The following is a 144,179-nucleotide window of genomic DNA, read 5'->3' as shown; positions in this document are numbered from 1 at the left end:
ACCCACCACAGGTCTTAGCTAACTTTGTAGGCTATCTGTCACCCAGGCTTGGTTGAGCCTTGCTGGGTAATGATGTAATGAAAGGGCTTTGGGATTCCTATTATGGCTCTGCCTGAAGGAGGTAGATCTTTGTTATGTAGAATAGACTGGCTCAGGCCTTAATGGCCCATTGACAAAGGTGAGGGCTGAGTTTCTGCCTCCCTTTTAGGGGAAATATTCTGTCCTTTTAATATTTCCTAAAATATTTCATTTTTCTAGGAGAGGGGTGGGTGGTAACTTCCTACATTAGCCAGGGTGGTTTTTTTAAGGGAAACAATAGTGATAACTATTTCACAGGATGATCGTCTCACTGTATTATTAACATTTCATACTTTAACCAACCAGAAACTCAAACTGCTACTTCGTTGTTGTTTTTTTAAAAAGGAGGAAAAAACCCCTCCAAAGTATTTAGATTTAACCTGCAGATTAATGGGGGATGAAATCAGGAATGACATTTTAGTGCTGATGTTGCAAAAACAACATTGCTGAAAAAAGAGACAGAATGGGAAAGTAAAAGAAAGAATAATTGAAGCCCGGTACACAAAGGTGGGGCGAAATGGAATGCCTCCTGACACGTGAAGTGATTAAGCAGGAGCTTATTTAGTGACTTAAATCATGGTAATAGATTGGGTTGCAAAAGCTGTCCGGTGTTATTCATAGAGACCACAGTCACACAAAAGATTGCCTTGCTTATTTATTTGCTAAGGTTTATGTCCTGTCTAGCTCCAGAGGCTCTAGTCTAGGTAGTTAACATCCAGATAATAGTCACTGTATAATCATCAGCATATAAATGTCACTATATATATATATGTGTGTGTGTGTGTGTGTGTTGTATTTGTGCTGATAAATAATACAACACAAATGTAACAAAAGGCAACAGTAAAAATATTGGGTTTCTGTCTAGATGGTCTCTTATGATGAGCCGATGGACAGAGAATGGAAGCAGTGAACTTCCTCCCATATTTGGGCATACCAGGGGTTGTGACTTTAAATATATATATATATATGTATATGTATATGTATATGTATATGTATGTATGTAGCTGTGTATAAGTATAGTATAATGTTGTGGCCCAGCAGGAACTGTTGGAGCTGCCGATGGACTCCGATGGCGAGGAATCCTATGAGTCTGCTATGGAAGATGTGGAGGACCCTGGCAGGGTTCAGACTCCGAGCAGGGACCAGAGAGGCTGGTTGGCCACCAGGAGGCGCCTGAGGCATGGAGCAGTGGGGAAGATCAAAGGGAATTTGTCCCTGACGCCAGGCAATGGAGGGCAGAGAAATGGAGGCAGCAGTTATGGAGACAGACTCATAAGAGATAATCAAGCCTAGATGGTTGAGGCTTGGCCCCTCCCAAGAGAGTATATAAGAAGAGACTTTGGGAGGAGTCCTTTTGCAGGACACAACCGTTCGTACTAATCTGGAGAACTCCTTGTCTGGTCTGCCTTGTGTTCCCGTGTCTGTTGGAGTCCGGGTTGCTGCCAACGTCTTGCCAGTGAGTCGTGTCTGGGCTTTCAGCCAACAGGATTATAATTGCTGTGAAGAAAGAGTGGCAAACAGTTAAGCCTGTGTCTGCGTTCATTACCGGATAGAAGGGGGGCAGAACAGTATAGTATGTATAATCTTTATATGCCGAATTGATCACTCTCTGTAGTGCCTTCCTGTCCGCAGCTGTTAAACCAGAATATCATACCATCTGCAAACTTTATTATGATGTTGGATGGATCATAGAATATGCAGTCATATGTATACAGCGAGAACAGATATGGGCTGAGCACACAGCCCTGAGGGGAGCCTGTGCTGAGCTTCAGCATGGAAGATATAAAGGACCCAACCCTTACTGTTTGTGGACGATCCGTCAGGAAGTCTTTGATACATTCACAAGTGAGGAAAGGGAAATTCAGATCAGTCAACTTTTCAATGAGAATTCCTGGTAAGATGGTGTTAAAGGCCGAGCTATAGTCTATAAAAAGCATTCTGACATAATTCCCAGATTGCTAAAGGTGGCTCAGTGCAATATGTAGACCAGTGGTGATGGCATTCCCTGTCGACCTGTTGCTTCTATAAGCAAACTGGTTTGATCAAAATTTGATGGAAGACAGGACCTGAGGTGTTGTAGGACCAGTCTCTCGAAGCACTTCATCACGATAGACGTCAGTGCGATGGGTCTATAGTCATTCAAGCTTTTTATGGCTGCTTTCTTCGCAACTGGGATAATTGTGGCTGCTTTCAAGCATGATGGGACTCTAGCCTGTTGCAGGGAGAGGTTAAAAATCCTTGTCAGGACCCCTGTTAATTGGTCAGCACAGGTTTTTACCACTTTCCCCAACACCCTATCTGGACCTGCAGCTTTGTTGGGATCTACAGCCTTCAGCTCAGCTCTCACTTCATCCAGGGTGAGTGGCTGGAGGTCAGAGGGCCTTTGGGCTAGAGCCACAGAGACTGATCTTTTGACTCAAAGCGGGTGAAGAAGCTATTTAGCTCCTCTACTAGCAGGGCATTAGCATTGGCTATTTTTTTCGTATTGCCCTTATAGTTGGTTAGGTGTTGTAGCCCCTGCCACACCTGTCTTGAGTTATTATCTTCCAGATACTTCTCTACCTTTTGTTTGTATTTCTGTTTAGCCGCCTTGATGCCTCTTCTCAAGTTTGCCCTGGCTTCATTGTATTTGTCTTCATTTCTTGCCTTGATGGTGTAGTTTCAGGCTTTCAGAAGTGATTGTACCTCTGCTGACATCCAGGGTTTACGATTACTGTAAACTCTGATGCACTTATTCACTGTTACATTATCTGTGCATGTTTTAATGTATGAGAGTACAGTGTCGGTGAATTTTTGCAGCTCCAAATGTTCAACTATACTCCACTCGGTAGTCTCAAAGCAGTCCTGCAACCGGCAGGGTGCTCCCTTCGGCCAGATTTTGACAGTTTTCAAGACTGGTCATATCCTTTTCCTAAGGGGGATATACTTTGGGCACAGTAGCAGAGAGAAGTGGTCAGCCGTACCCAGATGGGAGAGGAGGATTGCTCTATATGCCTGTCTTAAGTTTGAGTACATATGGTCCAGAGTATTCTTACCTGGTGGTACACTGCACATACTGCACAAACTTAGGGAGAACAGACTTTTGACTGGCTTGATTAAAATCCCCAGCCACGATAAAAGCGCCCTCAGGGTAAGTTTAATGCTGCCTCTCGATGGCATCATGTAACTAAGAGAGCGCTGCACTAACATTTGCATCAGGCGGAATATAGACAGCAGTGATAACTATAACAGAAATCTCTCTAGGTAAATAAAATGGCCGACAAATGACAGTTAAGAATTCCACATCTGCAGAACAGTGAGTATAAGCAACTCTACTCTTAGTACACCAGTTACTATGTGTGTAAATACAAAGTCCTTTGCTTTTACCAGAGTTGCTGTTTCTGTCAAAGTGGGGTGTGGTGTAGATAGTTAGCTCCACTGATGCATCCGGTACAAGCGGATGAAGCCAGGTCTTTGCGATGATCATCACACAGCAGTCACGAATGAGCTTATTCGCTGCCATCCATAGCTCTAGTTCATCAGTTTTGTGGACAAAGGATCTAGAGTTGGCTAGAAAAATGCTTGATAATGCTGGTCTGTGAGGCTGCTTCTGTAACCAAATTAACAAATCAGCTCTGCATTCCCGCTTCTGCTTTCGCTCTCTTCGCCGCCTCCTAGGCCCAACAACGATGCATGGAGAGCCTGGCAGTCTTACTATGTCACTCAGTATATTATGAGACTGCTGGAAGTCGCTGGTAATATCTAGTCGACTAGAAGATCCAATCTTTAATAACTCAATGCGGGTATAGACTAGTTTTTGCCTAACTCTATTGTGGCACCAGGAGCTCAAAGCCGCAGCGTCTAAGCGCGCCACCATCTTGGGGGGGGGGGTGTTCCAGCATAACTCTGGAACGCCTTGAGCAAACTTAGTACATAGATGACACCCTCTGGAAAAAAATACTGTGGGGGTAAGACACCCATAACACCCCTCGGGGTTTGTGTTCTGTTAAGATACAGCCTGTTGTGCCTTAAAATGGCTTCTACTATACAACACCGTGGAGTTGCCATGGTAATCGCTTCGCAGTACTCCATAAGGCGGCTCACTTTGGTAAGGGGGAAAATCCAATATTAGAAATTACATTTGTTCCAGACAATTTCCCCCTATAAATAAATACCTGGGCAATGCCGGGTTATTGGCTAGTAATAATATAAAAAACAGGGGGAAGATCAATCACAATTGCATACATAAAAGGTAAAAAATTATGGGAGAGTTGTGAATGATCATGTTTTGGACCTGAGTCTTCAAATGATTTCTTAAACATCCAGGACTTTGTTGCTTCAGCTTCATACTGAATTAATTCCTCAACTTAGAGGAATTGTAGAGCCGAGGTGGCGCAGTGGTTAAATGCAGCACTGCAGGCTACTTCAGCTGACTGCAGTTCTGCAGTTCGGCTGTTCAAATCTCACCGGCTCAGGGTTGACTCAGCCTTCCATCCTTCTGAGGTGGGTAAAATGAGGACCCGGATTGTTGTTGGGGGCAATATGCTGACTCTGTAAACCGCTTAGAGAGGGCTGAAAGCCCTATGAAGAGGTATATAAGTCTAACTGATATTGCTATTGCTAACTTATGACCACAACCGGGACAGAAAATTCAATTGTTAAGCAATGCGGTGATTAAAGTCAGACATCATGTGATCTGACCTGATTGTATGACTATTTGAACCATGGACATTAAGTAAATGGGACAATCATTATTTGAATCTGGCTTTCCCCCATTGATTTTGCTTGTCAGAGGTTAGCTGAGATGGTCACAAAACTTGATCATGTGACCGGATGGTGCAACCATCATAAATGGGAGCCAATTTCCAAGTGCCAAAATCATGATCATGTGATTACAGGGGTAATGAAGCCAAGGTGGCGCAGTGGTAAGGGTGCAGTACTGCAGGCCACTTCAGCTGACTGTTATCTGCAGTTCAGCGGTTCTAATCTCACCGGCTCAAGGTTGATTCAGCCTTCCATCCTTCCAAGGTGGGTGAAATGAGGACCCAGACTGTGGGGGCAATATGCTGACTCTGTAAACCGCTTAGAGAGGGCTGAAAGCCCTATGAAGCGGTATATAAGTCTAACTGCTATTGCTATTGCTATAGTGCAATAGTCCTATCTTTGAGGACTGGTTGTAAGTCATTTTCTTCAGTGCGGTTGTAACTTCAAACAATCACTAAGCAATGGGTGTAAGTTGAGGCCTGCCTATATAGATCAGGACTACCATATTTTCCGGCGTAAAAGACAACTTTTACGGAAGGTGCTGAGCTCAAACTATGAAAGCCCAGCAGCACAGAGGCCTTCAGCTGGCTCGCAGGCACCTGAAATTAGGGGATCGTCTTATACGCCCAGTTGCCTTATATGGCAGAATATACAGTACATTTTTATAGAAGGTATAATAACAGAATCTTTCAAATTTGAATACAGACTGAAGATAACAGAGTTGGAAGGGATCTTAGCGATCCACCTAGTCCAACCTAGGGGTGAAATCAACTTACCTTTGCTATTGATTCGCGAGTGTGAGCACACACACACACCACCTCCACACGTGCTTAGGAACTTCTGTGAATGCGCAGTGTCAAATGGGACGAGCCTGCTATTGAGCATGCTTGCAAAGGTAAGTAGAACAGCCGGGGGGGGGGGGGGATCCGCTGTGCCAGATGATTTAGATTAGCTAGAAAGCAGGAAATCTGACGATTCTAACTAATATAAATCATTCCTCACAGCTGAACTCAGAAATACCAGTTCACCCGAACCAGTAGCATTTTTTTTACTACCGGTTCGGTCGAACTGATAGCATTTGTACTACCGGTTCAGGCGAACCCGTCCGAACCGGTAGCATTTCACCCCCCTGCTCAAGCAGGAGACAATATACCATTTCAGAGAAGTGGTTATCCAGTCTCTTCTTAAAAGTCTCCAGCGACGGGACACCATCCTCACCGTTAGGAAATTCCTCCTTAGTTCTAGTTTGCATCTCTCTTTGATTAGTTTCCATCCATTGGTTCCTGTCCTACCTTCAGGTGTTTTGGAGAATAGATTGACTCCCTCTTCTTTGTGTCAGCCCCTCAAATATTTGAACACTGCTATCATGTCACCCTTAGTCCTTCTTCTCTCTAGACTAGACATACCCAATTCCTGCTTTTTTTCCCCTCCTTCCTTCTTTCCTTCCTTCTTCCTTGTGAACCTGGGATAGGCTTCTCTGAGTCATTGAGTCTCATTATTGTCCTTGGTCTTGGCTCCAACTCTGCTGATCTATCCATTGCCTTGGTAGCAGCTTTCTTTCTGTCCTTCAAATCCATTCCCCATTTTCTCTACAAGAATTCATTAAGCTATCAGCTATGATTTGGGTCAGCCTGCCCTCTATCAAAGTCACCAACCTTGCCTTACCTCCACCACAAGGCACATTTTCCCACCAAGAGCCTAGATTTTTTTAAAAAAATATCTCAGTAATATTCATAAGGAAGCTCTGATATTCCATGGCAACAATATGCAGCAATTCAGAAAATCTAAAAGGGGGCAAATACTTCTTTACAAAACTAAAATGTCAAGGGAAACTATAATGAGGAAATTTTTCCATTACCTTGGTTCAGACTGCAGAAGCAAAGAGAAGTATCAGAATAATAGAAAAATACAAGCAGAAGGCACAAGCTAACCTCCAATAATAAAAATCAGCTCAAAACGTTGGTAAGGAGAAATTTGGGAGAAATTCGCAATTAATCTGAGAATCAGATTAAGATAAAAAGCAAATCCTTCTTTCACAGGAAAACTTTCCTAAAAATCTGTCTGTCTGTTTCTCTCTCTCTCTCTCTTTCTCTCTCTCTCCTCTCCCTCCCTCCCTCCCTCTCTCTCTCCCTCCCTCCCTCTCCCTGTGTGTGTGTGTGTGTGTGTGTGTGTGTGTGTGTGTGTGTGTGTGTGTATTCCAGCATAACTCTGGAACGCCTTGAGCAATTTCAACCAAACTTGGTACACAGATGACTTATCCTCTGGAGAAAAATACTGTGTGGGTAAGACACCCCTAACACACCTCAGAGTTTGTGTTCTGTTAAGATACAGCCTGTTGTGCCTTAAAATGGCTTCTACTGTACAGCACCGTGGAGTTGCCATGGTAACAGCTTCACAGTACTCCATAAGGGGGCTCACTCTGGTAAGGGGGGAAATCCAACATCAGAAATTACATTTGGTCTGGACATTTTTCCCCTATAAATAAATACTCGGGCAACACTGGTTTATCAGCTAGTCAGAAATAAAAAGCAATAAATTTGCTGGTGTCCATAATCACCTGACCGACCAAGGGAAACATGTGAATGATACCTTCCCAAAGAAAGATGCAAGTTTTTCAAAGAGGGATGAATTTGTCATGATGGAGTTTTTAAATTATCTCAATATCTCTAGAATACAAACTCCCCCAGGTAGGTTTGTTCTAGAAAATCCCTGACAAATTTCATTTTGTAGTCCTCAACTTACAACCATTTATTTAGTGACCACTCTAGAGTTACAATACTGAAAAGTTACAACCGGTCCCACCATTTACAATTGTTATAGCAGTGGTAGTCAACCTGATCCCTACCGCCCACTAGTGGGCGTTCCAGCTTTCATGGTGGGCGGTAGGGTTTTGCTGGAACTCTGCTTTATAAATTTTATAAAGTAACTTCCCTACTTTATAAAGCACCATGACTGTGGAACCGGTGGGCGGTTGGAAAATTTTACTACTAACAGAGATACAAAAGTGGGCAGTAGGTATAAAAAGGTTGACTGCCCCTGTGTTATAGCATTCCCCACAGTCATGGGATCAAAATTTGGTTGCTTGGCAACTGGCATGTATTTACAACAGTTGCAGAGTCCCAGGGTCATGTGAATGACATTGGTTCTCAGCAAGCTTCAGGCAAGCTGAGTCAATGGAGGAAGCCAGATTTGTTATTGACTGCATGATTCACTTAAAAACTGTGGCAAGAAAGGTCGTAAAATGGGTCCAACTCACTTACAGATTATACAGATTAACAGAGTTGGAAAGGATCTGTAGGTAATATAGTACAATACCCCCCCCCCAAACAGGAGACCCCATATACCATTTCTGACAAATGGCAGTCCAGTCTCTTCTTGAAAGCTTCCAGTGATGAAGCTCCCACAACTTCCAAAGGCAACTTTTGTTCCATTGGTTGAAACCCGAACACCAGCTGGCTGGCGCACACATGCCTGTTTTGGGCCATTTTTGACTGTTTTTCAGGCCGTTTTCAGGCCATTTTTTCGGGCTGTTTTCCGGTGCTTTGGCACCCATGAAGACCAGCTGGCCAGTGCACATGTGCACACCGGAAACCAGAAGAGCAGCTGGTGATGGCACACGTGCCCACAGAGAGGGTTCTGCGTGCCACCTCTGCCACAAGTGACATAGATTCGCCATCACGGTCCTAAGCTGTTCTACTTTTCAAATGTTTTCCCCTGTTCTTACAGCAACAACCATGTCAGGAAAAGATCTGTGATATCTCATCTGTGACCTATGTGATGACTTGGTCTGAAGGTGACACCTGCCACAAATCAATTGGTTGATGTCCCCCTTCTGGTTCCTGGCCAGTTTTCTGGAGACAGTATTCACTTGGCAATGGGAAAACCCATGAAGTTGATCCATGGGAGTAGAGAACTGCTGGAGAAGAAGCGGGACATGTATCCAATCCTATAAAAAGTTGCCACTAGCCTGTGAATCATACATAGAGTATCTTATCTTCAGATTCATTGAAATCTTTTTGAAGACCTCTAGACATGATGAAAAATGGATAGCGGGGGGAGCACAGGGGGGTCGTGCACTGGCGTGCCCACACCATAATGCTATGCGTGTAACCCCCGAACATATGCGCGTGCGACACCACCACCACCACTCCTGGTTTTGGCCCACAATGGACAAGTTTTTCGCCCTCCCCAGGCTCCAGAGGCTTCCTAGGAGCCTGGGGAGGGCGAAAATAGTCCCTCCACCCCCCCTGGAGGCCCTTCGGAGGGCGAAAAATGGTCCTACGGGCAAACCAGAAGTCCATTCCCGAACTTCCGGGACTCCCAAATAGTAGGCGTTTGAGAGTGGCCAGTTGTCGCAGACAACCTTTTGTTTTAGGATACAGCAAGCAATTCGAATTACTAGGCCAGAAGCAGGTCTTTGGGACTAATTAGGTTTGGCTGGGTCAGAACAATTTTACAACTTTGCATGGTTGACTCACTGTAGTCGTTAAGTTAGTAACACGTTTGTTAAGTGAATCTGGTTTCCCTCACTGACTCTGTTTCTCAGAAGGTCACAAAAGGGGTCACATGACCTCAGGGTACCGCAACCGCCATAAATATGAACCAGTTTGCCAAGCATTCGAATTTTGATCGTATGACTATAGGGATGCTACAATGATTGTAAGTATGAAAAATGGTCATGAGAGGGGTGGGATTCTACCAGTTCGGACAAGTTTGGGTGAACCAGTAGCTCCGATGATCAGCTGGGAGCGAACCGATTCACTTCCATGATCAGTTGGGAGCAAACCTGTAGCTCCAAAAATCAGCTGGAGGTGAACCGGTAGCTCCGATGATCAGCTGGGAGCGAACCGGTAGCTCCAACAATCAGCTGTGAGCGAACCAGTAGCTCCAACAATCAGCTGTGAGCGAACCGGTAGCTCCAATGATCAGCTGGGAGTGAACTGGTTCGCTTTGACAATCAGTTGGGCTCGCCCACCGGACCCTGCTCTATCCTGTCCTTTATTTCCTGCTTTCTAGTTCATCTCAATCGTGCGGCACAGGTGATTCCCCCTCCCCAGCTGTTTTACTTACCGTTGCTGACTTGGAAGGTAAGCAGTTGAGCTTCCAAATGCAATTTTCAGCACTGTGTGCGCACGCAAAGCACACATGCGCACAAAGCACACGCTCACCGAACCGGTTGGTCAACCGACAGCATCCCACCACTAGTCATAAGTAACTTTTTTCAGTGCCGCTGTAACTTTGAATGGTCATTAAACGGATGGTTACAAATCGAGGGCTACCTGTAAATTCCAAGAGAGCACTAGAGAAAAAAGTTCTCAACCATAAAAGCAATTTGACAGTGCAGCCAATGACCCAGAGAGGGGATGGGTCTCCCTTGGCTGGATGTGTGGAGCCTAGAAAACTCTCCCTTCAATCTGGATTCTTGCAATGAGCAGATAGTTGGACTCATAACTAGCCCTTTCCACCTCTATGGTTCCATAAAACCTACAATTTAGTAAGAATGGCATGTCATATTCTGTAGCATATTTGTCATCTATGCTCCATCACAGACGCATATTGAAAAGCTTCTAGACTACAGGAAAAGTCTATATTCGCAATAGGGGTTAAACACATGACCCACTGAACCATAAACTTGCTATGCTAGCTGCTTTTGCATTAAAAGCTAGACTAAAGTTGATTAACTTGTTTGTGGTTCAGTGAATCGTGCACCTATTGTAAAGGGTTAATAAACATGGCATCATCATATTTTTATTCTATGTATTAATCCTGCTTACATATCTCTGCAGCCAGTGGTGGGATTCAAATTTTTTTACTACCGGTTCTGTGGGTGTGGCTTGGTGGGCATGGCTTGGTGGGAGTGGCAGGGGAAGAATACTGTAAAATCTCCATTCCCTCCCCATCAGCTGGGACTCCAGAGGCAGAGAATAGATGGGGCGGGGCCAGTCAGAGGTGGTATTTACCGGTCAGTGGTGGGTTTCAAAAATTTTTAGAACCTCTTCTGTGGGTGTGGCCTGCTTTGTGGGAGTGGCTTGCCGGCCATGTGACCAGGTGGGAGTGGCTTGCCAGCCATCTGACTGCATAGGAATGACTTGGTAGTCATGTGACTGGGTGGGCATGGCCAACTTGTAAAATGTGGTGAAACCTCACTTAACAACACTCTTGCTTAGCAACCAAAATGTTGGTTCAGAAACTCTGGCATCTGAAGCACACAAGTCTTAAAGCTGTCAAGTTACAAGACCCTTGCACCCCTAACCCTTTAGAAAAAAAAAACCAGGGATGTTCAAACTTGACAGCTTTAAGACTTTAAGGTTTAGATAGGACTCTTAAAGGCGGGCAAGGTGACTGGTGAACCAGCCAATCAGTGAGCGGCGGGCGGGGCAAGCGTGGTACAGATGGGCAGGGGTGGAGCTGGAACCAGTTCTAAACGGCATGGTAGATTTGTGGAACCTCTGCTATAAAAGAGGTTAGAACTGGCAGGAACCCACCCCTGTTACCGGTTCTCCGAACTACTCAAAATTTCCGCTACCGGTTCTCCAAAACTGATCAGAACCTGCTGAATACCACCTCTGTCTGCAGCCCGTCAGAGTAGGTCAGATCAGAATATTATAAGGACTGTTGCAACACTACTTGACTGCTAAATTATACCATAATAGAATCTCAAATTTCTTCTTTAGGGTCAGCTCCATACTGAACACATACGTCTCGTTTGTTTGTTTGTTTGTTTGTTTGTTTATCAAATTTGTATAGCCACCCATCTCTACAAAATGTGAATTTGGGTGGCAAGCAACAAAATATGTCTCCTTAACCATCATCGTAGAAATTTCGTGAAGTAGTGAAGGCATCAGTCTAGAAACTGGGGGACCATGAATTCTGGTCCCCTCCTGGACACAACACAACACCAACAGTGCACCGTGACATCATGTTGGCCACATGACTGCAGAAACATCTTCAGACCCCATTCGCTCAATGGCCTTCAAATGGAGATGAGCACCCCCCCCCCCTAGAGTCAGCCATGACTAGCGGAGTGACATCCACAGGAATGTCTTAGACCAGTGATGGCTAAACTTTTTGTCATTGCGTGCCAAAAGTGGGTGCGCATGTACAACAGCGCGCGTGCATGTGCCCACACCCATAATGCAATGCACGTGCCCCCTGCCCCCTGCGCATGTGCAAGTGACCCCTATGCCCCTCATGCATTCACACGCAGCCCCCATGCATGCATATGCATTTCCCACATACATCCTACCCCCCCATGCATGTGTCAGCAGAGACCCAAAAATCAGCTAGTTGGCAGGAGGTCTGTGCACACGCACAGTGGAGCTGAGCTGGGGTGACAGCTGAGGTGCTTGCAGAGAGGGCTCCGCGTGCCACCTGTGGCATGCGTGCCATAAATTTACCATCATGGTCTTATAGACAAAGACAGCTGGATAACCTTCCACCAGTCACTTCCTCCCAGTCCTAGGACCTCAACTTGAGTCCATTCAAAATTATAACAACCCCCCCCCCAAAAAATGGTACTTACAAGTTCCAATGGTGGCCCCCTCCCCTAATGATCACATGATCACATTTTGAGAGCTCAGCAACTGGTCTTAATTTATAGATGTTTGCAGAATCACATGGTCAAGTAACTGCAGCTTATGACTTTTTTTTGCTGAAAACTGATGTTTACTTCTAGTTTTTGGCAAAACATGCTCATTGAGGTCAATGGGTTTGCTTAGCAGCTGCATCATTCACTTAACAGTCCCAAATCTAACGATCATGATGATTCATTTAATGACTGCCACAAAATAGTGTTGCAAAATCAGGTCAGTCACATGATTGCCTACATACTGTAACAATGGGCATGACTTCTGGCCATAATTCCAGGCTCAATTAAGTCGAGGACTGCTTGAACTTCTGAAAAGCCTTGCCAAAAAAAAATCCTGCTGGGACTTGTCCAAGCAGTCTCTGAAAATCAGACACATGGAATGAAAGTGTTATGACCCATTAGCAGCCAGTGGAGTTGGTGGCAGACTCAGACAGTGAGGAAGTTGGGGAAGACAAAATTAGTGGACCAGAGGAATGCCATCGATATAGTTTACTTGGACTTCAGTAAGGCATTTGATACGGTAGATCATAACCTACTATTAGATAAGAATAGAAGAATGTGAGTTACACAGCATCACCACCAGATGGATTCGTAACTGGCTGACCAACCGCACTCAACGTGTAGTCCTCAATGGAACTGCATCTACATGGAGGGAAATATGCAGTGGAGTACCCCAAGGCTCTGTTTTGGGCCCAGTACTCTTCAACATCTTCATCAATGATTTGGATGAGGGAATAAATGGGGAACTCATCAAATTTGCAGTTGACATCAAGCTGGCAGGAATAGCCAACACTCCAGAAGAAAGGCTTAAGGTACAGAAAGATCTTGACAAACTTGAACATTGGACACTATCTAATAAAATGTAATTCAATGGTGAAAAGAGTAAGGTTCTACATTTAGGCAAGAAAAACAAAATGCACAGGTACAGTATAGGTGGTACCTTGCTCAATAGTAGTTACTGTGAAAGGGATCTTGGAGTCCTAGTGGACAACAATTTAAACATGAGCCAGCAGTGTGCAGCTGCTGCCAAAAAAGCCAACACAGTTCTAGGCTGCATAAACAGAGGGATAGAATCAAGATCACGTGAAGTGTTAATAACACTTTATAATGCCTTGGTAAGGCCACACTTGGAATACTGCATTCAGTTTTGGTCACCATGATGTAAAAAAGATGTGGAGACTCTAGAAAGAGTGCAGAGAAGCGCAACAAAGAGAATTAGGGGACTGGAGACTAAAACATATGAAGAATGGTTGCAGGAACTGAGTATGTCTAGTTTAATGAAAAGAAGGACTAGGGGAGACATGATAGCAGTGTTCCAATATCTCAGGGGTTGCCACAAAGAAGAGGGAGTCAAACTATTCTCCAAGGCACCTGAGGGTAGGACAAGAAGCAATGGGTGGAAACTCATCAAGGAGAGAAGCAACTTAGAACTGAGGAGAAATTTCCTGACAGTTATAACAATTAACCAGTGGAACAGCTTGCCTCCAGAAGTTGTGAATGCTCCAACACTGGAAGTTTTTAAGAAGAGGTTGGATAACCATTTGTCTGAAGTTGTGTAGGGTTTCCTGCCTAGGCAGGGGGTTGGACTAGAAGACCTCCAAGGTCCCTTCCAACTGTGCTATTGTGTTTGTAAGAACACGGGCCAGTCCTGGAGTCTGGAGAAGGCTCTGATGAGTGCTTTGCATTGGAGGCAGAAATGGGGCCAGGGCCGTCTGACAGTTAGCTGCCTTCAGAGTCGGAGATCAGTGGGGCAGAAGAACAGCTGGAGCCTGTTCCTGATGTGTGCATGTGCAGAGCTCCCAGGAGAAGGAAGCAGTTAAGGAACAAGGGCCGACGCTCGAGTAAAGGCACAGGTGAATGGTGAATGGCCTCTCTCAGAGGGAATAAAGAGGAGCAAAAGGGGAGTGGAGTTTGCAGGAGACAATTTGTTCATTTAATTAGTGTGAAGATTTGTTTGTGATTTTCAGACTCCTTGCCAAGTATTTTGTACAGCTTTCTGTATGGAAGATATCGGCCTGGCAGCTCTCCAAGCCTGATAAAGTCTGTGGTTGTAAATTGAAACACCCTTGAAAGACTGTTTGCTGGGACATTGCTGAATGTGAATGAGAGGAATTCACATTAGCTTAATAAAAAGGGGTTTTGTCGGGACAAGGAGTCTGCTTTGTGATTTTGTGAAGCCTAGGTCAGAACAGGAAGAAGGAGAAAATAGGAATAGAGACTTGCCTATGGCTTAAACAATGGCAGGGCTGAAAAGGACCTTAGAGGTCTTCTAGTCCAACCCCCTGCCGAAGGGGGTCTTATCATGTCTTGGACAAATGGATGACCAACCTTTTCTTGAAAACCTCCAGTGATCATCATTTGATCTGTTCTCAGATTGTCCGCCACCACTGATTTACAGAAGCCAGAATGCAAATTCAGATCTTGCTTAAGTTTAAATATAAAGGGCCTCAGTGAAGCCATTGTTTCTAGTAGTTAAACAGGCAAACATGAGAGGGTGTGAGCTGGAGGAACATGACATCATTATCTCTTCATAGTGAGTTAATTGTACAAACACAAAGAATTCATTCTCCTCTCGCTTAAAATTACCACATTCCTGCTAATCCACTCAAACTTTAGTTGATTAATCGACGAACTAAATGGATCAAAACCTTCAGTCCTTTAACAATAGCTCAGTGACTTGCCTCAAGTTCCTCACAGTTCAAACACACAGAGATTTACTTTGTATTCAAGCTGCCCAGCCAACAAAACATCTGGAATCTTTTTCCAGCAATGCAAGTCGATCAAGGAACTTAATCCATATTTGTGATCCGGCTATCCCTCACTTTGCTTCATGTTACAATTGTGTGTCAGCTGCTGCAAAAGGTTGCCAGGAATAAAAGATTAAGCAGAGTGTGTTTGGGGTGGGGTGGGGAAGCAACACAACAGTTTGGTAGGACAACCATTTGTTTAGTGACCGTTTGAAGTTATAACAGCACTGAAAAAGTGACTTATGACCTACCCCCACACTTAAAACCACTGCAGTATCCCCACAGTCACATGTTCAAAATTTGGTTGCTTATCAACTGGCAGGCATTGATTATGATTACAACATCCCAGACCACAGGATTGAAATTTGCAACCGCCTCAGCCAGTTTCCAACAACCAAAATCAATGGGGAAAGCTGATTCACTTAATGACCCTCCTGACTGCAGTGATTCACGTAACCTAGGGTCATAAAATTGCTCGTGACTCACTCAACAACCGCCTTGTTCCGCAATGGAAATTCTGCTCCCAATTGTGCCCTTAGATTGAGGATTCTCTGTAGATAAATCACACACAGCCATAGATGGAAATTGATGTCGTTGCCCCCTTCCACATTCTGTCTAGTCCTCCAAATATATCCTCTTTCCAGACTTTCAATTTTCCTGGCTGGTTGAACACATTTTCACAAAAAAAAAACAAAAACACCCAAACACGGGATTATAGCCACTCTCCATTTTCATTTATTTATTTAATAATTTATGTTACTTAAAAGTGTCCATGAGCAGAGAGCCATAGAGATGCTGGGCAGGAAGCCAAGATGGTGGACACAGAGATGGGGCTTATGAGGTCTAGTGACAGATTAACAGAGTTGGAAGGGACCCGGTAGGTCATCTAGTCCAACCCACTCCCACCCAAGCAGGAGACCCTATACTATTTCTGAAAAATGGCAGTCCAATCTTTTCTTGAAAGCCTCCAGTGATGAAGCTCCCAGAACTTCCGAAGGCAACTTCTATTCCATTGGTTGAGTGTTCTCACTGTCAGAAAATGTCTCATTTCCAGGTTGAACCTCTCCTTGTTCAGTTTCCATCCATTATTCCTTGTCTGGCCTTCAGGTGCTTTGGAAAATAGTTTGATCCCTCCTCTCTGTGGCAGCCCCTCAAATATTGGAATACTGCCATCATGTCTCCCCTGGTCCTGTGATCAAAATCCTCCCCATTTGAAGATGTACTAGCATTGTATGAATGTACACAGAACCAGGATTCAAACACATTGTCACACCATCTTAGCTTTGGACTCTGGCTCCTCTAAATTCATATATATGAATTTTATGAATTATAGATATGAATCTTCCCCTCTTCTCCTGGTCATGACTTTTATCTGATTTGTTTTTATTAGCTATCCTCCGCCAGTTTACTGATTAGTCTTGGTTCCCCATGTTGGATGTGGGGGAATTCTGGGAGTTGAAGTCCACACCTCTTAAAAGTTTCTAACCTTGAGAAACACAGGCCTAGAACATTGCTGATGAAAAAGAACCAGCCCAACTGAATGTAATTGAATGTAAGGCTTCCAAAAGGGCTGTGCTAGAAGGCAGAAACTGCACAAAAGATTAGAAGTCAGATTTGAACCTGGCATAAACAGATCAAGATAACTGAGCAAGATAGGGTACATGCGGGATACATCAACCCTGCGTATGAACACATGAAGGCTTCATTGGCTAAATTCTACTGCATAACAATATATTAAATGGAATATCAGGTAGACCCCAGTTTAAGGCTTGGGGGAGCTGGCTACAATCATTTACTGGATAATACAATGCTAATTATTGCCTTTGGGTTTAATTTACCTTGTAAGAGTGCTTTGGAAATAAAAGTAGGGAAATGGCAGATGTTACCATTTGCTCCATGGAGATAACAGATGCAAGGCTGGATGGTTGGTGGCTTGCAGCTTTCTATGTATTTAAAGACATCCTGAAGTTAAGCTGAACTCCTAGTGACTCTACATTGATGTTGTAGTCTTATCCAGAATTGAGAAATTCCACCACCGACAACCCCCCTGGGGTAGGGGCGAGGGCTGGACATCATGTAAAACCAATGTACACGGAGCATAACTTATCTGTATTTCTCTGCTCTGACAGCTTAAGGAAAGATTATGTCCAATGTCCCAAAGGTGCTTTTTCAAAAGGCAACTAGACTTCGTTTTTCCTTGAAGATATTTCACTTCTCACTTTAGAAGCTTCTTTGGTTCTGACCGAATGGCAGAAGATGGAAGGGGTTTACATTCCTTGCAATCATCTGTTTATTATCACTCTTTCTGAGAGTAGTTGAGGCCACTTGGAGGTTTATCTGTTCCCTCAGGGTCACCTGATGAGTCAGGAGGGTCATTAAGTGAATCAGCTTTCCCCATTGATTTTGGTTGTTGGAAACTGGTTGAGGTGGCTGCAGATGAGTGTGAAATGGGTGAGATTCAGCCGGTTCAGACCGGTTCAGGCAAATCGGTAGTTCCGGTGAGCAGTTGGCCCCGCCCACCCGCCCCTGCCCTTTCCTGTTCTATATTTCTCCGTTTTCTAGCTCAACTGATTCGCGCAGCACAGCGGATTGCTGCGCGTCAGCTGTTTTACTCACCGGTGCTGACATCGAAGGTCAGTTTTTAAGCTTAAAATGGACGCTGTGTGCATGTGTGCATTAGACGTGCGTGCATGTGCAAAGTGTGCATGCACATGCTCACCGAACCAGTTGTTAAACCGATTGCATCCCACCACTGGTGTGAAACCTTCTTGGAACTGCAGAAAGGACCATGTAAACAGAAAATAAGTGCTGTCCTATCTCTCTCCCATTTGTAAGAGGGCTGTTCAATCTTTTTTTTAAAAAAAAAAATATTTTTAGACAGACATAGAAAAACAAAACATAAAACATAAAACCATCTTCAATTGCATACAGTGTGTCGATTGGTTACAATATTTTTGTACATCCTTTCCATAGTCCTCACTTATGAAATCACATATTATCAATCATATATATATATATATATATATATATGTATATTTAAAGTCACAACCCCTGGTATGCCCAAATATGGGAGGAAGGTCACACTCATTGTACATCATTTATTTGACTATTATTCCTTCATTTTAAACGAGATATTCTAGATATTGGATTCATTTATATTATAACAAATCATACATCACCTTAAATAATGTATCTTTATATTGTATTCTGTATCATTCTATAATTCTTGTATTATGACATTCTCTAGTGTCTTTCATTTCCATGTTTTCTTATCTAACCACTGATAAAATAAATCCCATATCTTGTTATATTGTTTATCTTCTTGTTCTCTAATTTCAAATGTCAATTTATTCATTTCAGCACATTCCATTATTTTCTGAATAACTTCCTCCTATGTTAGTATTTTTCATTGGGCTGTTCAATCTTAATGTAGATAGCCTATGTAGATGGCTGAAGACAGTGGTGGGATTTAGCCACTTTGCACCTATTCGGGGAGAACCGGTTGTTAGCTTTCTAGGCAGTTCGGAGAACCGGTTGTTGTAAGAAATCTCCTTTTGTGTTTTTTCCCACTTTACAGGGCTAATCCTGTAAGGAAGGCAGGAAGGAAACATTCTGGTATTGTTTCTAGCCTGATCTTTATTGCCCTGCTTACAGAAGCTGCCTCTCTGGTTAACCCTTATTACACTGTCACAGCTAAGGCGAAGCGCCCATCGACCTGAGTGACATTGAGTTGGCCATGCTTACACGGTCACATGACCACCGAGCCCCACCTACCCAGCTGGTCATTAGGGCAGAAAACCGGTTGTTAAATTATCTGAATCCCACCACTGGCTGAAGACCAGATGACTGCAAGGAGTATAAGTCCTTCCATCATCCACCATTCAGCCACAACTGAAGAAATTTCTTGGATGAGAAGCAAAATGTCTTGAAGGAAAAACGAAGTCCAGTTGCCTTTTGAAAAAGCACCTTTGGGACAACCATGACCTGGATGACTGAGAATCTCCATAGATATGCCTGCCTAATCAGGGTTTATTGAATAAACCGCAACTGGGTGAGTTCACACAACCATGGTTCATAAATCCACAATGGCTAGATTCCTACAATCCCCTAGCAAAACCAAACAGGCAATATTTTCCATCACTTTCAAACTGTGGCCTACATGCCAGATGGGGTATTCATCCGGTTTCTCTCTGGTTCAGGTGAACCAGTAGCGGCAGCTACAGGAAGCTCCGCCCACCCGCCACGATGTAATGCGCGAGCACTGCACATGCACAGTCACATTTAAGAACTGGTAAGGAAGGTAAGTGAATTGCCCTGCTGCTACATGCCCTCCAGATTTACATTTTTATCATGTAAATCTTCAACTTTCAAGGGAAAGAAAATTACAACCTTATCTTAATTAATTTTAGCCGTGCTTTCTCGGGGTTTACCTTTTTAATCTTTTCTATTTTGCTTGAAATGTTAGCCGTTTTGAGAACCGACAGGAAAATGGGCAAGATATTTAAATCCAAACATGCCATCAGCATCTTATCTTAAAAATACTGATGTTTGTGGCCCGTGGGGGATTGGAATATACAGCATAGACTTTCGGCATTTCTAAGATATTATCATTTATTGCAATGTTGTATCTGCCACCTCCCCTCTCCATTTCTCTAAAGGACTTTTCTCTTTCTAAAGATCAGAGCTTTTTCACCAGCCAAAGAGAGGACAAACAGAATCCTTTGTTCAAAGAGCAGCCCCAGTGAAGTGGGAGGACGGGGAGAAACATGGGAAAAGCCTTGGGGGGTCCTGGGTCCTTGCCAGCCACTCCTGCTTCCTCTCAAAATTTCAGCCATGCTGAGCTCAGCAGAATCTTTGCACGCCTGGTGTTGTAGCCTCCTGTAACCAGCATAGCAACTTTTCCTGTAGCAGCAAGGAGGGGGTGTCGATTTATATCCAGTTCAGGACCAGGACACAGCTTTGAAAATCTCCATGCTTCTCACCACCATCAAAACTCTTAACCCAAAAATGAACAAACAGGCTGAAGACTAGCAGAGGGCATCCCTAAACACCAACCGGCAGCCAGAAGACATGTTGAAAACTCCTTAATCTCGCAAAACGCACCAACAGATTCAACCAGTGGTTCAATTTGGAAACCATTAGCATTTTAAAACCGAGCCAGATCCAAAAATGCTAGAGAATTCCTGGAAGCTTGGCATTCAGACAAATCAGCCCTCAATAGATACATAGAGATAAACCACATTTACAAGCCATTCAAAAGAGACAATTAAAAAAAAAATGAGGAGGGGAACAAAAAGGCTGGAACACATCCTCTCCGGCAGCCCACATTCAAATAAGCTGGATTCTCACACACTGAACAATGCAACCTATTTGTGCAAACTAGCCACAGCGGCAGAAAAGACAGCAGGCAGCAGTCGGCCATTTAAGGGACCCTGGATTAATGGATTCACACATCATGCTGTTCCGAGATTTAATGTAGAACATACCTTAGGTTAGCAAATTTAGGCTGCAGAATCACACCATCACTACATAGCAGAAAGATGGGAGTTTCTGTACTTCTGGTAGCCCCTCCCTCCCCCCGATTTTTGCAGTCTACTGCCTTAATTCACTGCCAATGGCTTCCATCATAGAACAGAATCAACATAAAAGAAATCATACTATGGCTAGGTAAAACATGGCCCACCAACCCAAGTGAATGAAAGACCTAGGTTGCATTCATGCAACACACTGTATCACAAACTAGGCAACCACTATTTAATTACTGTTTTTTGTAAAGCCGACACATGTGGTTAGTTTATGATTCAGGGTGTCAAACGGGCTCTAAAAATTAGATTAAATAAATCACTGCGCATCTTGTCATGTAGACGTAATAGGTCAAGCATAGGGGTGTCAAACGCAAGGCCCACGGGACAGATCCAGACCACAGGGTGCTTAGATCTGGCCCACGGGGCCACCTTGGAAACAGCAAAGGACCAGCCCATAGTGTCTCTGCCAGTGAAAATGGAGCTTGGGACGGCTGCACATGGCCCACCGGAGCACCATTTTCGGCTGTGATTGCTTCCTGCAGCCTTCTGCCAGTGAAAACAGAGTTTCTGAGGGCTGCACGTGGCCCTCCTGAGCTCCAATTTCGCAGTCAAAGTGCTCAGGACACCACAGGTGTCCCTGACACGAGGGATGTTGAGCTGGCCACGCCCACCCTTGTCACACCCACCCTGTTTCCCTGAGGTAAAACACAATCCTGATACAGCCCTCAATGGAATTGAATTTGACACCCCTGGTCTAGCATGTCATGTGAATCTATGTCTTGAGCCAAAACAAGGATAAAGCAGAGTATCTTATGCAAGCATTGTACTACGTTTTATTATTAGGTCACTTCCTCAACTCCATTTCTATATATAATCTGTGTCTGAAGAAGAAGAATATTTCAAAGTTAAATATTCATTCTGCTAGTCTTCGCATACACATCCAGGGCAGGCATGAAATTCAGCAGGTTCTGACCAGTTCTGGAGAATCGGTAGCGGAAATTTTGAGTAGTTCGGAGAATCGGCAAATACCACCTCTGGCTGGCCCCAGAGTGGGGTGGGAATGGAGAGTTTGCAATACCCTTCCCCTGGAGTGGGGAGGGAATGAGGATTATGCAGTATCTTTCCCTTGCCATGCCCACCAAGTCACGCCCACAGAACCGGTAGTAAAAAAAATTGAATTTCACAACTGATCCAGGGGTCTAAATTAGTACAGTGGTACCTTGATAGTCAACTAGTTTGAAACTCACCGAATTTGGAATTCAATGTATTTTGACACAAAAATTTGGTCCCAGTACTCATTTGTTTGGTACTCAACACACAAACTAGAACTTGTTGGTGTTGGCTGTCTTATGACTCACTACATTATTCCTTATAAGAAAAGTTAGTTTTCATTTTTCATACTTATCACGCCTCCTGGAACCAATTAACAATGAGTACAAAGGTACCACTGTAATTGAAACTCCAGAAACTTTTCAGCCAGTTAATTACCAGAAACAATTTATGTTCCCACCAAACCTGACAATCCCACTTTTTAAGTGTGAAATGTTACCCAGGCCTATGGATAGATTCTATACACACAAATAATATGTATTAGGCTAAGTGAATTGTGGAAATCCAATGTATTGTTTAGTATGACATGTAAGCCAAGCTCCTGTGAATTTTAAATCGTGGTTTGTGGCACACGGTGTTATGCAAAGTCAAACAACTGTTGTTTGCTCAAACCATGATTAAGCTATGTCTGCTTTTAATCACTTCCCCAATCCAGTTAAAAAAATTAAACCTCCAATATATTGAATCCCAATGCACTGCCAGACAAGGGTCACACAGTATGCTATATATCAAAATAAAAACCTAATGAAATCTATTTCAGTGTTACATGTGGTATAAACACAGCTACTTCTTTACTTGACTTAGTTGAATCCAGCCACTATATAAAAATGACTTTTTAAAAATGTCCCATTGGTTGTAGATAGGGTTACTAAGTATGAGCTGCAAAGATCAGGATGCCTGACTAATTGATTAGGTGTCAACTCTCCAGAACAGTGACGTGTGGTGAGGCTTATGGCTGGTGAGGCACTGACACAGTGGTGGATTTCAATTTTTTTTAGACTTGTGGACTTCAAATCCCAGAATTCCACAGCCAGGCATGCTCAGTTCCGATTTAAAGCGACAGCATTTGTTTTTCTCCTTTGCTAAATAAGTTTCCTTCTTTCTTTTTCTTTTTCTTCTCCCTCCCCCTCCTTCCTGCCTCTCTCCCTCCCTCCCCCTCTCTCAAGCAGAGCCGATCCGAGCCTTTGATTGCAGGCGGAGCCATATTGCCTTTTCAAACTTGTAATCAGTGAAGCTGGACTTAATATAGTTTTATCCAGCTGTGTGTTTGTGTGTGTGTGTGTGTGTGTGTTTGAAAAGGCAACATGGCTCTGCCTGCAATCAAACTACACTTGGGGAGGGATCTACACTTGAGGATGAAGTTTGAATTCCTCCCCCTCCCTCTGACTCACACGTACCTTTTCCAGTTGTTTCAGAGAGGATTTCAACTCTGCTCTTGCCTGTCATCATGAAAAGAAAAAACATGTAAAGGGAAAAAGGCAAGAGCTGAGGTCAGGCTGAGCTAGTTGCTTCCAGAGTCACCGTGGATGACTCTGCTTAACTGTTTAAAAAAGCCTCTAAAAAGCACCCTCTACAGGAGGAGGCAGGAGAATGACGTGCCTCATCTATATTAGGAATTTTTAGGCTTTTAACCCTTGCTTAACTCTGCTCGAGTGATCATAAAACATCTAAAGTCAGACTAGATGAGGCACATCGTTCTCCTGCTTCCTCCTGTAGGGGGCGCTTTTTTAGAGGCTTTTTTAAACAGTTAAGCAGAGAGTCATCCACGGTGACTCTGGCAGCAACTAGCTCAGCCTAATCTCAGTTCTTGCCTTTTTCCTTTTACATTTTTTTTTCTTTTCATGATGAGAGTGGTGAGGCTCTGCCTCCCCTGCCTTCCCTGACTGCACGTCCCTGCTCCAGAATGATCTGGTCCTTCAGATCTTCCAATGGGACATCTGTCAACACTGCAACTGAATCCATCTGCCTTACTGCTGGTCATCATCTTCTGTTTCTTGTCACATTTCCCAGCATTATAGATCTCAGAGAGCTATGGCAAAGCATAATGTGTCCAAAGTACTCTTATTTGTGCCTAGTCATTTGTGCCTTGAGTAAGAACTTCTGGGTTGATTTGTTCAATGATCCATCAGTTCCTTTCTTGGCTGTCCGTAGAATTCTCTGAGTCTTCTCTAACCTCAAAGTTCAAAGGCATCAATACTTTTTCTATTGTATTTCTTCAAAATCCAACATTCGCATCAATGGAGTGTTACCGCTCTTTGTACGTACAGACACATCAAAGCATCTGAATATCTTTTTCGAGCCCTTCATGTCTATTTTATCAACTGCAGTGTTTTCACTGCTGGTTCCTTTACTGTTGACAGCTGATCCTAAAAGGCAAAAGTTATCCATGTCAACATCTTCATTATCAGCTGTAAAGCTGGTTCCTCTATCTGTTGTCATGAGTTTGGTCTTCGTATTTAATCACATTTTTTTCATTGGTGTTCTAGACCAATCCCCTGCTTAGGCAGGAAACCCTACACAACTTCAGACAAATGGCTATCCAACAGCTTCTTAAAAACTTCCAGTGTTGGAGCATTCACAACTTCTGGAGGCAAGCTCTTCCACTGATTAATTGTTCTAACTGTCAGGAAATTTCTCCTCAGTTCTAAGTTGCTTCTCTCCTTGATTAGTTTCCCCCCATTGCTTCTTGTTCTACCCACAGGTGCCTTGGAGAATAGCTTGACTCCCTCTTCTTTCTGGCAACCCCTGAGATATTTGAACACTACTATCATGTCTCCCCTAGTCCTTCTTTTCATTAAACTAGACATACCCAGTTCCTGCAACCATCCTTCATATGTTTAGCTTCCAGTCCCCTAATTCTCTTTGTTGCTCTTCTCTACACTCTTTCTAGAGTCACCACGTCTTTTTTACATCGTGGCGACCAACACTGGATTAGTATTCCAAGTCTGGCCTTACCAAGGCATTATAAAGTGGTATTTTTACGTGATTTTGATTCTATCCCTTTGTTTATGCAGCCCAGAACTGTGTTGGCTTTTTTGGCAGCTGCTGCAGATGGCTGGCTCCTATTTAAATGATTGTCCACTAGGACTCGAAGATCCTTCTCACAGTTACTACTCTGGTGGTATTCAGTCGGTTTGGACCAGTTCGGACTAAGTGGTAGTGGCAACCTGTGGGTGGGCCTGCCCACCTGCCCCGGCTCTACACTGTCCTATTTAGCCATGTTTCTAAGCCTTGTGCATGCGTGCAAGCTGCACGTGTGAGCAAAACGCATGGGCATAAGACCATACACATATGTAGAAGATGCACACACTCACAAAATTAGTGTGGGGGGAACCGGGCAAACCAGTGGTAAACTTATATGAAACCCACCTCTGTATGCACAATAATGTCTCATATTCCTTGGCCTTTTTGTAAAGCCAGTTTGAACATCTGAGATCTCTTCCCCCATATAGGGCTGCACTAGAAGTTCTGAAGTTTTGTTTTTCTAGAATAGTGGCCTCCAACATTTTGGACACCAGGAAGCAGTTCAGGGGTGGGTTCTGGCTGCTGCTACTGCTGGTTCACTCAGGGACGCGCTGCGCACACATGCGCAGTAGCAAAAAGCAAGATGGTGCCGCCTACAGTGCTGCCGAGAGAACCGGTTTTGGGGTGTGGGAGGCCGAGTTACTACCTACTCGGCCAAACCGGTCCAAACTGGTAGGAACCCACCTCTGGAGCAGTTACATGGAGAAAGATTTTTCCACGACCAGGGCATGGTTTCATGTGCTGCTTACACTGGATGGGGCTTCCCTTGTTTGTGTGGCTCAGTTTCAGGCATGCCGCAGACTGGGGCCAGTCCATAGACCAGGGGGCTGAGACCCCTATACTAGAATATGGATTTAAGGATATGATACAATGATGTTGCACTCCGTTAAATTGTCTTTGTTTGGTATTGGTATGTAGACTGACCCAGGGGTGGGTTGCTGCTGGCATCTCTGCTGGTTCGGCATGCAATAAAGTTTGCTCTGTGCACGTGGGCATTTGCACCTAAAAAGGTCTGCGCATGCGCAAAATGTAAAATAAAAACCTGTAGGACAATTGGTTCGGGGGCGTGGAAAACCTGGGTCGCTGCTGGTTCCAGCAACCCAGGCCATCAAGTTACTACTGGTTCGGCTGCACCAGTCTGAACCAGTAGGAACCCACCTCTGGACTGACTTCTTCCAATCTGTTGGCCAATGCATCATTCTCCAGACTTGCTGACATGACAGGTTAGAAATTTCACAGCTGCTGCTTCTTCTTCTTGCTTGCTATATTCCTGTACATATTCCATAAATTCCTCCAGCCTTCTGACTTGGTAATGATTGTACTGTTGATCTAACTTTATCTTCTAATACCAAAGATTCTTTTTAGTAGGGAATTGTATCTTGGGTGTTGATATCTCCACTGTACAGCGGCTAGTGGTGAAGATGCTTGCCTCCCACTCAGAAGGCTGAAAGTTCAATCCTAGATAGTGGCAGATATTTTTCTCCTAAGGCTGAAAGAAAAAAAACATCTGCTGCGAACTTTGCATGGCATCAGGAAGGGCATCCAGCTAGTAAATGCTCAGCTCCATCCAGTCACCCCAACTCTACCCCAAATTAAGGTATTGCAGCAGGGGTGAAATCCAGCAGGTTCTGACAGGTTATGGAGAACAGGTAGCAGAAAGTTTGAGTAGTTCGGAGAACCGGCAACTACCACCTCTGGCTGGCCCCTGAGTGGGGTGGGAATTGAGATCTTGCAATATCCTTCCCCTGGAGTGGGGAAAGGAGGGAGATTTTGCAGTATCCTTCCCCTGCCACACCAACCAAGCCATGCACACAGAACCGTTGGTAAAAATTTTGGAATTTTACCACTGGATTGCAGGGTTTGTAAAAAGGGAGAATATGTCCACCGTACAATGTACTCACAGCATACTCTTTCCATCTTTGTTTGATCTTCCTGAAATCAATTATTATCTATCCACTGGCATCCAATTTGAGGGTTAGAACTGCCTTCTGAATTCATAAATCTTTGGGGAGATTTTCCATGTCTGTTTCCATCTTTAATACCTTTTCAGATATCCTTGTAATACTGTTTCTTCTCTCTTCTAACAGCTCTCTGGAAGTCTTTGCTAAGTTTCTTTCTGAGATCGTTATCTTTCTTGGCTTCAAGCCCTTTTCCTTTTGGCAAATTTCCACCACGTGCACTGACATCTAGTTTACATTTTCCTGTTCTTGGTCTCTGCCATCTATTTTCACATTCATCCTTAACAATTTCGTTGATTTAATTCTACGGTTCCTCTGATTCCTATCAATGAAGTTCAGAGCTTCAAAGCAGTTCCTGATGTTCTCCCTAAAAACTGTGCATATAGTTCAGATGGTTGGAAACCAGCTGGCTTTCATTTGCTGCTTTAGCTCAACGTAGAAGTGGCACACAAGCAATTCATGTTCTGTTCCACAGTCGGCCCCTGATCACAGCTTCACGGTTACACACATAGCCCTCGACCTATGACCACAATTTCCACTGCTAAGCAAAGCAGTTGTTAAGTGAGTAATGCCCGATTATTGCCATGATTGTTAAGCAGAGATGGGATTCAGCCAGTTCAGACCAGTTCAGGTGAATCGGATGCTAATTTTACATCTGGTTCGCCGAACCCGTAGTTGCAAGGACTGTCTGTCCCCTCCCACCTTGCCCCTCCCCTCCCAGGAGTCTCAACGTGGCCCGTTTTGGATGCCAAGTAGGTGCACGGAGGCTTTAGAAGGGCGAAAAATGGACCTCCCGGAAGCTCCTGAAGTCCGGAAACAGGCTTGTTTCTGGCCTCCGGATGGCCTCCGGAGCCTGGAGGAGAATGTTTTTGCCCATCCGGAGGATCCAGGAAAGCCTCCAGATCCTGGGGAGGGCAAAAAATGGGCCTCCCAGAAGTCTGGAAACAGGCCCATTTCTGGCCTCCAGATGCTAGGGAGGGCAACCCCTCCCTCCCCCCAGTGCAGGAGGCCGATTAGGCCATGCCCACCATGGCCACGCCCATCCAGCAACCGAGCAGAAAACCAGTTGCTAAAATTTTTGAATCCCACCCCTGTTGTTAAGTGAATCCCTGCAGTTAAGTGCTTTTTGTCAGGGCAACCTGGTCTACCCAAATATGGGAGGGAGCATACTGCTTTCGCTTTCACCTTTCAGCTCCAATAAGATAAGATAAGATAAGATACTTTATTTGTATGCCGCCCTTTTCCCTGGGGGGACTCAGGGCGGCTCACAGTTCAGGGGGAGGGGAGGACAAACCAAGTTACATATAAGATAATACATCATTAAAAGCACAACATTCATACTATTCGGGCAGGGTTAAGGTCTTTAGCCCCAGGCCTGTCGGGACAGCCAGGTTTTAAGGGCTATGCGGAAGGTCTGGAGGGCGGTGAGGGTACGAATCTCCATGGGGAGTTCGTTCCATAGGGTCAGAGCTGCCACAGAGAAGGCTCTCCTCCGCGTGGTTGCCAGTCGACATTGACTGGCTGATGGAACTCGGAGGAGGCCTAATCTGTGGGATCTAATTGGTCGAGTGGAGGTGATTGGCAATAGGCGGTCTCTCAAGTACAATCAGGAGTCTTCGCAGGCCAGTCACTTTCGTAACAACCATTCAGTGCTGGACCTTATGATTCTTGACGAATGTATCTGTTCATGTCTTTTATGTACACTGAGAGCGTATGCACCAAAGACAAATTCCTTGTGTGTCCAATCACACTTGGCCAATAAAGAATTCTATTCTATTCTATTTTTGTGTTAAATTTATATTTATTGATGAAGAAATAAAGGGAGACTAGTATAGATCTATTTCAAGCTATTTAGCTCTCATCAGCTAGCCATGGCCAGGTTCGAATCCCAGAAGGGTATGGCTAGCTGACAACAAGAGCTAAATAGCTTGAAATTTAGGATTTGGATTTTAGGATTTTACTTTATTTATATGCCGCCCTTTTCCCTGAGGGGACTCAGGGCGGCTCACAATCCAGGGGCGGGAAGAACAAAACAAAATACACACATAAAGTCATTACATCATTAAAAAGCGCAACAGTCATACTATTCGGGTGGGGTTAAAATCTTTAGCCCCAGGCCTGTCGGGACAGCCAGGTTTTAAGGGCTATGCGGAAGGTCTGGAGGGTGGTGAGGGTACGTATCTCCACGGGGAGTTCGTTCCAGAGGGTCGGAGCAGCCACCGAGAAGGCTCTCCTCCGGGTAGTTGCCAGTCGACATTGACCGGCTGATGGGATTCGGAGGAGGCCTAATCTATGGGATCTTATTGGCCTAGTGGAGGTGATTGGCAGTAGGCGGTCTCTCAATACTAGTCTTCCTTTATTTATTTGTCAGTAAATATAAATTTAACACAAATCCCTGCAGTTGTTAAGTTAATGGGCTTTTGTTAAGTGAATCTGGCTTTCCTTCATTGGTTTCGCTTGTCAGAAACTGGCTGGGAAGGCCAGAAATGCAAATCGTGATTCAGAGGTGGTATTCAGCCGGTTTGGACCAGTTTGCTGAACCGGTAGCAGAGATCATGGGTGGGCCTGCCTGCCCTGGCTCTATGCCATCCTATTTAGCCATGTTTTTGAGGCCGGGTGCATGCGCAGGAGGCCAGGTGCATTTGTGCCGAACCAGTGGTAAAAGTAAGTGAAACCCACCGCTGATGTGATTCCAGTAACTGTCATAAACTAAGGGGGATGCTTCCATGATTGTAAGTCCAAAGACCAGATGTAAACCACTTTTTTCAGTGCTATTGTAATTTTGATCACTAAACAAATGGTCGTAAATCAAGGACTTCCTCTAACTGATAACTTCCAACTTTTTGTACCAATAATATCCCGGAAGTCCTCAAATTACAACCATTCATTTACCAAGCATTCAAAGTTACAACAATAAAGGAGTATATTTGTAGCTCGGGGGTTAAATTAGGGGTCCTTAGTGGTCTCTGAGCTTGCTTGTTTTCTTGCAGACATTTCGTTACCCTTAACTAGGTAACAACTTCAATGCTGGTCTAGGATGATGTTACTATCAGGCCTGGAAGCCATCTTTTACACTGGGCCTTCAGGCCTGCCACATTTTCTACTGTGGGAAAATGGGAGGGGGGATTATATGGATCATAGGAGATATATAGTCTAAATAACATTGAGTCAAGGACATCTTGCTCTGTTCATGGAGTGGTGTGACTGGGAGGCATCTCCAGTTTTGGACGGTGCCTGATTGGGCCATGTGATGGACATGTGGGTGCTGGGCAGGGACACCAACTTTCGTTTGGGTGGGGAAAACCTGGAAGCTTTCAGATTCGGGTTTTCCCAGATGTGCCAATATGACATCTCTAATAAAATGGAACTTTGAGGAAACACAAGCCTTGGAGTCTTCTTTCGTTAAGGGTGTTACTTGGAATCCTTATATTTACTTAGTTAAGTGTAATGAAACGCCTGCAAGAAAAAAACAAGAAGGAAGAAGAAGGAGAAGAAGGGGGGGGGGAGAGTAGGAAGAGAAGAGAAAGAATCCTTTCAAAGAGCCTCCGCCTCTAATATACACTACGTAAACATGACAAAATAAATAAATACAAAATTATACATTTACCCGCATATATTATATGACACAGAGGAACAACACAGTCTAGTTTGGATGTATTGTATAAATCTACATGGCGAGAAAAACAAATCAAACGAATTTACCAGAAAGCACTAAGGACTCCTCAAAGTTAGAACAGCACGAAAAAAAGGGACTTACAACCAGTCCTCACACTTACAACCTCTGCAGTATTCCTGCCCATCAGATAATCAAAATGTGGGCACTTGGCAACTGGCATGTTTTTACAACTGTTGTAGCATCCCACGTGATCCCACGTGATTGACACTTGCGACCTTCCCGGCTCAGTTTCAGAGACAAGTAAAATCAATGGGGGAAGCTGGATTTGCTTAGTGACCGCATGATTCACTTAACAACTGCAGCAATTCAGTGAACCGCCATGGCAAAAAAAAAAGAAAAAAGATTGTAATATTGGGTGTGGCTCACTTTAACAACTGCCTTGCTTCGCAACAGAAATTCTGGTTCCAATTGTGGTCATAACTTGAGGACACCTGCTGATTTCAGTGTACTCTTCCTGGTGATGCCCACCTATATAACAGGGGTGGGTTCTGGATTCTTTTACTGCTGGTTCCCTCTGGGACGCGCTTCAGGCACGCACACGCTTGATGGGCTCTACGCATGCATGCACAGCAGAATAAATTGCTTCTGCGCATGTGCAGAAGCAGAAAACAAGGTGGCAGTGCCTATGGCTCTGAGGAAAGAACCGGTTCGGAGGTGTGGGTGGCCATGTTACTACCTACTCAGCCAAACTGGGCCGAACCGGGCTGAACCAGTAGGAACCCACCTCTGCTATATAGGCATCATTTAGGTTAGTTGAAAACTCTTGTTAGTAATGATGCAATAATTAGATTGACAGAAGTTGATATGTTGTTCCTTTGCTGCATTTCCTGGGCCACACAGTCCAGCTACAATACATTTCTTCCTTAATATTTCCAGTTTTGGCATTCTCATCTCCAACCACAAGCAGAACATCTTGCTTACATGCTCTGTTGATTTCAGATTGAACTTGACCATAAAACTCATCAACTTCTTTTTCTGCATCAGCAGTCGGGGAATAAACCTGGATAATCTTAAAGGGCCATCCATGGAGTTTATTTGGTCACTGAGCGACTACAGATAGTCCTCAACTTACAACTACAGTTGAGACCCCAATTTCTATTGCTAAGTGGGACAGTTGCAAGGGAGTTTTGCCCCGTTTTGCATGTTCAGTAAATCACTGCAGTTGTTAAGTCAGGGACACGGTTGTTAAGTGAAGCTGGCTGCCCCATTGACTTTGCTTGTCAGAAGGTCGCAAAAGGGGATCGCATGACGCTGGGACACTGCAACCGTCATAAATATGAGTCAGTTGTCAAACGTCTGAATTTTGATCACACAACCTTGGGGCTGCTGCAACACTCCTAAGTCACTTTTTTCAGTGCTGTTGTTACATTGAATGGTCACTAAATGAACTGTTGTAAGTTGAGGACTACCTCTATAGCCAAAAGTTGACAGAAAAGGCAGTATCATTTATTTCTTCATTTTTTTCATGTTCTAAATAGTATACAGTACGGTCCTCTGACTCGTGTCCAATCCCAGTCTATGTCAATTTAGGGTTTCCTGCCTAAACAGGGAGGTTAGACTAGAAGACCTCCAAGGTACCTTCCAAAACGGCCCAACGGGCAACCCGGAAGTCAGAAAACGATCCGTTTCTGGCCCCTGGAAGGTCTCCGGTGGGGCAGGGAAGGCCGTTTTCGCCCTCCCCAGGCTCCTAGAAAGCCTCTGGAGCCTGGGGAGGGCAGAAAATGGAGCTACCAGGCCCACCAGAAGTCAGAAAACGGGCTGTTTGGGGCATCCAGGGAGATGGGGGAGCCCATTTTCGCCCTTTCCAGGCTCCAAGAAAGCTGTGCAGCATGCGTGCATGTGCGGGGCAGGTCAAGCACACATGCGCAGGGGGCATGGCACGGGGGGGGTGGCATTAAAATATGGGGTGGGCACGCGAGCACATGAGATAGCATGCCCACCCCCTCTTTTGGCACCTGAGGCGAAAAAGGTTCGCCAACACTGGTCTAGGAGCTACTCTATCATTTTCCACTCTTCACAAAATTCAGGCACTAAAGTTGCACTTAACATAGTATTAAGAAAACCATTTGTTACTTTTCGTAATTTTTAAAGAAAACAAATCTTGAAACCGCGACAATTGACTCAGCAAAAAAAAAAAAAAAAACGAACAGAGAAAGATATCATGCATCCTTTTATTTTGAGAAGCAACCGCCCTCTTTTTCAATTTGCTTATTTAAAGGAGGGGCGGAAAAAAAAAAAAGCTTAGCTGCGCTCCGCCCTTTGAACTACATTTCCCACGAAGCTCCGCTCTACGCGCATGCCCACTGGGGCTTCGTTTGACTGGCAAGTTGTTTGTTACATTCTGAAACAGCAGCAGCTTTCCTGCACTCTCGAGCTCCCAACTCTCTTCCCAGGTTCTGCTGCCCCCTCTCCTCATTTTCCCCCCTTTCTTCCCTTTGCTTTTTTTTTCTTTCCTCATTCCTTCTACTTCTGGACTTAGCAATAACTCCTTCCCTGCATTTCCCCCCCCTCGTTCCTTTCTCTCCCTTTTTATAATAAATACCATATCCCACCCCCTTTCTAAAGTCATTATTAGCCTCCCCCCCCCTCCCCTGCTTCTCTCTGCCTGCGCTGGAAAACGTAAAAGGAAAGACAGTGGAAAAATACTCTGGTTGAGTAAGGGGAGGGGGGCGAGAGAGAGACAGAGAGAGAGGGAGAGAGAAACAGCCCACAAGAAAGCGGAGAATCGAAACAGATGAACTACAAATGAGAAAGAAAAAAAAGATGGAATTGCACATTTTAGAGCACCGCTTAAAAGTAGCGAGCATAGCGAAGGACAGCATCCAATTGTTTACCTATGGATTGATCAAACTGGCGTTCCTCTCCTCCAAGACCAGGTAAGCCGGCTAGGGAACTAACAATTTAATTGCTGACACAGAATTGGTTAGAAAAAAAAAAAGATGAGAAGCAAAGGAAAATCGCCCTGCAGAAGAAACGACACATAAAGAGCCTTTTTAAGATAACAATAATGCTAATAATGATGATGATGATGATGATGATGATGATGATGATGATGATAATGATAATAATTACTTGCAGGCACCAAGGGTTTTTTTGGGGGGGGAGGGGAGGTTATAGAGGGTTTAGTTTTAAGGAGATGAACCTCCCCCTTTAACACACTTGTGTGTGGCTGCGTCTCCACACATAGGTATCTCGTACCCCAGTCTGTTTGCTTAGAGCCCTCAATGGTTTCTTTCATTTTCTAGTATCTTTTCAATAGAGGCTCTTGAGTTTCTGCACAAACACGCCCCCTTCTTCCCTTCCCCCCCCCCCCCCCAGCGGAGTCGATTTTTTAAAAAATTCTTTAAAAGATGTTGCTGAAGGGGAAACTGGCTTTAGGATTTGGGGCTCGCTGTTCCATACATGTCCAAACTCACCTTTAAAAAGAATCGTAATAGTAATATGAATAAGGAAGTGTAAGTGTCTAAACAACAACTCAGAGAGAGGGATCAGCGCCCAGGACAACAAAGAGCAGCAATAAGAACGGGAGGAGGCAAAACGAGAGATATTTGTGGGTTGCCTATTTTATTCCTATCTGTTAAAATCAATGTCAGGTTTGGGGAAGGGGAGGATTTATTGATAAATGGGGAGGGGGGTGGGGAGGTTGTTATATTCTCTGCAACATTGCCTTATTTTTTTTTTCCTCTTTTTGAATAATGTTCTTTTGGAGGAAGTCAAGAGGTCTGGATGAAATATATGTATATAGGAACAAGCAGAACAAAATTAAAATGTTGTGCTTTTTTTGTTTTTGGACCGTTGAGTTCAATCCCTGGATTCCTTCCTCTCCCTCCCGCCCCCTCCCCCCACAAATTATTTGACTTGCAAATGCATAGTAAATAGAAAGATAGGTTTCCTCACCCACCTCTGCTCATTTCGTGCAGTTGGAACAGGAGATGGGAGTTTAAGAAAAACCATTTCTGAACTCAGTCCTTTGCCTCTTGACGGTAGCCTTTTTAAGTATGCGGAGAAGAATCCCCCTTCAAAAAAACCATTTTTAATAACCACACACCCCTAATGGCTCCAGGGAAGGCTGCTAATAGAACTGAGTGTGCGTATTCATGTCGAAACTAAATTGCAAATTAAAAATGCAAAGATAATCTTTCTCTCCCCCCCACGCCCCCCCACTCCACCCTTTCTTTCCATCTTACAATCTGCCTGGTTAAATGGGGGGTGTTTTTGCCATTGAATTTCATAATTGTCCTTTATCTCCAATGAAAACTTCACTGGGTTGAAATTTCCCTTTGATTTGTGGCTTGGCAGTTGATGTGGTTTGCTGTGTAATGTTACCACGGCTAACTTGTTTACAGCTTCTTTTGAATAACTCAACTGAGTATTATGCCTACAGTACAACAAAATTGTTTTTTTTTTAAAAAAAAAAATACAGTTCTGTTGATGGACAGCAACGGAACTCCCTTTTTTCATTGTATTCTTAATCTTTGGTGTTATGGGAGAGGGGAAACCATCCCAAAGGTTGGTTGTTGTTTTTTTAAAATGTCACCAATAACCTTTAAATCCTCCTTGTCTAAAAATATTGCATTTCAGACCTCGGCAAGCAGCCTTTTATATCCTAGCTTAACGCATTGCAAATCCTTGAAAACACATGCCAAAGGGAATGCCGAAGTTGGATTCTTTGCCTTGCTAGGAGCTGGGTAACTGCTAACTTTTTTTTCCCCAGCGATTTTCTTTAACTTTTCAAATCAGTGTCTAAAAAGGCAATTTATTATCAATAAGTTTTTTACTAGGCTGCCTCCCCCCCTCAGTTTCTTGGAGGAAATTGTTTAAGCTTGTGATGGAATGCTTAACTCTGATGTTATAGGCTTGCCAATAGAGTTGTTATTCTCCCTTGTGCTTTTCAATAATGTAATTGCTCTAGGGACAGAATAATTATTCTATGACCTGGACAGATGCAATTGAAAAACAGATTCCTGACTTGTGTTAACAACTGCATATTTCTCTAGAAAGTGCAATAGACACTTTGATCATTGGTAACTATTTGCTTCTGAAACTGCTTTGCCATTGTCTTCTGAGAGGTGGTGGGGGTTTTGTTGTTGTTGTTTTTTACAATCTAGCCTACAGCTCTGAGATTTCCTAGTGGTGTTCCATCCTAGTATAACCAGTTTATAACCTTGTACTCGTTTAGATTCTCCATCAAGACTAAATTGACCCAGTGCTGCCACCTACCGAAAGAATTCTGCAGTTCCTTCATAAAAAACAACTCCCTGTTCATTCAGAATTAAGCCAAGGGTGATCCTTTCTCTGGCACACTAGTGCTCTCTGAATAGAAATCGTGTCCACTCAGCCTGTTAAAAGTGCATTGAAACATTTCAGCTCCCACCATCAGTCTGATGTGGTACAGTCAGGAACTGCTGCTTTACCAATCCTTTCTGCTGGATACAGCCATTAACCAATAGAATCCTGGATTGTACCAATTTGTAGTGTAATGCAGGTTGAAATTCTCAGATTTGAACACTTCATGTTTTTTTCTTAAAACTTATGAAGTTACAGTATTATTTAAAGAGAGAGAGATTTGGGTTTTCTTTCATCTATTTGGGGGGGGGGAGAAAACCCAAATCTCTTTTTACTCATCTCCTTCTAAGGAAGGGCTTCTCCCAACCCATTTTAATATATTATCATTATAGAATGTTTCTATTGTATGGTAGAGTTTGTAATGAGCTCCCTTCCCTCTTCCTTTTTATTCATAACAACAGCCTTGCAAGTTGACTAAAGGCCAAATCATCATTGTGACTTTATTTCTATAAAATAAAGGCACTTCAACAAGCTCAAAATAGAAAGGCACATCTCTTGTCCTTTTTCATCGCGCTTTGCAGACAATTGTCTTTAAGATATTTTCTCTCTAGTCTCAGCTCAACCTGCCTCGCAGGGTTATTGTGGCAAAAACAAGGGGCAGGAGTATTAGATATGCTTGTCAGTTTGAGTTATACGTATAAAAATGATAATCTAATAATAATAAACTGACCAGCCTAACTTTTCTGATAGCAGCAAAAATTGGCTAGCTATTTCAAATTAGAAAATATATTTAATTCTCTTCAAATTAAATTTTGTTTTGACTCTGATCCTGTCCTTGACAGATGAAATGTTGGATTGGCACCAGCAAGACCCAGGTTCAAATCAACTGCAGAAGGTCACTCAGTGACTTTAGGCTGCTCATTTGCCCAACCTACCTCACAAGGCTGTTGTGCTCTCAAAGGAAAGGCATGATGTAGATCACACAGATCTATGGTCTTCAAGAGGGTAAAAGAGGATGTTGTAACCCCAAATAGCATAGTATATATTCTGTAAAAGTACAGGTAGTCCTCAACTTACAACCATAATTGAGCCCAAAATTTAGGTTGATAAGTGAGAAATTTGTTAAGCGAGTTTGCTGCGTTTTACAACTTTTCTTGCCACATTTGTTAAGTGAAGTTTTTTTCTTACTTACCTCTTCGAAATCTTGGTGCGACTTATACACTGGTGCTCCTGATAGTTTGAAAAATACGGTAATGATATTTTAGAACTAATGGTATTTTCATTAGTTGTTTTAAGGAGTAACTCTTTCATTTAAAAAGAAAAAGGTTTCTAGGACTCAGATTAACTCCTTGTTTCTTTTCCCTTCCGAATCACGTGGCTTTAGACTGATAATCTGATGCAAGGTGAAAATCAAATTCCCCACTCCAATTTTCTCCAATCCTAAACAAGCCACAATGTTTATGCGCTCTAGTTATGGTAGATTATATGTGACAGAAGAGAAGAGAAGTTTCTGTGTAATTCTAGAAACTGAAGTCTGATGCATCAAGAGGAAACCAGTCTTAAACAATAACTCATTGCTTCCCCATACTTAGCATTCTTTGCTAGAGGTAAGGGAGACAGGCAGAGAATGTGATAGCATTTGTTTTAGTAGCTACAATAGGCTGACCACCTATTCATCTGTATCTTTGGCTTTTTATTTTTTTTATTTTGTTTATATTATTATTTTTAATAATAATATATTATTATTATTATTTTTGTAAAATAACTCAAGGCAACAAACATATCTCTTTCCTCCTCCTCCTATTTTCCCCACAAGAACCCTAGGAGATGGGTTGGGCTGAGAGAGAAGGACTGGCCAAAAGTTACCTAGTTAGCTTTCATGCCTTAAGTGGGACTAGAATTCACAGTCTCTTGATTTCTAGCCTGGTGCCTTAACCACTAAAAGGCTCTTCCTTTTCTTAGAGATACTATAAATCCCAGAATTCCCAGTTCCCATGACTAAGGTGACCAGATTTTCAGATTGGTAAAGAGGGACACCTTTGACCCGAGGGGGGGGTGATTAAAAATTTTATACGGAGCAACAAAAATTTTCATACAACGCAAAAATAGTATTGTAATATTTTATTTTATTTTAACATAACTACAATTTACAAATATAAATTGTAACTGTTGCCAAACATCAAAATTTTGATCACGTGACCATGAGGATGCTGCAATGGTCGCTAAGTGTGAAAATGGTCGCTAAGTGTGAAAAATGGTCATCAGTCACTTTTTTCAATGCCATTATAACTTTGGTCACTATACCACCTTTCTGGCCACAGTTCTTAAGTGAATAACTGCAGCTGATAAGTTAGTAACATACCGTATATACTCGAGTATAGGCCGACCCGAATATAAGCCGAGGCACCTAATTTTACCACAAAAAAACTGGAAAAGTTATTGACTCAAGTATAAGCCTAGGGTGGGAAATGCAGCAGCTACCGGTAAATTTCAAAAATAAAAATAGATACCAATAATGTTTTTGAATATTTATTTCAAAGAAAAACAGTAAACTAGCGGTGTATTCAATGAAATACTTCACTCACCTCATGATGCTTATGTCCCGCTGTGATGATGATGTCCCGTGCAGCCGCGGGAGCGATGTCCCGCCTCCTATGACACACGGCACAGTGATTCCTATCATTGGATCACTGTACCAGAGGAGGTGGGACATCGCTATGTGGCTGCTTGCCATAACAAGGAGGAGGTGGGACATCGTTGCAGAGCGGCAGGAGGGGGAGGAAGGGGAATCGTAAGACAGCCCTGCATTACATTAGAACATGAGGAGGGGGGATGGTGCGGTGCGCGCTGCGCGGCAAACTGACACAGAGGGAGGGGAAACTCACAGGGGCACTGGGCCATTCACGAGTGTCACCCAGCGGCATGGCCCCGCCCCTTTTTCTCCTCCATTTCGGGCAAATTTTTCACTGACTCGAGTATAAGCCGAGGCGGCTTTTTTCAGCCCAAAAAGTGGGCTGAAAAACTAGGCTTATACTCGAGTATATACAGTAAGTGAATCTGGTTTCCCCATTTGACTTTGTCAAAAGGTGATTATATGACCCCAGGACACTGAAACCATCATAAATACGAATCTGTTGCCAAACATCAAAACTTTGATCGCGTGACCATGAGGATGCTGCAACGGTCGCTAAGTGTGAAAATGGTCGCTAAGTGTGAAAAATGGTCATCAGTCACTTTTTTCAATGCCATTGTAACTTTGGTCACTAAGCCCATTATACCATCTTTCTTGCCACAGTTCTTAAGTGAATAACTGCAGCTGGTATTTTGTATTTTGGATAGAATCTTTTTTTAAATAGCCTAAGACAATTTAAAAAAAGAATCCACACAGAATAAATTGAAGTAAAACATTTCAAACTATTCTTTCTATGCACAATATATTTCAAAGTATTGTGCATAGAATTTTTAAACATGGTTTCACTTCAATTTATTTTGGATAGACTCTTTTTTTAAATAGTCTTAAGACAATTTAAAAAAGAATCCACACAGAATTTTAAAAAATCCTATGCACAATAAATAAAATATTATTTTAAAATACATTTAAAAAATAAAAGAAAAAAAAACCAGCTCACTTACCAGCAGGCTTGCACTCCAAGTAAACCCAGAATGATGTAGATGTTAATACAAAGAACTGAGCAAATTGAAATGGTGAAATTAGTCAGGGAAATATTTTTCAAAGAAACTTTGCCACCATTTTGGAGCAGACCTCCAACCTCCGTGCCCCTCCCCTCCGGAAAATCCAGGAAGTAACAGTCGCTTCCCTCTCTAGCCACATGTTTCCTGGAGCTCTATGGTACTTGGTCATTTTTTCTTATAAAAGTGAGTAAAAGGGGCGCGCGGGGGTCCGTTTTGTTGCTTTAACGTTTTAATATCTTCAATGAAAGTACTGAGACAGCGAGGGATTAGACAAGGTGTTTTTTGTCTTGCCCCGGTTAGGATTTCTTAAGCAAATCCACTGGGCTTTCAACATGAAGCCAGAAAATCGGGACTTTTTAAAAACGGCCTGGGACACGGGAAAATTTGTTATAAAGTGTGATTATCCCACTGAAATCGGGACGTCTGATCACCTTACCCATGACTGATTTTTAAAAGGGACACGGTAGCTCAGTGGCTAAGACGCTGAGCTTGTTGATCAGAAAAGTCGGCAGTTCAAATCCCTAGCCCCACGTAATGGAATGAGCTCCCGTTATTTGTCCCAGCTTCTACCAACCTAGCAGTTCAAAAGCACATAAAAATGCAAGTAGAAAAATAGGAACTACCTTTGGTGGAAGGTAACAGTGTTCTGTGTGCCTTTGGTGTTTAGTCATGCTGGCCACATGACCATGGGGACATCTTCGGACAGCACTGGCTCTTCGGCTTTGAAACAGAGATGAGCACTGCCCCCTAGAATCAAGAACAACTAGCACATATATGCAAGGGGAACTTTTACCTATGACTGTACTGTGTTGGAATTCTAGCTGTTGTAATCAGATTAGATCTGGTGTGTGCTGAGTTGGGGAGAAGGAAGTAGAAAACCCTGGCATAGAATTTCTGGGGAAAACAATTTCATAAATCAAAGTGAGACAAAAACCAGTGATTGTTCTGTAGAAGATATGACACATTTTGTGTTTTTTTTTCCCCCCCACTGGTGGAAAAACTTGATACTGTCCGGGCAGAAGTAACTACAAATAGTCCTCAATGTACGACCATTCATTTGGCGACCATTTGAAATTACAACAACACTGAAAAAAAAGTGACTTACAACTGGTCCTCACACTTACAGCTGTTGCATTCAGCATCCTCATGGTCAGGTGACCAAAATTTGGGCACTTGGTAATCACCATGTATTTATAACACTTGCAACATCACCATTTGTAACCTTCCCAGCTGGTTTCCGACCAGCAAAGTCAATGGGGGAGACCAGATTTGCTTAATGCCCATGTGATTCATTTAGCCACTGCAGTGATTCGCTTAACAAGCATTGCAAAAATAATTAGCATGACTTATTTAACAACCACCTTGTTTAGCAATGGAAATACTGGTCCCCAATTGTGGTTGTAAGTCAAGGACTACCCATGCTATAGAATACTTGTTATGTGCTGAAATTGATTGATTTGAGAGCCAAGGTGGCGCAGTGGTTAAATGCAGCACTGCAGGCTACTGCTAGATCAGCAGGTCAGCGGTTCAAATCTCACTGGCTCAGGGTTGACTCAGCCTTCCATCCTTCCGAGGTGGGTAAAATGAGGACCCAGATTGTTGGGGGCAATATGCTGACTCTCTGTAAACCGCTTAGAGAGGCCTGAAAGGCCTATGAAGCGGTATATAAGTCTACTGCTATTGCTATTGCTATTTATATCATCATGTTCTTTTAATGACCCCATAATCCCTTGCAGGGTGGAGTCTGGGCAACTGAATGGAGCTAGTAGAGTATTTTAATGGCCGGATGCCCTTCCTGTCGCCAATGCGGAGTTTTGTTCAGCGGATATATTCTCAGTGTGCTCAGAGAGAGAAAATATCTGCCTCTACCTGGGATCAAACTCACTGCTGCCTGACTGAGAGGCGAGAGCTCCATCTCTAGGCCACCACAACACTCCTGAAATTGATTATGCCATGAAGATAACTCTTAGTGACCACATAGACCTCCTCCAGAAGATCTCTCCCTATCCAGTCCTACACGCCTTCCAATACTGCATTGATCATTATTGTAATTTATTCCATCCACCTTACTATTGGCTGTCCTTCTTTTCCCAGGATTATGGGACTGGCCCACCCCATCCATGTCAGCAGATAAGGAATGCTGTGGACCCTGGATCCTGTCAGTCAGGGTAATCTGGCTAGCAGGGTAATAGAACAGCAGAACAAAAGAGTTGGGAGATCTTGGGAGGTCTTCTAGTCCAACCCCCTGCGCAGGCAGAAAACTATATACCATTTCAGACAAAAAAAACTCAGCAACTTTAAGATTCATGGAGTTCAACTCCCACCCTGCTGGCTGGGGAATTCTGGGAGTTGACGTCCACACCTTTTAAAAGTTGCTGAGCTTACGAAACACTGCCCTGTACCATTTCAGACAAAATTAGGTCCAAGAGAAGAGCCTTCTCTGCTGTGGCTCCTGTCCTTCGGAACACTTTACCCCATGAAGTGAGATTGGCTCCCGTCCTTCTGATCTTCCACAGCAGCCCAAAGACCTGGCTATGCCATTTGGCTTGGGACCAGGGATGGTTTTCACTTACCTACCCTACCGGTTCGCAAATGTGTGTGCTCGCACATGCCCCGTCCGCGCATGCGCCGGGCCTTTCGTGCATGCGCTTTGCTCGAAAAAATATCCCTACATAGGATGAAATAGGGCAGTGGTTCCCAACCTTTTTTTGGCCATGCCCCATCTAAGCATCTCTAAAATCCTGATTGTCCCCGCTCCTCCCTGGTTATATATAATTCTTACTTTACTCAAAAAGTGAACTTTACTCATGCAGAGGAAGCCTAAAAGGCCATTAACTTGGTTTAAACAAGGTTCAAACTGCCCCCATTAAAAATCAGATTGCCTCCCTATGGGGCGTGGGCCCCACCTTGGGAACCACTGAAATAGAGCCAGGGTGGGTGGGCGGCCATCTGAGATTTCCGCTACCAGTTCAGGTGAACCGGTCCGAACCGTTAGAATACCACCTCTGCTTGGGACCCCAATGAGAGAGCATCACACTGGGGGTGGTTGATAGACCAATAGCAGATCCCACCTCTCCCCCACCCCCATACACATTCCGCTCCCTCCTTCCCCGTCTTTTAGTTATAATTTGTATTCTTATTGTGCTTAAATATATATTTTCTCTATAGTGAGGGAGGAAGAGTATCCAGACTGGGTTGACCTTGTCCTCTCATTGATTGGATTGAGTCAAATAAGCTCTTTGGGCTCCGTCCCCTGGCCACCAGGTAGACCCCAGTTATTGACTCCATCCACTCACTGGAAAGTGCACCATTCTGGATCTCCAGCAATTAACAAAGGCTTAAAGGGAAATTAAGTTGGACCCGACGAATCTTGCCTCCCTGCACCGTGTACAGCCTCCTCCTGCAGGAACGGGACTGCCACAAGCCCCCTGGGGCGGCACGAATTAAATATATAAAAACTAGAACTTTCTCCAGAAAGCTGAGTTGGTGGGGGGGGGGGGGAGTAATAATTCTTATCTTATTGCCTACTCTTTTAACTGGCATGATTTAGATACACTGGTGTGTGCCTTTAAACTTTAAATAACCAGAACAGTAACTAGCACCAGCAGTGAATAATCTGTATATTACCCAATCTGTAGTTTAAACAGTTTAAAAGCCATAAGATTATTACATTTGCATTTTTATGGTTATTTTGAATGTGTTGGTTCGAGATCCTGCTTTACAAGGCCTAGTAATAGAATGCTTGGGTATAAATTATTTCAGTAAGTACAATCTTCTTTCAACTTTCACTACCCCAAAACTGACTCTGTAACCTAGAGCATTCTTCCATAAAAGAGCTTATTTTGTAAACCTAACTCTTGTGGTTGGCAGGCTTTTGATGAATGTAACCTGTGAGATTATACTATGACAAAGCAGATCATGGACTTAGTGGTTAATTTGGTCCAGTGGTTAAGGTAGCAGCAGGATGGAAACCGAAAGACTGTAAGTTCTAGTCCTGCCTTAGGCATGAAAACTGGGTGGATGACTTTAGCCAATCATCAGGAGACTGTTAGCTCTTATCCTGCCTTAGGCATAAAAATTGGCTAGGTGACTTTAGCCAATCACCAACCAACTGTGAGTTCTAGTCCTGCCTTAGGCACAGGGGTGGATTCCGGCAGGCACTACTGCACGCATGCGCAGTGCAATTAATTTTTTTCTGCACATGCGCAGAACTATAAAACAAGATGGTGGCACCTATGGCACCGCTCGGAGAACCGGTTCGGGGGCATGGTAGGCTTGGGTCGCTGCCGGTACCAGCGGCCCAGGCCACCAAATCACTACCTGTGAAAACCGGCTGGGTGACTTTAGCTAATCACCAGCTGACTGTGAGTTCTAGTCCTGCCTTAGCCATGAAAACCAGCTGGGTGACTTTAGCCAATCACCAGGAGACTCTGAGTTCTAGCCCTGCCTTAGGTATGGAAAAGCGGCTGGGTGACTTTGGGCCAGTGTATTCTCTCTCAGTCCAGCTCACCTCACAGAGTTGTTTTTGGAGAAAAAAGAGAAAACAGGAGGAGGAAGGAGTACTAGGTATGTTTGCCACCTTGGTTTATTTATAAATTAATAAAGTTGGGTTAAAACAAATCTTAAATAAAACAGTGTGCAGAGTAAATCCAAACCTAAGCATGGCATTGGATTGGGTTGAGATGAGTTTTTCCCCTAATTCTAAGATGCTTTTAACTGCTTGTAGAGAATAGAATCTACAAACAGCCCTTGATTTACAATCGTTTGCTTAGCAACTTCAAGCACACTGAAAAAAGGGACTTTATTATCATTGCGTTATCCCCACCATCAGTGGATGGTTGCAGTATCATGGAATCATGTGATCACCATTTACGACATTTTCAGCTGACTTCCAACAAGCAAAGTCAGTGGGGGGGAAACTGGATTTCCTTAACAGCCGTGTGATTTCCTTAAGAATTGCACCGATTTGCTTAACAGCTCTGACTCACTTAACACGTACTTGCTTAGTAGTAGAAATTCTAGTCCCTGTTGTGGTTATAAATCAGGATTATCTGAATCCCTGCATAAGCGCACCAGTGTGCCTTCCGTCCCTATTCTACTGTCCCCCATTTATTTGTACTCATTTCCTTTGTTCATGCCCAGGTTTATACTTATACCTGTTACCTTGTAACATGTTTGACAAACTAAATAAACAAAATAAAATAAATACATAAAATCTGGTAAGGAGGAATTTGGTTTGGGCTTTTTCTGGCCCGCTGGATATTTCAATTGGTGCTTTGCAAGAAAATGATGTCTCTAATTTTTTTTCTATCCCTATTTCTATTCATAAAGTTACAATGTCTGGTTGCTTTCTTTCTGTATTTATTATCGTCTTTTTTTCAAAATTTCATCTCCTGAATCAGAATAAAACCCAACTCTCCAACTTCATAAAACAAAACAAAACAACATAAAAGAGCAGCAGCATGGGGGGGTGGGGGTTGATGGCTAACCTTTTCGATGGTGTGTGCCAAAAGCGCGCCTGCACCCATATTGCAATGCACGCGTGACCCCCTCCGCGGGCCCGCCTCTGCGCATTCACGTGCAACCCTCCAGCCCCCCCATGCACATGTGATGCCCCCACATGCTCACGACACTCCCCATGCTCCCCGCACATGCAGGCATGACTCCCCCCCACGTGCACATGTGACAGACACACCCGATCCCCTTGCACGTGAGTATGTCTCCTGCATGCACTCTGTAAATGCGCAGCAGAGACCTGAAGACCTGGCTGGTTGGCGGGAAGCACACCCACACGCGTGGTAGAACTGAGCTGGGACTACGGCTCGCATGCCTGCAGAGAGGGCCCTGCCTGACACAGGTTTGCCATCACGGGTATAGGGCAAGGAAAATAGAAGAAAAAGAGAAAAAAGAGCTAAAAGTATGGTCTATACCATTCAGGCCTGGATAGTCTCTCTTTGTTCAGGTCCTTGCACCAAAGATCGATTAGTGGTGCCTATTCCTTTGCAGACAGATGGGGGCATGGGCTGTCTCCTTCATCCAGAACAACTGAAAACTCTTCTTTCTGACCAAGACAGAGAAGTAAGTTCTTTGAAACCTCTCTTTTTATCCAGTGGATGGGGGCCAGGTGTTATTCTCCAAGCAGCCCCACCTGAATCCTAATATTCAGTGCTATTTGTTCTTCCACTCCTTCTTCCCGTAATGCAACTTCAATCATAAAAGGAACTTGAGCCAGCAGTGTGATGAAGTTGCAAGGAAGGCTAATATGATTTTACATTGCCCTACCAGAACTGATTGTGCTTCCCACTTGAATAGGAGGCGCCTTGCAAATGAGTTACTTGAGGGTGATCTGGATTTAACTTTTACTTATTCATTAAAAATATTTGTAGTTTACAGATGGTCCTTTGCATACAACCACAGTTGAGCCCAAAATCTCTCTTGCTAAGCAAGACATTTGTTAAGTGAGTTTTGCCCCATTTTTACTATCTTTTCTTGCCATAATTGTTAAGTGTGTCACTGCAGTTAAGTTAGTAACATGGTTATTAAGTGAATCGGGCTTTGCTTATCAAACAGTCACAAAAGGGATCACATGGCCGCAAGACACTGCAACTGTCATAAATATGAGTCAGTTACCAAGCGTCTAAATTTTAATCATGTGACCATGGGGATGCTAATGGTCAAAAGTCACCTTTTCCAGTGCCGTTGTAACTTTGAACAGTCACTAAACAAATTGTTGTAAGTCAAGGACAACCTGTATGTCCTCCCTTAAGGACAGAGATGCTACCACTATGGGTGGGTTACTTATAAACGTACAATAAAGTGGTGGCAAATATTGCAGCATTTTATTGAAAGAAGCGTCAGTTAAAGCTAAAGTCAGAAAATGTTCCAGTAAAATCTTTCAAGAAAAACATAAGGGGGAAGCTTTATTAAAAAACTTCAAATGATGGGGCCACGGTGAAAAAGGCCCTGTCTTTTGTGTTAACCAGCTGGATAGCACTCAGAGGAATGGAAGGAGAAGGACTTCAGTTACTCATTTTAAAGGGTGACTCGGTTGGTACAACTCTGCCCCTTTAGGAAGCACATTCACCTGAGAGGACACACAATGTATTTAAACTAAAGACTCCTGGGCTACAGCAGTGGTGGGGAGCATTCTGATTTATTTGCTTTTGGGTAAATGAATGTTCACAACACTCCCCAAATTCCAGATACGCCCACTGATTCTAAACCAGGGGTCGGCAACCTGCAACTCTGGAGCTGCATGTGGCTCTTTCATCCCCCTGCTGTGGCTCCCTGTTGCCGGTCGGCTCCACAATCGATAGGGCTTTCGGTTAGGACAGGTAGAAGAAAAAGGATGCTGCCCTAGGAGGGGACTCAATGGATGGGGGGCTTCCGGTTAGGATCTTTGTGGCTCTTTTGAGTGTTTAAGGTTGCCGACCTAAACATTGCTTCAACTTAGCTTAGTTCCAGAACAGGTAGGAGAGAAATGTGGTGGACTTTTCTCTATTCTTCTTTTCCCTGGCTTGCTAGTTTTCTGTTTCATTTGGTTGGTCATCTTAATAATTTACCAATTGGAATACAATAAAAAAGGAATGCAAATCAACAAACATTGGAAGTAAACAGGACATTGTAGTGGTGTTATTTTTTGAAAAGGAAAATGAGAACTCCATCAGAAACACCGTAAAAACAGTAGGTTTCTCATTAAAAGCTAACCTGAAAACAGACTTGGTATCCATTTGCAAAACAGGAAATATAAATCTTCTTTCTGTTTACTTGCAAAAAGAGGAACTATCCCCTCCCCGCTAAAAAGATACTGACAGCTAAAAACAAAACATTAAAAGAGTATTGATTTGGATAACATTTGCCTATTATCAGTAAAGTCAAACAAAACAGAAGTACTTGTGTATTTATCAGTCATTCAGGTACTTTGATGAATAACATCACACAGCCTTGGCACTTTAATCTGGGCTTCTCCAATAAGACTTTGTCCTCTCCTGATTAGGCCACCCAGCTACCTTCCCCTAGGAGAGAGGCCTACATAGGTAGTCCTCGCTTTATGACCACATTTGGAACCAGAATCTCCCATCGCTAAGCAAAGAGGTTGTTAAGTGAATCGGGCCTGATTTTTCGGTCCTTTTTACCGCAGTTGTCAAAGAGAATCGCTGCAGTTGTTAAGTGAATCGGGCCTGATTTTTCTGACCTTTTTGCACAGTTGTTAAGTGAATCATGCAGTCATTCATTGTCTCCAGCTTCCTTCATGGAGTTTGCTTGTCAGAAACCGGCTAGAAAGGTCCCAAATGCTAATCAAATGACCCCGGGATGCTGCAAATTTTATACATGCTGGCTGGCTGCCAAGCAGCCAAATTTTGATTATGTGACTGTGGGGCTGCCAAGACAGTGTTATGTGCAAGGACCATTTGTAAGTTCCTTTTTTCAGTGCCTTGTAACTTGTAACCAGGGGTGGGTTCCAGCTTCTTCTACTGCCGGTTCATTCAGGGACGCGCTTCGGAACCTCAGCAGGTAAAAATGCTTCTGCGCATGCACAGAAGCAAGAAACAAGATGGTGACATCTATGGCGCTGCCAATAGAACCAGTGCGGGGACATGGGCATCCGAGTTACTACCTACTCGTCCGAACCAGTCCGAACTGGTAGGAACCCACCTCTGCTTGTAACCTGTAGTGGCAGTACTGTACCGGCAATGAAAGCCCCCTCTTTGCCAGCCATATTTTATGTTCAGAAACTCAAGCAGGTTCTTAAACAGCTACTGTAGTTTGCCCAAGAAAAGTCAAGGCCAGAATCCTTTCAGAAGTTGAGCTCTGATGAATAGATCATCATCCTATAATTCCCATCCCTCTGCCCAAATAGCAGTAGCACTTAGATTTATATACCACTTTGCAGTGCTTTTACAACCCTCTCTAAGTGGTTTACAGAGTCAGCATATTTGCCCCCAACAATCTGGATTCTCATTTTACCCACCTTGGAAAGGATGGAAGGCTGAGTCAACCATGAGCCGGTGAGATTTGAACTGCTGAATTGCAGCTAGCAGTCAGCTGAAGGAGCCTGCAGTACTGCACTCTAACCACTGCGCTACCTATAATGCATTTATAAGAACTACAGACAATCCTAGTGACCACAATAGAGCCTCAAATTTCTGTTGCTAAACAAGACAGTTGCTAAGTGAAATTTGCTCTATTTTATGACCTTTCTTGCCACCCTTGTTAATCCCTGCAGTAGCTAAATTAGTAACACGGATGTTAAGTGAATCTGGCTTCCCCACTGAAGGTCGCAAGAGGGGGATCACATGACCCCAGGACACTGCAACTGTCATAAATATGAGACAGTTGCTAAGGGCCTGTATTTTGACCACATGACCATGAGGATGCTGAAACGGTTAGTTAAGTGTGGAAAATGGTCATAAGTTGTTTTTTTCAGTGCCATTGTAACCTCAAACGGTCGCTAAGTGAACTGTTGTAAGTTAAGGACTACCTGTACAAGCTTGGACTGAAGGCTGAAAGAGTATTTCCACTGTTGCTTCCCAACAACTAATATTCCAGGCCTCATTATGCAGTAAAACCTTGATTTTCCAGAATTTGCATGCAACACACCAAATTCTGCTTCAATTTGTGTTATTTGCATAATGATGACATTATGCAAACGACATATATTCTTTGATTCAGTGGACTTTCAGGAATAACAACCACCTCTCCCCTAGTTAATCATTTGAAACGAGGTTTCACAATGATATTAATGGCCATTGATAGTCTGATCCTCCATGAATTCATTGCGGTCTCTTTTAAAATCTTCCATAGGCATAGCAATTGGCTGCTGTAAACACAGCTGCGGGCAGCAGATTGCATTCTACTTCCTATTACACTTGCTTTGTGATATGCAGGAGCTTCAGATTATATATGGAATTTATCTTAACGATATCTATGAAGTCACCACCAAGCTGAAATGCTGCCTTTGTCTTTGCACGTACAATTGAAGTGGCAACCCTGAATCTATTTACTGGAGCAGTGTTTCACAATGTCAACAACTTTTAAGGTGTGTGGACTTCCATTCCCACAATTCCATTCTGAAGTTGAAATCCACGGATCTTACAATTGTTGAGATTGAGAAACACTGTGTTAGAGTCAGAGGTGGTTTGCTCTTACCGTCACTACCGATATACTGCTCGCGGTCCGTTTGTGCATGCGCCGGACGTGCGCTGTGCATGTGCCTGATGTGTGCTGCACACACATGCACAATCCACCTCCCTTGCGACTACCTGCTGCTTGTTGGGGCTTGTGCAGGCACCACATGCTGTGCGCTCATGCACACTTTGCCATTTCCTATAAAAACAGTCTATAGAGCGCGGGCAGGGTGGCCCAAATGAGCCACCGTACCGGTACATTCTGCCAGCCATTGCCCGTATGGCCATACCGGGCCGTACCCGGAGCAACCCACCACTGATTAGAGTGTAATTCCCATTGAATCCAGTGAAATCAGCTTTGGAGTAAACAGATTTGAGGTTGCAAGCAGACTCGTATTCTTAATTGTTTCATTACAACTCTCAAATAATTGGTAGCACTGATCACAAAGCCCTGATGATGTTACATAGTTTGGTAATGAAACGTCTGCAAAAAGCCAACCAAGCTCAGAGAGCACCAAGGACCTCACAGTCTTAAATAACTTTTGAATTCTTAACTAGATCAATTGAAGAAAATGTTGCCCACATAATTGTCCCATGCCCAAATAGCAAAAAAGTACGAATAGAAAGTTGGGGATGTTAAGGTTTTTATTGCACATGACTGATACAATGCCAGTTGCATTGAATGTGATTAAGCATGGAATGAGAAGCTGCAACACTGAGTACACGCAGAAATAAATATCCTGATTTCCACCAAAAAGAAAAGAAGTATGTCTCAGAGGCCATTGTCTTCTCTTGCTTGGCAGGCAAGATCTGGATTTATGTATTTACTTATTCCTTCCACTGCTTGGCTTTGTTAAATGCAGCCAATTTAGTTGCTTGACTTGGTAAGTGAGAAAAATATTAGCAAAGGCCAAAAAAAAAAAAGGCTTGGCAGGATTAAGGATGATGAAGTTTGCAGCCAGCCAACACCCCATTTTAGAGTTTATGTTGGATCTTCAGTAAACCTTTTCAAAATGTTTGGGGCTGTTCTAGTCGCCAGTGTCCTAACTATTGGATATATTGGACATCAGCATGATGAAATAAAGATGGAAATCTGTGTTTTTACCTTGGAAAGAGAAAACGAGGGGAAAACAGTCTGGGATTTGGATTATTTTGGATTGAAAAAGCTGTCATAAAGAAGAGGCAGAGACACACTATCTCCTGGAATTTTATGGGTGTAAATTATAGGTGGACACACTTGAGTTGAATCTTAAGAGAATTTTCTTGATGCTAAAAGTAATTTGGCAACAGGAAACCCTTGGCTTGAAGCACTTAACTTTAAAGCTTGGACAATTCTGTGGCCAAGGTGTTAGAACTCAGTTGAGCCACCACCTGTGCCCCCACGATACGAGTAATGTGAAGCTGGCCACGCCCTGCACCCCCCCAGGTCAAACACAACGCTGATGCGGCCCTCAGTGAAATTGAATTTGACACCCCTGATCTAGAGGGCACCAGACTGGAAAGGACTGTCATATGGGTAGTCTTTGACTTACGACCACAATTGGAACCCAAACCCCTGTCACTAAGCATGCTTCTTAAGTGAATCACACCTGATTTTATGGCCTTTTTTGTCGTGGTTGTTGTTAATCCAACTTCCCTTGTTGACTTTGCTTGTCTGAAGCCCCTGGGAAGGTCATAAATGGTACTCACGTAACCTTGGAAAGCTACAACAGTCTTAAGTTTGGTTTGGTTCGGTTTGGTTGGTTTGGTTTATTGGATTTATATGCCGCCCTTCTCCCAAGGATTCAGGGCGGTGTACAACATTAAAAAAAACACATATTACAAAAGCTAAAAAAAAAAAAGATAGAATATCCAAAAAACAAACCCAATTAAGATTAACAATAACATTTTTTTAAAAAACGATTAAAATTAACAATAATCAATAATTTATTTTGTTTCGTTCAGGCCAGGCTGGCTTGCTGGATAAGGCAACTTTTTAGGGCGCTTCAGAAGGACCGGAGATCGGGGATTATACAAAGCTCCGGGGGCAGCTCATTCCAGAGGGAAGGCACTCCCACAGAGAAGGCTCTTCCCCTGGGGTTCGCTAGCCGACACTGTCTGGCCGACGGCACCCTGAGGAGGCCAACTGTGGGATCACACTGAATGGTGGGAGGCTACCGGTGGCAGTAGGTGGTCTCGCAGGTACCCTGGGCCTAAGCCATGGAGCGCTTTAAAGGTCATAATTAGTACCTTGAATCGCACCCGAAAGACAAGTACATGTCAGTTGTGAAGTTCCCAAATTTTGAACACCTGACCATGGAGATGTTGCAATGTTGTAAGTCACTTTTTTCAGTGCTATCATAACTTCAGATGGTTGTTAAACAAATGGTCATAAGTCAACGACTATGTGTTTGAAAGTAGGACTGTGGAAGTCTGTGGAGGGTCTTAGTCATCCTGGTGGTAAAAATCCAGTTGCCTCCTGTAAAAGCACCTTTAGGACCAGAAAATTTAGTAGGAAGATAAAGGGTTATAAGGAAAGAATTTCTTGATGCCGAAGCACCCATTGGCACATATCTTTTCAATATACCATCTTACAAACATTATTTTGTGAATATTTTTAACAGCATCTGGTTGATGCAAAGATGTCATAATATTCTGAAGGGCTCACTTGCAACTGGCATGTTCATTACTCAGCAACAGCTAGTTTCTTACTTGTTAAGTTCAGGAAAGTTCAAACTGCATACTATTTTTAAATTACCTTCCTTTTCCATAGAAATAGTTTCAAGTAAATAAGTTCAATCTTCAGTCTGTGAATGTTCAGGCTGCAATAAATAAATGTCTTTAGACTCCGGAACATTCAATTTCTCTCAAAACACAAATATCTTTCCTAAATCTGTAACGCTGCAATTTTAAATTTTGAATTTCACAACAATTCAGTGTGTGTCGAGGACTGACTAGGCTACAAAATACAGCTTCCTGCTCTAGATGGTTGAGGACAGAGGAGCATCCAGGACAAAAATTGAGATCCAGTTGGATTGAAATAGGATTGATGTTTGTTTTCACACTGCATAGTTCAGGCAGGAGGTGTTTTTTTCCCCCTCTCAGATCTGTAGGGAGATTCCAGGAATCCAAGATGATATTTTCCACAGACAAAACAAATACTCTGCCTTTTTGTACTTTTGCCTCCTTCAGTGACTGATTTCAGAGGAGCTTCAGCAGAATGCAGCATATCACCATAGGGCAACATTGTAAAAAGTGCAATAATAATAACAATTTATTGAATTTATGTGCCACCCAACTTCCCATCCCAGAGGGTAGCTATGCACGTATCCAAAGAGCTACCTTGTAAGCAGATGGAAACACCTGGCCAACCTAGGCTCAGAAGCTAAGCAAGATCAATTCTGGTTAATACTTGGATGGGATACAGGTAGTCTTCAACTTAAAACAATTTGTTTAGTGACAGTTTGAACATCACCACTGGAAAAAAGTGACATGACCATTTTTGGCACTTAGGAAGGTTGCAGCATCCCCATGGACATGCAATCAAAATTTAGACGCTTGGCAACTGATTCATATTATGACGGTTGCAATATTCCAGGGTCATGTGATCCACTTTTGCGACCTTCTGACAAGAAAAGTCAATGGGGAAGCCAGATTCACTTAACAACCAGTTTACTAATTTAATAACTGCAGTAACTCACTTAACAAATGTGTCAGGAAAGTTCATAAAATGGGTCAAAATTTACTTAACAAATGTCTCACTTAGCAACATGATTCAAGATTTAATAAATTTGTATGCTGCCCAATCCCGAAGGACTCCAGACGGCTTACATAAAAACAGTTTTAAAAATACTAAGAAAATTTAAAATACAAAGACAAGCAAGTTAAAAGAACACAACATGCACTCAAGCTTAGTGGGGCTGGAACTCAAATCAAGAGTCAACAGCCCCAGGCCTGCCGGAATAGCCAGGTTTTAGTAGACTTTCGGAAGGCCGAGAGAGTGGGGAGGGTCCGGATCTCAGGGGGTAGATCGTTCCATAGGGCCGGGGCTGCTACAGAGAAGGCTCTCCCCCAAGGAGCCGCCAGACGACATAAATTTGGGGCTCAGTTGTGGTTGTAAGTCAAGGACTATCTGTACTATAGATCTATAGGTTAGAATAGGATTTTTTTTAAATCCCAGAAAACTTCAGACATTAACATTAAAACATTAAGAAATTATTTGGAGTTTCTATCAAGTCTCCAGGAATCAAGGTTGATTTGGAGAGTTTATTTCCAAAAATGAAGACAATTTGAGCCTCCCCCCCCCCCCTTTAAAATCTGCTTTAAAATAGTTGTTTCAATGTCCACTAATCAGATCAGTTCAGCCGATGGGCGTAAGAGACTGATCTCTTATTATTCTTCTCAGTTATATGCTCCCAAGTGGATCAGGTTTTTTTTTTCTTAAAACAACTCTCTTTTAGGCATTTTTTGAGAATATTTTTTTGTGCAGCTGTGTGATTCCTAGCTGACTATTTTATTTATTCTTTGGAGCTGGCGGATACATTTTGGTCATTAGCGAACATTTGATGTTCCTGAATTCCTATTGCGTTATTCTCTCTGCTGTTTTTAAAATATTTTTCTACTTTTTTAATAACATATTTTGATGAATTGCTCACTGCTCTGAGAACTATCACTGGGTAGCATAAGCATATGATAAATACACCAGCAAATCAAGTGGCGATTGCATTGAGCATCTGTCATAAAATGTCTGCCACCCAGGTGGGTCCTTTTTCACAAAATGGCTGCCATATTGCATGTGCTCAGCCACAAAATAACCATTTTCTACAAGGAAAAAAGCAAACAGGTGAGCTAAAGATCTTCCCAGAAAGTTTGAGTACAGGTAGTCCTCAACGTACGACCACCATTGAGCCAAAAATGTATGTTGTTAAGTGAGAAATTTGTTGAGTAAGTTTTTACAACTTTTCTTGCCACATCACTACAGTTGTTAAGTTAGTAACACCGTTGTTAAGTGAATCTGGTTTCCCCATTGACTTTGCTTGTAAGGTCGCAAAACAGGATCATATGACTCTGGGACACTGCAACCATCATAAATGTGAGTCAGTTGCCAAGCAACCAATATAAATCACATGGCCATGGGGATGCTGCAACAATCATAAGTGTGAAAAATGGTCATAAGTCGCTTTCTTAAAGTGCTGTTGTAACTTTAAACAGTCACTAAATGAACTGTTGCAAGTTGAGAACTACCTGTGCTAGAAAGAGAACATTATGAATCAGGAAGCAGATCTATTGAACTCCTAATTTTCTTTTCATACACCCATTTTACAGACGCATGCTAGTTTTTTTCCCAAAGAAACTTTCCATTCATTCTGTCCTGCGGCATTTTGTCATTTTGATGTTCCATGAATGTTTCGGTGGTCTTTATTTTATTTGGAAAATAAAAACTGCCGCTACAATTTAGACATTCATTTTGGAGCATGACCACTTTAATCAACAAGGATCCATGGAGGCTTGCAGATATTAAGAAAGGTACTTTTAACTTTGTTCATACCCACGAGCATCACTTTGGGAAGCTCAGCTTTAAAGAAATGCTTTGCTTTTGAGTATTAAAATATGTTGCAATGTGTTTCATGAATGCTGCCTCTTAGCATATGACCCCGAATTGGTTTTTTTTGGGGGGGGAAGGGGGGGAATCACCTTTGAGCAAATAATGCATTGAAACTGGAAGCACAAAGAGCACAAATACTTCAGTAGCATTTCTCATGCTTTAGATCCTGGTTTTCCATTTAAAAGAGGTTTCAGCCTCAAGGATTTTAGTTGCTAGAGAATTATTACTAAGCATCATTGCTGATGCTGAACTATATTTTACCCCACTTCTGTGTGGAAAGTATATTGCATATAATTCCCAGATCTGATTCTGATATGGGTGATGTTGTTGGCATGAATAAGCCTGTCCTAGATATGAGATGTTCAAGGGCTTTACCAGAAATTCACCTCGGAGTTGAAGGATGCCATTTTTATGTGGTGTTGAACACATTTGGGGAGATAGTGCTTCCCCAGATGATGCTGGGCTGTGATTGGAACTGGTGTGAAATTGTGGTTGAACTGTGGGGTTAGAGTTGGAAAAGCACAGCTTTAGTTCCTCTCGGGAGCTCACTGGGTGACTTTGAGCCAGTCTCATGCTCCCAGGCTAAAGCATGGATCAAACGTCTCTGTCGCTGCACATCAGGAAATGTAGCATCTGTCATTCGGAAACGGTTGCATTGCTTTTGCATCTATGCATCTAAGAATGTTCATTCTGGCTAGGGGGAGCTCAAACAGCAAATCATGGGACAGAAAGTCTCATCAACCAATCAGCAGGCAGGATTTGCACCTCTGCACATTGCACAGTTGAGGTGTGTGCATAAGCCCACCTGCAGCTATCTGACCTAGGTGGTCTTCTCCTTCTGCTGTGGCCCTCCAGCGGCCAGCAGATCTTGCAGCAGAGTCAGACAGTGAAGAGGTTGGGGAGGAACATGGGCCAGTCCTGGAGGCTGGGGAAGGCTCGGATGAGGGCTGTGTGTCGGAGGCAGAGATGGGGCCAAGGCCGTCTGACAGTTTTCAGCTGCCTTCAGAGCTAGACAGCAGTGAGGCAGAGGAACAGCTGGAGCCTGTTCCCAGTGAGTGCATGCACAGAGGTGCCAGAAGAAAAGAACAGCTAAGAAATCAGGATCAGCTTGGGAGTAAAGCCATAGATGGATGGTGAATGGCCCCTCCCATAGGAAATAAAAGAGGGGCGAAAAGGTAGTGGGCTTTTGCAGGAAACAGTTCGTTCTTTTGTTTCAGGAGTGTGAAGATCTGTCCATGAATCTCAGAGACTCTGTGTCAAGTCAGTGTGTGTCAAGACTCTGTGTCAAGTGTGTCAGTGCACAGCACTGCTTGTGGGAAATATTTACATGGCAGCTGTCCCAGCTAGATAAGGTCTGTGGTCATAAATTCACCTTTGAAAGACTGCTGAATGTGAATGAGATGAATTCACATTTGTTTAATATAAGGGGTTTTGTCGGGACCAGGAATCTGCTTTGTGCTTTTTGGGGAAACCTAGATCAGAAGAGAAGGTTGCAAAAGTTGATCCCATGACCTTTGGACAATGCAACCGTCATAAATATCAGCCAGTTGTCAAGCGACTGAATTTTGACCATGGGGGATGCTGCTGTGGTCATAGATGTGAAAAACTTTTTTCAGTGCCATTGTAACTTTGACCGGTCACTAAACAAATAGTCATAAGTCAAGCAGTACCTGTAGTTCAATCTGAGGTAAAGAGGCTAAATGCTCCCATTACGGAAATAGAAGCAATTTGGGGAAATTTGGGCTCTGTCATAGAACAGGAATCTGCTTCCTGCTTTTTGAGGAAGCTTAGGTCAGAACACCTTCACCTTCTCCTCCTCCTCCTCTAGATCAAGCTTTAAACTGCCACAATAAAGCCACCTTCTTGGCTTTATTGTTGGCCAAAAATAAGCCATTATTGGTACACGTTTCTGGTAGTAGCCAACATACCAGCAGATGGGCTGGGCTCTGTGTGTCTCCACATTCACATAGCTTGTTTTTAATCTGCTAAGAGCCTCCACTTGAGCACATTCATTTTACATTCACGAACTCCAACTCTCAACCTATTCAGGGTCCTCCAAATAATAATATAAGGGAGGTCAGATCCTTCAGCCATATCCTCCTTCAATGCTATTCCTTGCTAGATTATTCCTTACCTAGGCTTACTCATCAAGCCCTTTGCAGCTTGAGTATGTAGCAATGCCAACACATAGTTATGAGCTACCCTAAATCAACCATAAGAGCCAATGCAGTGTAAGGATGAAGATACTGGACAAGGAACTAATTGGTTGATTGATTGGTTATATGCTATCAAGTCAATGTCAACTCTTGGCAACCACATCAGTACAGTTTCTCCAGGAGGATCTATTCCAGAGGTCTCCAACTGTGGCAGCTTTAAGACTTGTGGACTTCAACTCTTGTTCAGTCCACAAGCCTTAAAGTTGCCAAGGTTGGAGATCCCTGATCTATTCCAACCTAGTCCTTCAGGTGTTCCAGCTGTTCACCCATCTCTGCTATGATTGAGTCCTCTGAAGGACCAAGTTGGGGATGGATCATTATGGAGAAATCATTAAGAGTTAACACCTTCTTGATGACACAATCAAAAAAGGTCAGAGATGGCTTTATTTTGAATCCAAGCCAGACCAAAATACTTAGGTATGCATACACCAGGCTACTTCTGCCAAGCTGTGTAAGACGATTCCTTTGCAAAAATAGCTGAAGCATTTGGGTAAACAACTTGGGAAGCTTGATGGAAGTTTGCAAAAGGAGCAAATAACTAATTAAGATAGGCAGAGAGATAGTGTTTCCCACAACCCTTGGAGGTATCTGGTGGAATTCGTGAGAAGGAACTAGAGAAGGAGAATAAAGCGTGAATCATGATTAACCTGTAGAACTTGCAGCCACAGGATACAGTAAGGATTACTGGAGATAAGAGTTTACACTGCTGGATTAGGGCACTATCTGTTTTAGAATTCCCTCTTTAAAAACTGAGGTCCCCACATTTTGAACTAAGCAATGTCCTAAACATTTTAACCCAGATGGATATGGATTGCAATGCCTGCAGCTAGTTATAACTTTAAACTATCCCAGCAGCTCTGCTGGGAACATGTAATAGAGTTGAAATACTGCTTTAATCCCTGGCTTGTGATATCTGATTGCTCACTCTTGGAAAGCCGTGCAGTGAATAGATGGACCTTTTGCCTGATTCATCCTGGCTGTTTTGGGGTATGTTTTGAAGCCAGGGAGATGGGAATTGATCGTTGCCTTAGTCCATACAAACTTCTGGTGTCTGCAATTTCCCCCTTTTAGATGTGCACTTTTTACATATACATCTTTTGAAATTCAGCCAGCCACAACCAAACAGTTCGGGAGTTGTGTGCACGCACAGCTAACACATTCCAGGTGCATAGCCTGGTGGTATTCGTACAACTTGGTTACAGACTTCACTTTGAGTTTACAGAACAGACTGGTGTTTCATCATCATCAAGCTACCCAAAAACACTAAACAGGTTCTGCAAATGTATTTGTTGGTTCTTAACCACAATAAATATGTTTGTGGGAAGACAGCCTTTTAAGTCTTTGCACTTACTCAGGGTATATTTGTCCTTTTTTTTGGCTCCTATTTGTTGCTGCGTCTTTACAATGGAAAGGACTAACTCTCTTTGAATGGCCTGGCGTTCTAAGCAGACTTGCCAAGTGGAACATATGGTTTATCTTTCATTTTGTATATGTACTTTTGCATTGGAAGAGCATGTCGATCTGACACACTGGGCTACTATTTATCTCCATGCAAACAACTATTTCCCCCACTCTGTAGGAGATCTTTGGAAACTTGGCTGAGAGAGCTTGAATTAAGTCAAGTCACCACAAGGGCCTTTTCCCACTTTCCTCTTTATGATCCTTTTTAATTTCAAAAAGCAAAGATTGAATTTAGGACCTTCTCAAAGTCAAATAAGATGATTTACCTGCTACAGTATATCGTGCATCAGTATAGGTAGTCCTTGACCTAGGACCACAATTGATCTCAAAACTTCCAATGCTAAGCAGGAAAGTTGTTAAGTGAATTTTGCCCCATTATACAACCATTCTTGCAACTTGTTAAATGAATCACAATTCTTAAGTTATCAACCTGGTTGTCAGGAAAATATGGCTTCCCTGTTCAATTTGCTTGTCAGAAGATGTTGTGACCCAGGAGCGGCCCCTCAGTGAGGACGTTGGGGAGGAACATGGGCCAGTCCTGGAGGCTGGGGAAGGCTCGGACGAGGGCTCTGCGTCACAAGCAGAGATGGGGCTAAGGCCGTCTGGCAGTTCTCAGCTGCCTTCAGAGCTAGACAGCAGTGAGGCAGAGGAACAGCTGGAGCCTGTTCCCAGTGTGTGCATGCGCAGAGCTGCCAGAAGAAAAGAACAGCTAAAAAATCAGGGTCGACTTGGGAGTAAAGCCACAGATGGACAGTGAATGGCCCCTCCCATAGGAAATAAAAGAGAAGGGAAAGGGGAGTGGGTTTTTGCAGGAAACCATTCGTTCTTTCGTTTCAGGAGTGTGAAGATCTGTCCGTGAATCTCAGAGACTCTGTGCCAAGTCTTTCCTTGCACAGCACTGTGTGTGGGAAATATTTACATGGCAGCTAGATAAGGTCTGTGGTCATAAATTTACCTTGGAAAGACTGTTTGCTGAATGTGAATGAGAGGAATTCACATTTGTTTAATATAAGGGTTTTGTCGGGACCAGGAATCTGCTTTGTGCTTTTTGGGGAAACCTAGATCAGAACAGAAGGTTGCAAAAGTTAATCACATGAACCTGGGACAATATCAGCCAGTTGTCAAGCGACTTAATTTTGACCATGTAACCATGAAAGGGTCATAAATGTGAAAAACGTTTTTCAGTGCCATTGTAACTGATCGCTTACTAAACAAATGGTCATAATTCAAGCAGTACCTGTAGTTCAGCCCGAGGTAAAAAGACCAAATGCTCCCATTAAGGAAATAGAAACAATTTGGGGAAATTTGGGCTCTGTCATAGAGCACATGCTTTGCAAGGGGCAGGCCATGGGTGCTCAGAATGGGAAAGCCATCCCAATTGTACCCAATACCTTGGATTACACTTTCCATCATGCTCAAGCAGAATAGTTGGGAATGATCAGAACTTTCATCTAAAATAGCAGCTAGCTGGAAAAGTATAGGCCAAACTTCATGGAAAAAGAGCCCACCTTGATACGAAGCCACTTTTCATTCTTATGCAAAAAATAATATAACAATGATGATGATAATGATGAAGAAGAAGAAGAAGAAGCAGTAGAAGAAGAAGAAGAAGTAGCAGCAGTAGCAGAAGAAGAAGGAGGAGGGGGGGAGGAGGAGGAGGAGGAGGAGAAGGCGGGGCTAGATGAATCAAAATTTGGAATTAAGATTGCCGGGAGAAATATCAACAACCTCAGATATGCAGATGATACTCTCTAATGGCAGAAAGTGAAGAGGAACTAAAGAGCCTCTTGATGCAGGTAGAGGAGGAGAGTGCAAAAGTTGGCTTGAAACTCAACATTAAGAAAACTAAGATCATAGCATCTGACCCTCTCAATTCCTGGCAAATAGATGGGGAAGAAATGGAGGTAGTGACAGATTTTATTTTCCTGGGCTACAAGGTCACTGCAAAGGGGGACTACAGCCAAGAAATTAAAAGACGCTTGCTCCTGGGGAGGAAAGCTATGGCAAATCTAGACAGCCTACTAAAAAGCAGAGACATCACCCTGCCAACAAAAGTGCGTCTCGTCAAGGCTATGATTTTCCCAGTTGCAAAGTATGGCTGTGAAAGTTGGACCATAAGAAAGGCTTGAGTGACAAAGAATTGAGGCCTTTGAACTATGATGCTGGAGAAGACTCCTGCGAGTCTCTTGGATTGCAAGATGATAAACCGGTCAGTCCTAGAGGAGATCCATCCTGACTGCTTCTTAGAAGGCCAGATCCTGAAGAGGAAACTCAAATACTTTGGCCACCTAATGAGAAGGAAGGATTCACTGGAGAAGAGCCTAATGCTGGGAAAGATTGAGGGCAAAAGAAGAAGACAGAGAATGAGGTGGCTGGATGGAGTCACTGAAGCAGTAGGCGTGGGCTTAAATGGACTCCAGAGGATGGCAGAGGACAGGAAGGCCTGGAGGAATGTTGTCCAGGGGGTTGTGATGGGTCGGACACGACTTCACAGCTAACAACAACAATAATCAGTGGCTGCAGCAAAACTTCACAAACTTGATTATAAGCAGAGTCATGACAAAATTGCCAGAATTATTCATTGGCAACTTTGCCAGAGGTTTGGATTTCAATGTAGTAAAAGCTATTGGGGCCATCAAGTCGGGAAGGTTTTGGAAACCTTTTGGAAAGGTTTGAGCAGGTTAAGATTCCATAGGAGTTCAAAGTTTGAGTCCAAAGGAGTTCAAAGTTTGAGAGCTGGACCAGATTTCTTGTATATCCAAAGATTCTGGAACTTGGAGTACATTATCTTTGCCTATAAAAGTTCCAGCTTTAGCTACTACAGATTAATATCAACCAGAAGATGCTTACTGGATCATGCAGAAACTTTATCTGGGATTCACTGAAAATTTGGAATTTCAAGTAGAATGTGAAGACAGTACGTCTCCATTATCTGCAGACTGTACCTAAAGGGGAAAATTTTGTGGCTAGTGGACATTGAAAACCTTCTCCTTCTGTTCTGACCCAGGCTTCCCCAGCAGCACGAAGCCGAGTCCGTGTCCCAATAAACCTCTTTTATTTAATGTACAGTGAATTCCTCTCCAGCAAAGTCTTTCCTCTCCCACACTCTTTCAAGTTAGTTCACAATTACCAACCTTTCTCAGACTTGGAGAGTGGCCAGGCCGAAATCTTTCAGACGCCGCAATACTTGGCAAGAATGCAGGAATGAACTAATTGTCTCCTTCAAACACCCCCTCCCCTTTCGCTCCTCTTTTATTCCCTCTGGGAGGGGCCATTCCCCGTCTACCTGTGGTCTTACTCACAAGTCAACCCTTGTTCCTTAGCTGTTCCCTTCGTCTGGCAACTCTGCGCATGCGCACACTGGGAACAGGCTCCTGCTGTTCGTCTGCCCCACTGATGTCTGACTCTGAAGGCAGCTGATAACTGTCAGACGGCCCTGGCCCCATCTCGTCCTCTGACGCAGAGCACTTGTGTGAGCCTTCCCCAGCCTCCAGGACTGGCCCATGATCCTCCCCAACCTCCTCAATGTCTGAATCTGTTGCCAGCTCTGCTGGCAGGCCACAACATCTTCCTAGTCTTTTGAAAGTCATCTAAGCTGTCAGCTCTTCATGAAAGTTAGAGGAGCACATTCCAAACATCAGTTATGCAGTGCATGAAGAAATGGTTTCTGAATCACTGAATGTCTTTCAGCATTGTAAGGGTATCCGGGGGGGGGGGGGAGGGGGAGATATTTTCCTGCCTGCACTTTTCCATACTGTATGAAATGCTTAAAGTTATACAGTAGGAGGTTAGGAAGGAGAAGTGAAAAAGGAAGAAGCATTCAAAGATTGTGTGTAAGAGAAGAAGGCGATTCAGGTTTGCAAGCTAGAGGAAGGACGGAACCTGATGGTTGTAGGTAGACCTGAGTGCCATAGACTCCATATCAGCTCCATCTTCCTGTGTAGGTTGTGCACTTAACACACAAGTCATTCCACTACAGAGGTGGTACGCTATGTGGTAGTTTTTAACCTTTTGCTAATGATTGGCTTGAAATTACTTACGTTCCACTTGTTTATTCATTCTTAATCTGTAGTTGGCATGTCCCTTGAGCTATTTTTAATTCATCCTCTTCCTCTGTTGTTGCTTATTTGGCTGAAAAGGGCAGTGTGGCTTCCAAGCTGTTGCCTCAGGAAGAGCAAATGAATTGAGTTATTTTGTATGGCTGCAGGGGAGCGAGGGGGGGGGAAGCTTTCCAGTTTAGCTTGATTTGGTTTTGCTTTTTACGATTCTGTTTGGATCTCAAGCCGCAGTGAAGTTTCAGTGTGATGTGTCACGATGCCAACTCAAACTGTGGTTTCCTACCAGTCATCCAATTCAGAGAGAAAAACGTGGTTTGAACTGGGTGGTGTTTGTAACTATGATTTGGATTGGCTGCCTCCGAAGAGAAGTCTGGATTAGCAAGAGAAAACATTGGGTCATGAAAACATGGTAAAATTGATGAGAAAGTAATAAACAAAAGTGCATATATTGCTCTAGATCTGTGATGGTGAACCTGTGGCACACATGCCCAAAGTGGCACGCGAAGCCATGTCACCCGGCACGCGTGGCCTTGCCTCTTGGTCTTCCGGGTTTCTGGTGAGCATTCACACGCCATGATCAGCTGTCCTTCTTGTGTGCAGCAATGCCAAAAACCAATGTGTGTGCATGTGTGCTGGCCAGCTGATTGTCGGGTGTGCATGCGCGCCAGAAACCTGGAAGTTCAACTTTTCCGGAGAGTGATCTCTTAGCGTACGTGGCAGTGCTGAAAACTGGTCTGTGCATGCGCGCTGACCAGCTGAGCATTGCATCCGCATGCATGCTAAAACCCGGAAGTTCAGCTTTTTCCGAGTGTGGCCCTGATGAGCATGCGCATGCGACGTTTCCACTCAATCTTTTTTGCACTCGGTGTCAAAAAGGTTTGCCATCACTGCTCTAGATTAGCTTGAAATATAGTTTTAGGTTCTAAACTAAAGCTACCCTAAGCTATAGTCTGATAAACCAGATTTCCCCATTGATCTGAACTTGATCTGCACGTAATTGTCAACTTACAAGCATTTATTTAGTGACAGTTCAGAGTTATAACGGCACTGAAGAATGTACACTATATTGCCAAAAGTATTCGCTCACCCATCCAAATAATCAGAATCAGGTGTTCCAATTACTTCCATGGCCACAGGTGTATAAAATCAAGTACCTAGGCATGCAGACTGTTTTTACAAACATTGGTGAAAGAATGGGTCGCTCTCAGAAGCTCAGTGAACTCCAGCGTGGAACTGTGATAGGATGCCACCTGTGCAACAAATCCAGTCGTGAAATTGCCTCACTCCTAAATATTCCACAGTCAACTGTCAGCTGTATTATAAGAAGGTGGAAGTGTTTGGGAATGACAGCACCTCAGCCACGAAGTGGTAGGCCACGTACATTCGTCCAACATCAGTGTGTGACCTCACAAATGCGCTTCTGGAAGAATGGTCAAAAATCCCCATAAACACACTCCTGAACCTTGTGGACAGCCTTCCCAGAAGAGTTGAAGCTGTTATAGCTGCAAAGGGTGGACCGACGTCATATTGAAACCTATGGATTAGGAATGGGATGTCCCTTACAGTAAGTTCATATGCGAGTAAAGGCAGGTGAGCGAATACTTTTGGCAATATAGTGTAACTTACAACTAGCCCTTGCATTTAACAACCATTGCAGCATTCCCAGGTCATATGATCAAAATTCAAGTGCTTGGCAACTGGCATGTATTTACAATGGTTGCAGATCCCATGATCACCATTTGCAATCTTCCCAGCTGGCTTCTGACAAACCAAGTCAACAGGGGCGTTGGATGCACAACCAGATGATTCATTATTAACTGCAGTGATCCTCTTAACAACCGTGGGGAAAAAAGGTCATAAAATTGAGCGTGACTCACTTTAATAGCCGCCTTGCTTAGCAATGGAAATCCAGGTCCCAAAAGTGATCATAAGTACTCGAGTGACATTAAGAAATCATTAAAATGAAAGACTGCTAGGCTGCATTTGGGGAAAACCTTTTGCTCACACTGTTGAACAGATACCAAATTTCTGCTCCAAAATCCTCCTCTGACAGCACCATCAACTAGGCAGCGTCCATAAATATGTTTGTCTGAACATTAAAGGAAAAAGAATGTTTTATTTTCTAGAGAAATTGGAAGGGGAAAAAAACTGAGCTGTGTGAACAATTTTAAACACTCACTGAAAGATGCATTATGGGTTAATAATTGCTGCTTGCTAATCTAACAAATTATTACTCAGAATTAAGTGAACGACAGTTTCCTGAGGTGTGCTGTCAATCCAGGTTTTAGAAATTGTGCACCCTTCCCCTTCTGAGTGGAAAAACTGGCAACCTTCATTTGGATATCTTCTACTAATGGAATATGAACAAAAACTTTTCAAAATGTACTGTATGCACATTTTAATTGACAGGAAAATAAAATGATTGCTCTCCAGGACTATATGTAATAATTTCTTTGTTAGGCAAATTTTACAGCTTGGTTGTTTAATTATTGTATGTATGTATGGAGGGTCATAGTTGGGCTGAAAATTACGTCCGGCAGAGCTGACTTCACTCAGGTACATAATGACATGTTGCTCCTAATAAATAACTGGATTTCTTTTGAAACTTGGCTCGAGGCTCATGAGTTAATTAGGGCATCTGTGAGAACACTTGACAGTATATATGAGCCCTCTCTGTGGGCACGTGCGCCAGTCACCCCAGTTCAGCTCTCTGTGGCGTTTCTTTCATGAGTTTCCGTTTCCCTGCGAACGGCAAAACAGAAGGTCATGAAAGAAAAAGATCTCACCTCTGGCAGAGCTGCTGGTGTTGGGATGCCCTGCCTCCCACTGGCCAGCTGGTCTTTGGGTCTCTGGTCCACATGCGGGCATGTTCGCGTATGCGTGCGCCTTGCCGTTTGGGCACATGCACAGTTTGGGCACTCGGTGCCTAAAAGGTTCGCCATCACTGCACTAGACCAAAATAGCTCTCAAATAATCTGACAATTATCTTTCTTTCAGGTGCTTAAGATGGTACCCATACCATCTTCTGGTGATGGTTGTTTTTTCCACAACAATCCTATGAGGGAAGTTTGTCTGAGAAAGAATGAAGGGTCTAAAGTTACGAGAGACCTTCCATAAAGGAAAGGGGATTAAAACCTGAGTCTCCCCACTCCCTGACCGACACCTTAACCATACCATGGTACTATACTATACTGGTTCTTAGGTTGAATAAGAGTGCCAGGCCCAAACTTAGCCAGTGAGTTTCCATCGCTGAGGGTGGACATGAACTGTTCTGACCCCCCCCCCCCTCCGTATGGTGAGTCACGCCGACACAAGCTTACTGCTAGACAATTTATTCACAGTAAATTAACACACTGACAAGACTTTGGCAGCAACCCAGACTTCCACAGATAAGAAATACACTCAAGAGCTTCTCCAGCTTTAGTATAACGGTTGTGTCCTGCAAAAAGCCTCCTCCCAAAGTCTCTTCTTATATACTCTCTTGGGAGAAGCCTAATCACAACCACCTGGCCCCAATTATCTTCTATATCTCCGTAGTTGCTGTTGGTGCTTATCTGCCCGTCTTTGCCTGGCACCCAGGACCACCTCCCTTAGCTCCTCCCCACTGCTCCAGGGCCTGACATCAGGGACAAACTCCCTTTGGCTTTCACTGCTGGTCCATGCCTCAGGCACCTCCTGGTGGCCAACCAGCCCCTCTGGTCCCTGCTTGGAGTCTGAACCCTGTCCAGGGTCCTCCACATCTTCCAGAGCCGACTCATAGGGTCCCTCGCTATCGGAGTCTGTTTGCAGCTCCAACGGCTCCTGCTGGGCCACAACACGAACCTATATCTCTCTGATGTCAATCAAATTCCTTAACTATTATACCACTTGGCTTCTCAAGTTGTGCATCTCCAACTTAAAATAATGTGCAAATCCTGAATTTGTTCTAAATGGCAGACTTTGTCTGAGCAATCTTGGAGTTATCAGTAGAAGAAAAACATTTTTTTTTTTAGTTCTGCAGTCCATATCATTACTGATGTAGATGTCCAAAATGTTAAAGTCAATATAGTCAACCAGGCTAAGAGTCAACAGCCATTATTGGTGAACATGGGATGAGGTACATCTGAGACATATTCATAAATCAACTGTTGTGTCCAGGCTTAAAATGAAACTTGTTTCTGATCTTCAGTTTGGTCTTTTCTTGAGAATGCAGGCAGAAGAAAGAATAGTGGTGGACACAAGAGAAGTCAGATCCATTGATAATAAAGCAGATGGAAGAGAGCAGTGTGTGATGTTCCCCCTTCGCCATACGTTCTACCCAGTGGTGGGTTTCAAACTTTTTTACAACCTCTTCTGTAGGTGTGGCCTGCTTTGTGGGCATAGCTTGCTGGCCATGTGACCAGATGGGAGTGGCTTGCCAGCCATGTGACTGAGTGGGAGTGGCTTGGCAGTCGTGTGACTGAGTGGGCTTGGCCAACTTGTAAAATGTGGTGAAACTCAACGCTCTTGCTTAGCAACCAAAATGTTGGCTCAAAAACTGGCATTTGAAGCATGCAAGTCTTAAAGCTGTCAAGTTACAAGACCCTTGCACCCCTAACCCTTTAGAAAAAAAACCCCAGGGGTGTCCAAACTTGACAGCTTTAAGACTTGTGGACTTCAACTCCCAGAATTCCTCCTCTCGCTCTTTATCTTGATAATGTGCAGACGGGCGGGAGGAGGGAGCTGGAACCGGTTCTAAATGGCACTGTAGATTTGTGGAACCTCTTCTATAGAAGAGGTTAGAACTGGCAGGAACCCACACCTGGTTCTACCAAAAGCAATGATGCCTCTTATGTATGGAACCTTCTTAAACAACACAGTTTTCTTCTCAAGTGCTTTCTTTATGAAATTATGACATTTCCTAGATCTTTTCCATAGCTTGATTTGTAGCATTTTATTATTCAAGGAATGAAGCTATGCCTGAAAGCTGAAGGAACTGCTGACCTTCAGCTGGTATCTGAGCTCATAGGCGTTTCTTCCCTACAAACCTTTGTTCTGGTAGGGATGTAAAGTTCATCTGTGTATTCATTTCTCATATTTTTCTCAAGCATCCTCTATAACTCTAGTTTCTTCTACTCTGGTTGAAAACAGGAAATCCTTCCTTGCTATAACTAAATCAACAACAGGAGGAGGGTGATTAAGCCTGTAGAACTTTACTAAGTCCAGGTTAAATCTCATTTAGTACTTTAGTACTAAATTTAGTACTCATTTAGTACTCATTTAGTACAGAGCCTAGCTTCTGAGTAAATGTGCTTCCTGAAACATGCTAATTAAGCCAAAATCCATTACATGTAATCCTCGACTTGGCAAAAGTTTGTTTAGTGACCATTTGAAGTTACAGTGGCACTGAAAAAAGTGGCTTATGACTGTTTTTCACACTTATGACTTACAATCGTTGCAGCATCCCTGTAGTCATGTGATCAAAATTTGGACACTTGGCAACTCGCTCTTATTTATAATGGTTGCAGTGGCCTATGATCACTTTTGTGACCTGGGAAGCCAAGTCAACGGGGAAGCCAGATTCACTTAACAACTGTGTTACTGACTTAATAACTACTATGATTCACTTAACAGCTGTGGCAAGAAATGGGGCAAAATTCACTTAACTGTCTTGCTTAGTAACAGAAATTTGGGGCACAATTGTGCAAGGACTACCTGTACTTAAGTAAAGGTTCCCCTTGCACATATGTGCTAGTCATTCCTGACTCTAGGAGGCGGTGCTCATCTCCGTTTCAAAGCCAAAGAGCCAGCACTGTCCGGAGACGTCTCCATGGTCATGTGGCCGGCATAACTCAACACCAAAGGTGCACGGAACGCTGTTACCTTCCCACCAAAGGTGGTTCCTATTTTTCTACTTGCATTTTTACATGATTTTGAACTGCTAGGTTGGCAGAAGCTGGGACAAGTAACGAGAGCTCACTCCGTTATGCGGAGCTGGGGATTTGAACCACCGAACTGCCGACCTTTCTGATCAACAAGCTCAGCCCTTGACTTACAACAGTTTGCTTAGTGACCGTTCAAAGTTATAAGGACACTGGAAAAAGTGACTTATGACCATTTTTCACACTTACAACCATTTCAGCATCCGGACGATCAAGTGATTTACATTCAGTTGCTTGGCAACTGCTTCATACTTAGGACTTTAGCGATCTTCTGCCAAGCAGAAGCCAGATTCACTTAACAACCCTGTTATTACTTTAACAACTGCAGTGAATCACTTAACAAATGGGGCAAGAAAGGTCATTAAATAAAGCAAAACGTCTCACTTAGCAACATAAAAGTTGCTCAATTGGGGTCCTATGTTGAGGGCTACCTGTACATTGAGTCTGGCTTCTGAGTAAACATGCTTTCTAAAACATGCTAAGCCAAAATCCATTACTTAAGAAAGCATCTTTACAGTCCAGTCCTCTCCTTCCTTTCCAAAATGTAGAAAGAATAGAATAGAATAACAGAGTTGGAAGGGACCTTGGAGGTCTTCTAGTCCAACCCCCTGCTTAGGCAGGAAACCCTATACCATTTCAAACAAATGGTTATCCGACATCTTTAAAACTTTTATTAATGGCTTTAATCTCTGTTTTATGGATTTACTAGCCAATAACCCGGCATTGCCCAGGTATTTATTTATGGGGGAAAATATCTGGACCAAACGTACTGTAATTTCTAATGTTGGATTTTCCCCCTTACCAGAGGGAGCCCCCTTGTGGAGTACTGTGAAGCCGTTACCATGCAGCTCCACTGCTGTACAATAGAAGCCTTTTTATGGCAGTACAGTAGAAGCTATTTAAAGGCACAACAGGATGCATCTTAACAGAACACACACCCCGAGGGGTGTTAGGGGTGTCTTACCCCCACAGTATTTTTTTCCAGAGAGTAAGCTATCTGTGTATCAAGTTTGGTTGAAATTACTTGGGGCGTTCCAGAGCTTTGTTGGAACATACACACACACACACACACAGCCATTTATTTATTTATTTATTTATTTATTTATTTATTGTATGTATGTATGTATGTATGTATGTATGTATGTATGTATGTAATGTCACAACCCCTGGTATGCCCAAATATGGGAGGAAGCCTACTGCTTCCTATCTCTGTCTATCACCTCGTCACAAGAGACCATCCAGACAGAAACCCAATATTTTTACTGTTGCCTTTGTTACATTTTTGTTGTATTTGTGCTGATAAATAAATAAAGGGAGACTTTATTATATTATATTCATATATCTATATATATATATATGTATGTATGTATGTATGTATGTATGTATATATGTATATATGTATATGTATGTATATGTATGTATATGTATGTATATGTATGTATATGTATGTATATGTATGTATATGTATGTATATGTATGTATATGTAGATCTATACTAGTCTCCCTTTATTTATCAGCTCAAATACAACAAAATGTAACAAAAAGGCAACAGTAAAAATATTGGGTTTCTGCCTGGATGGTCTCTTGTGACAAGCCGAAGGACAGAGAATGGAAGTAGTGATCTTCCTCCCATATTTGGGCATACCGGGGATTGTAAAACTCTAATTAATATATGTATGTGTGTGTATGAGAGAGAGAGGGAGGGAGGGAGGGAGGGAGGGAGGGAGGGAGGGAGGGAGGGAGGGAGGGAGTGAAAGAAGAAGATGGTGGACCACCTTGAGATGTTTTTAAAGGTGAGCGGTATAGAAAGAAAATAAATAGCTAAGGAGCATGCATTTTTTTAAATTGCAGAAAATCACCTAGGAGAGATCCACATTTTATTTGGCCATGCTGGCACAATAGCATCTGTCTAATTCATGATTTTCATGAGGCCTTGCCCCGCTCATCATCTTGGCAATATTTTGTTTTCTTATGTCTGCTTGCTTTTATGACAGTTCTGCGGTCCAAGAGTGACTTTTGCTGAACCTTGTAAAATGAATTTCTGTGTCTCGCAGGAGCAATTGGGAAATTCTTAATCAGAAAAGCAAAAGGAAGCTTCTGCACAGTGTTTGCCATTAGAGCAGAGGAAGGGAAGCAATTGCGTATGGTGAGGGCAGGTGTGGGGGCATCTTCTTTGATGGGGTGTTTGGGAGTGATTCACCAGCAGTTCAGAGTTCAAGAGAGCTAATGATGTCTGGGAAGTTCATCAAGATAGTCCCCACTTCTAAAAAATAAATAAAAGCTTGCAGGTTTAAGGACAGTAGACATTACCTTCAAATGAGGAGCAGGTTGGCTTTTATGCCAAAGGTGCTTTTTCAAAAGGTAACTGGATTTTCTTTGATTTTGCTTGAAGACATTTCACTTCTCACCCAAGAAGCTTCCTCAGTTCTGATTGAATGGTGGAGAATGGAAGGAGTTATATTCCTTGTAGTCATCTGGTCGTTAGCACTCTTCTTGAGAATCCCTGAGGCCACTTGGAGGTTTATCTGTGCCCTCAGGGTCACCAGAATAATGCAAATGGATATGGAACCTTCTTGGAACTGCTAAAGCAGGGGTGTCAAACTCGATTTCATTGAGGGCCGCATCAGGGTTGTGTTTGACCTCAGGGGGCAGGGGTGAGCTTGGCCAGGTTGTCAGGGTAGCCTGTGGTGGCAAGAGCGCTGTGCCAGCAAAAATGAGCTCCCGAGCTCCGTTTTCAGCTACAACGGCCTCCTGCAACCCTCTCCCAGTGAAAATGGAGCTCAGGAGGACCACTTGCGACCCTTCTGAGTTCTGTTTTCACTGAGAGAGGCACTGTGGGCCGGTCCTTCACTGTTTCCAGGGTGTCTCTGTGGGCCGCATCTAAATACCCCGTGGGCCGGATCCAGCCTCTGGGCCTTGAGTTTTACACCCCTGTGGTTACACCCCTGTGTTGTAAGGAGGAGATAGGTGATGTCATATCCCTCCCCCCTCTGTTGAAAAAGGGCTGTTCAATCTTAATATAGATGGCCTCTTTGACCCCACTTGCAAACCAGTGGTCCTCTTTGTCCAGAATGTGGACTTTGCTGTCTTCAAAAGTTATCTTTGTCTTTCAAATGCAGAGGGACTGTTGGATCTTGTCCTGATGGGTTTGTTCTCCTATGTTGTGCCATGTGTTTGTGAAATGGTTGTTTTGTTACTCCAGTGTACAGATCTGCACATCTTACTGCATTTTATCAATTCTTGAGCATGTCTGCAATTTGTTCCCAAGAATGTCAACCAATAGAAGAAGCTGAGGTTTAGATGTGTAGAAGAATATGGGCAAGGGGTCACCTTCAATAAGAGCCGAGGTGGCGCAGTGGTTAAATGCAGCACTGCAGGCTACTTCAGCTGACTGCAGTTCTGCAGTTCGGCTGTTCAAATCTCACCGGCTCAGGGTTGACTCAGCCTTCCATCCTTCCGAGGTGGGTAAAATGAGGACCCGGATTGTTGTTGGGGGCAATATGCTGACTCTGTAAACCGCTTAGAGAGGGCTGAAAGCCCTATGAAGCGGTATATAAGTCTAACTGCTATTGCTATTGCTAATTCAACCCTTTAGAGACATCCTATTCATAAGTCTTGTCCTGGTGTCAAGCGCCTGGTAGTCCTGTGAATGGAATGGATTTTCAACTGCATTATTGTATGAGTTCATGGAGTCGAACTAGGACGTCAGCAAGATTCTACCACCTATCTGTCCTTATCTGAATTACCATATTGCTAATTTTATGCAAATCTGAGCTTGTGTCCTGTTTCTCCATCCCGTTTCAGCAATGCCATTACTCTCTTTTTTGAATAGTGAGTAACTAGCTGGAATATGCATGCTGAAATGTGTTCTTAAATAGCAACAGCGATAGCACTTAGACTTTTCACAGTGCCTTTACAGCTCTCTCTAAGCGGTTTACAGAGTCTGCATATTGCCCCCAACAATCTGGGTCCTCATTTTACCCACCTTGGAAGGATGGAAGGCTGAGTCAACCTTGAGCCCCTCAGGATCGAAACTCCAGGTTGTGGGCAGAGTTAGCCTGCAATACTGCATTCTAACCACTGCGCCACCACGGTGCACTTTTGAAGATGCACTTGTAAGAAAATAATCTGTTGCAGAGTTACTTTATGTTAGCAGATTTTTTTTATTATTTTTTCCCTTCTACAACACCTTACAGTCATTACATCAACATTGTTGTGTCATCATACCTGTACATGTATATAATATTTCGCTTCTATATTTACACACCTTTATACACAGTTCTATATATATTTATATATATTGTTTTTTGGCTTAGTTAATTTTATTCTTGTTTTGCAGCCATTTGTACCAATTATTCCAAATTTCATAATATTCCGACTCTTCTTTATCTTTTAATTTCAGTGTTAATTTGTCCATTTTGCAGAGTTACTTTAAAGGTAACTTGATTCTTTTCCATGGAAGCAGGCAATAGGAAACAACTTCTGAAATCTTTTCAAGAAAACTGCAGGGAACTAGTCCAAGCATTCGCCAGCAGTGAAAACTGACTCAAAGGCACATGCACGCAAAAACCTTGCAGCCTCATATTCTACAAGCTTAGTCAGGACTGTATCTCGTGTCCCTTCTTGGAATTTACTCTGAAATAAACATCCATCACAGGAAGGCATAGGGTGCAACTATGAGGTCATCCATAAGAACAAAGGTTTATTTTTATTTATTTTGTTTTTTATGTATTTATTTAGTTTATCAAACATGTAAAAGATAACAGGTATAAGTATAAACATAAATATGAACACAGTAAATGGTTATGCATAAATGCAGACAGTAACAGAGGGAAGTTAGGCACGCTGGTGCGCTTATGCACGCCCCCTTACAGACCTCTTAGGAATGGGGTGAGGTCTACAGTAGACAGTGTAAGGTTAAAATTATGGGGGTTTGGGGATGTAACAACAGAGTCAGGTAGAGCATTCCAGGCATTGACCACTCTGTTACTGAAGTCGTATTTTCTGCAATCGAGTTTGGAGCCGTTTACTTTGAATTTGTATCTGTTGTGTGCTTGTGTATTATTGTGGCTGAAGCTGAAGTAGTCATTGACAGGTAGGACGTTGTAGCAGATAATTTTGTGTATTACACGTAGGTCAGACTGTAGGCGGCACAGTTTTACATTGTCCAAGCCCAAAATTTCAAGCCTGGTGGCAAAGGGGATTCTCTTGTGAGTAGAGGGGTGGAGTACTCTTCTCGTGAAGTACTGCTGGACTCTCTCAATTGTATTAATATCTGATATACAGTGCGGATTCCAGGCAGACGAGCTGTATTAGAGAATTGGTCTAGCAAAGGTTTTGTATGCCCCAGTTTGCAGTACAATATTACCAGAGAAAAAGCTTTGCAAGGTTAGGTTTGAATTTGTATCTGTTGTGTGCTTGTGTATTATTGTGGCTGAAGCTGACGTAGTCATTGACAGGTAGGATATTGTAGCGGATAATTTTGTGTACCATGCTTAGGTAAGACCAGAGGCGGCGTAGTTCTAGATTGTCCAAGCCCAAAATTTCAAGCCTGGTGCCATGGAGTATTCTTTTGGGAGTAGAGGGGTGGAGGACTCTTCTCGTGAAATACCTCTGGACTTTCTCAATTGTATCAATATCCAATTCCACTGAGATCTATTGGATGAAAGCCAACTGGGCGACTTTGAGCCCGTTACTCTCTCTCTCTCAGCCCAACCCACCTCACAGGGTTGTTGTTGTAGGGGAAAAAAATGGAGGAAGGAGTATTATGTATATTCAACTACTGTACCTTTGGTTACTTATACAAAAATAAAGGAAGGATAAATACCTAATAAACCAAAAAATTTGGAGATAGTGGTTTCTGTTCTGACCCCCCTCATCCTACACCAAAGCATGCCGAGACAGATACTTCAAGGATTTATTAACATACAGACAAGACCTTGGCAGCAATCCAACACAGTCCAGACGTTGGCAGCAATCCAGCACAGGCTAACCTTGGCAGCAATCCAGCCTGCCAAGCTAGCCATGAGAGTTCTCCAGCTCTAGTGAATACGTTGACTCTTGCAACAGGCGTGTGCATAATCATTCCTTTTATAGTCTTGAGAGGAGCCTAATTACCACCAGCTGAGTGCAATTATCTCCTGTAACTGCGTAACTGTTCCTTACACCTATTAGCTCTCTGTTGCCGGGCATCCAGGACCAACTCCCTTGTCTCCTCCCCACTGCTCCAATGCATGATGTCACGATCACACTCCCTTGTCTCCTCCCCACTGGTCCAAGGCTCAGGCGCCTCCTGGTGGCCAACCAGCCTCTCTGCACCCTGCTCGGAGTCGGAACCCTGTCCAGAGTCCTCCACATTCTCCAGAGCCGACTCATAGGGCCCCTCGCTGTCAGAGTCTGGTAGCAGCTCCAGCGGCTCCTGTTTCTAAATTAATCATGTATTAATTTTGATGGTTGGATGAGAGCTAAACATGCCTTTTTTTCTCCTGATTTTTCTCTTCCAGGTGCAAATTTTTCAGCCTGACTGAGACACCTGAAGACTACACGGTCATAGTGGATGAAGAAGGATTTTTAGGTGAGATACCGCATTCCTGTTCCATTTATTGTGTTAGCCAGCCGAGAAGATTATAATGTTATTTATATTGTTAGACTAAAATATATAAAGAATGGTTGTCAACTCTGAAGTGGGCCTGAGCGAGGCCATTTTCTACCTTCAGTGTTGCCACACTGGAGCTGAGGGTTAGGGAGGGGGGAGGAGAGATAGAGGGGGTTTGTAGCCAAAACAGAATACTTTCTCTTGGGAACCAAGGACATTCCCATAGGTGGTCAGAGAGAGGCAGAGTGACATTACCAGGCAACCGGACAACACAGTGATTGGACCATGTGACTGTTTTAGGACAACTATTTTTCTGAAATGTTATAAGCTGCGATGGCGAGCCTTTTTTGGCTTGCGTGCCATAAGTGGGGGGAGTGCAGGGGGGTTGTGCATGGGCGTGCCACACCCATAATGCAATGTACGCCCCCCCATTGCGCATGCAAGGCGCTCCCTCCCCCATTTTTGCATGCTTTTTTTGCCCTCCCCAGGCTCCATAGGCTTAGTCTAGGGAGAGTGAAAACAGCCTCCCCCCCCCCCCCGGAGGCTCTCTGGAAGCTTCAGGGATGTTCAGGAGGCTTCCCTGAAGCCTCCAGAGGGCAAAAAACAACCCTACGAGCAAACCGGAAGTCAGGGAAGCCTCCTGAAGGTCCCTGAAGCCTCTGGGTGGCTTAAACCGACCCTATGAGCAAACCAGAAGTCCGTTCCAGAACTTCCAGTTTGCCCATATGGCCGTTTTTTTGCACTCCGGAGGCTTCAGGGAAGCACCTCCGGGGGTGTGTGTGTGTTTCTTTTCACTCTGGAGCCAGGGGAGAGCGAAAAATGGCTTTAAAAAAGGCTGAACTCAGCTGACAGGGCAACGCCTCGTGCCATAAGTTTGCCATCCCAGTTATAAGGTTTCCTGAGCAGCGGCTTGGACTAGAAGACCTCCAAGATCCCTTCTAACTCTTGTTATTCTTTTCTGCTATTCTACATTCCATTTTCACCCCCAACTGATTCCCTTCAGTAGGTTTAACTGCCTTTTCAGTCCCAGCCAGCATGATCAGTGGTCAAAGGCAACAGGAATATATCGGAAGAGCATACCGATTTAAGCTCATTCCCCAAACCTGAATCAATTCAGTAGCCAAGAGACGCCATTAATGCAACAGTGGATGATTTAGGAAAACATTTAACATTTTCAAAACTGTAGCATGAAAAATCATTAAGATAACTCTCTAAGGAAGATCCCCCCCTTTCCAAGAATTCAGCTGAATAACCAAAATGCAATATTTTGAGCCAGGTCATTTGTGCCTTGGCTAAGAATTCTGGATTGATTTGTTCTATGGTACATTTGTTTGTTTTCTTTGCTAGGATGATCATTGCATGATAAGAAAAAGTTCATTATTATTAAGACCTTTGCCAGATGTTTAGACTTTATTTGGCATTTTTATCGATCTACCAAGTATTTCCCCGAAAGCAGATGGTGTTTGAAGGTATTAAATACATCATGGCAGGATGTAAGCTGTTTCAAGTAAAGCTGCCTTTTGTAATTGATTAGGGTTTTGTCAGTGCCAATGGTGTTCAAATAATGCTCCAGATGTTTTGAGGTTGCACCCAAGGCACTTATTTATATTGGTACTATCTTTGCTTTCTTTTGTCATAGTCATTCTCTTTCCATTTACGGGTCATTGTATTTTGTTATATTCTCCAGTTCTTTCTCTCCTATTTTGCTCTCTCCAAGTTCTGCCACTTCTACTATCCAGACTTTATTGTCTTTCTTATCAACAGTTGTTAAGTCTGGGTTGTTATGTGGCAGATGCTTATCTGTTTGATTCTAAAGTCCTAGAGCACTTTAGCTTCTTCATTTTGATTGCTTTCTCTATTTTGTGGTACCACCAATTGTTGCTTGCAAGTATTTCTTGCATATATTCCAAAAACTGTTGCTACTTCGTCATGCCGCAGCCCTCCCGAGCTCTGTTTTCGTTGGCAGAGGGTTGCAGGAGGCCGTCTCATCAAAAACAGAGATTGGGAGTCCGATTTCGCTGGCAGAGGCACCGTGGGCCGATCTTTCACTGTCTTCAGGATGGCCCGGAGGGCCCAATCTAAGCACCCCGCGGGCCAGATCTGGCCTGCGGGCCTTGTGTTTGACACTCCTATTTTTAACCAGTGGTTTTGGTTTTCTACGTCATGTGAACCTTGCCCTTGTAAACTATAGGTCAGAGCCTAGTGTTTTGCCCAGCTCCAGCTGTGTGAAATATGATATAACTATAGTATTCCTGATATTATGATACTATACATTACTATCATAGCAGTGGTGGGATCCTGCCGGTTTAATAACCGGTTCACTCCACTCATTTGACACATATCTGACACACGCTCTGCATGCATGCGCAGTTTTAACAAAATGTAACTTCCACATTACTTCTGGGGAGTAACACAGCTGAAGCGCAGCAATTTGCTCTGCCGCACAAATCAGCTGAGAGAATATAGGTAAGTAAAGCGCAGGGGCAGGAGGGAGAGCCAAACTGATCGTTGGAGCAAACCGGTTCGCTCCCATCTGATCGTTGGAGCTAACAGTTCACCCGAACTGGTCCGAACCGGCTGAATCCCATCCCTATATCATAGTATTACTCAGGACTTCAATATTCTAAAGATGTTATCATTAAGCTTTCTATTTCAAAATCATCCCTGGTGTATTCTTCGAAGGAGGTCTGCCATGTTGTGTAGCTGTTAATGAAATAGATATAGCCAAGAAGAATGATGTAGATCAGTGTTTCTCAACCTTGACAAGTTTCCCCAATGCTGGCTGGGGAATTCTGGGAGTTGAAGTCCACCCATCTTAAACTTGTCAAGGATGAGAAACACTGATATAGCTCATTGAGTCTTTCCTCCTATAAGTGGCAAAATTAGGAGATCTAGAAACGTAGAAATCTAGGGGCAAACTCCTCTGCTAATAATATCTTTCTGTGTATAGTCAGAGAAAAAGCATCATGTACTGGAGCATATGAAATAGATGGCTACTACTGTTTCTGATTAGAATCAAGCTACATTTAGCAAATGAGAGGAAATAGATTTTTTTTCTTTTCTATTTATGAATGTCAGGGATAAATTATGTGGAAAATTCTTTAAACTAATGGCCTGAGAAATGCTCTGCTAAAGCTATTTTTTACCCCTCTTCTAATTGCATCTTAAACATTAATAGCCTCCGCAGCCAGAAAGTCGACCTCACGCAAGTGTCACACTTCACTTGGAACAATTTATTTCCCGAGATAATGAACTGGATCAGGAGAAGTTGGAGGAGGAAGAGGAAGTGGTGCTAATCAGTTGGCCCTCCTGTAGAAGTGAATCTGCTGAGCTTATAAGGAAACAATACGGAAAAGTTTAGAGGAAAACATTCTTGTCTAGCTTCAAATGAGGTTGGATTTGATGCAACACATTTATGTGTTCATCCTTCTCTGTTCTCTTCCAAGTATGGTCTCATCCTCTGGTGATTCAATAGGTGACAGAAGTCTAGACAGAAGTCTGAAAGCTTCTTGGATGAGAAGCGAAACATCTTCAAGGAAAAACAAAGAAAGCCCAGTTCCTTTTGAAAAAGCATCTTTGGCTCAATAGATGGGAGTTCCAAGTGAGCCTAGACTGCTCTAGGAAGCTAAGCAGGGTCCATTTGGTTAGATTCAGGACCAGCAAGTATTCCAGAACTGTATGCTAAATATCTATCTATCTATCTATCTATCTATCTATCTATCTATCTATCTATCTATCTATCTATCTATCCGTGTGTGGATGTTCCAGCATAACTTTGTAACGCCCCAACTATTTCAACCAAACTTGGTACACAAATGAGTTACTCTTGAAACAAATACTATGGGGGTAAGACACTCCTAACACCCCTTGGGGGCTGTGTGTGTGTGTGTGTGTGTGTGTTCTAGCATAACTGCACTACCTGGGCCGCAGAAATGAAAAGGACTGAATTATATCTATAGTGTCAAGTCACAATAATTTTGACAGTGATAGTGTGCATTTTGGATTCAAGTTCTGTTAAGATACAGCCTGTTGTGCCTTAAAATAGTTTCTACTGTACAGCACAGTGGAGTTGCCATGGTAACAACTTCACAGTACTCCATAAGGAGTTTCCCTCTAATACAGGATTCGGATAAATGCATACCCAGGCAACGCTGGGTTATCAGCTACTAGTAGTGACTAAAACTCCACAGAAGCAGACAATGGCAAGCCACTCCTATACTGTTGCCAAGAAAAGTAGATGAAAATATCCATGAAGACATTAGGAGTTAAGTTCAATTCCAAGGGGACGTTTCTACTTTATCATTGAAATTTTCAGCTGAGAGTCAAAAGGCGTACCTCCTCCACTGCTTTTTCCACATCTCTGTCCTTCATCAAAACAGTGAACAGTGAAAAAGGAATTGGAAGCAGAAGTTGGACTTTAAAGAATCAGTGTAGTGAATTTCCTTTTTCAAACTTCGATGTTGGCGAAGCCTCCAGAAAATATTGTGGATGCCCAAGAAAACAACAAATGGATCACGGAAGACATCAGTCCAGAATTTTTATTTGAGGCACAAACGACTAAGCTCAGATTATTATATTTTGGACACATTATTCAAAAATCCAGTTTTGATAATTCCACAATGCTGGAAAAAGTGGAAGGAAAGAGAAAAAAGAGAACAATCTGCGCCGAGATGGATAGACTCAATTTACCCTGGCAGTGGTAGTGCACCACTGGAAAACCTGAAAGATCTCCTGGAGAAAAGCCGCCTATGTGGCTCCTAAGAGTGGACATCAACTTGATGGGACAATCAACAAATCAGTGGTGACTTTCATCACATTTTATGGCAAAGGCCGTGAATTAGATTAGCTTCAGATAGTCACTCACGCCCTCGTGACCTCAAGACTGGACTACTGTAATGCGCTTTACATGGGGCTGCCCTTGAAAAATGTTCGAAGACTTCAGCTAGTCCAGAATGCAGCCGCGCGAGCGATTGTGGTGCACCTAGGTACACCCACGTTACACCTATCCTCCGCGAGCTGCACTGGCTGCCCATTGGTCTCCGGACTCGCTTCAAGGTACTAGTTGTTACTTATAAAGCCCTACATGGCATCGGACCTGGGTACCTGAGAGACCGCCTCCTGCCAATTACCCCCCAAAGACCAATTCGATCACACAGGCTTGGCCTTCTCCGGGTTCCATCTGCCAGCCAATGCCAGCTGGCGACCCCCCGGGGGAGAGCCTTCTCTGTTGCTGCTCCGGCCCTCTGGAACGAGCTCCCCATGGAGATCTGGACCCTTACTACCCTCCCGGCCTTCCGTAAAGCTACTAAGTCCTGGCTGTTCCGGCAGGCTGGGGGCTGTTAAAGCACCCAGCCCCGTCTTAATTGTGACTGTTGTGGATTTTAAAATTGTTGTATTGTCTTATTTATTCCCTCCCCTGTTTATTGTGAGCCGCCCGGAGTCCTTCGGGAGTGGGCAGCATACAAACCAATAAACCAATAAACCAAAGCTTTACCCATCCAAGCATTCTCTAGGTTTGTTGGAATTGCAGTTTCAAGGATGCCTAGCTATTGCTTTCTTTAACACACCGATAGCATACCAGATTAGTGAAGGTTAAATTAAGTCGCCTGTATCCTCTATTGTAGAGTCTTAGACTTAACTTTAAAGAAAAAAAAAATCTACTTAGATTATGAGAAGTATTTACTAGATCAAGGCAAAAAAGCTGTAATTACTATTTTTAATTAAAACGGTGTTACCCATCCTTTAAAAATGGAGAAAAAAAAATATACATTTTGCAAGTCCCTGCAATTTTCTTGCTGAGATTTTTTCAAAAGTGGTTTGCCCTTGCCTTTTTCCTTGGGTGGGGGGTGGGGGGGAGAGAGAGCTCACTCCATTACGCGGCGCTAGGGATTTGAACTGCCGACCTTCTGATCGACAAACTCAGTGTCTTAGCCACTGAGCCACCCTTAGGCATTTATTAGTCAACAAAAAATAAGTAATTTTTTCATGGGAGTTTGTAATAAACAACTTGTTTGCCAGGTTTGAGATAGCAAGCAGTTCTGGAATAGGAGTGTGTGAGGAACTGATAATAATAATAATAAACTAATAATAGGTGTGTGTGAGAAATAGACATTCCTCCTTCATATGAAGACTTGGAAGCTGTAGTTCCACGAGTACAGGTAGTCCTCGACTTAGGACCACAATTGAGCCCCAAATTTCTGTTGGTAAGCAAGACAGTTTAGTAGGTTTTGCCCCCTTTTACGATCTTTTTTGCCACAGTTATTAAATCACTGCCGTTAACTTGGGGACACATTTTTAAAGTGAATCCGGCTTCCCCATTGACTTGGCTTGTCAGAAGGTCGCAAAATGTGATCATATGAACCCGGCATACTGCAACCGTCATAAATGAGAGTCTGTTGCCAAGAGTCTGGATTTTGATCACATGATCATGGCATCAGTTGTAAGTGAAAAAGTGGCCGTGTCACTTTTTCAGTGCCGTCGTAACTTCAAATGGTCACTAAATGAACTGTTGTAAGTCAAGGACTACCTGTATATCTTCTCATGGAAACTTGTCAAATATATCACCAGTACACGTAATCCTTGATTTACAAACGTTCATTTAGTAACCGTTCGAAGTTAACAACAGCTCTGAAAAGCGTGACTTGTGACCATTTTCCACACTTACGACCATTGCAGCATCCCCATAGTCGCATGATCAAAACTCAGATGCTTGGCAACTGACTCACATTTTTGACCGTTGCAGTCTCCCAGGGTCATGTGATCGCCTTTTGAGACTTTCTGACAAGCAAAGTCAATGGGGAAGCCAGATTTAATTTAAGTACTGCAACTTCACAATTGCAGTAATTTACTTAACCACAGTGGGGGGGGGGGTTGTAAAATGGGGCAAAATTCACTTAACAGCCGCCTCGCTTAGAAACAGAAATGTTGGGCTCAATTGTGGTCGTAAGGACTACCTGTATTGCAAAGTTTCTGATGTTTAGTGTCCTTTTAACAATGCATTTTTCTCACTGGAGCTGGGAATTCGTGGTTAATCATTCAGAAATTTCAGGGTTTGCAAAGGAGTGGCTGATGAATAGCATGTCTTCGTAATCTCTGTGCCTTTCAGGTGATAAGTTGTTGTTTTTTTAGTCAATTATATATATTAACTATTGATGTACCATACTACCATAAAATCCTGCTGAAGAATTTGCTTAGAGCAATAAAAATTGAGACGTGCCTGATCTTCTATCACGATTGAGTTTTTTGCTGGCTTTGATTCAACTTGTCCTATTCCAGGAGCTGTGAGGAGCCTATGGCTAATTTTTAAGTCTTTTTCCCAAGAACCTTGTCTACTAGAGATATCCACTTAGATTTAGAAGGGCCTTTGTAAAGTGCTGTGTAATATAAGAAAGGCAGGACAAAGTGGATGACAAAAATGAAATCTGATTTATTTTAAGTGAAGTGGAGTTAATGTAATAAATAGGTTCATTTTCCAAGCATTTACAGTAATACATTCCTCTTGTGTCACTTGGAGATGACAATTTGGAAGCAATTTTTTGGAAGAGACAAATCCGATTTTTACTAGGGAAGGATGGTTGTGGCCCGCCAGTGGCCACAGATGTAGCAACAGATTCAGACAGTGAGGTTGGGGTGGAACGTGGGCCGGTCCTGGAATCTGGGGAAGGCTCAGACGAGAGCTCTGCGTCAGAGGCAGAGATGGGGCCAAGGCCGTCTGATCGTTATCACTTGCCTTCGGAGTCACACATCAGTGAGGCAGATGAATAGCTGGAGCTTGTTCTCAATGTGTGCATGCACAGAGTTGCCAGACGAAGGGAACCGCTAAGGAACAAGTGTCAACTTGGGAGTAAGGTCGCAGGTGGACGGTGAATGGCCCCTCCCACAGGGAATAAAAGAGGAGCAAAAGGGAGGCAGTATTTGCAGGAGACAATTAGTTCATTCCTGCATTCTTGCCAAGTATTGTGGTGTCTGAAAGATATCGGCTTGGCCATTCTCCAAGCCTGATAAAGGTCAGTAATTGTGAACTATTTTGAAAGACTCTGCGCCAGGACTCTGCTGGAGAGGAATTCACTGTAAATTAAATAAAAGGGGTTTATCGGGACGAGGACTCAGCTTCGTGATGCTGGGGAAGCCTAAGTCAGAACAAGGATACTATTCTGTACGGGCCCCTTCTTACTTCTTGCTGCTCAAATAAGTTCAGATGTATATGAGGAAAGAAGGAGTATTTTTGAATTTACAGGTAATTACAACCATTCATTAAGGATCATTTGAAGTTACAAAGACACTGAAAAAAGTGACTTATGACCATTTTCCACAGTTATGACTCTTGTAGCATCCCCATGGTCATGTGATCATAATTCAGCCGTTTGACAACTGGCATGTATTTATGATGATTGCAGCGTCCTGGGGTCATGCAATTGACATTTGCAACTTTCTGACAAGCCAAGTCAATGGGGAAGCAAGATTCACTTAACAACTTGTTACTAACGTAACAGCTGCAGTGATTCACTTAACAGCTGCTACAAGAAAGCTTGCCAAAAATTTTTTGGGGGGATCACTTAACAACTGTCTTGCTTAGGAACAGAAATATTGGGCTCAGTTGTGATCATAAGTCAAGGACTACCTGTACCAGTGTTTCTCAACCTTGGTGACTTTTAAGTCCTGTGGACTTCAACTCCCAGAATCCCCAGCCAGTATAGCATAGCTGGCTGGGGAAATCTGGGAGTTGAAGTCCACAGGACTTAAAGTCACCAAGGTTGAGAAACACTGTGTACTGTACCAAATAGTAATTGGCCCACATTTGTGCTGCAGTGTGATTGTGATAGCAACTGGTTCAACATTCATGTGCTGGCATGAATTTGTTGTATAGATTAGTCCTATCCTGATAAGATCTAGTTATGCCTTTAAGGAAATGCCCTACAATTTGAAGGGATGGAAAGTCACACTTATTTATAGAGTAGATGGCGGTCCCAAAGTGAGTTTCAGTAAGTGAGTTAATTGTAATGCAAAATGAAAACATATTTTCTCCTCCATCTTCTTCCTTCCTTCGTGTCCATAAACACTGGTGCTCAGGGCCAGCGACCTTCAGGTGCCTTTAATATGCAGGAATCACATTTGGTGCAGATTCTATGTCTCTCAGTCTTCCGTTTAAATTGAAACCTGATAATAACTGGCCAGCAATGGGATGGGGGATGAGCCCACCCACCTTTCTTCTGCTGCGACCGATACATTTTCAGAAAGACAGGTTTGCTACGGCTACAAAGAGAAATCCAAATGATAAGTAGAATTTTGGGGGAAATTGGATTGGTATAGGCCAGTGGTGGCTAACCTTTTTGCCGTTGCGTGCTGAAAGGTCACGCCCACACCCATAATGCAATGTGTACGTGACACCACCCCCTGCATCCCCACCCTCGCACATGCACACAGGACCCCCAGTGCTCCCCACGCATGCGCACCCCCGCGTCCTGTTTTGCACCTAGTAGGCCTTCCTGCAGCCTTCTGGGTGCAAAAATGGGTTGCAGGGGGGCACGCCGTACATGTATGTATGACCCTCCTGCACATGCACATGCGTCTCCATGCGCCCGCACATGTGTGGCAGAGACCCGAAAATCAGCTGGCAGGAGGCGTGCACATAGAGAGGTAAGCGGGGGCGACAGCTCGCGTGCCCACAGAGAGGACGCTGCGTGCCACCTGTGGCATGTGTTCCATAGGTTCACCATCACGGGTATTATAGCCTTTGATGTCTTTTAAACATGGATTCCTGGGTTCTCTTCTTGCAATGTAGTATTACTTATTAATTCCTCTAATTAGATACACAACGGCAATATACTGGGTGATCTAATATCAGTTAATCTTCAAGCTTCCAATAAATATAATTACGAATACTGCTATTGAGGAATTGTACCATTCCCAAGAGGGGGGCAAAGCTTCAAAATAAAACACAGGCTTGTTCTGCTTTGAAGTTCCACCTCCATTTTACTCTCCACAGTCAGACCAAAGGAGAATGAGAGATGAACGACAATGGAATAATTCTTTGAAAGCTGATCCTGGGGAGGTTTTGTTCTTGGTTATATAACTAGATCAAATTGATTAAGAATCCCCCATTCTCATTTTGCATTGCACTTCAGCTTTGCCGTTTCCAAAAGCTCATCATTAATGCTCTCACAAAATGGCAACTGGATTGTTCACAAGATGGCTGCCCAGCCAGTCATGAGATAGCCATATTTGGGGCTAATGTCGTATGATGATTAGTATTCAGGGTTCCGTCTACTGTCAGCCATGAAGCTTAGTGGATTATTCTGCTTGGCCCTTTGTCTCAATATTCATATATAACAGTAGGTAATCTATATAAAAGCTCTTAGACTGGTTATTAATGTAAGACAGGGATAGTCCTTGTTTTACAATCATTCATTTAGCAACTGTTCAAAGTTACTATGGCGGTGGGAAAAAAAGTGACTTATGATTGGTCCTCGCACTTATGACTATCTTAGCATCCCCACAGTCACGTGATCAAAATTCAAGCATTTGGCAATGGGCCTATATTTATGACCGTTACAACATCATGTGATTCCCATTTGCAATCATTCCAGTTGGCTTCCAACAAGCAAATTTAACGGGAGAATCCAAATTTGCTTAATGACCATGGGATTCATTTAATAAATGCAGTGATTCACTTAACAACCATGGCCAAAAGGGTCATAAAATCAGGCACAACTCACTTAATAAGCCTTGCTTAGCCTCAACAATTCTGGTCCCAATTGCGGTCATAATTCAAGGACTACCTGCATATTTCTGGGTTCATTCTTTTTAATTATTACCTCACCAGCTGCATTTAATCCCTGGATCGTGTTTAATCATCCCATTTTGTAAAAAAAAAAAAAAAAAAGATAAGCAGAGTTCCAAAACCAGCTTTAGATTCCCAACATTTTCATTTTCTCTTTGCAGGGCTCAAAAGCATCCATGCATCATTATTCCGAAAGCTCCTGCTGCTTTGCAGCATGTCAGATTTCCATTTAATCTCACTGTTAATTTAAGATCTAAAAAAAAATAAACTTAAAGTCAAGGGGAACAAGGAATCTGCTGGCAGCCCAAGGTTAGCATGGGAATCCATCATCATACTTCATTATCCTTCAGTGGGATTATTAACATCATGGAAGATTTCCAACAAGATCAATATTCTCAAGGATTCTGTGGCTGGATAGGAGGGAGTACAGGTACTTCTTAACTTACAACAGTTCATTTAGCGACCATTCAAAGTTACAATGACACTTTCAAAAAGTGACCTAGGACCTTTTTTCACAGTTACAACCTTTGCAGCATCCCCATGTTCATGTGATCAAAATTCAGATGCTTGGCAACTGGTTCATATTTATTACCGTTGCTGTGTCCCAAAAATGTGGGATCATCTTTTGCGACTTTCCAACAAGCAAAGTCAATGGGGAAGCCAGATCCACTGAACAACTGGGTTACTAACTTATTAACTGCGGTGATTCACTTAACAACTGAGGCAAGAAAGGTAGTAAAAAGGACAAAACTCATTTAATGTCTCACTTAACAACAGAAATCTTGGGCTCAATTGTGGTCATAAGTCGAGGACTACCTATAGTTCTCCAACAACAACTGTGAGTCACCAGCCTCCCTCTAGTTCAGTAATGACTAACCTAAACCTGTGTGCGCATGCCTGTTCGTGTCTACAACCATAGGGCAATGCGCATATGATCCCCGCTCCTCTATGCATGCACACATGACCCTCCACCTCATTTTGGGCCTAGTAGGCCTCCCTGAAACCTCCTGGGACCAAAAACTGGCTGTGGAGGGGAGCAACTCCCCCCACGCTTCCCACGCCCACACATGCACACGCGACCCCCCACACCCCACCTCATCGCGCATGCGTGGCAGTCCCGAAAATCAGCTGGAGGTGCGCGTGCATGCACAGGGGAGCTGAGTTGAGGCAATGGCTCACGTGCCCGCAGAGAGGATTCCACGTGCCAGAGGTTGATCATCACAGCTCTATTTTTTCTTCTCTGTAAACTGAGCACATATACTATATTGCCAAAAGTATTCGCTCACCCATCCAAATAATCAGAATCAGGTGTTCCCATCACTTCCATGGCCACAGGGGTATAAAATCAACCACCTAGACATGCAGACTGTTTTTACAAACATTGGTGAAAGAATGGGTCGCTCTCAGGAGCTCAGTGAATTCCAGCATGGAACTGTGATAGGATGCCACCTGTGCAACAAATCCAGTCGTGAAATTTCCTCACTCCTAAATATTCCACAGTCAACTGTCAGCTGTATTATAAGAACATGGAAGTGTTTGGGAACGACAGCAACTCAGCCACGAAGTGCTAGGCCACGTAAACTCGTCCAACATCAGTGTGTGACTTCACAAATGCCCTTCTGGAAGAATATTCAAAAATTCCCATAAACACACTCCTAAACCTTGTGGACAGCCTTCCCAGAAGAGTTGAAGCTGTTATAGCTGTAAAGGGTGGACCGACGTCATATTGAACCCTATGGATTAGGAATGAGATGTCCCTTACAGTAAGTTCATATGTGAGTAAAGGCAGGTGAGCGAATACTTTTGGCAATATAGTGTAGGAAGCCTTAATGAGTTTTCCAGCGGAAGTAGGCAATCAGCACCAGATGTGATTTTGTATAAGGCAACCCTGTTTTCCATAAAGGGGGGGTACCAAGGCGATAAGGGTGTGGCAAACAGAAGAGCCAATCAATCATAGAATTATAGATCATTCCCTGGCACATTTCTAGGCAAATTTCAGTATTTATAATACGTTACCAATGTTTGGGCATCACTGATCACACTGATTTCCCAGTTTGGCTCTGCTTTGGTAAAGAAGACAACAGAGCCAGACAGTATCAGGGCCGCTAAAGTAATATTGAGACAATAAAATTTAAAGTCCTCATAAAATTTCATCAGCATCAGAGAACAATCATTAAAGAGCAGAGATATTGTTCAAGCGGTTTAAAAATTGTGGAGAATAAACAGGTGCACGACTTGTGTCTGCTCACTCGGGAACAATCCCATCGCCTCTGATGGAGATTAAGGTGAGAAACGATTGCAGTCTAAAATGGCACCTAAAAATCAGTATTAGGCATTTGTTTGTAGTGACATGGTGATCATTGTCAAATGCAAGAGTTTATACACAAGGTAACTTCCAAAATCATTCTCCCAAAGAAAAGCCTAGAAATAGGCAGGCAGACAGGATGAATACATGTATATTAATTTATTTAAAAGAATACAATCAATACTCAATTTGCAGTTGTAAACTGAGATGGTAAAGCAAACACTGCTTTCACTGTAAGAAAACTGATTTTCTATGGGTTGGTTTTACTAAAAACCAGAAGTAAGTACCAGTTTTTAAGCAAAAATGTCGTAAAACACAGTCATGTAAACCATACTGAATAGCACAGGCGGAATACCTGAAATGCAGTCATGTGACTGCAGGGGGAGTGGTTATCGAAACTTTGGAACTGGGTTGGAAATATCCCTGGGGAGAACTTCAAATGGTTGTTAAGCAACCAGTCATAAGTCCAGGACTAGATCCGTGTATGGCTAGATCCGTGATGGCAAATCTATGGCATGCGTGCCACAGGTGGCACTCTGAGCCCTCTCTGCGGGCAAGCAAGATGTCATCCCAGCTCAGCATGTATGTGCGTCTCCTGCCAGCCAGCTGGTTTTCAGGTCTCTGCTGCGCATGCGTGGGACGCATGCAGGAGACACACACTAATGCATGAGGGGCAGAACACATGAGGGGGTCACATGCATGCGTGGGTGGTGGGGCACATGGGAGGGTCATGCAAACATGCGTGGGGCGCACATGGTGTCACATGTATGCGCCGTGGCAGGAGGTGCAGGAGGGACACATTGCATTCGGCACTCGGCAACAAAAAGGTTAGTGATCAGTGGGCTAGATGTTCCACTGTATGCCTAATTTTCTTTGTGGTGCGTATGTCTGTATGCCTTCTCTGCTGTTTATTTAGATGGCATGCTAATTTAAAAACCACATCATAAAAACAGGCCTTATAAACATGGTCATCTGAAGCAACAAAATCTAATAGAACAGTGCAATTAATTCCATGATGTGTGATTGCGATGTTATGCATAGTTATTTGAGAGTAAACACTGGAACTCAGCAGAGCCCTTGATATAACCTATTAATTCATCTTCCCAGAACCATAAACATTACTAAGCCAATCAAAATGCAACCCTGAGTTTTTAATTAGAAACATATTATTATTGTTGTTGTTGTTGATGATGATATTAATTAATTTAATTTAGGCTGTAATTATTTTCCATCCTATATAGATCCAGACAGCTAAACTTCCTTTTTACAACCCTGTAATCCCTTAATTCAGGGTAGAGTCGGGGCGGCTGGATGGAGCTGAGCATTTACTAGCTGGATCCCCTTCCAGATGCCACATAGGGTTCTAGGGCAATTCAACATAGCGAACTCTCCGCGGGATAAGAATTGCACTAATATCAAAGAAATGATGGAATAGAATCATTTTAAAAAGGATGCAAAAAGAGGGACAAAATGAAATGTGAATGACACAAAATGTTTTTAAAATTAGTTTAAATGCTCAAATGCTTAAATTGAATCACTGAATTGTCCTGCAGCAAATTGTCCTGCTGTGAGTTGGCCATGACAAGTTGTCCCAGAGTGAATTAGTTGGCCATGCCGAGTTGGCTGCGGTGAGATGGCTGCAGCAAGTTGTCCCATTCCTCTGTGTCAGTGGTTCTCAACCTGTGGGTCGGGACCCCTTTGGGGATCAAACGACCCTTTCACAAGGGTCACCTAAGACCATCGGAAAACACATATTTTTTTTAAAAAAAATACGGAAACAAAATAATTTTATGGTTGGGGGTCACCACAACATGAGGAACTGTATTAAAGGGTCATGGCATTAGGACGGTTTGGACCAGGGGTGGGTTTCTCGCCCCGTTCCAACCGGTTCGGTTGGAACGGGGCCGGCGGTGTCCTCGCACACGCGTGCGTCGCACGCATGCGTACTAGCGTCTGTGCGATGCTCCAGCTGCTCCTGGAGGAATGCGCAGGCGCTGTATGCGTCCTGCGCATGCGTGGAAGTGCAGAACTCGTCAAAACCGGGTAAGGAACGCGGGCGCGCAGGTGGGCCCTTCACCGTTCCCAGAAGTTACTTACTTCCGGGTTCGCCGACCAACCGGTTCGCAGGGACCGCCGCGAACCGGTTGAAACCCACCCCTGGTTTGGACCCACTGCTCTATGTGGAGTTTGCAGTAGATAATTTTTCTTTGCGCCCTAGGAGAGGAACATCTGCCCCTACCTGGGATTGAACTCACAACCTTCCGAATGGGAGACGAGCGTCTTCACCACTAGGCCACCACGCCCTTTTAGGATGTTATGAATAAACAAATACAAATAATCCTACAAAACATGTTGCAACGTTAATTCCTCTGGTGAAAAATTCCATCAGAGAAACAAAAAGAGCCACGTTTGGGGGCACGCACACCCAAAAACTACTTGACTCTTTTCCCAGTCTCTTCTCTTTAGTTAACTTGAAATACTCACTCCAGTCTCCTTCCCTTGCCACAGCAAGGAGAACTTGTCAATATCCTGGGAAGTGATTTATTGCTCCTGTTTTAGAAAAACCTCTGGAAGTTCATCCTGATAATTGCCCAGTCCTCTGATGTCAGAGGCCACTAGAAAAAGTTTGGGGGAATCGATCATGAAGAAGTGATAAGCTTAATTATCAAAAGCAGCCCTTTTCAATATTATTGGCTTTGGAATCCGGTAAAAGAATTGCGCTTGTTGATGAAACCTTCATTTAGTAATAACGTGGTTTTTATTTTTAGATCACCAACACTGAAATAGCCCCTTCTTGAAAACGGATGTTTTCTACATCTGATTTGTGTTAAAATCTCATGCGTGGTTCGGGGCCAATTAAATGTGCTCCAATTTGCACTGCTTCCCATGAGCATCTGGAGGGAACCTGTTCCTCCTGCTAAATCTCTTTCTAAGTCAAGAACGTGCTTGTCCTTTCATGGTTGGTTTTCACAGATACCAAACCTACTCACAGAGCAATGTCAAGCACAGAGTAGTTTTATTGAATGAGGCTGCCCTTTGTCCTTTGATTAGTGTGTAGTGCTAGGCAATTCAACCACTTCCACATGACCTGCCTCATTAGAATACTGAGGATCTGGTGGCAGAACAGGGTGCCAGACACAGAAGTCTTCTCCAGAGCAGGCCAGCCATCAGTTCACACCCTGCTGATGAAAGCCCTGATATGCTGGGCAGGCCATGTTGCAAGGATGCCAGACCATCCCATCCCTAAACTGCTGCTCTATGGTGAGCTGTCTCAAGGAAAGTGATTGTGATCGGGAGACAAAGAAAGTGATGCAAAGGCACATTGAAAGCCTCCTTCAAGTCCCTGGATATCAACACCACCTCCTGGGAAACCGATCAACATGGCGCACGCTGATCCACCAAGGCTGCCGGACATCTGAGGACAGAAGAACAACCACAGCACAAGAGAAGCGAGCACTCCGCAAAGCCACAGCTGCAAATGCTGCAACAATGGTGCCCACACATGTCTGCTCGACATGTAGCAGAACATTTTGTGCCCGTGTAGGTCTTACCAGCCACTTGTGGAGACTTCGTGGACAGCCCACAACCTGTTAGATGGCAAGGTCGTCTTCGAACATGATGAACGACCATCATCATCCTAGTGTGTAGGGGGAAAGATGGAAAGGCCAAAGGCAGGACAGAAAACTAAACTACTATTATAACTACTGAATTAAATGAAGTACATTTAAAAGCTTTCTATTTAATGTACTTCTGTCACAAGTGCGATTCAGCAAGCAATGTGCTGGGGAGTGTAATTAAAGACTTATAGAACACACACCTGTCTTATTATTATGGTTGGTCGCGCAGTCAGCCAGATGTTTAGAGTGAATTTGGCATTTTTATCCACCTATTGAGTCCTTCCCAAGGTTATTTGATGGTGTTAAAAGGTAATCGTACCAGAATGTAAACTGTTCCAACTGAAGCTGCTTTTTACAATTGATCTTGACAATGTTGATGGCGTTCAAGTGGTTTGGGGATTAGATGGATTTAAAACATATAAAGAGAGACAAACAATGTCATGAGGATAAAGAACAAAGATTAAGTTGCAAATAAATAAGGGATTTAACACATCATGGAGATCAATGTACCTTTAATTACTGTATCTGGCCATCCACATAGAAAGCAAGATAGTGTCTGGGACTGGAACCTGGGGGAGGGGGGGAAGTGTCATAACTTTGATTGTAAGTCAAAGACTGACTATATGCAAGTTTGTGTTGACAACGTCATCTACACTAGATTTACTAGTGGCCTTAGCTGTGTGTGTTCTACTAGGACTGCCTCATAGCTAGTCGGTCTTCTGCTAGGCCAGCGATGGCTAACCTTTTTGTTGTCAAGTGTCGAAAGCGCGTGCACGCCCATAATGCAATGAGCCCATGACCCCCACATATGGATGTGCCCCCTGCATGCATCCCGCACATGCGTGTGCAACCCCTGCTCCCCTTCGTTGCCCCCGCACATGCATGCAAGATCCGCCGCCCCATGTATGCATGCATGACTCCTGTACATGAACAGCCCCCTGCGCATGCACATGTGTCTCACACATGCACCCCATGCACATGTGGTAGAGAGCTGAAAACCAGCTGGCTAACGGGAGGTGCGCGCGCCTCATGGAGGAGCTGAGCCAGGGCGATGGCTCGCATGCTTGCAGAGAGGGCTCTGCATGCCACCTGTGGCACTAGTGCCATAGGTTCGCCATCACGGTGCCAGGCTATGTTTTAAGATAGGACCATTCTCTTCAAATTAAATCAGATCAGCAACTCCCTAATATCAGACAAATTTGATACCGTGGTGAGCACGGTATTTCAAAATAAAACGTTTTCAACTCTCAAGTTGACGTTGTACTGGGTGAAGAGAAAAGGTGCATGGATCAGAGACGCTGGACTTAGGAAAAGGGAAATTCAAGTGCTCAATTAACCATATTGTGCAAAATTGCCCACAATGTGCATCTTCTGGTTCCCTAGAAGATCTGCACTTCTAGGTGCACTTCCCTAGAAGATCTGCACTTCTAGGTGCAGATCTTCTCTTCCTAGTAGAACACCAGAGATGATCACCTGGATAGCTGACTTGGATATCCAGTCATGAGGCCACTGTCGTACCTCTTTAGCAGTTTTGTATATAATTATGTGGACTGTGTCTCTATGTTTACTTCTGTCATGTTCTCATCATGTGCTAAATAAATAAATAAATAAATAAATAAATAAATAAATAAATAAATAAATAAATAAATAAATAAATAAATACTTCTGTCACCATTTTAAAATATCCTTATTTTGTTTATTTATGTTTTAAAGTTCTTTATTTTATTTTAATACAAACATACCATTTTTCATTAAACAGTGTGTATCCAGGTACAAATATTTTGTGCAATAACAATTAAATTTACAGCCATATTCATTATTTTAATCTATTCTTAAATTAATACTGATACATAACATACTATTATAACAATCCCCTTCTTAATTTATTTAACTTAATACAATTTCCCTATTTCACTCCTAAGCTTTTATTTCTAATTTTAATATTGATTCTCTAACCATTGATAGAATAGATCCCATATACTATTATAGTCAAATTCTTCCTTTTCTTTAATTGCAAGTGTTGATCTACTCATTTCTGCACATTCTAATATTTTCTTAATCATGTTCTCATCCGTAAAATATCCTTATTTTATTATGGCTGCATCAGAAAGCAATAAAGATGGACTGTTTTTCAAGTTGTACACGTTCTGCCCGTGGATGCAGAAAGCAAAAATTAAAAATTAAAATCCATGACTGCTGAAAAAAACTTGGCCATTTCTCATAGGATCTTTTTGTTTTTTCCCCTCAGTTTTTCATAAAGTTGACACCTATATCAGAAATAGAGCTGACCTCCCCAGCGATCCCCAAAGATATAAAAGTCAGGCTTACTCACAGTGCTGTAATTGGCAAAACTAGGCTGTGAAGTTGGTGTAACAAGCAATCATCCACCCTGGGGTGATGTGGGAATTTGCTGTGTTCAAATTGATCCACTAAAACTGGACTGCAAACTCTATATTTAATACACCTATACCTGCTTTGCTGTCATCTGATAGTCATCACGAAGAGCCAAGGTGACTCATTGGTTGGAATGTGGTATTGCAGGTTAGGTCTGCTGGCCACCAGGATTTCGATTCTGACCAACTCAAGCTTGACTCAGCCTTCCATCCTTCCGAGGTCTGTAAAATGAAGACCCAGATTGTGGGGAAAATGTGCTGACTCTGTAAAGTGCTTAGAGAGGGCTGTAAAGCACTGGGAAGCGGTATATAAATTGCTATTGCTAGCAATAGATTGTTGCAGTTTGCCAAAGTGTTCAGCAAATGAGTATGTCCTTTGAATGGATTATTCAATCCAACTAGGACAGGGAAAACTATTGTTGGAACAGGATATTGAGGAGACAGGATATTCAGAGTGAAGATTTGCAACCAAATTCCACCAGGGAGAAATGAGGAGTTGGCAAGATTGACTTCATCTTTTGCATGTTCTTCTACTGATCTTTTGACAATGACATTTAAAGAAGCTGTATTTTTTTTTCTTCATTATCATATAGTCCAGGCTAGTCTGATTAATTTTATGTTAATCTTTCTTGGTTGGGTAAGAACATTCTTATACATAATTTTGCATAAAAGACATGAATATCTTTAAACTGCCAACTTCTAGCTACATGAGTAATATTTTTATTTGGACCCTTTGAACTTTTTTTCCTTTATTTTTTTCTGATTGTAATAAAATCTAATCTAATCTATCTTTCCATCCATCCATCCATCTATCCATCCATGTATGACTAAGAAGACCCATTTAAATTGCGTGTAGATGCTAGTAGTCAGTGTGAACAAATACTTAAATTGCTTATCTCTAGACCAGGAGTTTCAGATGTTTGAATTGACTTTTTAATCAGAAATACAAGGCCTAGAATATATATCTTTTTTTAAAAAAAGCAAAGGTTAGCAACTGAACACGTTTTATATAATTTGAAAAAAATCCTTAGCATCTCCTGACGTAACTACAGTGATCATATGTTCTTGGAAAAAAATAAAGGACAACTCCCGAAAAGGGGGCAAAACTGAGAAAAGCTTGTAAGAATTAGGAAAAATGTTAATGTTTATAACTCTGCTTTGCAAAGGAAAATTCAAGAAGAAAACCAGGCAAATAAATAAATCTAAAGGACAGCTTTCTGAAATAAAAGGTTGTCCTATATCATGAAAGACAATAATCACTAAATATAGCACTGAAAGATTTTGGGAAATCTTGGGAAATTTCTCCTTTCACAACCTTTGTGTCCTTCAAATATATACATTTCAGCTCCCAGATTTCTAACATGGCTTTTACTAAGAATTCTAGGAGTTAAGGTGTTTCAGTGGTTGTGTTCTTATATGTAAAACAGATTTAGACTGGAAGAGCCGGTTTTAAACCCCTTTTCAGTCTTAGTTAAATATTTCTCTTTTTTTTCCAGTTTAACTATTTCACTAGGCTGCTTTATAATTAAAAATGCCTTTTTTCGGGAATCTAGGGGTCTAAAGCAGCTCAGGGTGGGAGCTTAAGCCGTCTTACCTGTCTGAAAAATTGCTCGGCTTCATCAAAACTGGTTGTCCCAAATGTGCTTTTCAAAGGTGCCACTGGACTTTCTTTGATGTTGTTGGGTTTTTTTGAAGACATTTTGCTTCTCATCCAAGAAGCTTCTTCAGTTCTGAACGGAAGCAGCTTCTTCAATAAGAAGAGAAAAGTCTTCAAGTGAAGAAAAAAAAACCAAAGAGAGAAAGTCCAATGGCCTTTTGAAAAACTCCTTTGGGACACCCATGAACTGAATGACTGAGGATCTCCATAAACATCAGAACTGGTTATATGCTTGGAGAAGAACATTTTTTAGAATTATAGGGCAAATTGAGAAGTTGAACAGTTGAATGGTTTTCCCAGAAGAAGGCAAATGCATACCACTTCGATATTATTACCAAGGTAACGATTGGGAAATAGCCATATGGTCACCAGAGTTCAACACAGATCTTACCTCATCTTAATTCTTAAAAGATGACATGTTGCAGACTTAGCTGCACCCCGACCCTGTTTCTTACAGCTGTTTCTTTTAATCTATATATTAAAAAAATGACTGTCTGTGTGTTCCATCATAACTCTGGAACGCCTCAAAGAATTTCAACCAAACTTAGTACACAGATGACTTACTTTCTGGAAAAAAATATTGTGGAGGTAAGGCACCCCTAAAACCCCTCGGGATGTGTCTTCTGTTAAGATACAGCCTGTGCCTTCAAATGGCTTCTACTGTACTGCCGTAAAATGGGCACTGTACTGCGCAGTGGGGTTGCCATGGTAACGGCTTCACAGCTCCCCAACAGGGGGCTCCCTCTTGTGACGGGGAAAATCCAACATTAGAAATTTGGTCCGGACATTTTCCCCTCTATAAATAAATACCCAGGCAACCCCAGATTATCAGCTTGTATTCTCTAAAAGCAATGGCTGAAAATTAGTGGCAGAATGGTGTAAGGAACAGGTTAAAGCTAAGGGAAAATCTGAAAAAGAACACACTTTTCCAAAACAGGAATAAAAGGGTAAAAATCTAAAAAACAGTAAAAGAAGGGTGATTCAGCTCCACCGATTTGAGGCCATTGCCCCACCTCCCTTCATCTTCCAAACAAAACACCACACATAACCCCCAGCCTTTCGAAAATGGTCCGAACTGAATTTAGAAAGAAACTGCCCTTTAAAATTCAGAATGCAACCGCTTCTTCTTCCAGCTCCTGGCCCCTGTGGGGGTCTTTCAATATGGGGACAGATGCCAAGAGAGGCTGCCTAAAGATAAATTGTTTTTGGAGGCTGAAGAGCAAATATCCTGTTTGTAAGATACGTACCAAAACTGGAGAAGGAAAATGTCTCCAAATTAAGCTTTCTATTTTTGGTCTGGATAATTCCTTTTTCTAGGCTAAAGCTGAGTGAGGTTAGAGGGGAGGGGAGGGGAAGGGCTTATATGTGTCTATCTGTGCATACACATGTACACCTCAAGTATTTGGTCATCCGGTCAGAATGTTTACATTGGACTACCTGTGATTCCATAATTAAGGTGCCTCAAGGAACTAACTGGATTTTTTTGAAAAGCTGTTATTTGGACAGCAAAGCCAAAAACTTGCCATGCTTTAAGTAACCAAACAAAATGTTCCTAACTCTAGGGTTAGTTACATAATAAACTTTTACATAATCAAGAGGCAACCCAAAATACACTTTGGTTTAACTTTTAATTCCGGGAAGCGTGCTCCTCTTTTTAGGGAAAGAAATGAATATCTGTTTCTCTCTCAATTGAGGAGAATGATAAACATGTCCGACAGAAGTGGATTTGCATACTCATGGGTTGCTAAACGTATGAGTACAGCATCTTTAAGGCTAAGGAGAGAGTCAAAGTACAGGTAATCCTCAGCTTGCAACCACAATTGTGCCTAAAACGTCTGTTGGCTAAGCGAGACATTTGTTAAGTGAATTTTGCCCCATTTTACAACCTTGACACAGTTGTTAAGTGAATCACTGCAGTTGTTAAGTTAATAACACGGTTGTTGAGTGCATCCGGCTTCCCCATTGATTTTGCATTTCAGAAGGTCACAAATGGTGATCACTTGACCTTCTAGAGCAGTGTTTCTCAACCTTGGCAACTTGAAGATGTTCGGACTTCAACTCCCGGAATTCCCCAGCCAGCAAATGCTGGCTGGGGAAACTGGGAGTTGAAGTCCGGACATCTTCAAGTTGCCAAGGTTGAGAAACACTGTTCTAGAGCACCGCAAATGTCACAAATATGAACCAGTTGTCCAGCACCCAAATTTTGATCACGTGACCATGTGGGGATACTGCAGTGGTGTGAAAAATTGTCATTAGTCACTTTTTTCAGTGCTGTTGTAACTTCGGCCACTAAACAAATGGTTATAAGTTGAGGACCATCTGTGTAGCCTTAGTATGCATTGTGCCCAAATCCATGCAGCTCTGAAGTCCAAGCCAGCTGTGTGATAATATAAGGACCCAGGGTCACCACGTTTTATCTATGTGACTTAGATGGACCCAGAAGCAGGGGTGAAATCCAGCAGGTTCTGTCAGGTTCTGGAGAACCGGTAGTGGAAATTTTGAGCAGTTCGGAGAACCGGCAAATGCCACCTCTGGCTGGCCCCAGAGTGGGGAGAGAATGGATATTTTGCAGTATCCTTCCCTTGCCACACCCACCAAGCCACGCCCACCAAGCCACACCATGCCCACCAAGCCACGTCCACAGAACCCGTAGTAAAAAAAATTGAATTTCACCACTGCCCAGAAAGGGGGGGGGGGTTGTTTGTTTGTTTTGTAAATTAAGGCAACACTACAATCACTTTCCTTTGTCGTATGCCAGCTTCCCTTTTAAAAAAATGGAAGGGGAATGGTGGCTAAGAACGGTTGCTGGAATTGGTTATGTCGAGTTTAATGAAAGGAAGGACTAGGGGTGACATGATAGCAGTCTTCCAATATCTAAGGATCTGCCACTAAGAACAGGGGGGGTCCACCTATTCTCCAAAGCACTGAGAGCAGGACAAGAAGCAATGGGTGGAAATTAACCAAGGAGCGAAGCAACTTAGAACTCAGGATAAATTTCCTGACAGTTAGAACAATTAACCAGTGGAACAACTTGCCTCCAGAAGTTGTGAATGCTCCAACACTGGAGGTTTTTAAGAAAATGTTGGATAACCATTTGTCTGAAATGGTCTAGGGTTTCCTGCCTGAGCAGGGGATTGGACTAGAAGACCTCCAAGGTCCCTTCCAACTCTGTTATTGTGTAATTTTACACTTTAAAGGCAAAAAAATATTTTAAAAAATTAAGTCAGATCCTTCATGGCTTCAGCGATTCCAATCTTCTCTGCGTGGTTCCATATCCTCAGGATCTGTGACCTAAGGGAACAAAGAGAGATTTCATTGCTCTTCTTCCCTCCACCCTCCCACCCCCCTCCCGGCTTCAGATTGATAACAACCTGCCTCAGCCTAACTATTACTGTTTACCCATAGCTCTCTGGGTATCTTATCAGATTAGTAGAGCTTGAAAGCAGCTTGCATGTGTGCTTGGGGAAAAAAATCTGCCACTTGGCTGGCAGCTGGGCTGCCTCTTGGCTTCTACAGATTTAGGGTTTCATGTAAACACATTCTTGATCGGAGGAAGTAGTGCCAGCCAAAGGTGAGTTATCTTTCCAAGTCTAATTATAGCAACACTGGGACCTGCTGAACAAGTTTGGATGGTATGATGTGGTTACCTCAGCTTCACTTATCTTGGGCATCCTGTCCTGAGGCATGCATTTAAGAGGGGATAAGGAATTGATCACACCCAGGGTGAGATCTCCTTTGACCTCAAGGGCACAGGCAGAACCAACCGAGGAAACTTCAGATCTGGTTTGTACACTTTGAAGTCAGTGAAGTCAGTATCCAACATGAATGGATGCATCATTTCGGATCAGACTGGATCTGGGTGTTTTAAACACACCCTGCCTTGTATAATGGGCCCTGAAGAAGGATTTAGAAAGAAGAAAGGGTTAGAGAAGGGTCACGAGAAAGACCGGGAAATTGTTACCTCTCTTGAAGAAGGATCGAAGATGATCAATAGGTTCCACCTTACCGAAAGAATTGGCACGTCTCCCGTACCCAAAAAAAGGATGTCATACAGAAGTTCAAGAACTTATCTCCCTCATTCAGAATAAAGGAGAAGGATATTTAAGATGACATGATAAGGACATTTAATAAACAGGAAACCAGGTTTCAGTGAATAGTTTAAAAACAACAGTTTAACTTAGAAAATTCTAATTGTTACCTATAGGTAGTCCTTGACCAGTGGTGGGTTCTGGATCCACATGGATGCGTGTGGCGCACGCATGCTTTGTAGCTGTCAGCGACACTTCCGCAAGCCTCTGCAACGCTCCAGCTGCTCGTTGGAGCATCGCGCAGGCGCTATACGCGCCATGCACATGCGTGGAAGCACCAAAGGCTTTAAAGGACAGGTAAGGAGCTCAGGTGGGCAGGTGGGCCCTCCGGAGCACCATACCGGAACGGTACCTGGTGTTCTAGGCAGGCTCTGGTATGCCCGTACCGGGGCGTACCACCTGCAACCCACCACCGTCCTTGACTCAACCAGCTGCTTAACAAATGGGTTTTTTTTAAAATTTTTAATTTTATTTACTTTGTCAAACATGTAAAAGATAACAGGTATAAGTATAAACATAAATAGGAACATAGCAAATGGGTACAAATAAATGGAGACAGTAGGACAGGGATAGTAGGCATGCTGGGGCGCTTATACACACCCCTTACAGACCTCTTAGGAATGGGGTGAGGTCAACAGTTGACAGTCTAAATTATGGGGGTTTGAGGATGAAACAAACAAGTAGTGCATTCCAGGCATTGACCACTCCGTTACTGAAGACATATTTTCTGCATTCAAGTTCGGAGCAGTTTACCTTGAGTTTGTATCTATTGTGTGTTCATGTATTATTGTGGTTGAAGCTGAAGTAGTCATTGGCAGGTAGGACGTTGTAGCAGATAATTTTGTGTACTACGCTTAGGTCAGACTGTAGGCGGCGCAGTTCTACATTGTCCAAGCCCAAAATTTCAATCCTGGTGACAAAGGGGATTCTGTTGTGAGTAGAGGGGTGGAGTACTCTTCTCGTGAAATACCGCTGGACTCTCTCAATTGTATTAATATCCGATATACAGTGCGGATTCCAGGCTGATGAGCTGTATTAGAGAATTGGTCTAGCAAAGGTTTTGTATGCCCCAGTTTGCAGTACAATATTACCAGAGAAAAAGCTTTGCAAGGTTAGGTTGACAACTCTTAATGCCTTTTTGGCAATGTTGTTACAGTGAGCTCTGGCGCTTAGATCATTTGAGATGAGTACTCCAAGGTCCTTGACAAAGTGAGGGTCGTCTACAAGGTCTTATCTGTCCAGCTGGTATTTGGTCTTCTGATTTTTTTTTGCCAATGTGTAAAGACAGAGCATTTGTTGGTTGAGATTTGGAGTTGCCAATTGTTTGACCATTCTGACACATAGTCAAGGTCACTTTGTAGGGCAACAGCATTGTCGGTGGTGTTGAATAGTGTTATGTTAAGTTACATTGGATCTCCCCAAAAGATACTTAAGGTCTGGTTTCAAAGTCCTGATGCCACCTGCTCTTTGCAGTCACATGACTGTATTTTTGACAGTTGATAATCAATCCACATTTACGGCCATTTGCAGTGTCTCATAATCATATGACTGCAATTTACAACTGTGGGTTCACTTTACAACCGGAACAACTTATGACCGTAATGGATAGGCTCCAAAATGGTTGTAGGTCGGGGATTATCTACCCCTGCATTTTCCAATGAGCTGATCAGCACAAACATGTCTGGTATAAACTTACATCATGTTTTCCAAAAGTTGTTTGTTGTCTTTTCTCACCAGAATTCTACCAAACAACATCTAACTAAGTTTAGTAAAGTCCCCTCTAATTAATTATCAGACTAATAAACATTTTACTTTAAAAATTTTAACATCTTCCCCCTCAAAATTCATTCTATTAGCATCGTTCCAAGGAACATAACATGCCATTTTCACCATCTAATGAATTTCTTACATTCTCACACAACGTAGATTATACCAGCTCAACATTTGGACATATATAATAGTCTTTTCATTCATAATTTAAACCTACATGTTCACTTCCATGCACATATTCCTGAGTATTATCTATAAGACTAGGTTATCATCTGTGATCACACTCATACCGCATTTCTTGATAATGGAAAGGAATCAGTTTTTTGCATATTTTGGCTAGTATGCCCCAAGCACAGCCAAATCCAGTTTTATCCCAAGGATGCTCATGTTATTGTTGGCAGGCCACTATCTTTAATCTGGAGACTATCTTGCAAGCCAACAGTCTGGTATCTATATCAGAGGTGGGTTGCTAATTTTTTTACTACTAGTTCAAGCACGGCACTCGCGCGTGTGACACTTCTGTGCATGCGCAGAAGTGTCCGGGCGGGTGGACAGAGCCTCCTGCTGCCACTACTACTGTTTTGCCTGTTCCGGGCTGAACCGGCAACAACCCACCTCTGATCTATAGCCCCCCAAATGTAATCATTAGACACACATTGAAGATCCAGAAAGAAGAATTTCAAAGTACAAATCAGTCCAAGATCAGGCCTTCATCTAAGATACATATAATTATTTAAGTCCTGCCAAGTCAGGTTCAACAAAGCTCTTCAAAAGCAACAGGTAATTTCTCCAGAGATTATTATTTTCAGAGACTGGGAACTTTTCTTTGCAAATTAGACTTCTGTCCCTTTCAGTTCTTTGACGTTGTTAGTTGCGAAGTCAGGTCCAACCCATCGTGATCCCATGGACAACGTTCCTCCAGGCCTTCCTGTCCTCTACCATCCTCTGAAGTCCATTTAAGCTTATCGATCAGAAAGGTCGGCAGTTCGGTGGTTCGAATCCCTAGCGCCACGTAACGGAGTGAGCTCCCATTACTTGTCCCAGCTTCTGCCACTCTAGCAGTTTGAAAGCATGTAAAAATGCAAGTAGAAAAAATGGGAACCACCTTTGGTGGGAAGGTAACAGCGTTCCGTGTGTCTTTGGCATTTAGTCATGCCAGCCACATGACCACGGAGACGTCTTTGGACAGCGCTGGCTCTTCAGCTTTGAAACGGAGATGAGCATTGCCCCCTAGAGTCGGGAACGACTGGCACATATGTGCGAGGGGAACCTTTACCTTTATGTGTAGGGAACACAAGTGAAGCAGTGGGCTTCCTTTCACTGAAGCTTTAAGCAGAGTCTGGATGCCCGGTCTGTCTGGGAAGTTTCCTGCAGGGAGCTGAAATCAATACTCTACACAGCTCTTTCCAGTTTCAAGATTTTAGAATTCCAAGTACAACTTGCAGTAAACTTGAAACTCGATTTCTATAAACTATTGCATCATTGCTTCTTTTTTTAACACCAAATGGATTAAACTTGGATCATTGTTGGACACTCTTTTTTTAAGAACTGTGATAAAATTTAAACACTTTTAGCAGTTAACAGTGTATTAAACTGAAAGGATTACACAGTATATTATTTCTGTGGACCTGTTAAAGTATTGGGAAATTATTTAGAAGGAAGTGCTACATAATCGAGGTTACCATTTCATTAATAGCAATTAAAATGCAAAATTGAATGTATTGGAAAGAATGTAGAACCTAACTGGTTCTACAGGATCTAATTTATGAGCTTAAAATTTGCCTTTTATGTCCAGGCTTGTAAAGATTAGTTTATTAAGAAATAAATACATTTCAATCCGAACAGAGCTAGAAGGGACCTTGGAGGTCTTCTAGTCCAATCACTGCTCAACAGGAGATCCTAAATATTTCAGATAGGTGATTGTCCAGTCTTTTCTTAAAAACCTCCAGTGATGAAGCACCTACAACTTCTGAAAAAAAATTTGTTCAACTGGTTAATTGTCCTCACTGTTAGGAAGTTTCTCCTTAATTCTAGATTGCTTCTTTCCTTGAATAGGTTTATTGGCATTTTTATTGGCAATATGTTTTAGTCTCCAGGCCCTTAATCATCTTAGTTGCTCTTCTTTGCAGTTTATCCATAGTCTCAACATCTTTTTGTAATGTGGGGACCAAAACTGGATGCAGTATTCCAGGTGTGGTCTAACTAAGGTTTTATAAATAGGATTTATTTATAAGTAAAGATAAGTAAGGATTTATTTATAAGTAAGATTTATTTCAATAGGATTATATTTTATTCCTTTCCACTATTTAAGTTTAAAGGATATAAGAGAGAGAGAATGGTTTACATTTATTTTATACCTATAAAAATGGAATTCATAGTTTTGTGAAGGATTCTGATTTAGAGCTAGGTGAATTCAGGCTAGGTTGGAAAGACAAGTTTAATAAGTTCTTCTCTAATCTAGAGAAATTCAAAGCAAACAGAGGAAATGTATGGAAAAGTGATTTCTCAAGGACTGAGGACCAGATGGGGCTCAGTGGCTAAGATGCTGAGCTTGTTGATCAGAAAGGTCGGCAGTTCAAATCCCTAGCACCACGTAATGGAATGAGCTCCCATTACTTGTCCCATCTTCTGCCAACCTAGCAGTTCAAAATCATGTAAAAATGCAAGTAGAAAAATAGAAACCACCTTTCGTGGGAAGGTAACAATGTTTTGTGCGCCTTTGGCGTTTAGTCATGCCGGCCACATGACCACGGAGACATCTTTGGACAGCGCTGGCTCTTCGGCTTTGAAACGGAGAGGAGCACCACCCTCTAGAGTCGGAAACGACTAGCACATTTGTACGAGGGGAACCTTTACCTTTACATATAGGGAACACAAGTGAAGCAGTGGGCTTCCTTTCACTGAAGCTTTAAGCAGAGTCTGGATGCCTGGTCTGTCTAAGAAGTTTCCTACTGAGGGCAGGGAGCTGAAATCAATACTCTACAACAGCTCTTTCCAGCTTCAAGATTTTAAGATTGCAAGTAAACCTTGCAGTAAAGTTGAAACTCGATTTCTATAAATTATTGCATCATTGGTTTTTTTTTAACACCAAATAGATTAAACTTGGCGCATGGTTTACATCAGGATCGTTGTTGGGCACTCTTTTTTAAAGAACTGTGATAAAATTTTAAACACTTTTAGCAGTTAACAGTGTATTAAACTGAAAGGATTAGAGTATATTATTTCCAGTGGACCTGTAAAAGTATTGGGAAAGTATTTAGAAGGAAGTGCTACATAATCGAGGTTACCGTTTCATTAATAGCAATTAAAATGCAAAATGGATGTATTGGAAAGAATGGATTCTAGAGTTGCCCCCTGGAGTTGGGATCAACTAACACCAATGTGCGAGGCGAATTTTTACCTTTACCTTTAGGGACTTTGAGGAGAACCAATTTGATGTAGTGGTAGGGCATCAGTCTAGAAAGTCTGAGATTTCTCATTCCACTTTGGGCCTAAAGCCAGTTGGGTGACCTTCGGCCAATCACTTTCTCTCAGCTTTAGGAAGAAGGCCATGTAAGTCACTTCTTAAAAACCTTGCCAAGAACAACTGCAGGGATTTGTCTAGGCAGTCTCTGAGAATCAGACACAATTGAATGGATTTTTTTTAAAAAAAAAATAGATTTTGAAGTCTTAATGTTATCTTAAGGTTGAGAGCAACATGTATTTTAATACCAGCTGTAGGAGGACAATTACGGAAGAGAATCTCCATGGACAACTACAGGAGAGAGGAATGTCTGCATCTCCTGCTTGAGATCATCCCGAAGGCATCTATTTGGTCTCAGTGAGAATCAAAAGGGGTGACTGAGATGAATATTGGCTGGATTCAGCAGGATCTCTGGATTTTTGTGTGCAGAATAAAATGGAACATGAAAAAAAACGTGCCAAAAATTTAAAATTAGTTCTGGTCTTCACATTTGGAAAGAAAAGAAAAAGCAATTATTTGGCTGTATAAAAACCTACATAGAACAGCTAAGGAACAAGGGCCAACTCGGGAGTAAAGGCACAGGTGGACAGTGAATGTCCCCTCCCATGGGGAATAAAGAGGAGCGAAAGGGGAGGGGAGTTTGCAGGAGACAATTAGTTCAATTCATTTGAGTGATGATCTGTTCCTGACTTCTTGCCAAGTAATTGCTGCTATAGCATGGCATTTGGAAGATATCGGCCTGGCAACTCTCCAAGCCAGATAAAGGTCTGTAGTTGTGAAATCTCATGAAAGACTGTTTGCCGGGACTTTGCTGGAGAGGAATTCCCTTTAACCTCAATAAAAGAGTTTTTTTGGGACGAGGAGTCTGCTTCATGATCTTGGGAAGCCTAGGTCAGAACAATTGACTGAAAAGTAGTAAACTCTTATCTGGGATGGTGGTTCTCTTCCACTGAAAACACACTAAGTCACACACAGAGTGCGGAGGGAGGGCGGAGACACCTGCCTAGACAGCCAGATCAGCCGAATGAACTCTGATGATCAATGGGATGACAGATGTTGCAGCCAGATTGTCCTCACATGTGAGACTTGTAGCTGACGGCCTAAATCCTTGCAACGTAATCCAAACTCTCTGCCAAGACAAACCAAAAAGTGGCACAGGTTCATTGCCTCCGTCTGAATGCAATCAACAGCGTCTGCCTACACAGTTGTGCTTTGGCACCAACTGTTTGGTTGTGCCAAGTGCCAAGTGTGGATGTGTCAGGAGGAATGCAGCAGAGCCTACAGTTAAAATTAGGACCTTTGTACCCTGCCTCTGTTTTATCTCGTGGATAAGCAACATATGTCAGCAGTATTGGAATAAAGAGATCGCCAGCTGGAGATTATGAAGAAACAACCAGTGCCTGAAATATTGCTGTGTTTGACTGTTTCGAGTCTCTTTGGGAGCCAAAAGGCTAACTATTTCATTGTGGCTTCATTTTTTATTTCTATTTTTTTGGTATGATCATACTGACATGTCAGAATCCTTAATAGAGACAGTGGAAGTTGTAATCCTGGAGGCCAGTGGGTTGAAAAGAAGCAGATTCTGATATATATTAGTTATCAGGTTCAATCTTGTATATTTTTAGGAATAAGAAATCCAAAGCCTTCATCCTAGTCTAACACATCCTTTATCTAAGTAGCCATCTAGACATCTTTGGAGTGCACACAAAGAGGATGATGATGATAATGTTATCCATTCGGTTGTGTCTGTCTCATCCTTTGGGCCAGGTGTCTCCACATCTTCTAATCTTGTACTACTTCTTTCGGTTGTTCTATTCTCTGGCTGGCGTCAGCTTTGATGATGTCCAGCCACTGTGTTCTTTGTCGGCCTGGTTTCCTTTCACTGCTAACTCTTCCAAACATAATTGCTTTCTCCAGTGAATTCCCCCACACGACATGGCCAAAATTAGTGGGATGCAGTTTTGTGATTTTACCTTCCAGTGACATGTCTGGTGTTATGTGCTTCAGTACTTGCTTGTTAGTCACCTTTGCTGTCCAAGGAATACACAAAAGCCTCCTCCAGCACCATACCTCAAATGAGTCAATTTTCTTCCTGTCTTGCTTATTTAAGGTCCAACTTTCACAACCGTAAACAGGGTGAGAAGGACACAGACTTCTCCCACTGTTATTCTCCCTCAACAGGTATTTGCAAGCATGCTGACAAGCTTGGAAACAAGCTCTCAGTAGGCCTGCTATCGGTGAATATATGCAATCCTCTTTTAAAGCCATTTAACTACCACATTATTGAATTATTGAGTCTGTCATCTGCAACTCTATAACTGTCTGGTTTGGATCTGCAACCCAACAAGACAGACAAGATAATTAGAACTGCAGAAAAAAAACAATTACTACCAACCTACTTTCCATAGAGGACCTGTATACTGCACAAGTCAAAAAGAGGGCTGTGAAAATATTTACAGACCCCTCACATCCTGGACATAAATTGTTTCAACTCCTACCCTCAAAACGATGCTATAGGGCACTGCACACCAAGACAACTAGACACAAGAACAGTTTTTTCCTGAACACCATCACTACTCAACAAATAATTCCCTCCACACTGTCAAACTATTCACTAAGTCTGCATTACTGTTAATTTATTTATTTATTTATTAGACTTATTTACCGCTTCATAGGGCTTTCAGCCCTCTCTAAGCGGTTTACAATTTTTTTAGCAAATTGAGTCAGCAACTTGCCCCCACAGTCTGGGTCCTCATTTCACCCACCTTGGAAGGATGGAAGGCTGACCATCCAGACCTTTCGCGCAGCCCTCAAGACCTGGCTCTCCCATCAGGCCTGGGGATAGGTTCCCAATTTACCCGCCCGAGTGTTGACTGTTGAATTAAAGTTGTGTTTTATTATTTTTCTTTTGTTCACATTTTGTTTGTTTTTTGATATTGCACCCCCTTCCCCGTGATTGTAAGCCGCCCTGAGTCCCCTCAGGGAAAAGGGTGGCCTATAAATCTTAATAAATGACTAAAATGACTAAATGAGTCAACCTTGAGCCGGTGAGATTTGAACCGCTGAACTGCAGATCACAGTCAGCTGAAGTGGCCTGCAGTACTGCACCCTAACCACTGCGCCACCTCGGCTCAATTAATCTTCTCATTGTTCCTCTCACCCATCTCCTCCCATTTATGACTGTAACTTTGTTGCTTGTATCCTTACAATTTATATTGATTGTTTCCTACTATGATTTAATTTGTACCCTATGACTATCATTAAGTGTTGTACCTTATGATTCTTGAAAAATGTATCTTGTCTTTTTATATATACTGAGAGCATATGCACCAAAGACAAGTTCCTTGTGTGTCCAATCACTCTTGGCCAATAAAGAATTCTAATCTAATCTAACATCACCTTCTGCTAAAGAATTCAACAGATTATAGAATAGAAGAGAATGTTTGTTGCTCAAAGTTGAATTGTGGGGTCCTTGCTTCTCTCTGAGCTTGGTGGTTTTCTTGCAGAAGTTTCATTAACCAAACTAGATAACATCACAGTTTGGTGATAAAGAAAACCACTAAGCTCAGACAACAGCAAGGACCCCACAATTTAAATTAATTAGAACTATGGGAAGAAGTCCTCTCTTTGGTCTGTTTTAAATCTCCTTCAAAGCAGCTTAATTGAATGGGCCTTGGTTCTCATGGCACGACAAAACCGCGCTCGTCAAAATAGCGGTGATAAAACTGCGTCACTAAAGCCGCGACATCATCAGCGCGCGTCATCACCGCCGCAACAACAGCGCAGTGACAGAAGGGCGCTTTAAAACAGCGCGGCGGCAGAAAGCCGATTTAAATTAAGGTAAGGGTTAGGATTAGGTTTAGGGGTTTGCTTTAGGGTTAGGGTTAGGGTTAAGTTTAGGATTAGGTTTAGGGTGCTGAGTGCTTCGGAAGGCGCGGATTTGCCCTCCGCGATTATGTCATCGCGGTAGGGTCGCCTTTTTCCTTAGCGCTTCGAACGGCACGGATTTGCCCTCCGCACTTATATCGGCGTGGATAAGGGCTTCGCGGTTTTGTGGTGGAACCCTTGGTTCTACTGTTTGGAGAGAGGCAACCTCTCCCCACCATGCCATTTTCATCTAGTTTGATGAAAAGAAGAACTAGGGGTGACATGATAGCAGTGTTCTGATATCTCTCGGCGGTTGCCACAAAGAAGAGGGAGTTAAGCTATTCTCCAAAGCACCCGAGGGTAAGGCAAGAAGCAATGGGTAGAAACTAATCAAGGAGAGAACAAACCTAGCTAGAACAGGATAAATTTTCTGACAGTTAGAACAATTAATCAATGGAACCAGTTGCCTCCAGATGTTGCGGATGCTCAACCTAAAAACTGGAGGTTTTTGGGAAGAGATTGAAAAGATAACCATTTGTTTGAAGTGGTGTAGGGTTTCCTGCCTAAGCAAGGGGTTGGACTAGAAGACCTCCAAGGTCCCTTCCAACTCGGTTATTCCCTTCTCCTGACAGTTCTGCGCATGCGCACATGTTCCAGCTGTTTTTCTGCCCCATTGATATTCAACTGAAGGCAGTTGATAATTGTCAGACAAGCACTCATCAGAGCCTTTCCCAGGCTCCAGGACTGGCCCATGTTCCTCCCCAACCTCCTCACTGTCTGAGTCTGCCACCATCTCCGCTGGCTGCTGGAGGGCCACAACATCAAAAGTATATCTAGGTACAAGAATTTTCCTGGCTTATGTCAAAGTGAATTGGGCAAGCATTGAACTAAGCACCTTTTTAGTTTCTGTAATTTTGAAGTCAACTTAGCTATTTTAAAGAAAATTAGGGCATCGTTAAAGACAAGACCATAAAGAACATACTGTGTCTTCTCCTCATTTTTAGGACACAGAGATCCTAAAAGTTTTATCTATTTTACAGAAGAGATAAAAAATTCATATCACGCACCCATTCCTTAAAATCAAGAGACTAAGGTTTGTTGGAATTGCATAAAATATATGCTCTTGCCATGCCCCAGTTTTGATAGAGCCAACATTTTTCATAAGATGTCAAAATCATGTTTTAGGAATCCAGTTCAACAATATATTGCAATTATTACTATAGTATGTCTTCTCAAAATGGCCACTGACAAAGGTTGTAATTTGAAATCAAAACAAAGCTAAAGCTGGACAAGACCAAATCATATATGACCAAATTAAAGAACTTTCAATTTTCTTAACAGTACAATATCTTTTGAAATGCCTCCCCTAATTTCTACTTTTAATGAAAGAGCCAATTTGATATAACCTTCTTGTGGCATAGGAGGCATTGGGGATCAGCATTAATGAATTGGTGGAACCTGCTGATGAATGAATGAATGAATATACACACGTGTGTGTGTGTGTGTGTGTGTGTGTGTGTTCCAGCATAACTCTGGAACACCTCGAGCAATTTCAACTTGGTACACAGATAACTTACTCTCTGGAAATAAATACTGGGGGGGGGGACACCAATAACACCCCTTGGGGAGGGTGTTCTGTTAAGATACAGCTTGTTGTGCCTTCAAATGGATTCTACCGTACTGCCATAAAATGGCTTCTACTGTACAACGCAGTGAAGTTGCCATGGTAACCGCTTCACAGTATTCCACCAGGGGGCTCCCTGTGGTAAGGGGGAAAATCCAACATTAGAAATTATGTTTGGTCTGGATATTTTCCCCCTAATAAATAAATACCCGGACAATCCCAGGTTATCAGCTAGTATTCTCTCAAAGCAATGGCTGAAATTTCGTGGCAGAATGTTGTAAGGAACAGGTTAAAGCTAAGGGAAAATCTTAAAAAGAACAGTTTCCAAAACAGGAATAAAGGGGTAAACATCTAGAAAACAGTAAAAGAAGAAGGCTCGTTAACATCTGTGATTCAGCCCCACCTATACATCCTACATCAAGAAAAAAGCAATGCCATGTAGTTCACCAAGCAGACTTACAATCTTTACCCTAGAACTTTCTGGAAGATAGCTAAGGGTCTTCCAGAAGGGTCTAGGGTAACTCACGACAGACAACTCTCCACAGCCACCTCGCTGCAGCCAACTTGCAATTCAATGCTGTATTAATCATTTCATTCAGTTACTTTTATTATTGGTGACCATGTGTTCGTCGAAATTATTGTAACTCTTGTATTTCTGGATTGACTATTTTATTTTTATTGGCCATGGTTCCGTTGAAATTAATGTAACTTTTGTATTTGTAGAACTGTCCTGTGACAAGTTGACTATGGTGAGTAGACTGTGGTGAATTGTCCCATTCTGACTTCAAAGCAGTTCTTTTATTTTTAATAATTTTATAAAAGTTTACAAATACAAAGATAAACTAATGCAAACTAAGAAAAAAAATTAAAAAGCAGAAAAAATAAGGAAAAAACAGAAATGAAAAAGGAAAATATATAAAAGATTACCTACCCACCTCCCAACAAATATTAATAATCTGGCTAGTTTACAGGTAGTCCTTGATTTTTCTAATTCCACAACTGGAATTAGAAGTTCTGTCATAAGTCGTTGCAGTTAAGTCAGACCCAATTTTACAACAATTTTTACAGTGGTGGTTTTTTTCCAGAAAACAGCAAAACTTGAAAATCACAATCATGTGACTGTAGGATGTCCCAGCTGGTTGTAAACATGAGCCAATTCCCAAGCATCCAAATTGCAATTATGTGGATGTGGTAGTGGTATGACAGTCATAAGTGCAAACACAAGTTTTCCAAGGCTGTCTTAACTTCAGATTGTCATCAAGCTAGCAGTCATAAGTTGAGGACAACCTGTAACACCTTCTCTAGTATTTAAATTTCTTTTTTTTAATTCTTCTTCCCATATCTCAGTCAATACTCAAATAGTCAAATTTAATATTATAAGTCGCTCAGAGCTACCCTGAGATAAGTTGGGCAGCCAATGCATTTGATAAATAAATAAATAAACTACCAGAAATACTAACATTTATATTTTAATCTTAATTAAAAAGTTCAATTTTATACGCAATTTTACACTTGCCATTTTCCTCCACACCTCTCCTGCCTTATCAAAATCTGGAGAAATTTTGAATGGAGCTAAATATGGATGGTCCTTGTCTTCTCCTTAATCTGAGGAGGAATTCTGAGCCGCTGTGCCCTTTCACCAGGTCCTATTTCAGCCCCTGCAAAAGCAGTGTTTCACTCAATCCTCCATGCTCTTCCTGAAGCCCCGTCTTCAAAGTTTTTTCTAAATAACAACAGGGTCAGGACCTTAAGGAATTAGGAGGAATGATCATCCATAGGTTCAGGATAGCAGCAAAGAAGGCCTGAGTTTGGATCCTGCAAGGGGCCTTGATTTTGCTGAAAAGACCTAGAACCGTGATGACTAACTTTTTCCAGACTGAGTGCCCAAAGTGTGCTTGGGCGTGCGCAAATGCATCATGCACCAGAACCCCCAAAATGTAATGTGCGTGTGGCCCCCATGCTTGCATCCTGCTGCCCCGGGCATGTGCGTGCACCCGACACGCCCCTGTGCATGCATGCATGCTCCCCTACACGCCACTCTGTCCTCGTGCATGCACGCACAGGGGCCCCACATGCACCTGCGCATGCGCGGCAGAGACCCGTTGACCAGCTGGCTGGCGGGAGGTAAGCACGCATGTGCAGCAGAGCTGAATGGGGTGACAGCTCCCGTGCCCAGATAGAGGGCACTGTGTGCCACCTGTTCACCATCATGGCCCTAGAACCTGGTGACTCAGTTAGATCTTGCCAGGTAGACAGAGACAATTGGAGAGAAGCACTCTAGTAGATGAGAAGGTTCTAACGCGTATTCTACGCATAGATGAGAAGAGGACAACCAGCAGCAAAGTGGATGGACTCAGAGTGACGATAGGTGTCCCACTGGAAAACCTGAAGGAGCAGCTTAAGGACAGATCACCCTGGAGAAAATAGCAATAGCAATAGCAATAGCAGTAGACTTATATACCGCTTCATAGGCCTTTCAGGCCTCTCTAAACGGTTTACAGAGAGTCAGCATATTGCCCCCAACAATCTGGGTCCTCATTTTACCCACCTCGGAAGGATGGAAGGCTGAGTCAACCTTGAGCCGGTGAGATTTGAACCGCTGACCTGCTGATCTAGCAGTAGCCTGCAGTGCTGCATTTAACCACTGCGCCACCTTGGCTCTGATTGCTAAGAGTCAAGGACAATTTGATGACACATAATGAATCAGTTAAAAGTCCCCTAGGCCCCCAGGCTCTTTCCTTCCCAACTATTGTTTCTTTCATTATTGATTCTCTTTTACCTTGATGAAAACAGAAGTTTGGATTTTCAATAACTCAGCCGAAGCTTAAAGCTGAAAGAATAGACTCCTAATTTAATTATTAAGGTTCTTTCCCCCCTGTTCTTCTTAGAAAAAGAATCTTAAGGTACAATATGTACCAGATGCTTGTGGCATTTATTGACTTTCTGTTATTATTAGAACTCAACAACTACCAACCAGAGCTTGATGCAAAAAAGACCTCCACTTCTGCAGGACCCCCACCCCACCCACAGTGGCTTATAGGGGCTTCTAGAAGAATAGAATAGAATAGAATAGAATAGAATAGAATTCTTTATTGGCCAAGTGTGATTGCACACCCAAGGAATTTGTCTTTGATGCATATGCTCTCAGTATACAGAAAAAGACAAGATACATTTGTCAAGAATCATAAGGTACAACACTTAATGATAGTCATAGGGTCCAAATAAGCAATCAGGGAACAATCAATATCAATATAAATCGATGCAAGCAACAAAGTTACAGTCCTGCAGTCATAAGTGGGAGGAGATGGGTGATAGGAACGATGAGAAGACTAATAGTAATAGTAATGCTGTGAATAGTTTGACGGTGATTAGGGAATTATTTGTTTAGCAGAGTGATGGGGTTCAGGGGGAAAAAACTGTTCTTGTGTCTAGTTGTCTTGGTGTGCAGTGCTCTATAGCGTTGTGAGTGTAGGAGTTGAAACAATTTATGTCCAGGATGCAAGGGGGTCTATAAATATTTTCACGGGCCTCTTTTTGACTCGTGCAGTGTACAGGTCCTCAATGGAAGGCAGGTTGATAGTAATTGTTTTTTTCTGCAGTTCTAATTATCCTCTGAGGTCTGTGTCTGTCTTGTTGGGTTGCAGAACCAAACCAGACAGTTATAGAGGTGCAGGTGCAACTGTGCAACTGTGTAAGAAGAACATATATTTTTAATCACTTCAAGGATGGTTGGGAAATCCAACAAGATGGGAAATGTTGCTAGTGTTCAAACAGCTCTAGAATTAAATAATCCTTTGCCCAGGAATTTGTTTGAATGGATCCCTCCCACACAGAGAATGCCACTTCCTGTTCCCTAAGCTGTTACTGCATCCCAGCAGTGCGGGTAGTTCTCAGTGAACAACTAATCGAGCCTGGGAACTCCATTGCCAAGCAATACATCGTAAAGTGAAAAAATGACAGAATTGTGCCAACTTATAACAGCAGTTCTGGAAGTTCCACTTGTAATCATTAAGTGCAACGTGACTTGCTTGTCACCATCATAATCACATGCCAGTTGCCTTGTGCCCAAATCACAACACTCCATCACATGATGATGAGGAGACCGTGACAGCTGCAATTTCAAGCACCAATCATAAATCTTCTTCTTCAGAGCCAGCTTTGAGCAGTTGCTGAACAAGTGGTCTCTAAGTGAGGACTAACTACATATTTTAGGGCAGGAGAGAAATTATTTTGTCGCTAGCGTTAACAACTGAGATCCTTTCTCATTTCAAAAAAGTTACTTGAAGTTCAACCACTAGATCCCAATGGGTAACTTCTGTCCACAAGAACGACACAGATGCCTTACATTTGAAGGTTGTGCATTTGAAGGGGAAAGGCAGAGAAAGAAAGGCTGCCAACATAACATCTGTTTGCAGTGCCTTAAACCAGACATCTCATTTCTCAGCAATAGAACTTATATGAATATACCGCTTCACAGTGCTTTACAGGCCTCTCTAAGCGGTTTACAGAGTCAGCCTATTGCCCCCAACCATCTGGGTCCTCAGTTTACCCACCTCGGAAGGATGGAAGGCTGAGTCAACCATAAGCCTGGTGAGATTTGAACTGCCAAATTGCAGGCAGCCAGCAGGCAGCAGAAATAGACTACAGTACTGCACTCTAACCATTGTGCCACCGCAGCTCTCTACTATAGGATTTTACTATAACTGCAGAGGGTCTGTCTCCATCTGATTCCAAAAAAAGACATAGCTGCTTTAATGAGTTGTAGGAGGGTTCATGCTCATACCTGCATTCCAAAACATCTTTTTGCTATATCATTAGTGACCTTACATCTTTTATTATAATGGACAGCTTTGTTTCATGCCAGTTGCCAAGCATCCGAATTTCGATCATGTGACCATGGAAATGCTGCAATGGTCGTAATGTGAAAACCGGTCATAAACAATAACACTTAGCAATGCAATAGCACTTAGCATAAGCAATAGCACTTAGCAATAGCACAGACTTATATACCGCTTCACAGTGCTTTACAGCCCTAAGCAGTTTACAGAATCAGGATCTTTGCGCCCAAACAATCTGGGTCCTCATTTTACCCACCTCAGAAGGATGGAAGGCTGAGTCAACCTTGAACCGGTGAGAATCGAACTGCCAAACTGCAGGCAGCCAGCAGTCAGCAGAAGTAGCCTGCAGTACTGCACTCTAACCACTGGGGTTATTCATTTTTTTCAATGCTATTGTAACTTTGAACAGCCACTAAATGAATAACTTAAGTTGAGCACTATCTGTGTATATACACTCTTTTCCCCCCCAAAAAATATATTCTTATTCTGTAATACCTGTTTCCATTATACTTCATAATGGCAGCTCATGAAAATATATAAAACTAGTCATGTTTCAAGGAAATTAGTCCACATATTTGGCTGTCAGGGCTGATTTAATCAAGTGACATACGTGTGTGGGTGAAACAGCCCTTATTAAATGTTGCCACTGTTGTTTGCTGTAGTTCAGATTCATGATATTCATAATGAGATTTATGTAACAACAAATAATAACCAAAAAGAAAAAGAAAAGGTTGTAATTAAAGTTTGCACAAAGCAGGTACACCATGTGTATAAAAAATTATGAGGTATTAAAAATGCTTATATTATTTATAAGATTCTTTTTTTACAGCCTGTGGCTTCAGTGCAGTTCTAGAAAATTCAGTATTTCTTCTTAGCAATGTAAATAAGATAATAGAACCAAAGTAGATGTATTTTATGCATTACCCAAATATATGGGGTGCATTTCAAAATATTTTCTTAAAAAATTAGCTTGCTGGGTAGTATTGTGTCTGACTGAGCTGTTAATCCATTCATTCATTTCTAAATTATGTAGCTCAAAACTATTGTATTGCTTAGAAAGTGTTAAATTTTTCAATGAACTCTTGAGAATTTGAGTCCTGGAGGGGAACTAATGCTTCAACATTAAATATACTATAGAATATTACATGCTAAGTAAACAGTTTTAGCTTTGAAGCTTGCATGTTTCTTGCCAGACATATGAAAGTTAATACATTTGGATAGTAATTGTTCAGGTTTGAAAATTAGAAAAGCAAGCATATTTTGAATAGCAGGGAATAAGGATGGAGTGGATAGGGTTGTCCCAGTGTAATTATTTAATTTTGTATGCCGCTCAACTCTCATGGATTCAACTCTCAAGGATTCTGGGTGGCTCATGACCACCCAACAAACAAATTACAATCTAATCAATCCAAGTTTGCTTGATTTATCAATGCTGATGATGTTTCAAGCGGTGCTCCAGTGTTATTATTAGTTTTATTTATTTATTGGTTCAATTAAAAACGGCAAGCAGGAGTCCCTCTCTCCCTCGCCAAAGGCATTTGAGGACCCTGGTGGTTTACTTCCTTTTTTAAATAAATTCTTCTGCATTTTGGACTCCCCACCCCCACCCCAATCCAGTAATGCTGTGCTTTGGAATTCAGGGCACTTTTTGTACTCTGTATATTTCACAGTCTCTTGAACACAAAAATCCACCCACACATTCAATTAGGTCATTCTCAGCTCCCGCTTAATCACTCTCTAAATTTTGTTTGTTTTACTATAAACCTGAATTGTACTTTTCCATCCATCAAGCCTGCCAAGAACAGTATCCAGAAATTGCAATTCAATCATTTTCTATTATTATTTTTTCCTTTTAATAATAGACGCCTTGTTTAGGAGATGTCGTCTGCTTAGGCAAATGAGAGGGTAGCCAGCTTTGGTTTCAGAAGTTGTAAAATCCAATTGTAACATATAAATACAGGCAGTGATAGGTTGCTAACCGGTTTACTACCGGTTTGCTCACATGCATGATCTACACATACGCAGAAGCTTCTGCGCATGCACAGAAGCATCCAGGAGGGCGGGTGGAGCTTCCCGCCACCGCCACTACTGGTTCAGCTGAACTGGCATTAACCCACCTCTGCATACGGAGGCAAATCAGTGGTGGGATTCAAATAATTTAACAACCGGTTCTCTGCCCTAATGACCAGCTGAGTAGGTGTGGCTCAGTGGCCATGTGGCTGGGTGGTGTGGTCAACTCAACCTAACAAATGTCAATGGGCGCTTCGCCTTAGCTGTTACAATGTAATAAGGGTTAACGGGAGAGACAGTTTCTGTAAGCAGGGCAAGAAAGATTAGGCTAGAAACAACACAAGAGTTTCCTTCCTGCCTTCCTTACAGGATTAGCTCTGCAAAGTGTAAAAAAACAAAATGAGATTTCTTACAACAACCGGTTCCCTGAACTGCTTAGAAAGTTAACAGCTGGTTCTCCTGAATAGGTGCGAACTGGCTGAATCCCACCACTGTGGCAAATATATACTTATGGATACATTTCATACATTGTTTTTTGATTACCAAAATAAAGACACATTTATTTATTTATTACATTTATTTGCTGCTCATCTAGCCACTAAGACTCTGGGCTGCTTATAACCTAGCACTATTGGTCTAAGAGAAAATTGAATATCATTTTGACTTTTTCAATGAAAGTTGTTAGGTAATCAATTTCCACCTATCCAAGGAAGCTAATGCAGAATATGGTTTTCACTTTTGGACCTTTTTTTTTTAAGAAGGAAATATTTTAATCATTATTTGGATGCAGGGCTCGTAAGGGAAGTTGCTAATAATATAAGCATCAATCTGAGAAAATACAACATTATTTAAACTTAGTTTGTTTTCTTTGTAAATATTGACTCTTAATGCTTGAATCATTACTGTTTTGGAAATAGTTATGGAGCCCTTTTTTTATGTTGGGTGCGTGACTCAAACATGTGGGATCAATTCTGTTTTTACTACAATCCAGCAACCAAAGGTTAGAGGAAACACACTAAAACGTGTGTGCATGTATATTTATGCAAGCCTGTTTGCTCCAGAACTTAATAAAAGTCTGTTTTTCCATAAATAGAAAATTGTTTCTGTTTAAACTAAGCTGTTCTAATTTACCCTTGGAAAAGTAACCAGAAGCTTCAGCTGTTACAAAAGCAATCTGGCCAATCTTGGGTACACCAAGGATTGCGCATATATAACACCTTGGCTGCGCAAGTAATATTGGATGCTCCTGCCAGGCCTGCAGCCATCTTTTTTTTGGGGGGGGGGGAGATGTCTTTGGCCTGCCACACTTTCTATTATTCTACTATACATTTTCTATTGTGGGAAAATGGGAGGGGAAATTGTATGGAGTGAGATGCTATGTAGCCATAACAAAATTCTTTCTAGAAAGCCAAGGTCACCCTTTGTCTTTGTACCTCTGCACCTGACCGGAACTGGATGGGTAGAACTGCCAGTATGGCAGTGGAAGATTGGACCATGTGATGGACTTGTGGGTGTGGGGGCAAGATCTTGAACTTTCAACTTGGTGGGGAAAAATGGGAAGCTTTTAGATTCGGGTTTTCCCAGATGTGCCAACATGGCTCCCTTAATAAATTGGAACTTTGAGCAATACTTTGCCTTGGACTCTGATTTAATTTTGGATGCTATTTGGAACCCTGACAGCTGCTTTGCTTCTGGGTTCAATTGAAAGTGTTGGTTATGACCTTTAAAATGCTACATGATAAAACCGTCTTCATCCTATTATGTCAGTCAGGTAGGAAGGGTATGCAGTGGACTCTGTCAGTTAAAGAATTCCAACATTTATCTATTTATTAGATTTTTATCCTGCATTTATTATTTTTATACTAATATTCCTTCCTCCTCCTCCTTTCTCCACAACAACCCTGTGAGATGAGCTGGATTGAGATTGAATGTCTGGCCCAAATTCACCCAGGGGAACCGGAACTCACTGTCTCCTGGTGATTAGCCCCACGTCACCCAACTGGCTTTCATGCCTAAGGTGGGACTAGAACTCTCAGTCTCCTGGTGATTGGCCCAAAGTCATGCAGATGGCTTTCATGCCTAAGGCGGGACTAGAACTCTCAGTCTCCTTGTGATTGGCCCAAAGTCATGCAGATGGCTTTCATGCCTAAGGCAGGACTAGAACTCAGTCTCCTGGCTTCTAGCCTAGTACCTTAAACGCTAGACCAAATTGGCTCTCAGCAGCATAAATAGCAATAGATGATTATAGGTGGGCCAAGAGGTCCAATCCAACAGGGCAGTGCTTATGTTCTTCTCCTTAAAAGGCAATAAATAAAATTGTTTTTCTGTGCTTTTTCACCCTTCTGTTTCAGAGCTTCCTTCATCAGAACATTTGAGTGTAGCCGATGCAACATGGCTGGCCCTCAACGTCGTCTCGGGAGGAGGTGGCTTCTCCGGCTCTCAGCCTATCGGTGTGACCAAAATTGCCAAATCAGTCATAGCTCCACTAGCCAATCAGAATATCTCAGTGTTTATGCTCTCCACCTATCAGACAGACTTTATTCTGGTAAGGAAAACTTGAGGTGAACAACTGCCGGGAGAAGAAGGCACATTCTTTCCACCAAGATCCTTAGAAGAGTCCCAACAGGTGCTTTTCAAAAGACAGCTGGATTAAGAAAATTATCTTTTGAAAAGCAACTTTGGGACATCCATGACCTGGATGATTGAGAATCTCTATAGACATCCTAATAAGAATTAAGCCCACATTTGAAGGGGTGAAGCTAAATTATCATGCTATTTTCACATTGATTTTTCCTTGGATTCATGATAAATTATTATAATTTGCATGGTACGTTTTGACACGGCTGGTTGTTTTCTTGAATTCAGCTGAGCCAAACCGCTGGACTCAGAAAACCATAGTTTGCATTTTTCCCTAATTGACCAGAATCACAGTTTAACCATAGACATTAGCATGCCCATTTTGAAACCATTTGTTAATCTATGATTGTTGATTAAATGTTTCGAATCTTATATTGTTATCCTTTAGATCTTTCTCAATTTCTTTGAGTAAGCAGGACAATGCATTTTTGTCTTTTGGAAAATACGTATCATGTCTTTACTGCTGTTCTGACCTAGGCTTCCCAAAAGCATAAAGCAAATTCCTTGTCCCGACAAAACCCCATTTTATTAATTTACCATGAATTCTGCTCATTCACATACAGCAAAGTCTTTCAAGGGAAGATTTACAGTCACAGACTTTATCTGGCTTGCAGAACTGACAGGCCGATACCTGCAAAACTTGGCAAGGAGTCTCGGAAAGTCACAGGTCAATTAAACGAACTAATTGTCTCCTGCAAACTCCACCCCCTTTCCCTCTTCTTTTATTTCCTCTGGGAGGGGCCATTCATCGTCCACCTGTGGCCTTACTCCCAAGTCAACCCCTGTTATTTAGTTGTTCCCTTCATCTGGCAGCTCTGTGTATGCTCACACTGGGAACAGGCTCCAGCTGTTCGTCTGCCTGACTGATTTCTGACTCTGAAGGCAGCTGATAACTGGCATATGGCTCTGGTCCCCTCTCTGCCTCCGACACAGAGCCCTCAACAGAGCCTTCCCCAGACTCCAGGACTGACCCATGTTCCTCCCCAACCTCCTCACTGTCCGAATCTGCTGTCAGCTTCGCTGGCTGCTGGCGGGCCACAATAACTGCTGCCAGTCTATTTTTAGCACTTTTTAAAAAATGTTTTCTAATAAAAAAGTTGAAACACTGTATTTCCAAGCAACAAATGACATTAATTTTACATCAACCATGCAGAGCAAGGACCCAAAAATATTCACGCATTGAATGCTGAGTGCTTTTTGAGTACAAACAGTCCTCATTTATCAACCACAGTTGGGACCAACAACTTGGTCATTTAAGTGAAGTGGTTGCTAAATGAAATCATGATTGTGCTTGTAATCTTATTTCAGCTTTCCTTTGCTTTAGAGACTTGTGAAAGCCATAAATACAAGGATTGGGCACAAAGTTACTTTTTCATTACTGCTATGAACAGTCACTGTACGAGGCAGTCTCTAAATTAGGATTGTTTGTAGAAAAATGGAATAAACCACTTGGGAGCAATAAAATATTTGATGTGGGTTAAGGACAGGAATTGGAAATGGAAAAGCAGGAAGACTTAATGCTGTGCATCAGCATTTGTATTGTAATATTTTGTGACACGTCGTTGTTCCAGGCTGCTTTTCTCTTTGATTAGTTTCCAACCAGGACAAGGAACAATGGCTGGAAACTAATCAAAGAGAGAAGCAACCTGGAATTAAGGACAAACTTCCTAATAATGAGGACAATTAACCAGTAGAATAGATTGCCTTTAGAAATCATGGGCACTCCATCACTGGATGTTTTTAAGAAGAGACTAGACAGTCACTTATCTGAAATAGTATAGCTTCTCCTACTTGAGCAGGGGATTGGACTAGAAGACCCCCAAGGTCCTTTCCACCTCATTTTAGTCTAGTCTAGTCTGTGATCTGTGACCTCAAGACTGGATTATTGTATTGCGCTCTACATGGGGCTGCCCTTGAAGAGTGTTCGAAGACTCCAATTAGTCCAGAATGCAGCCACGCGAGCGATTGTGGGTGCACCAAGGTACACCCATGTTACACCTATCCTCCGCGAGCTGTACTGGCTACCTATTAGTCTCCGAATCCACTTCAAGGTGCTGGTCGCTACCTATAAAGCCCTACATGGCATCGGACATGGGTACCTGAGAGACCGCCTCCTGCCGATTACCTCTCTCAGACCAATTAGATCGCACAGGTTGGGTCTCCTCCGGATTCCATCTGCCAGCCAATGTTGGCTGGCGACTCCCCGGGGGAGAGCCTTCTCTGTTGCAGCTCCGGCCCTCTGGAATGAGCTCCCTGTTGAGATCCGGATCCTTACTACCCTCCTGGCCTTCCGCAAAGCCACCAAGTCCTGGCTGTTCCAGCAGGCTGGGGGGAGCTGAGAAGCATCTACCTCCACAGAAATTGTGAATGTTGGTTTTGTTTTTAATATGTCATCTTTGTCTCGTTCCCCCCTTTCCCTTGTCTTTTGTGAGCCGCCCGGAGTCCTCCGGGAGTGGGCGGCATACAAGACAAGACAAACAAATAAATAATTATCATATGTGTATTCAACAATTTCTTGCTTAATATCCATTGACCAATTGCAAAATTGGAACAGCGGGTTTAAGGAATTTAATAATACAGGAAAGGTTTGGTTGCTAAGTAATAGTGAATAAGGCACGTGAAGTGCTTTAGAGAAAGGCCTACTTAATTGTCATTTGTGAAGTTCAGAATGCTGAACGCTTACTTCAATGCAGAATAGTTCATCAATAGTTTAGAAGTCTTACCTGATCAGTCAAACATTGCAAGAGACCCAAAGAAGAGGCATAGTTCAATATTTGTAATTATTCAGGCATAGCATACATACTGTGTGAAGGCAGCAACTGTATTTTTTTAAAGAAGAGCTAAGAGTTGAGCATCTTATGTCAACCCACCCATGATAATTTAAAAAAAAAGATAGGAACAGGGCAATAAACCTGGAATACAAACATGGCCCAGTTTGGTGGTAGCTTTCACAAAGTGCAAATGTTTGTGATCTATAAGAACTCCCAGCTCCTATGCCAGATCAATTGATTCCATTGAGGAAGAGTTAAATTCCTGAAAGTTGACATGATGTTCGTTCCCCTCAGGAGATTTTAATTTTTTTTTTCTCCTCAGGTACGCGAGAGGGACCTGGCCTTTGTCACTCACACCCTGGCTTCTGAGTTCACCATCCTCAGAGTCGTGAATGGGGAGACTGTGGCAGCCGATAACCTTGGGATAACCAACGGATTTATGAAACCAAAACTGGGTAAAGAACTCCCTTGCCTCCTTCAGCTATCCCACTTCAGGGCTAATGCTTCTTTTCTCATCCAACCCACAAAAGCTGATTGCCTAAGGAGAGAGAATATATTTCAAACACCTTTATAGGTGCCTAAGAATCCTTGGTTTTCAACATCTTCCCTCTGAGAAATTCAGTTTGACTCCCTCTTCTTTGTGGCAACCCTTGAGATATTGGAACACTGCTTTCATGTCAGCTCTAGTCCTTCTTTTCATCAAACTAGACATACCCAGTTCCAGAAACCATTCTTTACATGTTTTATCTTCCAGTTCCCTAATCATCTTTGTTGCTATTCTCTGCACTAAGAGTCTCAACATCTTTTTTACATCATGTCGACCAAAACTAAATCCAGTATTCCAAGTGTGGCCTTACCAAGGCATTATAAAGTGGAATTAACACTTCACGTGATCTTGATTCTATCCCTCTGTTTATGCAGCCCAGAACTGTGTTGGCTTTTTGGACAGCAGCTGCACACTGCTGGCTCATATTTAAATGGTTGTCCACTAGGACTCTAAGATCCCTCTCATAGTTACTACTGTTGAGCAAGGTACCACCTATACTGTACCTGGGCATTTTGTTGTTCTTGCCTAAATGTAGAACCTTACTCTTTTCACAATTGAATTTCATTTTATTAGATAGTGCCCAATGTTCAAGTTTGTCAAAATCCTTCTGTATCTTTAGCCTATCTTCTGGAGCGTTGGCTATTCCTGCCAGCTTGGTGTCATCTGCAAATTTGATGAGTCCCCCATTTATCCCCTCATCCAAATCATTGATGAAGATGTTGAAGAGTACCGGGCCTAAAACAGAGCCTTGGGGTATTCCACTGCATACTTCCCTCCATGTAGATGCAGTTCCATTGAGGACTACACGTTGAGTGCAGTTGGTCAGCCAATTACGAATCCATCTAGTGGTGATGCTGTCTAACCCACATTTTTCTACTTTATCTAGAAGCAGGTTATGATCTACTTTATCAAATGCCTTACTGAAGTTTGTGTCATTCCAACCTGGAATATAGGTGTAGCCTAGAGGAACATGGTTTTTTTTCCCCATTCCTGTTCCACTTTTCAGCTATCTTTTTAAAGAGCTTCTTAGCACTCTTCCTTTCTCTTGCCTCCAAAGTGATGCAGAATTAGTGTTCCTATTTTGGAAGGGTGTCATTTGTTTTCTTCTTGTTGGGGCATGTCGAAGAAATGAGCGGATAATGAATTCTGCAACTCAGAAATGTTCCTCAACATTCTACCTTTTTTATTACCACTATCAATAGCAATGATGGTGAAAGGGCTGATAGGCCTGTACAGGGTTTTTCAAGGACAAACTTGTTTCTCAATCCATACACTGAAAAATAGAGCAGGAGATCATAGTTATGGTTGTAAGTCAACAACTACCTGTAGTAGATACATCTGACCTATAGTCCTCAAGATGCTTTCCTTTGGCACATAAGGTAGCAATCTTTGGCATTACAAACAAGTTGCCATTGCATGCAATCTGCCATTAATCTTGCAACTGCAGGATATGGGGATAGTTGAATACCATTGTGTTGCATGTAGAAAACTGGCATGCCAAGCAAATGTTTGCTGTCATGTTAGTTTTGTCTCTGTAAAAAAATATTTGCATTATTGTATTTCTAGTGCTGCTAGAAAGGTGGAATCCATACTGCAGTTTTATTTTCATTATGCTTTCAGCCTTTCTGTCTCTCTCTCCCTTTTCTTTCAGTGCAAAGGCCTGTCATCCACCCCCTTTCCAGTCCGAGTAACATGTTCTGTGTCACCAGCCTGGACCCTGATACCCTTCCCTCTGTTGCTACACTCCTTATGGATGTCATGTTTTACTCCAATGGGTATGTTCAGACTGGGTTATTTTCTATTCTAAACTTGCTTATCTTAATCCCATTAAGAATATTTCTCATAGCAATGAGATAAAGTTAGATCTTTCCTCAGTAAATATGTCCTCAAAGTAAACCAGCCTTCCCTTGGCCCTGGTGCCTCTTGGACTACAGCTCCAGTCATCCCCAGCCAGAAAGTGTTGTTATCCAACCCCTTCAGAGGGAAGGCACAGCTACATGTTTTTGTTTTTCATATAAAGCTGCAATACGTTAACCATGTTACTCAGATTCGGTCAGCTGTCTCAAGTCAGGCTCTTAGGAAAGAAAGTATGCTTTACTAAGGCAAATTGGTTGCAGCGTAAGAAAGCCGGGTCTGAGTTTTCGCGCCCAAAGCATATGGTTAACTTTTCCCCTTTCCCCGTCTCCCACTTTAATTACCTGTACTTGCCCAATTACATTTCAACAAATTGTTTTATTGGATTGATGAGCAAACATGGGGGTTTATCTGTATCCTCAGGGTCACCTGAATCAGATTATAAATGGGTCTGGAATCTTTTTGGGACTGCTGAACACTTCCATTCCTCACCAGTATTGTTGGATGAGAACAGTGGTGGGTTTCAAAAAATTTTTAGAACCTCTTCTGTAGGTGTGGCCTGCTTTGTGGGAGTGGCTTGCTGGCCATGTGACCGGGTAGGCGTGGCCAACTTGTAAAATGTGGTGAAACTCACTTAACAACGCTCTTGGCTTAGCAACCAAAATGTTGGCTCAGAAACTCTGGCATTTGAAGCACACAAGTCTTAAAAGCTGTCAAGTTACAAGACCCTTGCACCCCTAACCCTTTAGAACCCCCCCCCCCCGGGTTTAAGACTTGTGGACTTCAACTCCCAGAATTCCTCCTCTCGCTCTTCATCTTGATGATGGGGAGGGAGCTGGAACCCGTTCTAAACGGCACTGTAGATTTGTGGAACCTCTTTTATAGAAGAGGTTAGAACTGGCAGGAACCCACCCCGGATGAGAAGCAAAACTTTTTCAAAGGAAAAAAGCCAAGAAACAACTATGACCAGAATGATTGAGAATACCAAGGGAATGTGGTCCAGAAAATAGGTTCTCAGACTTCTTAATTCTGGGATATCGTTGAAAAGGTTAAAAATCCTTGAATGGCTCTTACTAGTAAGAAGGCTGGAGCATCGAATAATTATTACTGAAAGATTGCACTCATCTAATTTTGTGAGGACAATGTTTTAAGTTTAAATTCAAGTAAAGAATAATATTTTTATTATTTTAGATATCACATCTTCAGGCCATTTGCCTAGAGCAGGGCTGTCAAACTCATGGCTCACAGGCCAGATGCGCACACGCTGGCCACAGCCATATCCGGTTTAGCAAAGTGGGAGGGGGGAATTGTGATATATTGCGTGACACGCCATGACGAAGCGAGTTTGACACCTCTGGCCTAGACTGTCTTCTCTCAACTGCTATCTAGGAACCAATAGGACCCTTCTAGGCAATGCTGAAATCCAGTGGTGGCTGCAGATTCACAATTTGAGAAATGATGCTTAGAAAAACTCCTCTCAACTTTCTATGACACTGAGAAAAAAGTCCAATATAATATATCTCCAAACCATAATAACTAGGAACAGTAATTTGACAACCCACAGTCCATTTCCAGTAAACTTTGCGTAAGCTGAATGGGCCCTAACTACACTTCTCTTTGCCTCTTGTCTTTACTCCAGAGTAAAAGATTTAGTGGCAAGCAATGAAGATTCTGAACACATTCGTTTTTTCTCATTTTCTCTTATTGAGGGATACATTTCTTTGGTGATGGATGTACAGACGCAGAAAAGGTAAGAGCTGAAACAAATCTGAAATACTTGTCAAGATTTTGGATGTCTTTATGTGCATTGTCGAGAAGGGACTGAAAAAAATCCCAGAATAATTAAGAGGTTCTTGGTCTAACCTCAGATTACCATTTTTTTTACAGGAATTTCTTTTGATGCCTCCATAACTCTCTTGGTCTTTTATTTTTAAAAAATCAGATAGAAAGATGGATGCTGCTGCAGAGTCAATATGCTAGTCTTTAGAATCACACTTATCTTCAAGAATGTGTTTAGGTTTCCCTAGAGTAGGATATATGTTGATTTATAACTGTAATAAATATTTGATTGATTGGAGTGAGATAGAGAGTATTCTGAGGAGCTCCTCCACCTTCGGATAAATGGATGTTTCATAACTAGCCATGCCCCCACCAAGACAGCCATTTTACAAAAAGACAAGTTTCTCTTGGCAGCCTGAGATAGGCTCAAAATTCCAGTTATACTCCCAGTCCATAAAGATTGCCTCTTACTAGGCTAAACCAAACAATCCTTTCAAAAAGAGGATGATAGATAGATAGATAGATAGATAGATAGATAGATAGATAGATAGATAGATAGATAGATAGATAGATAGATAGATAAATAGAGATGGATGGATGGATGGATGGATGGATGGATGGATGGATGGATGGATGGATAGATAGATGGATGACAGACAATAAGTGATAAATAGATAAAGATAGATGTGTGTAGAAATCCCTCAGCTACCACTGAATTATTGATTCAGAATTGATTGTTAGAATTGGTTGTATATTTATATATATTGTTTTGACACCTCTTTTTTTTCTGCTATTTTCTCTATGTCTGTTTCTCTGTTTAGGTTTCCTACTAATCTGTTGTTTACAAGCGCATCAGGAGAACTCTGGAAGATGGTTCGCATTGGAGGGCAACCTCTCGGCTTTGGTATGTTACATCATACTGGTGGGCCGCTGCCTTTCTCTGTTGTCCCATCTGGATCAGGAGAAACCCCTCTGCTCCTTTTGCAGTTGTTGTGGGTTTTTTTTAAAAAAAACTTATTACTGATACCCATCCAATAATGTCAAAAAGTGCATCCCTCTGGGAAGATTATCTGCCCTTGTTGCTAACTGGCCCTCCAAGCTGATGTTAAGGAATCATTATTCTGAAAGTATTACAGGTAGTCCTTGCTTAATGGCAGTCATTGGGACCTTTGCTAAGCGACACAGTCATAAAATGATGGGCAGGCAAAAATCAGTGGGAGCAGGCATGATTTCCAACTTCTTGCCAGCTTCCCCCCCCCCCCCTCCATTAATTTTCCTTATAGGAACCTGGCAGGGAGCATTAGAAATGATGAAGTTTGCAACTTTCAATCCAACATGAGTCATGGCTCTTGAATTTTGGATGCATTCTGTAAGTGAGAACATTTGAGATATGTTGATTAAAAATGGTTGCTCTGTGATACTCCATTTTGCTTAGTCAAAGGCTACAAACAAATAGACAGACAGACAGACACAAGAGTTTTAATGGTTTTGATGTCATCATCATGCCCTTCCCTTCTTTAGAGGTTCTTTTTTCTCCATATTTTCTCCAAATACATCTGTGGTAACTTGAGAAGGCAGAACTTGGGAAAAGTATAAAATTGCACAGTCACTTGGTTAATTGGATCCCTCGTTTAAACATTAACTTTATTAAATCATTTTAAGAGTTGCAAATTTATCTAATGTCGCTCAGAGAGATGAACGTTTTCTTAAGCTCGGAATCTGACCTTCCCTCCAACCCGCACAAATCTCTCTCCCCTTAATTCCCACCTCCCCAAAAATATAAATGGGGGGGGGAGAGGGAAGTACTCTGTGTTAATGCGTTTTGATTGGCAGTTCTGTTACCAAATCATTTCAAATTATAGGAAAGTATCATGTTTCCCTGAAAATCAGACTGGGTCTTATATTAATTTTTGCTCCAAAAGATGCATTAGGGCTTATTTTTGGTTAGATCTTGTTTTCGGGGGAATACAATAGTAGATGTATCCGTCTGGTTGATGATCTTAACTGGGGCTTATTTTGGTGGTAGGGCTTAAATTACGAACATCCTGAAAAATAATGCTAGGGGTTATTTTCCAGTTGGGTCTTATTTTGGGGGGGGAAAGGTGACTCAGAGAGCTTCATGGCCAAAGGGTGGTTGAATCCAGATCTCTTTGGGATTTGAGCATTGTTTTAGGATTAAGTTACCCTTTTCCAGGCTAAGAGCCACACTGATCTTTGAACAGTGTGCTGGAGGGGCTCACATATAAATTTGATTTCCTGCCAACTCAGTTGAATACACAGTGATTACACAGAGTGAACAGCATTGTACCTTATATGCTTCATAACTGTCATCTCAGGTCATACTGGTAGTCCTCAGCTTACAACAGTGTATTTGAAGTAACAATGTCACTGAAAAAAGTGACTTATGACCATTTTTCACACTTATGACCATTACGGTTACAGTATTCCAGGGTCATGCAGTCAACCTTTGCAACCTTCTGATAAGCAAAGTCAGTGGCGAAGCCAGATTCATTTAACAACCGTGTTACCAACTTAATAACTGCAGAGATTTAATTAACAACTGTGACAAGAAAGGTCGTAAAACAGAGCAAAATTCACTTAACAGTTAGCAACAGAAATTTTGTGCTCGGTTGCGGTCATAAGTCGAGGACTACCGACATAGAGAGGCCAGAGGGATAAATGGGCTGACTCTTCTTCCTGAACAATGTCCCTGGAGAACCTAATTCCAGATGACTTCTACACAGCTGGGAGCAGCTGTTGCAACCCAGAATGGGACAATGGGCCTTCTTGCCATGGGGGACTTTTTAACAATTCAATTTAATTATTTAAAATAAATTTAAAAATCATTTTGATTTATGTCATTTACGTTTCATTCTGTCCCTCCTTTGGCATTCTTTCTTTAATGATTCGATTCCACCATTTCTTCGATATTAATGTAACTCTTGTCCCACAGCAAGTTGGCTGTGAGGAATTGATCATGGCAAATTGTCATAGACTAGGAGTGTCAAACTCAAGGCCCGGGGGCCAGATCCGGCTCACGGGGTACTTAGATCTGGTCCGTGAGGCCACTCTGGAAACAGAGAAGGACTGACTCGCGGTGCTTCTGCCAGCGAAAATGGGCTCCTGAGCTCCATTTTCACTGGCAGAGGGTTGCAGAAGGCTGTGGCAGCCAAAAACGGAGCTCGGGAGCCCATTTTCACTGGCAGAGTGCTCAGGCCACTACAGGCAAGAGTGACGTTGAGCTGGCAATGCCCACCCTGGCCCCTCCACCCCAGCCCCCCAAATTCAAACACAACCCTGATGCGGCCCTCAATGAAATGGAGTTTGACACCCCTGTCTTAGATCCTTGCAACCAGGCCCAGTCAAAGACATTTTTAGTGTCTGGGCAAAAAAGGTAAGATATATGATATACGGTTCCATATGCTGAGGATGTCTGAATAAGTACATTGAATCCACATTTTGGTGTCTGCTGCTTGAGGCAGTCATCTCACTCTGTCTAATGATAGGTTAGGTCTGGCCCTGATTGTGGCCTGCTCCCTATTATCTAAAGTTTTATTCTGCATCTCAGCTTCCTCTGTTATTTTGCCTCCGAAGAATTTTTAACAGTATTAAATCCCTCATTATTAAGTCTGCAGGCTTCCCCTATTCTCTCAGCCGTTCTTTACCTTCTCCTTGCAATAAAGATTATGTAATTTGTAGCCTACATGGTTGTTTATGCCTTGTTTTAACTGCTCTCCCCTGCATGCCAGACTAATCTTATTGCATTCTTTGATAATGTGACAAAATTAGTGGACCAGAGGAATGCCATCGATATAGTTTACTTGGACTTCAGTAAGGCATTTGATAAGGTAGACCATAACCTACTACTAGATAAAGTAGAAGAATGTGGGTTAGACAGCATCACCACCAGATGGATTCGTAACTGGCTGACCAACCGCACTCAACGTGTAGTCCTCAATGGAACTGCATCTTCATGGAGGGAAGTAGGCAGTGGAGTACCCCAAGGCTCTGTTTTGGGCCCAGTACTCTTCAACATCTTCATCAATGATTTGGATGAGGGAATAAATGGGGAACTCATCAAATCTGCAGATGACACCAAGCTGGCAGGAATAGCCAACACTCCAGAAGATAGGCTCAAGATACAGAAGGATCTTGACAAACGTGAACATTGGGCACTATCTAATAAAATGAAATTGAATGGTGAAAAGAGTAAGGTTCTACACAGGCAAGAAAAACGAAATGCACAGGTACAGTATAGGTGGTACCTTGCTCAACAGTAGTAACTGTGAAAGGGATCTTGGAGTCCTAGTGGACAACCATTTAAATATGAGCTAGCCGTGTGCAGCAGCTGCCAAAAAAAGCCAACACAGTTCTAGGCTGCATAAACAGAGGGATAGAATCAAGATCAAGTGAAGTGTTAATACCACTTTATAATGCCTTGGTAAGGCCACACTTGGAATACTGCATTTAGTTTTGGTCACCACAATGTAGAAAAGATGTGGAGACCCTAGAAAGAGTGCAGAGAAGTGCAACAAAGATGATTAGGGGACTGGAGACTAAAACATATGAAGAACGGTTGCAGGAACTGGGGATGTCTGGTTTAATAGAAAGAAGGACTAGGGAAGAACACTAGCAGTGTTCCAATTTCTCAGGGATTGCCACAAAGAAGAGGGAGTCAAACTATTCTCCAAGGCACCTGATGGTAGAACAAGAAGCAATGGGTGGAAACTAATCAAGGAGAGAAGCAACTTAGAACTGAGGAGAAATTTCCTGACAGTTAGAACAATTAATCAGTGGAACAGCTTGCCTCCAGAAGTTGTGAATGCTCCAACACTGGAAGTTTTTAAGAAGATGTTGGATAGCCATTTGTCTGAAACGGTATAGGGTTTCCTGCCTAGGCAGGGGGTTGGACTAGAAGACCTCCAAGGTTCCTTTCAACTCTGCTATTGTATTGTATTGTATTGTATTGCATTCACAAATGCTTTGAGGCCAAAGAAATGCCAGTATGAGAAGGACAAGAGCTCAGAGCAAGGAATGGATGACCTTCCTAAAACATCCCTTTTTCAGAGACAGGAAGAAAAAGAAGGCAGATTTGGCCCATTAGTTTTACATGACAGCTACCATTAATTCTTCTTGCAGGCCAACTTACAGGATCAGTTAGAGGAAAGTAAGATATTTTTTTTAGGCAGTGATATTGTCACTGCTACAATCTCCGCAGTGTCTTCTAATATACACTCCTGACAGTTAGAACAATTAATCAGTGGAACAACTTGCCTCCAGAAGTGGTGAATGCTCCAACACTGGAAGTTTTTAAGAAGAGATTGGATAACCATTTGTCTGACGTGGTGTAGGGTTTCCTGCCTAAGGAGAGGGTTGGACTAGAACACCTCCATGGTCCCTTCCAACTCTGTTATTCTATTCTATTCCATTCTATTCACCTGGCTGCCTTTGTTTCGGAGGAGCTGGGAAGGAAGGAAAGTCTCATAAATCTGAGACTTCTTTCAGCAGTGGAGAGGAGAAGGCCTCTGTGAGAGTGTCAGAGTAAATTGGCCATTGGTGCAATGATAATAAGGCTTTCCAAAGGAGAGCAGTGGCCTCACAAGGTTAGAACGCTGTGCTGACAATTGGCAGCCTCATGTTCAGGACCCGTTGCTGCCGCAGGGCAGGGTGAGCTCTTGCCACATGCTCCACCTTCCACTGACTCAGCAGTTTGCAAGCATGCCAGGAGATTAATGCATACCACTTCAGTGGGAAACTTTGTAGGGACATGGAAGGAGCCTCCAACTGGGCATCCCCTGGGCAACGATGGTGTCACCGGCAAATCCTTTCATCACAGAAGCACATTGGTGCTTCCGACGCAAAAGCAGGGGTGGGATTCAGCTGGTTCGGGTGAACCGGATGTTAATTTTACATCTGGTTCAGCCAACCAGTAGTGACAAGGAGTGGCTGCCCCTCCCCCTCCCAGGAGTCTCCACATGGCCCGTTCATCATGCCAGGTAAGTGCAGGGCCCACGCGGAGGCTCCGGGAGGGTGCAAAACGAGCGTCCCGGAAGTCCGGAAATGGGTCAGTTTCCAGCCTCCAGAGTCTGCAGGAGGTCATTTTTGCCCTCCTGGAGGTTCAAGGAAAGCCTCCAGAGCCTGGGGAGGGCAAAAACACACCCACACCCCGCCATGGTGCAGGAGGCCGAGTAGGCCACGCCCACCATGGCCACATCCACCCAGCAACCAGGCAGAGAACCAGTTGCTGACATTTTCAATCCCCCCCCCTGCACAAAAGTATTAATATTAATGAGGCTTTCACATTTTTACTATTGCTTGTGACCGTTTTCCATAAATAGAAAGTCAGTAAAATAATCCGGCCACTGTTAGATGCTCTGAATATAGAGAATTGTAGCTTCGGTATATCTATAACACCTTGGGGAAAAGTGGAGACTGAAATAGCATATACCAGTTAACTGAATCACATCCATCCATGTTTCATTTTTAGCCCACTATTTTCTAGCATTTTGGACTGCAGTTCCTCTAATCCTTGCTCGCTGAGAGGTGCTCCTCCCTGAGGCACGTCATGCAGATGGATTGGCTTTGCTTTGTTGCAAAATCAGCAAACAAACAAGTTCTGAAGATTTAAATCCTAATTCTCGCTCTAAAAATAGTTGCAGAACTATGCAAACCCCCCCACCTCCGACTAAATCACCTTACATATATCTGTGTCCACATGATAAGTAGGACTAAACTACCGTATTTTTCGGAGTATAAGACACCTTTTTCCCTCAAAAAAGAGGCTGAAAATCTGGGTGCGTCTTATACACTGAATACAGCATTTTTTTGCCTCCAGAAACTGCCCACTTCACCAAAATGGCCGTGCAGAGCCTTTAGGAACCTTGCAAAGTGTTCCTGTGGGCTGGGGAGGGTAGAAATGACCAAAAAATGGAGCGTTTTTTTGCTCAATTTTGCCCCAGCCCCCAGGAGCACTCTACAAGCCGCCTAAAGGCAATTCATGCCCTTTTTTGGAAGAAAAATAAAACGGGCCCATTTTCGCAAAAAAGCGGGCCGTTTTTGGGAGGTCTGCAGAGTGCAAAATCTTTTTTTAAAAAAATTTACCTGTTCAAAATCTTAGTGCATCTTATACTCTGAAAAATACAGTAAATATCTCTTGGAATGTATTATTCACCTCTTATCCTTATTGCCTTGAAGGGCTGTAGCTTCAGAAAGACAGGCAGGGAAGGACAGCTCTTTCTGTCTCCTGCTACAGGGCTGATTTTAGCAGCCACTTCTTAGTGTCTTCCATCATTCCATTTTTATGAAACAGGCAAGCTGCTGCTGCAACTGTCCACCATTTTGTTTTATTTTTCCGGCATATCCCAGAGGGACCAAAAAAGAATTGCTACCATAGTCCAAAGGCAACTTCCCATCCTGCCACTAAACTAATAATGGCCTGGTAGAAATGATAAAACACATGCCACTATTTATATCCGTTTGTTATATTTGGCATCCTCCTTAGGACAAGTGAAAATGTGGGCCTATGCAGATTGAAACAAACGCGTGCTTCTGTTTTAAAATTTGATTTACCAACAATGCACCTAAAAGTGGCCCTTTGTAAAGCTCTGAAATAAAAAAAAATGGTGGTGGGTGGAGGTGGAATGTCTGGCAAGATTTCACTAGTTTTGCCTGGCAGCGTGACCCGTCAAAACCGAGCTCGACTAAGCCGCGCCCGATTAAACCGCGTCGCTGACGTCATCAATAGGGCGACAACAGCCAGCGCGGAGAAAGAAGGGCGCTTTAAATAGCGCTTTGAAAGCAAGCAAATTTAACTTAAGGTAAGGGTTAGGTTTAGGGTTAGGTTAAGGGTTAAGGTTAGGATTAGGATTAGGATTAGGTTTTGGGGGGTTAGGTTTAGGTTTAGGGGTTAATTTTAGGGTTAGGGTTTACAGCATGCTTCTGTCTCCACGCTGTTGTAGCCCTGTTGATGACATCAGCAACGCGGTTTAGTCGAGCGCGGTTTTGTGGTGGAACTGCCTGGCAGATGTGTCTTCTATAGACTCTATGACAGGGGTGTCAAACTTTCATTGAAGGCTGCATCAGTGTTGTGTTTGACCTCGGGGGACTGGGGTGGTGGAGCCAGGGTGGGCATGGCCTGCTCAAGGTCACTCCTCTTGGGGGCGCTTGTGGTGGCCTGAGTGCTCTGTCAGTGAAAACGGGCTTCCAAGCTCCATTTTCGGCTGCCCCGGCCTCCTGCAACCTTTTGCCAGTGAAAACAGAGCTTGGAGCTCCGTTTTCACTGACAGAGGGTTGCAGGAGGCCGTGGCAGCCGAAAATGGAGCTCAGGAGCCTGTTTTCACTGGCAGAAGCACCGTGGGCCAGTCCTTCGCTGTTTCCAATGCGGTCCCGCGGGCCAGATCTCAATACCCCGCGGGCTGGTTCTGGGCTCCAGGCCTTGAGTTTGACACTCCTGCTCGATGAGCTTTGAAATTTCACAAGGTCTAGGACAGCAGCTCCCAATCTTTTGGGTACCACGGATGGTTCCGTGGAGGGAGGTTTTTCCACTGACTGCTGCGGGCGTGGTTTTGCATGCTGCCTGCATGCCGCAAAGGGGCTTCACTTGTTTGTGTGGACCGGTTTCAGGCACCAGGCCACGGACCGGGGGGTTGGGGCCCCCTGGTCTAGGGGACAGAGGAGCGTTGCTGAAATGTCTATTGCAACACTTAAAGGGGTTTCTGATTCATAAACTAAGCAGAGGTTTCTGAATAATGTGAATAGGCCACTATGCAGAGTATTTGTCAGGATTCCAGCTAACGCCTCCCCGAACAAAAGAACTTTGAGGCATGAGGTCTCCTCAAAGAACATTTTATTAGAGCATGTCATATTGGCAAGATGCTGGTGAAAACCAGATCTAAAAGTTCCCGCCGGTTTCCCCCCTAATTAAAAGTAAAAGTTTTTCAATTCCCCAGAGGCATCAGTCACATGGTCTAATCAGCACACAGTCCAGACGTGGGATGACCTTAGTCTCTACCTCCCAACCACCTGCACACATGACCTTGGTTCCCAGGGGAAAGAATGTTCTTTTGGTTATAGCACCCCAGCTATCTCTGTACTCCCCTCCCTATCCCTCAACTCCAGTCTGTGTCAGCACTGAAACCCCAGTAGAATAGTAAGATGGCCATCATCTAGTCAGCTTCAGAGTTGACGGTGCTGCTGTAAATTAATTTGGGGTCTTGGAGAACTACATCCAAACTTCTCTTTTTGCCATTGTGAAGTTGTAATGCGCTTTTTCTTCTCCCCAGATGAGTGTGGAATCGTGGCTCAGATCTCTGAGCCTTTAGCTGCCGCAGACATCCCTGCCTATTACATCAGTACTTTTAAGTTTGATCATGCACTGGTGAGTTGATTGAGATGAATAATGTCTATGCTTCTCTCTCTCTCTCCCCCCCCCCCTCTCTCTTTCTCTTTCTCTCTCTCTCCCTCCCTCCCTCCCTCCCTCGAGCAATTTCAACCAAACTTGGTACACAGATGACTTACCCTCTGGAAACAAATGCTGTGGGGATAAGAAACCCCTAACACCCCTTAGGGTGTGTGTTCTGCTAAATTACAGCCTGTTGTGTCTTACAATGGCTTCTACCGTACTGCCATAAAATGGCTTCAATTGTGCAGTGCAGTGGATTCGCCATGGTAACAGCTTCACAGTACTCCACAAGGGGGCTCCCTCTGGTAAGGGGGAAAATCCAATATTAGAAATTAAGGTAACAGCTTCACAGTACTCCACAAGGGGGGCTCCCTCTGGTAAGGGGGAAAATCCAACATTAGAAATTAAGGTGGTATCACTTTTCTTGACGGTTCTGGGGGCACAGGGGAAACATTTGCAACTGATTTAATTGTTGCCGAAATCAGGGCTTTTTCTGTCTAATACAGGATTATGATAAATACCCAGGCAATGCCGGGTTATCAGCTAGTCTTTCTTATAAAAAGTACAAGATTCTGAAGGACATTGTATTGCTTATTTGTATGGGGATTATAGAGGAAATCTACCTAACAAAATTCCCTCCTGCATTTAGCTGAAGGTTTGAAACCTTTCAAAATTCCCCTTGTCAGTAGGGATGACTTTCCATTTTGTATTGATTGCCATTTTCTTTAAAAGTGCAATCTCCCCCCTATGCTGGCTGGAGAATTCTGGGAGTTAAAGTCCACAAGTCTTAAAGTTGCCAAGTTTGAAGACCTCTGTCCTAGAATGACCCTCCACCATGCTGCATACTTTAGAAATATAAGAATAAGAAATATAAAATATTTTCCCCTCAGGGAAGAATCAACTGAAACCAAATTTTGCCCACCTCACATTCATCCAGCAAAAATCTCACGAGGGTGAAGTGTGCAAATTCACTTCCAACAAGTTTCAATGCCAAAATCTATTTGCTTACCCTTTTTTACCTGATCATTATGGGGAGGTGTTGAGAATTACACAAATTCTCAACAGTTTTTCTCTTCTGTTTGACACCACGCCTGGACCATCTAGCTTTTCAAGCCAGGCACTGTATATTTCTGCCCTTACCAACACACCCTCTTCAATTCTCACGGGATGTCCATTATTTTTCCTGTTAACAAGGCATTAAGCGCCTTTCCCCCTCCTGACTTTTAACCCGTTAAAAGCTTGAGCAGAAAAGTCAAAACTGCACCTCCTTTTCCCCCCCTGTCTCTTTGCTATTAGCATCACCTTCTTTTTCCAGCTTGGAAGCTGTGGTGTGTATTTAAGAGCAGAAAGTCAACATGATCTCAGATAGCGAAGGTCAAATGATTAGATCAGTTGGGTTTACTTTCCTTGAACATTAACCATAGCAGTGAGATAAGCCCATCCACTCCTATCTCAAAACTAACACACTGACCTATTTCTCACTCATGTGATAACGTCTACATCTGGCCCTACCTCTTCAGGTGAGGCTCTCACCTTACTAATGCTCATCTATCCATAAATAAGCTCCAGGTGGGGAATTTGTTGAGTCAAGGGAGAAAACTAAGGTAGCCCTTGTCTCCACGTAAATTACTTTTCTGCTAGTGCAACACCAAATTCTCAGGCTTGGAAGCCACCTTTTACATGGGGCCTTCAGACCTGCTGCATTTTCTGATGTGGGAAAACCCTGACATAAATCCTTATTCCACTTTTGGTTTTGATCATTTCCCTTCGGCTTAATAAAAAGTAACTTGTGTACCTTCCAAAGGGAAGAAGAAGAAAAATTGTGAAATGTTAATGGGAGACGTGTGAATCTGTCGCACTTACTTTATTTCCAAGGGATTGGTTCATGGCATCATACAGCTGGTCCTTGACTTATGACTTATGACCACAACTGAGCCCAGAATTTCTGTTGTTGAGCAACATAATTGTTAAAGTGAATTTTGCCCCATTTTGTGACTTTTCCTGCCACAGTTGTTAAGTGATTCACTGTGGTTGTTAAGTCGGTAACTCAGTTGTTAAGTGTATCTGGCTTCCCCATTGATTTTGTTTTGTCAGAAGGTTGCAAAATGGTCATATGACCCCAGGAAATGTCATAAATATGAGTCAGTTGCCAAGGTTTGACTGTTGATCACATGTCCATGGGGATGCAGCTATGGTTGTGTGAAAAATGGTCGTAAGTCACTTTTTTCAGTGCTATTGTAACTCTGGTCACTAAATGAGCTGTTGTAAATTGAGGACCTGTAGTGCTTAACTTCCCACACTCCAATGAAAATATAAGGGAGCTTCAGATCAGAGGTGAGCAGAGGGTGAGGTTTCTTCATTTTCTTTTTCCTCTGCGGACAATCTATTGGTGGTCTAAATCAGTGTTTCTCAACCTTAGTCAATTTGAGATGAGTGGACTTCAACTCCCAGAATTCTATGCTGGCTGGGGAATTCTGGCAGATGATGTCCACTCATCTTAAAATGGCTAAGACTGAGAAGTACTGATCTAAGAAGAGCCGAGGTGGCGCAGTGGTTAAATGCAGCACTGCAGGCTACTTCAGCTGACTGCAGTTCTGCAGATCGGCTGTTCAAATCTCACCGGCTTAGGGTTGACTCAGCCTTCCATCCTTCCGAGGTGGGTAAAATGAGGACCCAGATTGTGGGGGCGATATGCTGAAAGCCCTATGAAGCGGTATATAAGTCTAACTGCTATTGCTATTGCTATCTACAGCATACTAGAAAAATAAACCTAACCTAATACAATACAATCCAAAAGATGTGGACCAGAACTATCATCCACACACCAAATGTCCCATCAGAACAAGGTGGCTATCTCTGCTCTGCAAAATGCAGGCAAGAAGGTACTACACAAATGCAAAGTTTGTTATAACATGTTATAACAGGGAGCCATCTTAGAGCTCCCACTGCTGGTTGGGACCTAGAACAGCAGAGTTTGAACACACTGGTAGGCTGAATTTGATCAGGAGAAATGATCCCTGGTGGCTCAGTGGTCAGAAATGGTATTCAGCCGGTTTGGACCGGTTCGAGCGAAGCGGTAGCGGAAATTTTGAGTAGTTCGGAGAACCGGCAAATACCAACTGTGGTTGGCCCCGCCCCTGTGGTTCCCTGTCCTATATTCCCTTGTTTTTTTAGCTCATCTGATTTGCAGTAGAGTGGATTGCCGTGCCTCGCTGAGCTAAAAAAACAGCTCAGCTCAGCAGCGCTGACACTAAGGGCAGTGTTTCAGTGCTGCGCGCGGAAAGCGCACTCTCGTAGAACTGGTAGGAAAAGATTTGGAATCCCACCACTAGTTAAAGTGCTATATTGCAGGCAAATAGCCAGGAGTTTGATCCTGACTGGCTCAGCCTTCCATCTTTCCAAGGTTGGTAAAATGAGGACCCCGATTGTTGGGGGCAGTAGGCAAATATTGCTTACATTGTAAACCACCCAGGGAATTCTGAAAAGCACAATGGGGCAGTATATAAGCCTAAATGTTATTGCTATCCAACCTCTGATCTTTCTTTGTTTGTTTTTCCCTCTCATAGGTTCCAGAAGAAAATATCAACGGTGTTATCAATGCACTCCAAGTCAGTCAACCTGAAAAATATTAATTTTTTTTCCCCCTGAATGGGACCTAGGTGTATTTTAAAACAAAGAATTCTTCTCAGTATTTCCTAGCAATGGGGTGGGTGGTTCTTTCTTTCTTTTTTTTTTTCTTTTTTACTCCAAAGAGAGCACGGGAGAAATATTGCCATGCCACGAAGAAGTGATGAAACAAAAGACTATTGCATAGGCAAATTGACTCCCAGTAGCTTTTTACAAAATAGTAATAAATATATATAAGCAGGGAGGAGATGAAGAAAGAATCTTTGGGATTAAAGCACTGTGAAGGTTTTTTGACATTGCGTTCTGAAAGCGAAATGTCACTATTATGCTATTTGTTTTTGTTTTTTTTTCCTTTGGTTGGTGTAGTTGGCATATGCCACAGTTGCATTCTCACTGAAAATGCGAACCTGGAATTGCTGGTGGTGCCATTTGATCAGGAAAAGAAAAAAAAGCAGCGTGTTTCATGTTGTTTGGAGATCTTCTTGCTAGCCGGCTTGGGTCAACATACCCAGAAATGACTGGAACAGGAAGTAGCATTTTTTCAATCCAGACTTGTGAATGTGTTGGACTTCAGCCTTCCTAACTTCTCAACCGACGTGGCTTTCCAGGAATCGGCCACAAGCTTTTACGGATACCCTCCGGCCTGGGGCATGCCTTGTTGGTGCCCACAAAACTCAAAACGGCCCTCAAAACATTGCAATTGCCATGGCCAAATCTAGCAGGATTTCATAAGATCTCCTTGAGAGTTCAGGTGACAATGCCAAAACCCACCTCTTTGTGTATGTGTGCGTGTGCGTGTATGTTCCTGCTATCACGAGTGATTAGATCCGTCTCATTGAAAGGTTGCTGAGTCCTGATTAAGCTTCATGCCCATCCTCCTATCTCTTGGTTTGTCTCTGCAAATCCTGATCTGGACTTGATTTACAAAGCTGGTCTGATTAGAAGAGCAAGAAGCCAGAGCCCACGTTTAGATTATAACACTAAGATTTCCCTCTCTGATAAATTCACGTTAGCCTGGGACCATGATGGCGAACCTATGCCATGTGTGCCAGAGGTAGCACGCAGAGTCCTCTCTGTGGGCACGCGTGCCATCGCCAGCTGCTCTTCTGGTTTCTGGCACTGGCCAGCTGGTCTTTGCAGGTGCCGGGCACCAGAAAACGGCTTGAAAACAGCCCAAAACAGGCTGTTTTTTTTAGGCCGTTTTTTGGGCCTTTTTTGGACTTTCAGGCCGCTTTTCAGTGCTCCAGCACCCGTGAAGAATGGCTGAAAATGTCCCCAAAACGGCCTTAAAATGGCCCAAAATACAGCCTGAAAATGGTAAAAAAAACCAGGCATGTGCCTGCCGGCCAGCTTGTCTTCAGATTTCCCGCGCTCCAGCGCATGCACATGCATACATGTGCGTTCCAGTTTAGGCACTTGGTGCCGAAAAGGTTCACCATCACTGGCCTAGGAACTCAAAGATTGTCCCCCTTCCCTCAACCCTTGGATGCAACACACACAACTCTTCCAAACATTGCCAATTAGTCAATTTAAGATTGTTCATGTGACTGATAGGGAAACGTGTTTAATATGTAGGGAGTAATCATGTGAATGGAACAGATTTAAGGTTCATTTAAATTAAACTAAGCCAAATATATAGCAGTCTTTGTTTTGGCTCTGACTTGCCCCCAAGGGAAAAGGGTGGCTCTTGATCCTGGCAGCTGTGCTCTCACCAGCTGCTGATTCCAAGATGACCCAGCCTGGCTGGCAAGTGCCAGCGTGCTGGTTAGCAACCAGAAACTAGATTGTATGGACCGATGGTGGACTAGCAGACTTAAGGAGAAGAAAATGTTGAATAGTGTTGCTTCCCCTTGAGCAAACCAAACATTTTAGACTATAGTCCTACATTTAGTATGAAATCCAGGAATATTTCTGGTTGTGCTATTAACATTGCAGCTGAAAAATGAAATTGAATGTTCTGGTTTTTATTGGGAAGGGAGTAGAAAAATAAAAGATGCATTGAGAGGAAAACAGAGGAATAGAAAGCCCTGGATTTGCAAGCAAATCAACACAGACTGGGGGACACTGGATCACACATGTTAAGACCTCCCGGGAAACCCCATCATGGTTAAGAATAACTTTGTTGTGATTAATATCCCAAACAGCTCTTCAGTAATAGCACTCTTCACAAATTGTATGGGTGGAAATACCAGATAACGTCTGTAAGCAAATGATTTGTGAATGGCCTTTTATCCCCAACTGTTGGCTGAAATAGTATGTATGACCATTGACAAACGTTTGCACGAACTGAGACTAGAATGAATGTGAAATATATTCTTTCTGGCTGGTTAATTTGCAATACTATTGTGCTAACACAGACAATTGGATTAATTCTGAAAACACGGGTGACGTGCATAGCTAGACTGTTCTCCTTGCTGTCACAGCAGGCTTCCTTCCACAGCAGATTTTCTTTAAAACAAAAACAAAATTCTGAAGTCAAAAGGCAGCTGGCAAGCAGGAAAGTTCACCCACTGGGCTCCTTTATGTGTTCTTTCTGATGAATGATTTGCAATAGGTATACCTGTTATTTGCGGCTGCCATTTTGTGGATGAAGAAACACACACACATATACCCCAATGGCCATTTTGTAATTGCAGCTCCCACAGGCTTTCGCATTCCCAAAGGGTCAAAAAGATTGCCTCATTCTGGTCTCTCTTGAAAGTGTGGGTGGGGGGGGATCTATCTTGGGACTTTTGTTTCTCCCTACTTTCCTCCAGATTACAGAAAGGAAAGGAAGCCTTCTAGATTCCAAAAAAGGCATATGGCATTTCCTCTCGTATTCTTGTTTCTCCAACAATGACCATGGAGAGGCCTTTAGCTGCAAGTTATCATTGGGTGATCAGCTCTGGCTGGCACATCAATTGGCAGGAATAGTTTGCACATTGAAAAAGTTCCAGGGCCGGTCCAAGCAAAATGATCCTTCCCAATGCGAAATCTTGAAGCCACGACAGCCAGAGAAGACGAGGCTGAACTGCTTGTCCAGATAGCCTAGCCCAGTCTTGGCAAACTTTTTGGGCACCGAGTGCCAAAACGGGAGCGTGCATGCACATGTGCCAGAAACCAGAAGAACAGCCACCAGTGTGCATGTGTGTGCCAAGAAAATGATCTTCCAGTTTCTGACGTGTGCATGCACAGTGGCCAGCTGGTCTTCGCGCATGCATGCACACCAGAAGACCACACGCACACGGGAAACCGGAAGATAATCTTCCCTATGTGCACATGCGCACCGGGCGACTGCTCTTCTGGCTTCTGGCGCTCCCCTCTGCACATGAAGGCGAGCTGGCCAGCACACCGGAACCCGGAAGAGCAACGGGCAATGTCTTGCGTGCCCAGAGATGGCTCTGGTGGCCACTTCTGGCATGCGTGCCACAGGTTTGCCATCATGGGCCTAGCCTAACATAGAATTTCTTCTTCTTGCCTGCAGCATTTCTTTGTCTGGGTGAAGGCTGCTTAAAACAGCAGTGAATTTTGCACCTGTATGTTTCTACTTAATCCACTAAAGGTGCTCTCCAGATGTGCTGGACCACAGCACCATTAATTCTCAACCAGCATGATCTAGCTCATTTTTCACCAGCTTGGGAAAGGGTGCAACAACAAGTATAATAATAATAATAATGGGCAAGGTATGGGCTCAGGTTGCCCAAGGGGTAGCCTTCACCAACCTGGAGCCCTCTAAACAAGATGGGCATTACGACTCTCTTAAATTCCTAGCCCCCTCTCAAAGCACTTGGATTATCTTACATC

General features: G+C 42.9%; 1 protein-coding gene across 1 annotated transcript; it reads left to right on the top strand.

Moving 5' to 3' along the window:
• Positions 1–32,771: 32,771 nt before the first annotated feature.
• Positions 32,772–140,626, top strand: CASTOR2 (cytosolic arginine sensor for mTORC1 subunit 2). Its single transcript, XM_032216855.1, has 9 exons — positions 32,772–33,325; positions 75,278–75,348; positions 120,133–120,326; positions 123,512–123,644; positions 125,388–125,511; positions 127,230–127,340; positions 128,191–128,273; positions 136,651–136,745; positions 140,336–140,626. The coding sequence occupies exons 1-9, from the start codon at positions 33,195–33,197 to the stop codon at positions 140,399–140,401; spliced, it is 1,008 nt and encodes a 335-aa protein (XP_032072746.1). The 5' UTR covers positions 32,772–33,194; the 3' UTR covers positions 140,402–140,626.
• Positions 140,627–144,179: the final 3,553 nt, after the last annotated feature.

The sequence above is a fragment of the Thamnophis elegans genome, chromosome 4, assembly GCF_009769535.1.
Source record: "Thamnophis elegans isolate rThaEle1 chromosome 4, rThaEle1.pri, whole genome shotgun sequence".
Taxonomy (NCBI): Eukaryota; Metazoa; Chordata; class Lepidosauria; order Squamata; family Colubridae; genus Thamnophis; species Thamnophis elegans.
The sequence above is the reverse complement of the archived record's forward strand: the minus strand, read 5'-3'. Positions and strand labels throughout refer to the sequence as shown.

Excerpts from the sequence above, each read along its gene's own strand:
- CASTOR2 (XM_032216855.1), top strand. The coding sequence starts at position 33,195 with ATGAGAAAGAAAAAAAAGATGGAATTGCACATTTTAGAGCACCGCTTA. Across the intron at positions 33,326-75,277 it reads TTCCTCTCCTCCAAGACCAG|GTGCAAATTTTTCAGCCTGA; the intron begins GTAAGCCGGCTA and ends TTTCTCTTCCAG. Across the intron at positions 127,341-128,190 it reads GATGTACAGACGCAGAAAAG|GTTTCCTACTAATCTGTTGT; the intron begins GTAAGAGCTGAA and ends TTCTCTGTTTAG.